This window comes from Epinephelus moara, chromosome 6 (genome assembly GCF_006386435.1).
Source record: "Epinephelus moara isolate mb chromosome 6, YSFRI_EMoa_1.0, whole genome shotgun sequence".
Lineage (NCBI taxonomy): Eukaryota > Metazoa > Chordata > Actinopteri > Perciformes > Serranidae > Epinephelus > Epinephelus moara.
The window spans coordinates 13938796-14053399 of NC_065511.1; the positions used below are offsets into that span (position 1 = coordinate 13938796).

A 114604-nucleotide genomic window follows, 5' to 3' on the forward strand; every position below is an offset into this window, starting at 1 on the left:
GGGGGGGGGGGGGGGTAAGTGCTTTTTTTTTTTTTTTATTACCCAGCACATAATTACAAGGCACAAACAGGGTAGCAACAGATTTAGCTCATACTGTGTGTCCTTTCATAACAACTGTCATTTAATGAGCTAAATTACATGTGCCACTTCAACTTATTTCATTCACTTTAAAAATGAACTGTCATTTTTTAAAAGAGGTACTCAGTAATTAAAAAAAAAAAACCTAACCTTTTTAAGTAGTATTTTATTGATACCCTGTATAAACTAAATCAAAGGTTTTCAATTTTTGTCAGCCAAAGACCCCTTACAAAATAAATAATATACAGGGGGACTCTCTTGTGTATGTCAACGGAATATTTTGATGTAGTCTATTTTTTACATTTCTTTATGAAAGAACAACACAAGAAAAAAGGTACTAGAAAGATATTAGAAATGTATTGAAAATATTTGCACCATGTCAACCAGGGCTGAGTATCAGTACTCGATACTTTTATGGTATTGACTGAAATAACCCAGTACCAATTAGTATCGAAACATTTCCAGTCAACTATAACCTGCACTTGATCCTTCTTGAGCTGGGGGTCTGATACCAGACCATGCAGACTCCTTGCCATATAAGCAAACTTTCTGTTGCTGCAGTCTCTGGAGTCGCTGTCCTCCAACATCTGCTCAGTATTTTGTGACACTGAAATGAAAACTAAACAAAAAGGCATTTATGAGAACAGCTACGTGTTATACTACTGTTTTCAACAGCTGTCATCACTTCAAAAACCGCAGATGATCTGGAAGACTGATTAGCATGAGCTAACATAGCAGCAGCGGCTAACTTCCGACACTGAGCCTTAAACCATCCCAGCAGTGCCGTGCACAGACATTTTGCAGGGCAGGTGCTTTAGTGTAAAAAAGGGCATGCCTTTCCCCTTTTTTTTTTTTTTTGTTGCAACGTGCTCACACAAAGTGCACTCTGCCAGAGGTTTGTATCTACCAGCACTAGAGGGTTTCTTGAGCTTGAGGCCTGAGTACACACAGTAGCCTACACGTGTGCACAGTAATGAGCAGGGGAAATGTCTGTCTATTTTACATATGAGGTATCTAAATATTTATACTATATACACCTAGCAGCTGCTATGTTCAACTTCTACAGTTATCATTTATTTATAACAGGCACCAACAAAACAATACCACATTGTGCGCGCTTCGGTGGTCTTTAAAGTAAATAACCATAACAACAATGCTTTGCACAACATTGAAAAATGCTGTTCTGTGAATAGTGAAAATAACAACCAATCAATCAACTGTCCAAACTATGGCCAACTCTGCTCTGCTCTCCTCTCCTCTCTTTATTCTCAAAGCTTAATGGTGGGTTATTGCTTAAATGAGACTGGCTGTATTGAGATGTTGTAATTGTGGTTTAATTTCACAACAGTGACAAACAATGAGGTTTAGGGCAAACTCTATCGTTACCTGGCTGTCCATGAGGGCAAGTCAGGGAGACATGATGCTGCTCCACAGGGCATTCGATTTGTGTGCTGCTGCCACAGGGGAAGTTGAAGAGGGAGGAGCAGGGACTCGCCTCAGATGCAGGGCACACAACTAACTAACGGCAAAATTTAAAAACTGGAATATGAAAATTTTGAAAAGAAATAGAAAAACAAAAACATGTCTTGTAAACAGCAGCTACAGCCCATACATTCTGTGGTGTGGTGAAGTTGAGCACAGTGTATAACAGATTTGGCATGTCAGTGTGCCGAGATGCCACCAAAATGCTCAAAATGATGGCTATACCACACACCACTCCCCTCACATTATGGGTATCAAATGCAGTGCTTCATTTAGTATTGGTATCACTTTAAGGATACTGGTATTGGTACTGGTATCACTATCTTTTAACAATACCTACCCCTAATCTCAACGCAGAATATCCATTAAACAATGCAACTCTCATCAGTTCAGTTAGCTACAAGTAACTCTGTACCTTAAAAAATATCAAGGACTAATAAAGAGAAAGGGGTTCATTTGAATTGCATTTCAGAACACACACATCCACACACACACCAGGTATTATGAGAAAGTTTCACTCTTAATGCATACATAAATCAAATAATATATAACTGAAATTAGCATATACATAAATCAAGATATGACTGTAATAGACTATTCTAATTATATTATATAGTAATAAAAATATTTTTAGTATATGATTGTTTAAATTACTGAATCTAAAAACTTTTCAGGGACCCCCTGGCCACGGACACCACTCTGAGAATCACTGCACCAAATAATGACACAGTAATTTGCAGGCTGTAATCTAGAGTGTTACTGAAACACCAATTATTATCTCAACTTATTTTAATTACTATATTATTGCTCTCTGTGGTTACTTGGCCTTGATGTAAATTCATCCTCACACTCCTCAACGTTTTTATGAACGGCCATCTGTTCAGTCCAGATTACTGTTAAATATTAATCCCTCTCCATCCTTACTGCATTATGACAGTATGCTCATCACCTGCTCGGGAACCTTCGTCCATATCGATTTCCCTCAAGCTTCCGCACATCTGGATGTTAAATTATTCTGACCACAGCTCAGCCTCTCCTCAGGCACTACATATACAAACATGCATACACACTCGTAAAAAATACACACAGTCACCCTTTGTGCACACAGCGATGCACATATAGTCACAAGCACAAACCAGATCCCATCCCCCCACTTTTTAGTCACACGGATGGAGAGTACATCAAATTTGCAGTTGTATTTGCTGCACATAATCGCAGCCACGTGCACACCTGTATGCACACACATGCCTGTGCCCACCTTATCAGACTGTAAAAGCCAGAGCGCTGAGCTAATGCTCATGCACTGAGGATGACACATACGGATAATCAGCTTCCTACCACATGAAGCCATGGCCCCATGACAGCTCAGATCAATTAGACACCATTAAAGGCTGGTCCCAGAACAGCCATGGAGACTTCCTAATGTCTTCTTTTCCCTCTGCAGGGTGCTAACAAAATCCATCTTCCCCCTCGCCCCAAACCTAATTACAGGTAGAGATGCACTGTGTGAGATGAAAAGCTGGGAGACGCTTTGATGGATGGCAGGCTCCTGCAAAACAGAGCAAACAGGTAATTAACATGACAATAGGGATGAGGCAGGGGTCTCATACAAAGACACAAGGGTGGTGGTGGTGGTGGTGTGGGAGCAGAGGTGTGCATACATGTATTATGTGTGCGCGATTGGGGGACAAAGACACCAAAGTGCAGAAATAAAGGCTGAAAACTTTGATGTGGTGTGAAATCCTTTCACTATGTGTGTTGCGGTGAAGTAGAATAGATAGCAGTTCTGCAGGGAGTGACCAGACGCTTAATGGAGGTGTTGAAACCTCATGCAGAGATAAATAATTTATCCTTTGACAAAGTATACCTCATTAATTTTTCATTACAGCATATTTATGGGTGAATCGTGAGGATGTGATAGCTGTATCAGTTTAAATTGTCAGGTGTACAGCGTAAGAGGTACTGCTCCTCTTCAAACGCTGTATAGATATGACCAAATTATCTCTCTGTCTCTTATTTCCCTGTCGGTGCGCAGGCTGAGCTCAAGGAGAGCATGACTCATTTTACACATTAACCATTAGCATTGGGTTTTTAGATGTCTCATTAAGACAGTGATAACACGAAAAAGGTGAAGTGAGAGCAACAGCACAGACTTCCCTACTGTATTTTATGGCTCATGAGAATAAAAAGCACACCTCGTGTCTCATGGGGGAGTTCCATGCAGTAGTAAATGGCTGTGCAACATGATTCCTCTATGGGCAGTGTGTTGCGCTTCGGTCAGGGTGGCAACAATTGCTTGGCAGCCAAGTTGTTAGATAACCAACACTTTTTGTTGTCATTTCACATTTCACTCTTAGTACAGAACAAACTAAAAGGGACATAATTGACAGAATCAGAGTGTTCATAGGTGACCTGAAAAAGAAATGAAAATGGGTTAGCAAACCCACAGTGATGTATAAATAAGCTGAAGCTGTCACTGCACTTTTATTAGACTAGTATCTATTATGGCAGACAGAATTGAATAAGATTTTTTCTAATTTTACAAATAGGTTTTTTCTTAGCTTTCCTCCTTGGCAACGCCAAGCACTAAAAACCACAGGAATCCTTTCAGCCTCTCAGAAAGTATTTGCAACAGCAGTTTTGACAGCAAACCATAACTTCCTGTGACAGCAGCAACTTTAAAGACGTCTGACAATATACTGTAGATTAGACACTGAAGGCTTGAACACACAACAACGTGAGCTGTGACCCCAGCAACAATAAAGCACATAGTAAAGGCCGTGGACAACCTGTGAGTAAAACTATGAGTCCTTTTAGGATTTTGTCCCATTGGTGTTCAGTATACTGTCTGTGATACAAGGACTGGCACCACAGTCTCATCCTGTGTCTGTAATAACTGTCTAGTCTGTAGGCAGACTGTCGCACAGCCAGTCATTGTTGACAGCTAACATTGTTCTAAAAGTGGATGGTTACATATTTTTAATCGTGTAATTAGATGTGCAGAGCTCGTCTACCAGCCAGTGGCAAAAAAGTCTGAAGGGTTGTGAGATGATTAATGGAGTAGGGAAGAGAAAAATACACACATTTTTCTACACAGATTTATATAGCTTATTCAGATTCTTCTCAACTCTTTGCTTTTCCCTTTCTTAAAAACTATTGAATAATTTCCATCTTTGGGCCTTTGTCCTGAAAGTGGATGGATACATATTTGTAATCATGTAATTAGATGTGCAAGGCTTGTCTACTAGCCAGTGGCAAAAAAGTCTGAAGGGTTGTGAGATGATTAATGTGGTAGGGAGGAGAAAAATACACAAATTCTTCTACACAAATTTGTATCACTTTTTCAGATTTTTCTCAACTCTTTGCTTTTTTTCTGTCTTGAAAAACTATTAAATAAATTCCCCTCTTTGGCTTTTGTTCTGACATTGGATGGCTACATATTTGTTATCATGTAATTAGATGTGCAAGGCTTGTCTACTAGCCAGTGGCAAAAAAGTCTGAAGGGTTGTGAGATCATTAATAGGAAAGGGGAGAGGAAAAAAAATTCTACTAGACAAATTTATATTACTTTTTCAGACTTTTCTCTGGCCTTGCTTTTTTGTTAAATAATTAATAATCTTCCTCTCTTTGGGCCTCAAACAATTTTTTAAATGAAATCATCTGAGAAGTTTGGCAGGGTGGAACTGCATTAATATCTGAAACTTGACATGACTCTAGACTAGGCACTGCATCTACATAAGGGGTCATAAGCCAAAAGGTTGGGAGCCACTAATTTAATCTTCAACGTCGTCTTTATTGCATGTTTTGTTACGTAAAATCTTAAGTAACTAGTTGAAATGTACAACTTTCTCCTCTGAATGCTGTCCATTGGTACAAAGTAGCAGAAAATGGGAATACTCAAGTTAAGTACAAGGACCTCAAAATTATACAAGAGTACAGCACTTAAGTAAATGTTCTTAGTTACTTTCCAAAGCTGGGTTAGGAAGTAAAAAAGATAAACTATTAATTGAAAGTCAATGTCAACTTTTCATCAACTTTTTTGCACTGTTTTTAGCCCCTGTTACACTGCCAGATTTTCGGCAAATGTTGGGCCGCGTTGCTGGCAAGCTGCGAGCGTTTAGACACACAGAGCCGGATTGGCAAGTTGATCTGAGGTGCCCAATTTTCCTCCTCGCAGGGTAGTCATATTGGCGGAACCTTTTTGGTTTAAAAAGAACGAGGCACCCCGCCGCCACGGGAGGGGCTGTTGATGACTTGTGGGAGGAACTGTTGATGACGCCGCATGTGCGACCCACTGGCAGTGGATAAACAGTAAACAGCTGATAGCAGGAATTAGCGAGCAGCTAGTAGCAAGAGGGAAACGCAAACCTGAAAGATGCTGTCAAGATGAGCAACTGGGGAGACAAGGAATTGCGCGCCCTCCTTGCTCTCGTAAATGAAGAAGCCATTAACCGTCAAATGACAGGAACGGTGAAGGATGGGCCAACTTATGAGAGAATCGCCGAAGGACTGACCAGCCGCGGAGTACATCACTGTTTACGTCACACGCTGAGCGACATGTTTTGTTACTTGCTCACACCCCCCATTGCCCTGAAAAAGGCGCATTCTGTATGAACAAAAGTAGGCAGGCGGCATTTTGCCGCACTCCCCGATTTTCCCCCGATGCTGAAAAAAGACTGATTGGGCTTTCCTGCAAATTTGCACGATTCCTATTTAAAAAGGGCTGTTGTTGCTAATTGCAGAATGCTGAATACACATGGCCAGATGGGGCACCTGAAAATCTTGTGGTGTCGCACCATAAAACAAAAGCCATAACTGAATTTCAGGGTTCTGTTGTAGTATATACTCTAGGTCAGTGGTTTCCAGCTGGTGCAGCCCCGGGGTCCAGATTTCTCCTTAGTCAATAGTTCAAGGTGCACATAGTTTAATATATTCAGTGCCATACTTGTGTTTGGCCATGTCGTCAAGCTAGTTTGCTGTCTCTGTCAAGGAGCTGTCCGTTAGCCACTCACTCCAAATCAGGATATGGCCACCCCAAAATAATCTGTGCCTGAAATTTATTGAACTTAAAAATAAAGTGTGTTTTTTACAAACTTGACACATTTGCGGGTCACTTGCGGTCCATTCAGACCTGACCTGTGACCTGTGACCCACTTTTGGACCACGACCCACCAGTTGGGAACCACTGTGTTAGGCAATCCATTGTTCTTTAAATAGGGTGGTTATCCTTTTCCTTAGAAAGACAAATATACAGCCTTAATTTAAAGGAGTACACAGATTGTAAGCAACACAAAAAATCCTTCTCACGTTTAGGGGAGACTTGTAGGTACCCATAGAATGCAGTTTCATTCGGATATCTTGATGTGAGAGTTCAAAGGACCCCTTTGAAAATACCCATGGTAGTTGTTTCCTCAACAAAATTTAGCCTGAATTTGCAGCATTATTTACCCCCCTTCCTGACAAGCTATGTCGACATGGTTGGCACCAATAGATGCTTTATGTTATCTGGTTTCACAAGATACCTTTGTTTTAGCTTTCAAAATAACAGTGCCACAGCCTCTAAAAGACAATAATATCAGCCTCTTATAAAATGTTAACATTTGATCCACACATACTTCAAACCTCTCTCCCAGAACACTTCCACAAGTTGATATTGGATTTTTCATGACTGTGCTATTGTGGTGCAGCTGTGAAGAACCTTTATAGATGTTATGACCTTGAGTTTTTTTATCCACTGTAGACTTGCAATTGAAAATCTTTGAAAGCAACAATTAATTTAACGCTGAAGTTTCTTTGCCACAGGAATGACTGCAGTGAGAGATAATCTACTTAATGTTGGTGACATTTTTGTTTCATTAGTGACCCCTTAGTGACCCAGACTTTTTTTTAAAACAGTGCTGTGAATATACCACCCCTCCCTCCCTTTCCTCTCCACCACATTTTTCTGTAAATGAAATGATCTGTTAACCTGCTGAAATACACTGTGTTTCATTCAGAGCCTACATTGTAAAATTCTGTTGTGATGGTGGCGATATAAATTCCCTGCCATTGGCCATTAGCTTACATTCAGACCCAAACACACAAGAAAATGCTGTAACCCGCTGCTTGATGGCCCATCACATGATCGAAACACACAGTAATTCCCAGTCTACGGCAGAAATGTTCCTGTGGGATTAGTGTTGTGGACAAGACTCCTTTGTTTTGGATTTCAGTCTCACATTCTCTCTGCTCTCAAATCATTTCACAACTACAAAACTCCTTTCTGCTCAGCCACCAGAAACGCTGAATGTAATCAGCCAAATCACACTGGCCTGCCACCACCCTGATGGCAATTAAGTGACCATAACCGTGCGTCTAACGCCAAGCTATATGCCTGGTTAGTACAATACGGTTGTGTATCGGGGAGAAGGGGTGCGAATGAGAGAGTAGAAAATGCTTTCAAGAGGGACGCTCTGAAACTTCCAATGCACATTTGTCATGCTTTTTAAGTGATTTACAAATGAGAGGCATGCAGGCTTTGTGAGGGAGATGGAGAGAGAGTTTTCAGTGAGAGGCTTTGTGTGTCTCTGCCTACCCGCAGCATATAGATGGAGTTGGAAATTGTGTTTGTGCGTCATCGGGGGTCATTAAACCAGTAGATACACCAGGGTCACTTGTTAGGTGATGAAGGGGAGAGGGAAAACGGAGATGATGGAGATGGCAAATGTTTTCCTGAGTTTTCTTTTTTTTTTTTTACTAGAGTAGAATAAAACAGTAAGCATTATGAGGAGTTGTAACAAAGCAATAAAAGTTTTGCTTTTGATATGTATTTAAATGCATATGTGTGTGTTTAGTCATTTGTTTCTCCTCATTTTACTGCAACTCCCCTGATCCACACCCACTCATTCCCATGCACACACACACTTATTTTTTCACTCTCTCACACAGTAACGCACAAGCACAAACACACAACACCAACACCACACAATAATAATCTACAATATCTCAAGTAAACACACCAACTCCCAGTCAGTGACAATGTCGTGCCGACCACTTTGGACTCATTTATTATGACTTTCATTCAGTGTGCAGGGGCGGCTTGTTTTAGCCAGGCAGCCCTTGAACAAAGATGAGAGGGAAGAGGAAAAAAAAGACAGAGGAAGAGGGAGGAGGGACAATCTAAAAAGCCACCCATCCCCCTCTCGCTTAAAAAAAAAATGCATGCTTTCCCATGATTTCCTCCCTCACCTTCCTATTTGAGGCCTGTGTTTTTTAACTTGAAACTTTCCTATTTGAGTATTCAAAATAATGCAAAACACTCTCAGTTATCCTGACTGATGCCACGTTATTGACTTCATTGGTTTGAGAAAATTTGTTGGCAAGTTTGCCGCTTGAGGCAACAGGTTTCTGTGTGTGTAAACTGCTTTGATATGCAAGTGATGAATATTGTTTCAGTGAGATCCCACACAAACATACACTCCATATGTTCTCAATTCTTTTGGAATGAGGTCATAAACTAACACTTTTTAATGTCAGCTGTTTTGAACATGGCTTCTGTGTTGGATCTATTGTTACCAGCTGGAGCTGTGTGTGTGTGTGTGTGTGTGTGTGTGTGATTCAGGCTCTACTTTGCAGAAGAGATTGGGGGTGGGTAGGGTGTTGTGAATTGGGATGGTGCTGGTGGTGTTGGTTGTGGAAAGCCCCCCCCCCCCCCCCCCCAAACACACACACACACACACACACACACACACACTTCTCCTCAGTAAAGTAAAACACAGATAGGGCTAATTACAAAGTCGGTTTGAGCACTTGGGGCAATTCAAACAACAGCTGTCTGTGGCACAAGTAGGAAAGTCAAACACACAGTCATGTACACAGGCACACACACACACACACACACACACACACACACACGCCTTGGATATAATTAGAAAGATCAAGATAAGTGGAGGGTAACTCAAGACGTCTGTGTTTTTTTGCGCTGCAAAACGACTATTTGTTAAGTTTCACAATGGCAGATAAATGCGCACCAACTTTGAGGTGTGTGGGCATGTTATTTACCACAAAGCTGGTGAATGTAAGTTAATGTGAGAGGAGAAGCACCACAAGGCTCTGTCACGCTGCTGACCACATGTGTATCTGTATATTAGTACACACCGTTCAATTCATCACTCCTGAGGATGATTAATGTACAAGAGTGTGGAAAAAGGAAGGAAGCCCAGCCATGTATGCAGGTTTCTAAACAACAACCGGTGTACAGTAAGCGATTAACTCCTTCAGTGTCTTGGTTGAAATGACAGCTTACATGTGGCCTTACGTCGCATGTGCTGTAACATATTTCACCACTGTATCTGTAGTCAGTAGGGATATCTGACAAGAATGTTCCTTATTTACACATATGACTCTCTGCGGGAATCCGTCTGAGAAACATGCTGAATTTTTCATTTCGGCATAAGGGTGCAGATATCCAGTGAAGAGGAATTGAGTTCAGTTTTGTAGCAGTTGATTTGACTGATTTGAAGAACCATCTTTGATTACCATTTTATGCTACTTAATACTGCTACTCCACCACATCTAAGTGGGAATTATTGTACTTTTTACTTACTAGATAGATAGATAGATAGATAGATAGATAGATAGATAGATTCTGCATCATGAGTACCTTGCAATTAGTTTTTTGTAAAAATGATAATATGCTGAACTGGTGTTGACAGACCAAAGACATCTTAAGATTGAAAATATCTGGTGCTGAATCCAAATTGTTTTTTTGTTTTTAATTTCAAAGATCAGTTTACTAGTATTACTTGTTACTTTAATGTCCTCTATGGCTCTAGTGAAGCTTTGTTCAGCTTGAGAAAACGCGCCTGATGATACCACAGTGATGTAATCAGGATTATCTCAGATTGGGGGGTTTTTTATGACAGAAAGGCTGCGTTACAAACAGGGTGTGGAGTTCCATAGACATAGGTGTTTACCAGGCAGTATGTGTTGACCTTTGCTGCTTTGATTTTGACCTTTCTGTCTTTAATATGTCTCTTGCAAGTTTCCCAAGTTTACCACAGTGCACAGTCCCTTTAATGATGTCAGTCTTGAGAGTGTGAACCTCAGCAACTGCTACTGTGGTCAGTTTCAATGGTAGTAATAGCAGTAACAGAAGTTGCACTATAAGTTGTAGTGGCAATATCAATTTCAACTTTTCCGTACTGACAGCAGGGGAGGGAGGGAATGTGGAGGTGGCTGTGATGGTGAGTGAGAGTGTTTGAGGCGAGGGTTAGGTGAGTGGGTGTGTAAGCAGGTTTTAGATATAGTACTATTTCAGATTTTGTAAGTGTCTACAAAACCGGTAATATGGGGCCTGAACTCTATACCTCCTTTAGCTGAAATCATGTTTCATGGATTGTCAATAGTGCTGGGCGTCAAACCAAAAAATAGTGATACTGGGAGTCACCTAAATTTACTCATGTCAGTGTGTTTGCTATAAGCTTTTTCCCAGGTGCTTTTGAGGGGTCACCAAAAAAACTACATTCTGCCATAACTGGGCACATGCTCATCTTCATTGTACATCTTTATTTACAACACCGTGCAGTACAACATGATGAGCAAAGATGCTAATGCTTCATCTGATTATTGAATGCAGATGTATAGTTGTTAGGGCACCTTGAGCGTAATTCAAAAACCAAATTCTCTTAAAATGTATCATCAAATTGCTGTAGAGCTATAGTGCGTAAAAGAAAGTGATTTTGACTTTTGTGTCTTTGGGTTCAAACAGATTGTAAGAAAGCATTACTGTATGGCTGGATCTGTTTAAGAGACAGGACACCCCAAAATCAAAAATCCTTTTTTTCCTTACCTGCAGTGTTGTTTATCAGTCTAGATTCTTTAGCTGTAAGTTGCAGAGCGTTGGAGATATCAGCCGTGGAAATGTCTGCCTTCTATTGCATATAATGGAGCTAGATGGCACTCGGTTTGTGGTGCTCAAAGCAACAAATAAATACTATTGATAAACTCAAAAGCAACGTCTCTTTCCTGAAATCATGACCTGGTTACTCACGATAGTCCACTGACCTTGTTGTGAGCAGTTTCATGTCGGAAATATTTGCTTTCTACTGAACTACACCTGCTAACTGTATCACTGCGCAGGAGGAAGAGTGCATCTACTGCTAGCGCATCTAGCACCACTGAGCTCGCTAAAGTTACAACTCAGCTGAGGAGTAGGTCATTAATGTTTACATCTTGCGCTGTCACAAGCACAAGCCTCTCATCCATGAGTAGATGCACTCTTCCTTCTGTACAGTTGGCATGTGTAGCTCAGTGGAAAGAAAATAGCTCCTATGTGAAACTGCTCACAGCAAGATCTGTGGATTATCTTGAGAAACCAGGTCATGATTTCTGCAAAGAGACATTGCTGTTGAGTTTTTTAAATGTATTTTTTGGCGCTTTGATCACCACAAGCTGAGTGCCATCTAGTTCTATTATATTGTAGAGAAGACTGACAGACAGCTCTACGGCAGATATCTCCAACACTCTGCAACTCACTCCAAAACAATCTAGATTGATAAATAGCTCTTCAGGTAAGAGGGACGTACTGTAATGCATTTTTGATTTAAGGCTGAACTGTTGCTTAAACTATAATACTTAAACCAGATTCTTCATGCAGAAAGGGATATTAATATGCAGTATGTAAAGTGTATTTCATTACATCATTAGCCGGGAGTATGGTTCCTGTTAGCAATTTGTGGAACTCAGCATGTGTGAAATTGACTGCAGATTTACTGTAATAGCTGCAGCTTTGTTCTAAGAGTAGCTGCTTAAATAGCCTGTTGGCATCAGGTGTTTGGTCAGTATCTAAAGTATGGGTCAATATCTGCCATTCTTGTTAAAGCAACTACAAGGAACTTTCATTTAGTGTTGATTTTGGAGGCTTCTGTGGATGACAGCAATAGTGTCTCCCTGAGCACCACCGTGTTGCATAGATCTTGATCTGGCTAGTGCGTGGACTTGTTTTGAAAGCACGAAAAGAAAAAATCGCACTACTTACTTTTGACACTATTTTTCTTTTGAAACAGCTGTTCGCAGGATGCATAGTGATTAAGTAATGTATCTATTAGTAACTTTGCAAGATTAATAAATGTAATATAAAGAAACAAAGCAAACTCATATTTATGTAAAACCAATGTATTTCATAAATACAATAGATAAATTACATAACTGTGTAGGAGGAGAAGGGTCGATTCAGGGTCAGTTTTGAACCATTTAAATACAGCTATTCTCTTCATCTGTTGAATGGTCATTCAAGGTTAACTTGTGTTTTCGCCCATGCTCTTTCACTGTCCCTTTTAGCTCTTTTTTCCTTTGGTCAATTATTTTCTTTTTCTCTTTGATGATCCTGCCCCAGTGTCAGCCATAACCAGAAAATATATATAGCTGTCATAAGAAAAATCTCCTGCTTCCTTTTAACTGGCTAACGCACTACTCACAGCCAAACTTTGCTTGGGAAAATGTAAACACGGGCTCTTCCGGTATGTGTGCCATTAATTGTTTTGTCTGATTTCGCAGGGCATTAGACCCGCGGAAGAATAACTATATAGAAGTTGCCAGTCTTCTTGCTGATGGTCTTGTTTTCTCGTGTAGGTCATAGTATTAAATTCATCAGTATTAAACTGAGACTGTTTCATAACCAGTTAAAAACTCCTTGTAGTTGCTTTAAGGCAAGATAATTTCCTTTTCAAGTTGTTGTCTGCAGTCACATTATGGAAATTCTCTTGAAATGAAATTATATAAATATATAAATCATATAAATAAATGTTGGAAACTCTGTGTTATGCACATGAGAGTAAAATTGCATCACCACTTAAAATGCATTCTGTGTGACCTCGGTCATCAGCGCAGGCTATCTCATAGAAAATGCTTCGCCTGAAGAAAGAAAAAAGAAAAAGAAAACCACTGGCCTAAGTAACACTTCCGTCTCACTCTCATCACCTCAAGCTCACACAAAAACACACGCTCAAACACATAGACATAAACACTGTGGAAATGCCACTCGCTTAGTTGAACTTTTGCACTTCATGATGTGATGAAATCCAGCGAGGGAGAGACAGAAAATTGAGCAAGACAACAAGTTACAGATGCAGCTTTTCTCTGCACTTTACAAATATGTGTTTATCTTTACGCACTGCCCTGACATCTTTTTAAGTGTTGCACTTTATAGCAAACAGTGCATATCTAAAGGACTCAGAGCAGGAAAGGAAGCAGAAAAGCAAAAAATAAGATTTACTTTTTAAAGCTTAGGCTCTGGTTAATTAAGTCTGTAGAGCTTTTAAGATTATTAATGTTTGGTTTATGTCAATACGAAGTCATATCCCTTTATATTAATAATACAAAATGATCATGTACATATTAGAATAAATTTCCTTTTGTTTGTCAATCTGAGGTTGGCACGTTTAACTCAACCGATTAAGATAATTTCTCCCTAAAAGAAAGTTTGTGTAACTAAAACCTGTGCATGAACAGAGTGCAATGTGTAGCTGTCTCGTTATGGGATCGCATGGACACATTTCAACAGCAGCACATTTACCGCTGGTTGGAGAGCTCGCTAAATTGGAGTAATAGAGCCTCATGCCAGACAATAATGCGAGTTAAGTCCTTTAGGGCAAGGAGCTGCAGAGATAGCCAAACAAAAGATAATCAATATCATATGGTGTGTCGCCTGGAGTCTAGACCAGCCTCTCTCGCCGGCATACTCATCACATGCCTCTGAGCGGTTGTCTACCGCCAGATTCAATGTCAGACACAATGTCAAACAGGCAACACGTCCAGGCCAACGTGTTAATTACAACATCATCACACAAATAAACACGGAGGTAATATGACAGCTTTTAACACAAGGTACTGTGGGTGTCTTTCAAATGCAATATGATGTTAAAACAGCAACTTGGTTGGATAAAGAATAAATAGGCATTACATAAATACTTGCCTGCAGTTATAGAACTCCTTGCACAACATTTACTAAAATTAAATTTAGGAATTTTAAACAGCATTTAATGACCCCACTTAATATAGATGTTACCAAATCCCAACACCCACCATTATGTTCTTAAATATAGTTTTCACAGAAATGCTGGCAGGCTTTTTTTTCACCTGATGAGAGAAGTGGAAGCGATACTAGAGAAGTCAGTAAAAAGGATGTGTTTTTTTTTTTTAACCGTGGCATCGGACACCGTATATGCGCCAGTTACAAAGCCAGTCGGTGACACAATGTAAAGCACAATAGCAGCGGCCTCAAATTGCAGTGTGTGCCAGTGTATAGAATGAGGCTGATACACACAGAGGCATAGCATTTATACAACATGCACAAGCTTTAGGCACCTTTTCCTGCCCCCCCCCCCTCCCAACACACACACACACACACACACACACATGGCCAACACCCTCTCCCTCCTCCCAATCTCTTTTGAACCTGAGGACAGACACAGGCGTCTCTGTGTTTGAAAGGGCTAAGACAGGAGTGGACGCTTCCCTTCCGCTGTGACAAGCTGTATGTAACAGGCTCTGCTGTCACTGGTAAAATTAACCATGCGTGCACGCTTGGCAAGGTATGACAACAGCTCCCTGTCTGACTTCCTGTTTGTGTAAGTCAGACATGGGATCCTTATGTGAGCTCTGCAACAAACTCGCCGAATGACATAAGATTTGATGATGAAATAGCCTATCCCGTGCTGAGATGCTGTGATATTCTCGGTGTATCCCTGATGGCTGTTTTTGTCTTGTTGTTTGCTCTCGCAGGCACCTTGTCTCTGAACATGCATGGCTGCTTTTGAATGAGCCGGGGAGTATATGTGTGCACTGTATGCAAGAGAGAAGAGGGGGGTATGTAGCTACCGTTTTGAGTGTGTGTTTTGCATGTGTGCACTTTTGGACAGCACTTCTCCTACAATTAGATTGTGCACTTTTTCAGTGTATGTCATTTTGTTTCATGCAGAGAGTGTGTAAACAATGCTTGCATGTGGCTGCACTTGTTCCTGCATGTATGTGTGTGTGTGTTCGGGGGTTAGTGTGTGTGTGTGTGTGTGTGTGTGTGTGTGTGTGTGTGTGTTTTAGAGTGATAATTCTGCTGAGAGGCAGGCAGACAGTAGGGGAGGGTGAAGGAGGAGGAGGAGGAGGAGGAAGAGGAGGAGGACTGAAGACAATGTGAGCGCTGCAGTATGATCCTGTATCCATCAGGCTGCCTCCTGCAGTCACCGCTGCTTAAAATGCACTGCCACAGACACACAGACACACAGACACACACACACACACACACACACACACACACACACACACAGGAAATGGCCTCAATCACTGTAGCACACAGTCCACAGTTTCTCATTCCAGATGGGATTATGATGTTATTACTGCACGATTACACCACATAACTATATTAGCAACAGAACACAACCTGGGACTTCTCAATCAGTCACCTTCCCTTTGTACCGAGAGGACTTTTCAACAACCCCTCCCGGCCTTACACAGAGATACACAAAGTACACACCCTGAACTAACAACAACAGGAGTCAGCCGTTTACCTTCATTTTTATCCTCCCTGCTGCTGCTGCTTCTGCTGCTGAATTAGTGACTATAAGCATGATTTAACGATGTTTGTGCTGTGATGTATTGCCATTTTTTTTATGTCTCCCATTTTATGTTGATCCAGTGACGCAACACCGATTTGTGTTGCACTGGGAGCTTTCTGCAGGTGGATGTTGCGGCCCAGCTGAGAACAACGCCGCTAAAATAGCATGAATGATTACTCGTGTGGGTGGATCCACCCTCACTTCCCCTCCCCATCCTATGGAATTTGATAAGATGGAAAGGAAAAGGTGGTCAAAAGGGAAGAAGAGGAGTAGAGGGGAGGGAGCGGGGGGAGCAAAATGAGAGGAGATGTGAAAAATTTAAAGAGGAGAGGAGGGGAGGAGTGTAACCAGGAAATAGATGAGATCCAAAAGCTGTTTCAGATTGAGTCAACAAGATAGAGGGCGAGAGAGTGAGAGTGAGGGAGCCTCACTTCCTCCTGTAACTACGAAGAGGTAAAAGAACCCGGTGCCTCTCAATTCAAAACCGTTTGCATTCATTTCGGGAAACCTTTGTCCCTATTGAAACATCACCTGAAGAGAAAGAAAGAGACACTGAACACAACACATTTCACAAAGCTGCCACCATTTGACACCATTAACAGTGAAAGAGAAGAAAATGTGGATCCAAGATTTATTTGTTTCATACCTACAAAGCACATTTGACTTGAGCCAAATTATTTTCTGTTCAACTGAATTTAGAGAGGTGTGGCATCAGAGTCCAAAAAGGCTGTAATTTGTCTTATTCAAAGGAGGTAATGCGATATCCCATAAATATTTCACATTGTGTGGCAAGATGTGGGCTTCTTCCTCCTGCTGCGCCGAGATACTGTATTTGCTCATGGGCTGGTTAGGCAACAAAGCACCCCCCCCCCCCCCACCCCCCCCACACCCTCCCTCGCTCCCTCTCTCCCTCCCTGAGGTATCTCCTTGAGGGTTCTCCTTGCACTCCTTTGCCAGCTGACAATTAGCATGCGGTCGCTAATGCACTACAAACTAATTGAGCACAAGGGGGCTGAAGGTGTCAGTCACTGGAGAGGGCTTGTGATGGCTGCGTTACCTAGTACCAAACACCAGAGCCATTTTAAGATGAGAGCAGTATCAACTTTATTGAAGCATTTAAGAAAAGTGGGTCATAAAACGAGCACAAATGAAGTCAGAAAAGACTGTGTGAACGCCTTCGAAAAAGGAAATATTTTATTGATATATATCAGAATTATATTTTTATGCAGACAGTGTGATAGAATACATGGACAATAAATTACCCTATGGTTGTTGCACAATTTAACACCAGTACTCAAAGTATATCAGCATTTTTTTCCCATTTTATTTTGATTGCAAAAGGTCACATCATAGAGTGTGCAAAATCCCTTACATATTTTTTACGTAAACCCTTTTTCAGTTTTTTATTTGCATGTACATGTGCATGTGCACAGGAAAAGGGAAGAGCCATAATGGCTGTGGGCTGCAACTCAATCCTCGGGTAAACTTTCAGTCCTCCACCCTCAGTTCCAGGAGTATGCTCTTCCTCCTGCACAGGTCTAACACATCTTTATACATACACATCTACATTCACCCGCATATCCACATGTATAAAACCTACAAACCCATATGCACTTCTAACTCAGCAGCATTTTTCAAGTAACTTATTTTTCTTCTTTTATTAAGTACAATTCAACCTGTGGTCTAACATGCACACACACCACATCCCGTAATATAAATCAGTGCTGCCGTTACAACAATGCACATCCTTGCATTTGATATCACGGGCAGCTATTATAAGAGCCGCCCCGAGGTGTGCGTTTGTGTCTGCCACGCACCAACGAGCAGCTATGCATGCAATAGTGTGCAAAATGCATGCATGCATTGTAGTGTGCGTCTGCACAGCTGGTACAGTAGGTTTTTAAAGGTGAGGGTTCACTGAGGTATGTTTTAAAATGCTGAGTGGGTGACCCTGCAGACTGAAGGGCGTTTGACGAAAGACAGGGAGGCTTCTCTGCCGAACGGCTCAGAGAGAAAAGAGAGAGGGAGTAAAAAAAAGAGAGAGGGGAGAGGACACCTTGGTGTGTGTTTGGCCTGACATTCCCTCTGACTTGGAAAGCAGGAGTGGAGAGAGAGAGAGAGAGAGAGAGAGAGAGAGAGAGAGAGAGAGAGAGAGAGAGAGAGGGAGGCTGTTTTAAAGACTGCTCTCTTATAACAGGAAGTATCTGAACAGTGACTCACACACTACAGGGAGAGAGAGAGAGAGCAGGGAGGCTCTGTTCATTGTGTTGTAACGACGTACCACTAATGTGCTGTGTGTTTGTTATTACGTTCATGGGTGTGAGAAGAGATTTTCTTTCCATGCATGTAATAAGGAGCGTCAGTTGTAAAAGGAGTGTGTGTGTGTGTGTGTGTGTGTGTGTGTGTGTGTGTGTGTGTGTGTGTGTGTGTGTGCATGGGAGTGTCACATTTGTCAAAGCGTGGAATGACGTCCTTAAGTAGCCATGTTAAACATATATCTTAATGTGTGTGTGTGTACGTGTGTGTTTGTCTGTGTGTGAGGAAGTCCACATGCATGTGCACGGGTGTGGGTGTGTGCGTGCGCGAGCAGATCACATTTCAAGAATGCAGGGCTGCATTTTAGTAGATATGGGTGTGTGTCTGTGTGCTGGAGGGGCTACTAGTGTGTTTTTATGTGTGTGTACAGCTGAGCAGATCATGTGTCATCAAGGACATAACGACTTACTTAACAGTCTTGTACGCTCATCTGCACGGGCATGTATGCACACATACAGATGTGTTTGGATATCAGCAGATATTTGAGGAAGCAGCGATGCATTTTAGGGCTTACATGATACTCATCGGTCAGTGTGTAGGTCTGTGTTTGTGTGTCTTCAGTATACGTGTGCAAATGCTAAGGGAGCCCCCGTGGAGCTCCGGGGGCTGCATGTTTAAAGCACTGCCGTTACAATTCAAGGGCTCTTTGCTGATAAGATGTCTGTGTGTCTTAACTCACTGGCACATCACCAGTCAGCAACATGGCTCCCTCTTACTGCACGCATGCTGAGCAAACAAGCCTGACCTCTGCACACCCACAGCAACGCCGTGGAGTGACAGTTATTACACATGACTTCAACAAACAATAAGCTGGAGTGCATCTTAACAGCAGTGTTGAAAAAAATCTGCTCTTAATGCCTGGAAAATGTATACATTTTGGGGATGTTATATGTAGATTGTGACAAATTAAAAGTGTTGCAAAAGACACTGATCCATAATTAGATTAAATCAGATTTACTGGCTGAATAACCACAGTTGCTCAAACATTTTTGCATCACTGAGTTATCACGTTTATTTTCCACGATTTTCCAGATATTCCAGTCCTGCAAGGGAGTTCACTTTAACTCTCTTTTTGTCTGGCATTTACTCATCTTATGTAACACAGAACCTTATTAATCAACTAACTTTTTCTGGAGCACAAAATGATGTTTTATTAGAGCTACAACTGGCAGCAACATGTGTATTGTTACAATGTTGCAGTTATTATGCGATTAACTTTCGAGCATAGATTGACCTTGGGTTGTTGTTGCTGTTATTTTGTTTGGCATTGTCAAGAGTGTGTGTGTGTGGAACAGGATTGAAAACCTGCTCGACTGAAAATATAGTGAGACTGTGGTCATGCATTCCGACGGACGGTATCAAAAACAGGGGAAACTCTGCCTGTAGAAGTAGGACAAATGTACATTGTTTGAATGCAGTTTCATTTTCTTTCAGGGCTTTTCAGCTTTAAAATCAGTGTCTTGATGGCACAGGATGGTAATATGATGGTTGAGTAATGTAACAATGGATTTATGTGTGTTTCATATTTATATATAATCAAGTTATTTAGAGTTTAATTTAGTAATATGTTATTGGGATTCTGCTCATTACAATGAGATAATGCTACACTGCATTTCCACTTAAAATATTTCCCCCTCACAAGCAGCTGCCTGGGTGTTGCAACAGGGTGGCTCAAGGAGGATGACTCCTCAGCTATCTTTATAATGACACTGCTTTGAATGACATCAACATCTATGACGTTATCCTTCAGCTTTGCCTTTACATGATTTAAAATATCACCAAAAATCGACATGGTGGACACCCTCACACTCTTAACACACTTTTTTGAGTCCCTGGCAGTATCAACAACTTTTCGCTGATGAGACAATAGCAGATAGTTCCATTTAATGCGGGAGAAACCATTCGGCCACGGAAAAGGGGTGTCAGGAAATTAAGGAAACACGCACGGAGGCAACAAGGTAGCATTTTTACCACGGTGGTTGCTGTGGTTGAAATCAAACATGTGAGTGTGTGTGTTTAATTTCAACGCGAAACGTATTAAAGATATGGAAATAATCGCCGCGAGGAATCTCTGTCCACCCCCGCGGGACAGAATGGACTCGCCCTACTCAATCATGCACTTCAGCATACACTGCAAAGAGCATGCTTTCACCTTTAGGATTGTCTGCGCTTCTTGAAGTCACCCTGGATTATTCTTTTGGATAAAGCAGGTACGCACATTTCCTCCTCTCTATACGCAGCGTAGCAGCGGACCACCTCCCGGGCTGTGAATGGGCTGTAGGTGGAAGGCGGTTGTCGGATCTTGATTTATAAATAGGTTACATGCAGGCAAGGGTGTAGTGGTTGATTAAAGAAGAGGAAAAAAATCTCGTATGACCTCCTGACGGTGATCATCTCAAGGCACAAGAGCGAGAAGTGTGTGGAATAATCATTTATAATTCCCACTTTTTACAGGCGTTTTAGAAGTTGCAGCAGTTTAATGATACTTGAGATAAATGTGAGTCGCTGGACTTAATGTCAGGCTTTAAAAAGATGCCTAAAGTCAGTTATTCTAACAAGAAATGTGGGAATAAACTGAGAATGGCCGGAGTCGTAATGCTTCCTGAGGTTAAGCAAACTTTCCACCAGCTCACCATGGGCTACACACTCATCTCTTCCTTGAGTAATTTTTTTTTTTTTTTTTGGACACACACTCCTATCACCGCAGCATCGGACAGACAGATTTGTGGTAACAATAAAAGTGTGAGAGGGATAAAAAAAGAAATGGCACAGTGCAGGGATATCTAGAAGATGGATGGATATTTTCTTTTTTTTATTATTTGAAAGATTGTTTTATTCGCACGGAGACAGACACACAGGGTGGAGGTGGACGTTAGGGAGGGGTGAAGGGGGGGTATATCCATATTAGGAAGACGTGTCCTACATAATAGACATGGCACAACTGCCACTGAGCAAGGCACAGGTGCCAGCAGCCGGAACTGCTCTTCATGTATTTAATATGAGGATCTGAAACCGCTGGAAGATCTCTGCNATGTGGCGAGGGAGGAGTAAGGGGAGGGGGGGGGGGGGGGGCGGGTCGTGTGTGGGTGTGATGGGGTGGTGAGTGGGTGGGGGGGTCTGTGCATGTAACTTTTTCCCCCCTCAAATGATGATGCACCTACAGGATGTGAGCCTGCTGTTATGGCAGAGGGACACAATGGGACTAAGCTGCGCGGGGGGGCTCGTGCAAGACAATCCGAATTAATGACGTGTTCTGCGACCTCTTTAACTCCACTATAGATTGACTGTATATATTCTGTTTATTCTGTTTGTGTAAATAATCTTGTTCAGTTTACAATATATATATGTATATATATATATTTATTTACGTTTATGTTTGTTAATAATTCCTGTTTATTTAACTATATATTTGTAAATACTATTGTTTAAATTTCTTATATTTTCACGTATCTTTCCTCTCTTGCAAGGAGCACCTGTAACATAAATAATTTCCCCTCGGGGATCAATAAAGTATTTCTGATTCTGATTCTGATTCTGATTATAGGACGTGTACGTACAGGTGACTACCAAAATGAGGGTATGTGGGCAAAAGTGAGCCCGATTACAGATAGTGCTATCTACCCCCCCCCCCCCCCCCCGTGCCAAAAACTCACGTCTTTTTACGCACGGAGCCGAGTGCGCATGCATGGTGGAGGGAGTGCTGGTGAGCTGGGGACAGTTGTTCAGCGTCGCCTCTTCTCTTCTCTTCTGTGGACACTTTAGACTAAACACACACGCACATGAACACAGCAGCTGATCCCGCTGATAGGAAGCGATGGAGACATACATGAGACAGAGACGTGGTGAAATGGTGTGACCTCTGTTATGTGTGTGGACTGAGGTTTGGTGACAAACTTTTCTGCTTCTCCTTTTTTTCTCTCGCCCTCGATCTTGTCCTCGGTGTTTCACTCACACACACACACACACACACACACACACACACACACACACACACACACACACACACAGGGCTTCTTTCCATTCGTGCTGCGTTCAAGTGCTCCCATAAGCTCCGATATTTATATGATTGAATCGCAGGAGTTTGATCAGAAGTGTCTTCTTTATCTGAGACAGGAAAGGGAGCCGTACTCTCTGATGTGACTTTAGGGATGTCGGATGGTCACATGTGTTTTATCACAGGACCATGTACGTGAGCCGTCTCAGGGCACTTCCTTTAAATAGGTGAGGGAATCATGGGAAATGGAGTGGGCACAGGTCCCAAACAATATCCCTGGAAAAAGTCAGACTTCACTAAATTAATATGCATTATATGCAAACAAAATATTACATTCTAATCTAAATCAACATATTATTTCTATTTTTAGATGATCTATTGATTGTTTTTTAAACTTTTATCGATTAATCTACTTTAAATATTAAAAAAAGGACATCTCTACAGTCTGTCATTGTTTTCTCTGACCAAAAGTCCAAAAATCATATTCCACAATATGACAACTTGTAGAATTTGGAAGCAGGAAATGTTCAATCAATCAATTATTTACTCATCAAAATAAATTTGCTGATTAATTTTCTTTTGACCGCCCAGTTGAGTAATTGAGGAATCATTTCAACTCTAATGACCCTTCCTTATAATCAGTGGTGAAATGTAATGAAGTACATTTACTCAAGTATGATTTTAAGGCAAAACTATTTTATTAGTTAAGCTTTATGCTACTTTATACTGATACTTCCCTGCATTTTGGAGGCCAATATTGTACTTTTTACTCCACCACATTTATTGATCACTTTGTAGATTTAGATTATTAATATAAAATATGAGTCAACTAATAAAGTGTGATATATTATTATAGGTTAAACAACCCAGCATTGACAACAGAATGAAAAAAATGATTTCCCCTAGTATATAAAATTAAAAATAAATAAATAAATAATTTAAAAAAGAAAAAAAGCTCCACATTTACTTGCTGCAACATTAAACTGTTGTACACATGAATGCACCAGTATTATAATCCAATAATATCATATATATAAGTCTGAAATGAGTCATTATGCAGAACTAGTACTTTAACTTTCATGTTTATGCTAATAATTTTGTTAAATTTGAATACTTCTTTCACAATAGCATATTATTAACACGCCCAGTATCCCACAATGCAATGCCCTCATCCTGGACCCCTGATTCAAGACACATAAGATAGGTAGGCTATATCAAATATTAATTATAGATAGTGTGTACGCAAATATTGTGTTGATAGAGATAATGAGCTAATCACCATACTGGATTTACCCCGGAATTCCCACCGTTTGCCAGTTTTCCTCCCCGAGTGGCGACATTTCCGACAACACCTGAAGGCAGCGCCAGTGAAACGACAAGAGACAGGAGCGAGAGACACAGAGAAGCAGCGCGGGGAGCAGAGAGAGAGAGAGAGAGAGAGAGAGAGAGAGAGAGAGAGAGAGAGAGAGAGAGGAACCTGTACTGTTGTCTAACACAAGGAGAGAGGAATTCACCACACATCATAATAATTCAGCACCGTTTTCTCCCAGAGTTGAACCCCGGGTCGCTGTTGTCAGTCGCCGCACTGGAAGATACAGTGTGTCTCCTCATATCTGTGCCGGATCTGGACTCTTTATATTTGCTTTTTTTGGAGAGCTGCACCGGTCCTTCTTTTTTTTTCTGTGAGTGTGTGTTTGAGCTCAGCGGTGCTTTAACTGGTAAGGAAGTGACTGTATATAATTATCATTGTTTGTTATTTTGAGGGTGCGTTCATCGGGCTGCTGCTGCTGTAGCGCGAGCTTTGGCTATTAGTACACACTCTTTGCTTTTTAACCCAGTGCTTTCCTTTAAGAGTGTTAAAGAGGACTGATTACAAAAAACGGGCAGCAGAAGTGCATGTGCTACACTGGAGACAAGGGTCATTTTGAGGAATGTTTGATAACAGAGTGGAACCTTGCGCACAAAGAGCAATCATATGGCAAATTTAGGAAGGGTGAAGTTCTTTAAAGGAGTTTGATATTGATATTACAGCCGACATAACAGTGTTATAGAGTATCACAAGAGCGCTTTAAACTTCCAAAGCAGCAGCAGGAGTGGAATTAATAGCCATGCCATAGGTGATAATAGCAACAGAAATCCATAAAGGTCACAATAAAAGCTATTAAACATTAAAGATACCTATTATAGGTATATTATGGGATTGTCATGGGGATCCTCCCTCAGGGGCAGGCTGGAGTATCAGAGGAGATAGTTATGTAAAAGCAGAGTTTGCAGTACCGAGAGAGAGAGAGAGAGAGAGAGAAGACAGTGCGCGCGTGCGTGTACGGGCGCGCGCACCCGTGTCAAAGCACGCTCACATTCATGTTGTTTATAATTTAAGGTATTCAAATGATGTTGAGAGAAACTTGGGCATTGTGTTATCTGGTGTTGTTGGGATTTTGGCTTCAGATAGTAGACTGACACACACACACACACACACACACACACACACATACACACACACACACACACACTCACTCACTATGACATTCCTGTTGTGTGCACTTGAGTGAGTTTGGTGTTTTTTTTAACTTGGTGATATGAACATTGTACTCTGTGTAGTATTCCAGTAGTGATCTTTTTACAAACTCACAGTGAGCTTGGGATCATCAGCTGTGAGCTTTCCGTACTTGACAGCATTTCTCCACCCTCTCCTTTGATATTGTCTTTCTGTGGTGCTCTGTCTTTCTCCCCAGTTGTGTAAAGATACAGTGTTTTCTTGTGTGTAAGGTCGCATACAGAAAGAGAAAGAGAGATAGAGAGGGGAGGGAGGGAGGAAGAGACAGAGTGTTGTTTTGCAGACAGGATTACATTGTCTCCCCTATGTCAGATTTCAGACATTATGTTAAACATTTCTTTCACAGCCTGCTGCTCCCACTCTGTGGTTATTCCAGCGAATGCAACACTGCACAACAATAAATGATCCAACTTCCCCAAATTGACTGTTGGATAATAAATAGTCCTTAAGAGCGCCACCTGTTCTCCAACCCGTGAATAGAAGAATAGATTTGAAGGTAAACACATTTAGTGTGTGTGTGTGAGGCTTTTGGGAAATCGTAGGCAAATTCTTCAGCGCTGACAGACTTTAGGTCATGCTTGTTTTTTTCACGTGTGTTTAAGGGAAAGCCACAGTGTGGGTGTATTTTTTTTTTCTTAGATGATTATGTCATACAAGTGTCCAAACACTGTCTGAGATCACTTGTTGAGCATTGTCAAGCGAAGCAAAAGAGGACTAGGCCTGTGTTTAAATGTGACATGCTGTGGCTATCAGTTGACTTTAACAAATGTGATTCATGTTGGATCAAGCTCCTGCCGCAGTTGCAGAATGGGATTTGTTTTTTAATAGAGCCTGTCGCAGATGCCTCATATTCACCAACAGATCCCTCGAGAGCTCACACATGACTCGAGCGAAGCTTTTTGTATTTGATTGCCTTCCACCCTTGTGTCTCCTTTCATACGCTGAATAACTGCCGCATACATTGGGCTTTTGTCAATAGGACTTTTTGTTTGTCTTTTGTAAGCAGCTCGTGTGCTTACTTTTCCATCTCCGCGCTTATCGTGATCAAACTTTCAACTCTGCCATGACTGTTTATCTCCTCCAAAGACCTTTCTTCTTTTTTTTTTTTTTCAAAGTTCAACCACCCCTCGCACACCCCCACCCCCCCTTTTTCCTGTATCTGTAGGAGTAAAATTAGCAATTTAATTTTTTTTTTTGTCTTCTCCCTTCAGAATGTGGAAGTGTTTTATTGGTGTGGTGAGAAACAATGAGGACAAGGCAGGGCTTTGTGGTGGCAGAAATGCATTTTTAACCCATGTGAATGAATGGCGCCTCACATTCCACAGCAGCAGGCCCTTTACTGAATGGCAGCACTAACTCGGCTGTTTTCATTACTCATTACTGCCTTGTGCCTTTTCACCATGGACATAGTCATTTACCTTCACCAACTGAGAGGGGGGGGTTCAGCACTATAAAGACTCTGTCATAGGAGATTTTTTAGGTAATATTACTGAGCTATATTTGGGGCAAACTTTTTTTTCTTTAACCTTTTCTTAACTAATTGATATAAGTTGGTGGTTCTGCTCATTTTGCCTGACTCAGCAGTTAATATTAAAGCTGCTATAATAAAAATAAATATCAAAAATGGATCAGATTACTGTGTGTAACATGGAACGTGTTGCTCAAAGTAGTGAATGCACAGGAAACAATCACCCAGCTTTGCAGTTCCCCTCAGTTCTACAGAGATCTATGGCGACTTTCAGGCTATTGTTTTGGTTTCTCTGCCGTGCAACTTCACTGTTTTGTTTTTCCAGCAAAGAAATTCTCAAAATAGCAAAAGAGGCGTGACGCCGGCATGTAACACAACAGCCTCGGCCCCTAGTTTGACGTATAACATACACATCGGCAGCGCTTTGTAAACAATAACAATGGCATCAACATGGCAATAACAAATCGTTTACCATCCCTGTTATATGGCAGCTGACCTCGTTCTCTCCTCGGAGGGGAAGGAGCCCCTGGACCTTGTTTTCCCAATGTGCAGACATTTTCAACGGCTGTTCTTCTTCTTTTAGTTAGCTGCTAACTGCTATCACGCAGTTTTTAAATCTTCCACGGTGGATAGCACGTATAACACGTCATAAAACGTCACACCTGTGCTGCCCATGGTCGCTTTCTGCTGGTTGTCTCTTTTATACAGGCCTTGTTTTGGCACTGTTACTATCTCCAATGCTACCTTAAAGGTGAGACAATGCTGTCCCCCCATTTTATAATTATTGTACCTTTTATACAGAACAGTGAAGCAGCATAATGGCTTGTATGTACCATCCTTCAAAGGAGAGCGCTTGCTTTGTTGGTATGTGTTTGTCTTTTGTGGCAGTAGAAATACTACAGTAATTATAATCAAAAGGAATCCTACAGATCTTGTAAGCCAAGATAAACAAACTGACTGAAGACAAATACTCTGTTGCTGAGATGGGGAGATTGGCTTTCTCTCCACTCTCCACACTCCCACAAATGGGCCTTTTAAGTGGCGCTTCCAAAGTACCGCACAACCCTGCGGCTAATTGCTGCAGCGCCATATTTAGTGTGAATGCAGCCTAATACTACAGTATGTCAATGTTGTCGTTACAGCTTGTTTCTGCTGCCCCTAAGTGGCCAAGAGATCCCGAAATGCAGGTTCAAGAATAGTACTGGGCTTGTGATCAGGGTCGGCAAAATAATCTTTTTCTCTTGTTTTTTCAACAGGTTTATATTTACTCCTGCAGGTGCATCTCCTGGTTAGTATCTCTGTACTGTTGTGGTTAATGGGAGTGGCTTAAGTGTGTAGATCTCCTGTTTTTTGTAATGAAGTACTGACGAGTGTTAGCATGGACCGAGGTCTCTGTGGGTGGTTTCCAGCACCTTGTGGAATTCATGTCTGGAGGAGATCCAGAGCGAGTTAGTTGCATACTTATGTCATAGATCAAATCCATTCAGTCCTTTTTAGAGTGTAGTTGCTACCCTGCTCTGACTCTTGACTTCTTCATCTCTATCCAAACCGCCCATGTTAATGTTGGGTGGCTCTGAATGAGAATGAATATGAACAAAAGCGAAGACATCAAGTCACAAAACAGACACTGAGTCAGTCAGGCTGCGAGTCCTGTTCTTTCTGTTCCTTATCTCATCTCTTCTTAGATCGTATCAAACCTTCCTACATGAAAGCAAAGATGTAACTGCCTTCGCAGGCTTAAATAACTTTCTGTGGCATATTGAGGTTGGATTATGGAGAGAGGCAGCAAACAACAAGTGCAAACCCATTTCAACAGCTGTTCCTTTTTTGGGCTATGAAACAAAAAATGGAAATACTATGGAGTCTAGTGTCTGTTCTGTGGTGACGGCATTGATTCCCTGCTGCATGGTGGGGGTTTCCACTCTGAAAGGGCAATCTCTCTGTGTTAGCCTAGAAACACCAAGCTCCTGGATTAAATTATAAATGAGCCCTCCATGGGAAACATATTGCTTACTGCCTAGGATAATCACAAGGAATTTACATTTCCTGCTACTGTCATCCTACGCATGTTCAGTACATGTATATGTCCATTTACTAATCACTAAAACATTCTTGGTAGCTCAGTTTTCATGCAACTTTGCTAACAGGTGGGTAGTTAATCCTTTTATTTGGGTCACACTTTCATCCTCCCCACCCATAAGGATCAATAGAGGCTCTGCCAAGCCCAGAAGCACTGTCCAGGTAGTGAGCTGTGGGGCCTGATAGCTGTCTAAATTAGACCTGAAGAAAATGATGTAGTAATCGGAGGATTAAGATAGGAGCAGGGTCAGACTTGGTGGGGGGTAGGGGAGGTGGGGGCGGGGCTCAGGGCCCTTTTAGCCTTGGCCCATGCTGGTGGGGAGAGGGGAGAGGAACGTGGCATTGGTGTTGCATATGTTTTGGTACTTTTTCCCAACAGCTGCCAATAGTTGAGATTTCATGCGAAGATTGTTATCATCATACTTACCATCATGAGAAAAATTTGTTGTTTATTTTCACCAGAAGTGGCGGAAAACCCCTCTGATAGAGCATGCCATCGTGGGACTCAACTACTCCCCTATTAAAGCCATACTATGTGGATATTTTCAGACTAGTTGATCATTAGAGCTCTATGCAGACTTCAGATAGAAAACAGTATACATATAACAGTGTGTGAATATAGATATATCTGGGGCAGTTTATCAAGTTTGGAAATGTGGCTGTCACTGCAGTCACAGACTACTACTGTGCTTAAAGCAGACAAAACAGACAACGAAAAATCCTCTAAAAGACAAATTGTGTAAACAGTCTATTAGCATAAAGGAGGAGATGTTCAGAAATTGAAGTCAGTTAAGGTAAAGAAAACTTAATTTTGTTCACTGTAATCACTTAATGTAGCCTCATACTGATGTTTTTGAATAACAGATAAAAAGATCACAGTGTTATTTATACAGCCCCTGTTATTACCCAAAGGAACAACAGCTGAATGTGGGTGTGGAAACAACCCACGCTAATTAGTTGTAGGCTTTTTTTTTTCCTCAATAAACATTGCAAAAGGCGACATTGTAAATACATCACCATATTTTCCATTGTTTATCATCGGCAGTTTAATGCAAACAGTGAGTGACAACACACTCATTAGTGTAAATAGAGCTTACATGAAATAAAGTTGACACTAAATGTTGAAGTAAGAACAAAGGGCACATTCAATGTTGAGATCACTAGTCCTGACTGTTTTAGTGATGAAAGAAGAAATAAATGTATTTTAGAGTAAGTAGTTAGCCAAACATGTTTTTCTCTAATTGGAATATTGTATCTTAAAAGTCCAGGGTGATATATTGTCTCCATAGGGAGCAGGTCCTCATCTACAGAGTACGCCATGTTGCACTGCCATGTTTCTACAGTAGCCCAGAACGAACAAACTAAACTCTGGCTCTAGATAGGGCCATTTGTGTTTTTGTGTTTTTATGTTTTTGCATCAGCCACCCTAGCCACTCCTCCGCGAAGAGCAGCCTTGGAAAAACACAGATTTTTTTTAATGTGGAACTGCTTTATAAAGTGCTTTTTTGGCAGTTTCAATCACTAGGTTCATTTGTTTTGGAGAGGAAGAGATCTCTACAGATAATTCGGCTCCCAGTAAAAACCTCCTGAACATGAACATTGATGGAATCCTAAGCAGGAGAAGTTTCAGCCACACACTGCTCCTTTTAACTGAACTAAAAATACTTAAAAAAGTGTCAATTAATAAAACATTTGATATGTAACAGATATCAAAATTGGCAACTGTGCTAAATTATTAAAATACAGGAAATTAGTGCAAGTGTGTCATGACTTTTTGTGTTTGTGCATGAAGCTTTTTTCTCTTTATCTCATATATACAATATTTGTTTTTTGACTACTTTGCATGGTCAGACTGTTACTACCACTACTAATAGAAAATGCACCAGTAGATAATAATTTCATCTTCAGTGCAAAGGCTGGAAGCATCATTTAAATGAGAGGTGGACCACACTGAGTGGCTGATGATCTGATAATCAGGGATGGGTATCGACCCCATTTATCAGTACAACTCTGTTTGCATTAAGTGAGGACACTCGCAGCAGCCCGGGCCTGCAGTGATGCAAGCAGCCTCAGAGCTCCTCCTGATCCCATCAGATGAATTGAATGCGATGTGTTGTGTTTTTTTTTTTTTGTCACAGAAAGTAGAATTTCACTTCTGACCAAATGGATGCCCATTCACTACATTACAAGCTGCATTATCCATCACTGGCACTCATGTTGATTTTCCATCTTACACATTATTGATGATCCAATGAAATAACAATCACGAACACACAGCGCTGAGCTGAATGTGCAGGATTCATTAGCAGTGCTTATCAGGTTGGAGCTGACATAGTGATCATAGTTAATAGATTTTTGCCTGCGTCTGTGAACCGACGCTTGGCATTGTTGCTGTGATTGCTGCGGGATTAAAGAAGAGAAATAAGCTTAGCTGGGAGAAATAGCCCAGAGAACCACGTGGCTGTGATCAGGGATTGAGAGGCAGAGGGAGAGAGAGAGAAGGGGAGAGCTGCCGGGGGAAGGAACAGCACTCTTTGTCCAGCCCAGATGTCACCATAGTAGACTACCATTATTGATCCACTGCTTTACACACACACACCACAGGCACACACATGCACTCATACCTTAATTAGAAAGCATTAAAATGGGAGTTTAAAAAGGATAATGTCAATTCTGTTATATTAACACCTTTTAGCATTGATTCACCCTTTATTTTACAAAATGGATGTTTCAGTCTGTATAAATATTTTAACTAGGATCACAGAAAGCACTCTGATGAGTTGTAATATGGATCCGGTTAAGCTTATTTTGATATATCTTACGCATCACGTTCCCTTATCATTTGTAAGCCCAGCCTTTCTTGCCTTTGCTTTCTTTCTACCTTATCAGTCTAGTCTATTTATCTGCAAGACTGTGGCCTTCTTTTTGACGCACCACTCGATGGCACACAAACTCTGCATGTATGTTTTGCAGGGATGACGGCTGGGCTCAGTAGGGAGGGAACATGGCACCCAAACTTAATCCAAACTCACAGCAGCCCAGAGGGCATTAAGGGTGGGTGGGGGTTGGGTGAACTGTTTCCGAAGCAGAGAGGCTCCTTTTTAGCATTCACACCGGTCCGTTCCAGTTAATAAACACACTCCTAATGGGAATGAAAAAGTCTGCAAACATTCAATAGTTCTAAAATGATACATTTTTGTGGTTCTCTCCTAAGAAAAAATGCTCACATGCTCAGGAAGTCATGCCTTGTTGCAGCTGTTTGAGAATAAAGAGAAGAAGTTGTTAGCATAGGTGGTGATGGCCAGTGTGGCTGTGCAGACAAAGTAAGGAGTGTCACCCATGGGAGCTCGAACAGAATAGTGCAAGATATACTACTACTGTTGTTACTCCATTTGAGTATGAAAACAACTTCCCCCAGACTGTGTCCACCTCAACTGCCCCACATTCACCACATTGTTAGCATCATCAATTAGTCTGTAAAAGTCTTTTCTCTTTTTGGAGTCAGAGAGAATGGAAGAGAGTGGACGTAGTTAGTGCAGTTTGAAGGCCAGTGATGTTGCATGTCTGACCAACTTAGGGAAACAAGCTGGAAAAGTCTCCAGGCTACTGCAGCTAATCATTGAGCCCACAGAGGAACTGATCGTTAGTCGCTGATGTCAGCCTAACCTTGCCGCGATGCGCTTTAGCAAATGTTTGTGTGCATGCACGTGTGTGTGTATGGGAGAGAGGGGGTACGGATGGATGTAAGTCTGGATTTAATTCTGTCAAAAATGCTTTTCTGATCATTATAGAGGAGACATACATGGTTACTTTTCTCAATTATGGGATTACAACATAAAAATACAACAAATTCATGCTCTCAAATAACTATGACTAAAAGCGATTGCATTGCTTTTTGAATGAGCTGAACTTTTGGTACAGCGCTGTCATTGACGTGCCTGCATGTCATTATTGTTGTGTTCTTTTGCTGTGAGAAAAAGAGGTAGTGCAGACCCACTCATATGGAAATACAGGGGGCAGTTTGACTTCTCCTTTGCTTCCAGAAACTGTTGGCTGTCTCAAAGTGAGTCAATGGTACCAAGTGACCATATTTGTGCAATGTAAAAGCTTTATTATGAGCCAGATGAAAGAGCTAGAAATTCCAAATTAGGGCAAGACTTGTGACAGAGATACTACGACAGTCTTACAGTCTTACTCGCTTTGTTTTTGTAAGTAATATGCTACTTTGTGGTGGAGCGAATGCACAGGAGTTAGGAAACAGGGTATAGGAAATAGTAGAGGGGGTCTGACAGGGTCAAGCATGCCTCAGGGTCACTGAGGACAGAGGTGAGGAGGAGGAGGTAGAGGAGGAGGAGGGTCGCCCAGGGGCTAATGAGCTCACCCGAAATCCACATGTGGATCAAAGATACAGTTCCACTCCAAGCGTGAGCGCAAGATGAATGCAAGCTCAGTGCAAGCACAGGTTGCATGCTGTATGCATCTATCATCTATTCTGAGGGTTTCTGTTCAGCAAGGAAAAACAAGTACAAGCTCATTCTTCCTCATTTTTCATTCCTCTATCTCCCTATCATATTCATACAAACACATTTCACAAAGAACGGCTGTTACAGACAGAAATAACACAAATACTCTCCCCTCAATTACTTCCTTGAGCGATACTTGACATTATGCTTTTTCAAGCAAGTAGCTTTGTTAACGTTGGCATTTCTGGTTGACATATTAGATGTTTTACATGATATTCAAGGGGAAGTCCACCAATTTTACACATCACAGTCTGGTTACAGGTCTTGGGGAATACTACTGCATATGGAAACTACATAAAGCCCTTTGTTGTTCCAGATAGAGGTGCACAAAGTCTGACAGACTGTTAGTTATGAAATGTCTTTGTATCTGATTGCAGGCTGTTGAAGGACATTATGAACCTGTAAGATAAATGTGGGATTGTAGTGACAGTGGATTGCGCATGGACGCTATGGGCAAGGGTTAAGCAAAAATGTAAATTAACTTAAATGGATGAATCATTTGTCATTGGTTAATCCATTCATCCATCCATCCATCCATTTTATGCTCCCTACCAGGGTTCCGTTTCCCATAATTTGATTACTTATATCACCAGGAATTATTGTTGTGTGCAGCTGTAAAGTACTGAAAAAAAGGGATCCGATAATAAATAATTCTAGGCCATATCATCCCTACTGGTTTTCCATCATTCTTGGCTGGCATGATCGTGAAACAGGCATTAAATTGGATTTGATGTGGTATTTAGGATGCCTGAAAACATCTTAAATTTAATTTGGTGACCCTGCAGAAACCCTGATTGTGAGTGATGTTTCTTTGATTCCAGTGTTTCACATTGAAAGTGGAACACAATAACTGTATGTAGTGTATGTATGCCATTCTAAACCTGGAGTGATTGCTTGTTATATACTGTGTATTTACCCTGTTAGGAGCAGAGAAACACCAGATTTTTACCTCGTCTGGATTTCTGCTCCCACATTATGTTTCCTGCCTACCTCAGTTCCCAGCTGCCTCTCTATCTGTCTATTGCTCGGGGCCTTGCAGTCAACTACACAGGGAAGAAGAGACCAAAGACAGGGAGCTTTTTAGTACCCCCCTCCCCACCTTCCCACCACCACCACCACCACCACCACCACAACACACACAACCCCACCGCCCCACATCCACCAGCAGCAGCAGCACCACCACCACCACCTTTTTCCATTGGCTCTTGATGTTTTGTAAAGAATCCCCCCAGCACACTCACACCCTCCCTTCAGCTACCCCCCTGGCCTCAGTGCCCTGTTCCCACATTGTATCCAGATGTGAGGAGGATAGTTGAGGGGAGGAAGGTAGGGGCCCCTGGTAGTGCCCCCCTCCACCCCCAGTCCCAAACACACCATCCCAGTTAAACACATCCCAAGACTGGAGGTTTTGCAGTATTACCAGCTCAGAAACAAAATATGTGAGACCTGCAGAGTAGACTTTAATTTTATTCGCAACCTTGCAACTTTCATTTCAGTATTCCATGATGTTTTCAGTTGAGGATACAGACATCCACACACAGCATCATAACCCTCCGTATCACCTTGCTTCGACGTTTTTTTCCCCTTAAACTAAAACCATAGAGATGAAAATCTGTTGCTCTTGAGGCAGACTGGCTGTGATCATCTAATCCCTGGCCGTAGAACTCTATTTAAAGAGCATAGCCGCTAATCCCATCAGATTATACCTGACCAACTCCACAAAATCACCCAATTAATAGTCTTAAGAATGGTCACAAAAGCCAGCCTTCCCTAAAAAACACACCCCAATAAGTCGCATAGAAAAATCCAACCCATTTATGGAGTCTTAATCTAATACTAAAACAGAGACGCGGGTGGGACACAGCCTAAACATGGCCGTGACTCCTCATCTAGAAAAAGACTTGACAAGGGGAATTAAAAGAACATCATGTCATTTAATGTGTTACTTTGCGCTAAACCACACTGAGACCATCTTAATCTGTACATTACCACCAAGCTACAGATGCTATGGTTGTACCACTCTGACGTGGTTATTTCAGGTTGCAGCTGCCTGCTGCACATTCTCCAATATGACTTCTTGTAAATGCATATTGATTTTCACAACTAGGTTTGAGCCTGGAGTCCCGCAAGCAGTTGGTATGCTTAGGTTTAAATACCTGGACAGCAGGCTCCACAGGCATCATTGTCCCAGATAGATCTGAGGTGGTGGTGTGTGTGCTATACTTGTATGAATTAGGATTTTTTTTTTGAAGGCTGGTACTGCCAACTCATTAAAAGAAGCAGTGGGGAATTTTGTGCCAAATTTCAGTATTTTTAAAAATGCCATTTTTCATATTTAAACCTTTTGAGGAATTTCAAACAGTCAGACTGGGAAAGCCCTTGAAACAGCTTTAAATGCAACACTACTATGTTCATATGTTATTATGTTAAGTTGCACTATTAATAGAGTGGGACTAGTTCAAAATTCAAATTCAACAAGTGTGGTATTGATTAACCTTACAATTAATATGTCATCAATTGAGATGGATCTAACAATACAGTCTGTACCAACAATATCAGATACATAACAGTCTGTCTGATCTGCAATAAAGGCCCATTGTCATCTTGTTTCAACAATCAATCTCTTGTGTGTACTGTATGACACAAGTTTGGTTCATAATTGCAGCTACAGTATTGACACAGTGCTTGTTCTGATCCTTTCGTTACATCTCAAACCATAGTGGATGTAATTGCAATATTGATTACTGTCACCATCCCTGTTCTTTCTCTGTTAGCTCAACCCACGGCACTACTTGATTTGCTTATCTTAGATTCATACAAATGCATGTGAGTTAACCACAATACGCTCTCTTTGTGTGTCTCTAGGAGCGAGTTGTCTCCATTTTTAGTAACCCATCCCGCAGTCTTTGAGTCTGGGCCCAGCACAGTGTGTTGTGTAAAGCTGGCCCACTGGTGCGATGTGGAGAGAATGACAGTGTGCATAATCCTCTGTCGCTTATTTCTTGTGTAACAGGCCTGTCGGTGTTTAGTGGCGGCCGATTGGCTGGTTGGCTGCCTTAATGGCTGTTTTGCTACCCGGCTGATGCAGGTAACTCCCGTTGGAGGCGTCTGATCTCTCCAGGGGGAAGCTGCGCAAACATGACTGCTTGATGCAACATTTGCTTTCTCCTGTATTACCCTCAGCTGCTCCTCTGAATTAATAGCTCAACATTAAGTGGAGTGCAGAGCAGAGCTGATATTCTGGTATATTCTGATATTCTTTGCACAAACTTGACAATGAATACTACTCTTACCGTAAATATCTAAAATTAGCATTTAATTAAAAAGCATTTTGTTTATGGTACTGCTAGTATTACTGCCAATTGTTGACCAAACACTGGCTCTAGATAGGGCCATTCAAATTTTCACATTGGCCACCATAGTTAGAAGTTCCTCCATGACAAGAGCATTGGGAAAACACTGATTTTTAAATGTGAAACTGCTTTTTTAAGTGTTATTACTGGTTTAAATCCCTGGGTTCTCTGGGGATAATCCAGCTCCTGGTAAAAAACCCCTGATCAGAAAAAAGGTGAGCACATATTAAATTATCAGAGGAAATAGGTGAGCACTCATGAGCAGGTGCTAGGGTAGCGACCTGTCTCCGACATCCCGAACAGCATCCGAGAAACACTGATTTGTAACGTGAAACTGCTTCTTTCAGTGTCTTTACCAGTTTAAATCATCTGGTGTGTTTGTTTTGCATTTTGTTTTTACCTCTGCGGATAAATTGGCTCCTGGTAAAAACCTCCTGAACAAACGTTTACGAAATTTTAACTGGGAGAAGTGTCAGCTGATTGCAATCTGCCATCTTCACCACTAGATGCCACTAAATCCCTCTAAATCTTACACACTGTTCCTTTAATGAAAGCCTGATACCTAATAATTACTGACATGGCCCGATTTATTAATGTAAACATATCTCACACTATTTCCTTCCTCCTTTTTGAAAGCCCACAAACTGCATTCAAATTCTGACACCTATTTCCTGCTTTGATGTGGCAGTCTGTGCTGAAGAGTGAGGAGAGGCTTACAGCTGCCTGCCAACATTGCACACTGCGGCTTGTCCTCAATATTAGGGTCAGCCCCAGAATGACCATTAGTAATTGATTATTGGTGTCTCATAGTAACTAACACAGAGCAGCTACAGAGGCTTGCTACTCTACTGCTCATTATAATAACAAATATTATACCAAACTAAAGGTAATTTAAACTTAATGGTGTGTTAGTGTCTCCTAAAGTGTTTTCAGGAAGTAAAGCCAAAAAAGTGCCATACATATACATGTGAAAGAGTTTTACAACCCCTGGCTATACCCTGTTTCGAAGCCTATATGAAGGACAGTTTCCTTCATTTAAAATAAAAACTTGTACAGCTTTCACTTGACAGCAATTTGTTACCATTAATATCCCACTGACATCATGTAGCCCATTACCAGACAGGCTGTCAGCCCCACATTAGTGCCACTGTAGGTGCTGCATGCTTCCAGATGTCGATCTGGTAAATCCGCTACTGTCTAAACACAGTAACTGGTGCAGATCGGGTTGTGCTGGTGAGTTTATTGCAAACAGGCGGGTTGAGGAATGCTGCTTGTTTACCGACAAGATGCTGTGATCTGGTTTTCTTAAACCCACCTGCATCAGGAGGGAAAGTGAAGCAGAGGAACGGCTGATTCAGCGACATAAAGGAGTTTATTCCCCTCTTTTTGCTGCATTTACAGTCCTTCAGCACATCATTTTCATCAGATGCCTTTGGATGTCACTCAACTAAGATTTTCCTATTTTGAACTTTATGTGTGTCATTTACGTAGGTGTGTTCGTTGTTTGTCATTTTTTTGCAGGGAAACTTTTCACACAGCAGCCGATGTCATTTTCAGTAGCTGCTTTCATGAAATTGGCTTTTTCCAGTCAAACCTCTGGAGACAGTTGTTTTCAGCCTTTCTAGACAGTGATTTTTTTACTTTTACTGGTACTTGGGCACAGAGATTGGAACTGCTAACTCTTCTTTCTTTCTTTGATTTTTTAATGTTTTTAAACCGAAACATCTGTCAAAACAGAGGAAAAAGTAACTCAAATTTTCTCGAAAACTCACCGTTTCCCACACACATCCACCCACCCTCGCACAAACACACCTACACACAATCCTGATGCACACACACGTGCTGTGCATACTGTTGCACACGTTTGCTCTGTACAGTGTGGGTTGAATGGGGGCTGAGGGGGGGGTAAGAGTGTAACTATACTAGCAGATTGTCTCAGTAGGACTATTGGATGAATGTTGAGAGAGTGAATCTTTGCCAATTTCCTGTGCTGTTGTTACACTGCAAAGAATATCTGTCGCAGCCAGCCGTGTAGTCTGGTATTGAGTGTTCCAATCATGCTTGGTCAAAGAAAGTTTGAGTGAGAAAACAGCGGACAGAGCTAATAACCAGAATGACACATTTGTTTTTTGTACCCTTCTTCTCATCAGACAGCGGTGATCAATAGTCCCCCCAAAAAAGTCAGAGTACTCCTGTATGATGGACATTTTCTGCAGTGTGCAGCCCACGGCCTGCATTTCTCTCTTTTTCTTGCTCTCTGTCTGCCTCAATCTCTCAAATCTCCCTCTCAGTCAGCTCTTATTATCCCAATCTATCTCCTGCCGTGACTTTACATCACTATTTACCACTTATCTTCCCTCTGCTGCCCTCCCTCTCATTATTTGCTCTGCCTTTTCTACTCTCCTTGACATGCACCTCTTTCCCTCTCTCCTCGGATGCTGCCTTGTTTTCCCTCAGTATTAGTTTAGAGTTTTTTTTCTCTCCACTGGGGTGGGTTAACAAGCCGGCATGATTTCATCAATGTGAATCAGTCAGCCTGATAAGACGTGACCCAGATGGGATCTCCGGCTCTTTTTATACAGCCATCCATCATGACCACGTAGCCGCATAAGCTCGCTCTCACGGTAATGCCTGTCAGCCTGTGTATGAAAGAAATGTGTCATGTAGCTTCAGCGCACTCTCTAGAAAAACTCTGTGTCCCGTATAAAAAGCCTAACAACGGTTGTTATTCTCATCTAGCAGCCCCAGTTCCTGTGTGGGGCTTTTTCTTTTGGCTATGAAATCCTGGACAGATGTTTCAGCACACACTGGGTCACACACAAACAAAAACACTCCTAGAATATTCCTTGAGGGACTTCTGATGGCCAGTGATGAGTTTGTGGCGACCTTATTGAACTTTGTGGTATTTTATATTTCCTATTGTGTCATTTTATTATTTTTATAATAATCCCGCGGGAACTCAAAGTATGTCTGTCGGACATCATAGTGACCATAAAGGCGACTTATTACAGTGGATGGTAAACTTGTTTGTTGTATGTCATTTAATTTAAGACTTTTTGGGAACTAAGATCAAGATCACGCTCGTAAACCTTTATGTCAAATATTCAGCTAATGCCAACATCCTGTTAGCTTAGCTTAGCTTTGCATAAAGGCCGGAAACAGTGGGAAACAGCTAGCCTGGCTCTGTCCAAGGGTAACAAAAACCACTCTCCTCTAAGGCCCTGACACCAAGTGTTGGTGAGCGTCTGTTGTCCTAGTTGGTGCAGTGTGCCTCTTGTCTGCCCCTGTTGGCCCCCGTTGGCATTTTTGACCATTTCATCATGTTATATCTGAGTCAGCAGAGCCCGCTGATCAGAGAATTCACTCTGATTGGCAGTTTGTCTCAGAAACAGAAGTGAGGAAAGTAAAAAAAAAAACAGCTAAAGTCAAGATGGAGTGAGATGAAAACAACTTGTTATATGAATTAAAGTTATGTATCCTTAGCCATTGAGCTGTTTAGCAGACACATTTCATTTATGTGATAGTTCACTACTGCGCGGTAAATATGCTTTGTTCTTTCTCTGGTCCTTTTTCACAGGGACCGCCATGTTGTTTCTACAGTAACCCAGTTTTCTCATCAGCTACCGTAGCTCTCCTACACACTTGGCAAGTTTGCTTTCTCCAACTTTGCTGCTAGATGCCATTAAACCCTACACATTGGACCCATAAACTATAATATAAATAGAATTATTGCTGAGATGTAGTAGCCTGGGAACCAGAAAAATCTGCTAGCATATGTTATATTTGCTCTGGCAGATCTGTCTTGTTTCCTCCCATTCATACAGATGTCCAGCTGGCCCCTGATCAGTTGGGCTTGCCTCACAACTGTTTATCCAATATGGGGCATGTTTGAGACGATGACTGACAACTTGTGGAGCCGTTGCACTTAACACAAAATACGTGATAATGTAATTTGTGACACTTTTGTGACACTACAGCGAGCAAAACTACCTTAGTGAAGAAGGGCACTTTTGAGGCATTTTCAAAAACAACCAAGATGGCTACAGATGTTGTCGAACTTTCCGTTGAAGTACTATAATTTTAAATTAAAGTACTCGTTCACAGACATATTAGCCCCATTTCCACCAAATACTTTTGGTGTGGTACCTATGGAACCAAAAGCAATCCTTCAGACATGGTTCCTAGACCTTAGGTCCAGTTAGCGTTTCCACTGCAAACTGTTTCTTAAATGTGAGTGGGGTTGTTGTCACTAACTGCTCCATACAGCAATCACCGTAAGTCTGCGCTGCACAAACTGTACTAGAGTAACTGTCCACTATTGACCAATCAATGGACTGACTGTGTTCACAACTCTACCTTTTATTACCAGATCTGTGTTCTAGGTACCCCAACAGAGGGGTGACCAAAATGGAGACAGTTCCAATGGTATCATCCAAAACTTTTCACCGTGGAAACAGAAAAAACGTGTACTGTGCTGAACTGTACCGTGCCATAATGTTTGGTGGAAATGGGGCTATTGATGCTATATTATCACAGCTCATCTCTGCACGCTGTAGTCTGTTTACATTTGTCCGCCGCTCAATGCTAAGTCATGTTTCTTTGCCCTGATTGACTATCCAGTTTTGTCCAGAGGCATTTTGGTCAGCAGCCTTTGATAATATGCCTTGAGATATTTTGCAATATTTTGCACATTTGCGATTTGTGTGGCAATGTCAGGCTAGAAAATTACACTAATAGAGCTTCATTGTTGATTTAGTTTATTTAGGTTTGTACCTCAATAGTGACGTTTTTGTGACCTTATGCTCTATGGTAGTTTTATCTTATAATGTATCACAATAATTGTCCTTTAATGTTTCTATGACAATCCTGTATGGATTTATAGTGCCTACATGTTGCACCCAAAGGTAATTTAGAGTGAATCTACACAGCTTCTGCTTTTTATTTACTGTGGTAACACACACATTCACACATATGCACACAGAGAGGGTTCAATACTTAATCCAGTGTACTCTGCGCAATAACACATTTTCCAGGGGATTCAATTGGATTTTACCCACAGGTTACTTTGTTTGGAGTTGTGCTCCTTTAGAATGTGTATGTGTGTCTTTTTGTTGGCGTGTGTGTTTGTACTTGAGAGCAGTGTGTGAACCACCTCGCAACAACAACAACTGCCTGTTGGAGCCCACACATTCTCTCTGTAGTAGAGCCATCAGGAGATTTCTGTGGAAACCCTCCCATCCTGCCTGCCAGTGAGTGTGTGTGTGTGTGTGTGTGTTGTGTGTGTGTGTGTGCAGGCGGTAAGGAAGAGTCAAAGGCAGATCTGTTGCCCTGTTATGTTCTCATATCTCCTCTTGACAACTCTTACAGGATGTGTTCTTCAGATTTCGCCTGGAGGTAAAGACAGGTTTTAAACGAGGCACACAGCAAGTAACAAAAACAAGCAAGCAAGTAAATGATTAGTCAAAGAAAACTCAAACAGACATACTGCGTTGATGCACAGAATAAAAAAAAAATCTATCAGAGTGGCGATGCAACGCCTCAGCTTGTTCCTAAAAGCAACACTGGAACAAATCCATTCCACCATGTTGTGTGTGTGTTTGTGTGTGTAAACTCACAAACCACTGGGGCATCTTGCTGCAGCCAACAGCAAAATAAAACGGTTATATCAGAAAGTGTGACAGTGTGAAAGACTGTTTGAGGTCACCGGTCTAATTACACTTCAGAGAGACTGATTCAGGTTCAGTTGCAGGGGTTGTTCGGGGGCTGCAGATGGATGGAGGAGCGCAGAGGAAGAGGAGTTAGGAGACAGGGAGAGTTTTGAGAACGGTGGACAGTCGACATGGAGTGAAAAGAGATGGAGGAGTTTCAATTTAGATTTCAATCGAACACTATTACCACGAGTGCCTCTTCTGCTTTGGCCGCGATTACACCAACAAGTTGTGGCGGCGCTCGTTTCACCTCTGCTCTTGGTGTGTTTCTACTTCATGCTTCTCTGGCCCATACTGCCTTTGCGTGTCTTTGATTTCAGTGTGAGGGAAGTGGTTGTTTTGCAGCCATTTGCATGGATCTGAACAGAAAACGTCTCGTCTTTTCTCAGGCACCATAGTAACTCTCTAAACGACTTGTTTAGAAATTAATCTTAAAAAGGTTCATAAAGGAATACTCCACCCATAAAATGACCATTCGTATATCAATTAGTCATGCCCTGTCACCTTGTATTTGTGAAGAAAAATTTGTTTTTCTCACAAGCCTCCACAGAAAACAGCAAACACTGATTTATTGATTGATCAAGGACCACGTTTAACATCAGCAAATCCATGTCAAAACATGCACTGTCACTCAATTTGTGCAGTACAATCCCAGTGTCAGTTATCCAGATGAAGCTCTGTACTTCCCAAAGACATACATTGTCACTAAAATCTTACTGTTTAAAACTGAACTGAAAGTGAAACATATCTTTGCTGTCTTAAAAGCCAGACGCTAGGACTAAGTTTTTTTAGTGAAAATGCTTGTGTTTGGGTACTGTGCATACAACTGGATAAATGAGCTTTGAAAAACGTGGTCCCCAATCAATCAATGACTCAATATGTTCACCGTTTTTCATTGAGGCATGTGTGAAGAACAAAGTTTAGTTCACAAATTTAAGGTAACATGGCATAACTAATTGATATACAAATGGTCATTTTGTAAGTGAAGTATTCCTTTTAAATGTCTATCCCCATACGGAAAATGAGCCAGATCCTGCTACATAAGCGTATTTTGATCACTTCTACATCTAGTAGTTTTGGATTAAGATTTATGGTTAGATTAAGGTGTAGGTCACAGTTAGGAGATGAAGGATTAAAACCAGCAATCCTAAACAAGAAGAGCTTATCGTTAAAAATTCTAAGGCACTTTAGATCATAGTCTACGTTGCACAGTGACAGGAGATCTCAATGTGTGTGTGTATATGTGTGTGTGTTAGGAATGCTGCTGTGGTGCAGGAGGAGGAGGAGGAGGAGGAGGAGGAGGAGGAGGAGGAGGAGGAGGGGGGACTCTATGGGCAGGAGCACCCAGGGGTTAACGAGCGGTGTGAGAAAAACAGGCAGAGTTTGAGAAGGAGGGGGGCAGGGAGGCACGCTCATACACGCACACATGAACACACACACACATGCACACCGAGTCCCAGAGGAAGCTGAAGATGGCCGGGGCCCATGGGAGCATGTAGCTTTTAACAGAGCTAAATGATAGCAGCAGGTATCACTCCTTGTTGATCAGTGTAATGTATAAAGCAATGCAAAAAGGAAAAGTTTCTAAATTTGTTACCGACAGATAAATGCACCGTTTAGTTCTGGAAATGGTGACAGGTTGTTTTTTTTGTAAAGTCTCATTTAAACTCATTTTGAAACTTGTGTCCTCTCTATTCAAAGATCCAAAAAAGATGATCAGAAAACACACAATAGGACTAAGTGACATAGTGCGACAGTCAGAGAGCAACTTGCAGGTGCCCATCAGTCATATTGAAGACCAGTGATTCTAAACAGTAGCTGTTTCTGTCAAACTCCCAACATTTATAACAAAGTGTTTAGCTGATGTGTAATGTACTCTATACGGCTGAGAACCGTCCCCTTCTCCTCCTGACCCGTCCATTAATCCCACTAGCATGGACCGGTCACCAAAATGTAACGTGACAGTATTGACCCAAACACCTGCCACTTCCTACACACACACACATACACACACAGAGACCCAGTGGACTCCTTTCTATCCAAACTCCCTTCTCACGCAAATAGAGTAGGCAGGCAGGATCCCTTCTCAGCCTATTTATCAGAGTGGGGGGGGTGTTGAGAAGGGACAGACAGCGTGGACCCCCTCTATTGTTCTGGCTGGGTTTAAGGGATGGGGGGAGCAGGGATGGAACTAGGGATAGGATGGGAATTGGAGACCCCAACAATGCCACAAAACCCCCCACTGCTCTCCCTGCTTATGAGCATGACCTGCTCTGACAGACCAGGAACGAGAGGGAAACTAGACCAAAACTATAACATAACTCAGCCTAGAGTGAAACCAATCAAACCTAAACTGCTCCTACATTAGAGTACAAGTGAGGTCAAACTAGACAGGGGTCACATCAAACTACAGCCAAACTAGCAAACCTCATAAGATAAGATCCTGTCATATTTTTTCTATGTGTATACTTATACAGACTCAAACAAAAATGACTCAAATGTGCACCGTGTCACCAGAATCAGTCATACCTCAGCCAAAACCACAGTCAAAATTAGAGCTAAAATTGAGTCACAATTGTGAAAAAAGAGCCACATTTGAGTCAGACTTATCGAGCTGCTGGTCTAGACACAATCTAAAGTCAGAATCGACCTAAATCTGTGAGCAGCCTGCACAAAACTGAACCAAAAACTGACATAACACGCAGCTGCACCACATCCATCTACATATAGTCTCTAAAGAGTTGCATGCGTACACAGATGCATACATGGTCAGATGTGGTTACGTGCAAGTATGTGAGTACTGTACATACATTTAAACAGTGCAGTAATAACAATGTAGGGATAATGTACACATGCAAAATCTTTTGAAATACATTGTAAAAATACTTGAAAGTGTCATTTACCTCTGAACACGTGCAGTGTTTTTGAAAGTGGATAAATGGGATGTAACTGAACCTACAGTACTCTGCAGCAGTTGAAGCAGAACGTTACCTGTCAATCACAAAGTTTGCGAAAAGCTTCTTTTGTGCACCACAGCTGACACATTGTCACCCTAAAAATGTCTTCAAGCTCCAATGTATGTGTGTTTTGCAAACAGCCTGTAGGTGTCTGAGCGTTTGTGTGTGTGTGTGTGTGTGTGTGTGTGTGTGTGTGTGTGTGTGTGTGTGTGTGCATCCAGCTGTGCTTTACCCCTCTCTTTCTCTTCATGGTGGAGCTTGCAGCAGACCTCTTTGTCTGCCGGTTTAGAGCAGGGTGTGAGGTGAAGAGCAGTTTGTTCATAATGGATTATTGATTGGTCTGAGAATACACTGGCTCTGCACTGTGTGTGTTGTTTGTGTGCGTGCGTGTGTGTGTGTGTGTGTGTGTGTGTTTAAGACTCCATACCATCCCCTCTGTCCCACTCTGAGCACTGAATGTCTCCACTTTATGAGCAACTGAACAGAGGATAGCAAGGTTTTTTGTAAAGTGCTCTCTGTATGTTATGCTCTGTGAAGCAACGTGTGTGTGCGCGCGTATGTGTGTGTGTGAGCAGTTCTCTGTATGGGCCGTTAAGCTCTCAATTCTGCCTGTATGAAACAGTGTTAAAAGCCCACAGTGTGCACATATAGACTTTCAAAAGATGTGTGTGGACAACATTAAAAGCCCCCTCTGTTTTGCTTCTTGATTCCTCAGTTCCCCTGCATGTATGCATGAGTGTGTGTGTGTGTGTGTGTGTGTGCATTTAAACAAGAGGTCCACTCTTTATTTTCCCCGGCTGTGTATTTTTTTTCTCAACCTCTATTGCTCGTCTCTGCGCTCTCTCCGTGTGGGAGGGAGGCAGAGCCCATCACGGCTGAAGGATGTCCCACACGAGAACGACCTACAGTCATTATCAGTGATAAGGTGACAGCGTGAGTGAGTCAGTGTGTTATGAAAGCCAATCTCCGCACCCTTGGGTGCAGGAGATTTGTGTCATGGCTGCCTCTGAGATGATTGCCATGATGAAGGTGCTTCCTGGCTGGATGACAGTGTTTTCCATCACAGAGGAGCAAAACAGCAAGGCCTAGCACCTTCTGCGAAAGCTTTGCACAACTCTTTGTTCAAATGCTCTTTAAATAGTAGACTGCAGTGCTTCTGTTTTGTAACCGAATTTGAATACTTTTTTTTTTTTTTTTAAATATTGTTGCACCAAATGTGATGTGTGAGCTGGATTTGTGGCCTCTAGAGGGGGCAATTGAGCTGACTGCAATAATGATTAGCACAGAAAATGTCAAACATACCACTTAGTTTTGAGCTGGATTATTTTTGTCCTAAACCTGTTGACAGGTTTTTAGTTGCTTCATTTAAAGAGACAGAATGGCAAAAAAAATACTTGATCATGTTTGGTGGTTTTGGTAGTATTGATGTTAATCTTAGTTTTTAAGTTCTGGCTTTGTGACAGCACTAATGTGTGAAAACAAGAACAGTGTTACAGCTATAAGCAGGTTCTCTGCTTGCCTGCACGCACTGTTAGACACTGTTTGTTTCAAGACTCACTCCAGATGTGAACCTCAGGAGTCTCTGGAACAGAAATAGCCAGGCTGCTGTGAAAAGGTTGTGTATGGGATGGGAAAATAAGAGTGGATTTCCTCCTCTTGCGGGACCTCAGCCGCTTCGGTTCAGCATTCAAAAAGCAGAACAGCAGAGGTTGAGCATGCATGGAAGGAGGGGGAAAAAGAACAGTTTGTTTTTGTTTGACACAGCAGTCATTATCAGCTGAGTGTAGGCCTGCACTCGCTCCCAGTGACTCATGGTAGGGCAGCTTAAGTGTCCAATAATGGCATGTGTCTGATATCAGACCAGTGACGGTCCTAACTATGGTTGGACTGGTCTTAAGTGTTAAAAGGTGATCATTTTCCTGCAAGACAAAAAGACAATTCAGTTGTGTTTCCGTCAGAGTAAACACACTAAGAAAGAAATAAAACACCAAGTTCAGCTACTCACATTATCTCCACTTTTATTAATCTCTGTGTGTCTTTGTGTTTGAGAGGCTCGTTAGCTGAAAGATGTCAGTAGCTTCAGGAAGACACTTTATCCATCTATTGTACCATTTTGGTCTTTAACAGAGCTTTGATGCCTCTTCTCTTTTTTGATGACTGAGATGATTGCTAATCTCGTCCATCTCTCCTGGACGGTTCCTCCATCCTTAAGCCAATTTGTCATTTTTCCCCCCTTTGCCTCTATAGCGAGGAGCCTGTATTGTTTCCCTTCTGGTGGTTAATCTCATTACGTTTCAATTTGCACATACGACTGTCTGGTGGATGACAGGCTTACTGTTGAATAGTCTCAACCCCCCCGGCCCTCCTGACCCCCAATCAGCAAGGCCATTTAAACAGGAAATAAGATTATTATCCTCTGTTTTTAGCGCCAGAACTGGAAGAAACTACTAAGTATTAATGAGTAACATTAGGATGTGGAGGCAGAGAGCAGATGGAACAGATGGAGGAGAAAACTATAGTGGATGGATAGACAGGGGTTGTGTTCCTTAGTTTGCTGATTTATGTCCAGCATCACCTGATTGTCTATCATGCCATGTGTTGGACGCAATTTTCTCAGGAATTGTTGTTCCTCATTCAAGCCTTTCCTTTATCTCTAATCTTTTCAGAGAAGCTCATAAAGTCATGAAATGAACTCAGTCAGATTTGAGGTATTTATACTTCATAAACAGTTTATGAATATAGTATGTTACTGAGGCACATAAGTCCCACCAAACACTGTACCTGTGTGAATATAATAGCCTGTAACAATGTAGTCATTGTGTTAAAATAATTCAAACTGAAAACCACACACTGGTTTTCTGAGTCATGTGATTGCAGGAGGCACACAGATCACAACCATGACAATAATGCATGCAATACAAATTCCAATACTTGTAAAAACAAAACGACAATGCTGACATGCTAATGTTTAGCAGGTATAACATTTACCATGTTCACCATCTTAGTGTAGCATGTTAGCATGCTAACATTTTGATTTAGAACCGAAAACATAAAGTAGAGCTGAGACTGATGCGAATGTCATTAGTTTTGCAGGTATTTTGTCTTAAACCAAAGTATTGGACAAATTGAAATGTCAACCTGATGATACCTCTAGATGGAAAGTCAGGAGATCACTTAAATGATTATAATTCATCCCAAAGTTGACATTAATGTCTATACCAAATTTTAGGGCAATCCATCCAATACTCGTTGAGACATTTTAGTCACAACCACAAATGTGAAGCCAAGCGTCAGCCTTTGGGGCTGAGAAATGATGCAGAACTCGAGACCACAAACCAATGGGTGACGTTACAGTAGCTACATCTGTTATTTTATACATATGTCTATGCATGATCCTCAGAGTGGTGCTAGAGGATAAGTCAGGGATCACCTAAGTCAGTATTCATCCCCTAGAACCTTTGAATGCCTGCCAAATTTTATGCCAATCTGTCATGGAGAGTGAGATATTTAACAGAATATGTCAAAACGTTGACCTGCTGGTGACACTAAAGGAAAATTTAGGAGATCACCAAAGCCATAAGGGTTCTTCCGCTGGGGAACACGAATGTATGTAGAAGATTTTATGGCAATCCATCAAGTATCTTAGCCTGGAACAAAGCGGTGGACCAACTGACCAACAGAATGTCACTAACATCCATAGAGCCACACCGCTAACGTGGCTAAAAAATGTATAAGGTACAAGTTTTGAAATGTAAGCAGATATAGTGAGGCTCAATCCTTTTTTTTAAGTCAACATTGATAAAGCCTTGTTATTAAGCCATGTTATATTTAGACAGAAAAAAGGTCTTGATCTGAAAATACATTTTGTTTCAAAGTAATGTCAGCCACAGCTGCACTATTGGCTGGAACAGCACTTGTTAGCTGGGAGCCTGAGCTTACTAAGCACTCCAGGAGGAAGCATGGTGAACCATTGAGGGCGCGCTGATTTCAATAGCATAAATCATTCCAGATAGATAGGTGGCTCTGGCGCAGGGTAGTCATTTTCAGTACGAGAGTTTAAGACATATGATTGTTCTTGTGCTAACTTCCCTCCTCCACTACCTTATCCTCTTATGATTATGATCAATTATCCACTTATAATTAGAGCCTGGCAGTAACTCAGCTTATGGGCTCTGGCACTTTATATAATAGCCTGTAATAATGCTGTCAGTCACATTTCATATAGTCCACACTTTCTGGCTCTAGCATCTGCTGAAATTAGTACTCCAGTAAGAAATGTGTCGGTTTAATCAACAAAGCTGGAACAGAAAGAGGTCTTTTGTAATGATAGTATCGATGAGCTGAGAGGGAGAAAAGAATAAAGATGTGATTTAACTTGAGTGATGACATGAGAGTGATTAAGACTTTGCAACAAGGTATAATATTAATAGGTCATAATAAAGAAAGGTGGTGAAAACATCTGACAAGTTTGACATATGTAATACAATACAGTTTATTATATGTATATAAATTACAAGCAGATTTTAAGGTTTCAAAACACAAGCAAACTAACAGAAAAACTGTTAAAATATGCAAATTATTCCACCTATTGAAAATACATTAAGTATGAAATGAGTCCACACTGTTTACTTTCTTCTCTTATCACCCTCTCTGTTTCTCTTTCTGTTTGACTCTCTCACCCGACCCCATTCAACTCCAGTTTAAGAAATAGAGCAAAGCAAACTGTCTGAAGAGCCACTTCCTGTTGTGTACTTAAGATCCCTGTCATGTGATAGTGTCAGTTGAGGCGGGTGCGTGAGGCCAGTATGGGGAGGGAATATGGTGGCACTGCTGATCTTGCTGATGTGAACACAGCACCCCCTCCAACTCCACCACCCCCGCACCCTGATTGTGTAAAGTGTCGACTCAGCCAGTGTGGCGTCAGAGCCCCCGAGCCCTGCACGACTCATGCACGACCACAACACACACATGCACGTGCATAGTGTCAGTGCACAGTGTAAGCTACAGATACATAGAAGATTGTATCCCTGATAATTCCCCATCTACACTCAGTTTTTACTGATATAATCTTTGGCAAATTTGAAATCATACAGGTTACAATGAATTTGAGGATTAAAGGAGTAAACAAACAAATTTGTGAATAAATAAGTGTCTTGCTTGATTTTGATTATCACACTCAGTGATTTTGTATAAAGTGAATCTATAAAACACCTTCAATCATAAGTTGCTTGTGTGTTAGCGCTTGCAGTCGTGCCTGAAAAGCGCAAATGTACGTGTTTCAATATACATCATGGATGTTATTCTATTTCTGTTGGTGGTTTCCCTTATGATGATCCCCAACCCGAGGTCTTGCTTTTCAATTCATGGCAACATTACTACAGAATCATATGCAAATCTTTATGACACATACCGTCCTCCTACTGTAGCAAGCATAGCCGTGTATGCAAATGGTAACTGAGTGTGTATGAAAACTGAAAGTGCCTTTGAAGTAGATTGGCTTTACTTACATGTTCTGTGTCTCTTTTCTCACCTTCTTCCCCACTTTGTCTCTTTCTTTCATTCTCAGGTGAATGATACACAGCATGTGCAAGCCGTGTTATACAGAGCTCACTGTTTCATGACCTGGAAGCTGCTAATATGCTTGAAAAATGAAGAGAAACCAATAAAATGAAGAAAGGAAGTGTGGTGGAATAGCAACTCTGATGAAAAGACCTCTCAGAACATCCATCCACGGACAATGATGACCTGGAATTGACTGAAAACCTTCCTTTTATTCGGAGAAAGAGATTAGAGTTAAATCTCACTCATGATTTATTTGCTGGGGCTTATTAACCCTGCAAAAGAGTTTACATTTGATGCATGTGTCTGAATAAATGATAAAGCTACATGCATTGCTTTCTATGGTGCCAGAGGCACACAGATAGTTTGATTCACTTATTCATTGACAGCACTAGATGAAGATGGATAGATGGTGTTGTATCCAGTAACTGGAGAGTGCTAAATGAGCTGCTGTGTAAGCAGCTTGATCTCTGGATGATTGAAGGCAGATAGCATTTTAACTGACCACCAAAGGTGCAGTAGACATCCCTAGATGTTTAACTGCAGATAGCAGTAGTTTCTGTTTTTTGAGCTTGTGAAAGGCCAGGTAGACAGGGAAGTTTATTTCGTACAATGAATACTAGAGAGCGTGTGGAGGTGATGGAGACACGGGCGGGAGTTCAGAAGGAGAAGCTGATTGGAGACCAGGTCAACCCTGGTAAAGAGGTTGAGGGTGAGGATGACAAAATCCCTGGGTCTTTCGACTGCAACGTTTGTGGACGCAGCTTCCCGTTCCTCAGCTCTTTGTCGCAACATATGAGACGCCACACTGGTGCGCGCCCTTACAAATGCCCTTACTGTGACCACAGGGCCTCTCAGAAGGGCAACCTCAAAGTTCACATCCGCAGCCACAAACTGGGCACGCTCTCTACCCACCACTCCAATGAGGACGTAGAGGGTGGTGCAGAGGAGGAGGAGATGAGTGTTTCAGAGGGTCTTGATGGAGGTACGAGTCCAACTAAGAGCAGCTCAGCCTGTAACCGGATGATCAATGGGGATAGTGGTGAGGAGAGTCGGAGGAAAGTGCCTGGGAGGAGCATGAAAAGAGAGAAGTCTGTTACCGACCAGAGGCCTTACTGTTGCCGACTGTGTGGCTACGAGGCCCAACGAGAAGATCAGCTCCTGAGCCATATTGAAAAGGTCCACATAACAGCAGACGCAGAGGAGGAGACCCCTGTCAAGGAAGAGGCTGTGCCTGAACCTGATGCCATCCAACCCCAGAGTGATGGGACCTTCCCCTGCGAGACTTGTGGCCAGGTCTTTTCCCAGGCCTGGTTTCTCAAGTCACACATGAAGAAACATGCAGGGATTCTTGACCACTGCTGTCGGATTTGTGGAAGACGGTTCCGTGAAGCTTGGTTTCTCAAATCACACATGAAAACGCACAACACCAAATCCAGGTCACGGTCAAAAGCAGATTCCAGTGAGCATCCTGCCACCATCAATGACGTTGCCCAGGATCCTGAAATTGTCACAGGCTCTGTTACATCCATCTATCAAATGTGTTCCAAATGTGGGAACCTATTTCATAACAAGGAGAGCCTGAGGGCCCATGATAAAATCCATAGTTTCGGCTATGGCAGGAAATCCCAGAGCCAGTGCAGTCTCAGTGATGATGAGGACTCACCAGCTGCAAAGAGACGTTACCTTGACTACTTAAACCTTCAACCTGTTGTGAAGACCCTGGATGAAGAGGAGGAGAATGAGAAGAAGGTGCTAGGTCAAAGAATCCCTGAGTTAGATCCAGTTTGCAGCTACCAGGCCTGGCAATTAGCTACTAAAGGAAGGGTTGTCGAGCCAGTGGAGCAGAGTTACAAAGCCTCCTGTGGGGGAGGAAGTATGGGAGAGGAGGCTCTCGCTGGAGCTGCTGTTGTTTTTGAGAAAGAGAGCAGCCGTTATGTCCTGCAAGGTCAAGAGAAACGCAGCTCCGGGCGCCGCAGCAGCTCTGGTTTGGGAAGCCATGCTTCTTCAGGGGATCGCACACCAGAGAGCCTCAGCGACTCTGAGTACCGGCCTTCGTCTCGCCAGGACCGACGGCGACCATCTTCCTCCAAGTCTAATGAATGCTTTGAGTGTGGGAAGGTGTTTCGCAGTCGTCATCAGATGATGGTTCACCAGCGAGTCCACAGGAAGGATGGAGGTCGAGCATCCGTGGGAGACAAGGAAAGAACTGCAAGAGACGACAGATGGGGCTCCACCAGCGACCCTGAGTCAGGCTCCCCTAGCCGCCCCAGCACCCCGGGGTATGGAGACTCTCCACCAGCATCTACCCTTGGAGACCAGGCCTCAGAGATGGGTACTGCAAATTCTGGAGAGATTGCAGGTTGGTCCAAAACGTCTTTCATTGGTTTTGTCCTGTATTTTGCCTTGTACTGATATGAAATGATAATCTATAATCTGAGGAGGGCACTGCAATGTTTCATTTGTGGTAAATATTAGTCATTTGGGAAATGATTGATCCTCAGTTATTGTAGCTAAGTCAAACATGCTTGATAAAAAGAAACATGGTGATGCCAGTTCTGGTGCTGCAGTGTTATTAGTTAGCTTCTGAGAGTCAGGTAATATAGCTTCAAGACACTGACAGCAAGGACTACAGTATGAGATGGTAGGATTCATCATGTTAACAGTTATGAATGAGGCAAAATGATACAAATTGAGGCTTCTTGTCTCAACAAAAAGGGATGAGTAGGGACTCAGGATGACAAGACTATCAGTCATCATTGCTCCTGCACTGCTGGGTATGTGTCCCCCTTTCCCTTACTGGGGGATCACTAAGTACTCTATTAATTTATTAGTGAAGTCAGACCATGGTGCTGACCTAATGTTAGTATCTATTTACTGCAGAAAGTTACTTTAGGGCAGCATGTAGCCTTACAGGGATAATATAAACAAAAGAACCTTAGACTTGATGTTTTCTGTCTAAGGGTAATTCATGTCATCTTTAAAATATGTCAGCAACCAACTTATCTGTTCTTTCCCAAAGCTTGTTAACACAGGAATAAGGAATGAAGCAAACCTAGCTGATGTTGTTGATCTGACACTAGGTTAACTTCTCTCCAGGTAGTTACACGTTAGCAGAGACTGTTGATAAACCGAAACGGCTCACTTAAGAAAACCAGCGAAAGGCCTGAGTCTGTTCATTCCAATGGGAAAAGTAAACATGAGTACAGATTTTAAGTGTTCCCTTCAACCCATAGTCACTAAAGTAAATAGCCTATTGGGACCATTTTCACAAGCCCCAACCCTTTTAGACATTCTTACGTGGAAATGGCATTATTCCAGACACACGAGGAGGAGAAAATTAACTGTACGATACATGTCTCTGTTTCAGCAACATAATCTCGCAAGATCTGGCAACCACTGACAAGATCTTACACTCGGTTGATATCAGACATTAAGCTAGCAGATAAAAACAATTGGCACAATAAGGAACAAACATTGAATTTGTAGTGTATATAGTGTTTTATTGTTTGAGGTAAATGAGGTTGGGGTATGCGTGGGAGAGACAACCATGCCTATTTAGGAAACAGGAAGTGTATACCATCAGTATCTTTGATGTTAGCTAGCCAGCTAGCGTTTTGCTAACAATAGCTTAAGAGAGACAATGTAATGTGTCTGTAAAGCTTGTGACAGTCCCCCAACCACATCTTTGAACTATCTTCAAAATTTGGTTTTATTTTTAACAGACAAGCGTAGTGCATACATGTCTAAGTATAACAGGAAAGGGGAAAGTTGACTGAGGTCCTGTTATGTTCCAAGCTCTACTGCTATTGGAGCACTGAGAGAAAAGAGGCAGGACTGAGGAAGAGCTAATTGCAGCGTAATTTTCCATCTCAAACATTCAGTCACATGTACTTTTGGCTGTAAGTCCATGTACTTTTGGTTGTAAGTCAAAAAATGTATGTCATGGCCTTGAAAATCCCTTTGTTGCTGTTTCGGTCATGCTTAGGACCACCATTGCCAAGTGAGTAGGCCTATTCTTATTGTCTTTTTAAGATACTGACTCAACTTTCCAGCATAACAATAGAAAACTGTAAATGCCATTCAAGTAAATGAATGGTACATTCACCAGTTTACTAATAGAAGAACGGTCTGCTGGATTTTCAGTGGCAGAAATGACTGCAGCCCTTTTCAAGCCTCCCACTCCAGGCCTCTGACTCTGTCACTCTGTAGTAAACATCTGTTGATGAAATGTGCTTTGTGTAGGTGCAGCTCCTCAGCTCATCAGCCTCTATGGAGAGGGAACTGGAGCCACCGTGTGGCTAAAAGTCAAAATGACATCTGAATTTAGCTCTTTTATAGAGTGCTGCACACAAATACTATCAAATATGGTCAATAAACTTTAACTGCCACTGAAAGTTCTGTTTACAACAGTGTAATTATTTTGTATCACAGAGCAATAAAGCTAACAGTTAAGTGAAACTTTGTGCCTTTCAGTGGCATGTCAGCCGAGGAGATGGCATTTTTGGAATGCCTATCATTTTTTTCACCTCCACAACCAATAAACACTGCCGAGCAAAAAAAGAAAACCCACCCATGCAAGGGCAAAACACCCATAATCATGTTAAACGAAGGACTCCTGTGTACACAGCTTGTCAGAGCTCTCTGGTCTTTGTCTTTTAACTTTCAACCTCACTGGAGACTCTGTTTGTACAGGTTAGGATAGTGGATGGTAAAGAATTGTAGTGATTGCTTCCATTCCTCCCTGTTAGTACAGACATTCAAAAATAGCAGCAACATTTCTTCAGGCCTGATCGAGCTGTGTGCTATTTCAGGTCTTCCTGTCTCAGGAAACTCCCCTCACCCCCCTTATCTGTGTGTGAATATGTCTTTTGCTCTCCTTTTCATGTCTTCACCATGGAAATCTGTCTCCATGTTTCCTTTTTGTATTTACTGAGGTTGTTTATTGTATAACAACTGATTAGTTATGAAACACAATAACAGTCCTGTGTTCTAGCAGTTACAGGCGTGGTTAACTTCCTTTATAGTAATAAATGTGCTGTACAGTGTTCACTCTCTCCCAGCCCACCGGCATCCTGGTGTCTGCTTTCAGAAATTGTATGTGGGATACAGGATCTTTCTAGCACAATATACAGAAATGTATATAACAGACACAAAACCTGCAACATCAAGAGGCATGATTCTTTGCTATTATTTGATTAATTCTGTTAACATTTGTGACAAAGCCAATCATATGATAATAGGCGTATATCTAAAATGTATAAGAACTCAGCATTTACCAAAAGACTATTCTTGTCAGGATCTAAAGTCTTCTGTCCGTCTATCCATCGTCTTTCTCGGTACCTTTCCCCCTTGTGTCCCCTCTGACTCTTCCCTAATCTCTAAGGTTACCTCCTGTGACACTTCCACTGTCACACATCCACTCCTCTTACCATTGAGCCAGCCAGGCTGCCCGATGTCTGAGGGATTGGTTATTTATAGAGTCACCTCCCGATGGAGAGGGATGCAGGCAGTGGGGAAAGAGACACTCAGAGGACGCTTTAGTCGCAAATACTCTGATGTCCCTTTCAGCCATTTAGGTACTTTTTTGGAATGCAAATGAGGAGTGACAGTGTACAAGCACATACTGACATGATCGTCAGCTCTGAGTAGTTAGAGATTATAGACTGATGCTTCCTTTGGAAGGGCACTAAGAATATTTTGGGTATAAAACCATGTATAATCAGGATATTCAGTCGCTTACTTTGAATCCTCTGACTCTGACTGGTCAATAATTAATTAATGAAAGACCAATATCAGCCTGATAAACAGGACACATCAGTCTAACCACCCTCCCTACTAGACTACCCAGCCCCGGGGCTTCACCTTGGCAGAGTCTGAGCTGTGTGTGTTGGCCAGTGTTGCCAACAGGAAGCCAAATGAAAAACAGATGGCAGGTTACTGGTGTTATTGTGAAAAAGGGGAGGTGCGGTGGGGAGTAATATAACGTGCTACTTACAGAATCTGATCTGTGGAATAGTTTGCATGTATGTGGGTGTAAGGTGATATCATGCATCTGTGACCCAGGTGCTGTCTAGTTTTACAGTTCATGTTCAAAACCTCTGTGTTCCAACAATTTCCATGTTTTCTGTAAATTACTGTGTAACAATAATAATAATTTACATCCACTGGCAATACAAATACTTCTACTCCATAATCCTTATTTTTATTTATATCTTTAATTCTCTGAATTCCTGAAACTGAACACTGGGAGATCCAAAGTTCTCCTGACACAACATTTAAATTCACTTGTAAAGAAAGATGGGTCACAGACGCCATCTTGTGGGGAATTCATAGAGTTACACTTCAAGAGTCAGTGATATTGACTCAATACAGTAAATGTGCAATATTATGGAATTACAGCACAGGAGCATCACAGTGAATGAACCATCGTTTGAGATTATGCAACCCATATAATATTCAGTTTGTTAAATTTGTCAAAATATGTTTATTCAACTCTATTACACTGTTTGATATCATGGTGTCATTGTTTCACACACCATAGACCATAATACATTCCAACCATTACCGTAGAGATGAATCAACACTTCTCTGAGGCATTTTAATATCTGAACATGATAACCTTAATGAAAGTGCTTATCTTTATACATTCTCACTGTCTGTTGTTAAACAAATATCAAATCCTTGAAACAATATTGAAATGATTTAATATAATTGTGCATTGTTTATGTTTATGTTGATATGGTCATTGTCCTTGTAATAGTTGAAGTAATAATTTTATTTCAGTTTTTATTTACATGTGATATGTTCACATGTGAACTGAATAAAGATAAATGGGAATGCTGGCCAGTACTGCAGCCTGGTGGCTGCTCAGCAGAACTACATCTGGATAGAACATAATGAATCTGGCACAGTGAGCTGTAGGAGTGAGCTCAGCTGGTAGTGTAATCCTAAAGGTTTACTTAGCAGTTATTGACCTTTATGTTGTCATTCCTTTTCTCTACAGATGAGAAGCCTTACATCTGCAGCCTCTGTGACTTTGTCACCACACATTTGCAGGCCTACTTGACTCATGTTCGTGTCCAACACCCGGCTGCCCCCGGAGACAGACCCAGCCCAATACCCAGCCCGAGCTCCAGCTCGGACAGAGGCACCCCAAGTGCATATCCCAAGCTGAAGAAAGCGCTTCTCCAGGGGTTGAACAACTCTGCATCCCCTCCAGTTTACCTTTCAGCTCGATCCTCCCAGCTCAATCCCAGTTTGACCCCTGTGGATCTATGTGTGAGGGCTGAGGGCTGCAGGGGCATAATCTCTCTAACCCAAGACAGGAAGAGCCTCCCTAGCCACAAGTGCTCTTTCTGCTCCCACTCCACTCGCTACCCTGAGGTACTCTGGATGCACCAGACTGTGGCTCACCGCATCAACAGCAGTAGCTCCAATCTGGCTCCTAAGTGGGCCCTGAAAAACAACTCCAAGGGCTCCAGAGACAGCTTACTATCCTTTAAGAGACGCACTGGTCCCCCGCCAGTTCTGGAAGGAAAGGAGTGTCCACCGCTGCCTCCGCTGATGCGTGCCCAACGTACCCGGCCCCCAACCTACTCCAGTGAGGTTCTAAAGAAGAGCAGGCCAGCCAGTCAGGCAGCCATGCCATCATCATCATCATTATCATCATCATCCTCTACCCCCTCCTCTTCATTCTCCAGGGGCTCCTCATCCACCTCAGGCAACCAAGCTGCAAGAGTCCCCGTCCGGCCAAGCAGCAGCAGCAACAGCAGCAGCAGCAGCAGCAGCAGCAGCAGTGTCAGACACATGGAGGACCAGAGTCATCAGTCTCGCTTCAGACCCAAAGTGGACATGTATCCTCGGGGAGGCTCATCATCTTCCTCCAGCTCTTTGGAGAAGAGCACTGCTGCCCTCTCACGCTCCTCAGTCCCAAGCCCCAGCTCTGCGACTGCATCCCGTGTGTCTGACCGCTACTTAATGCCTCAAGAGGGCCTTGGCTTCATGCTGTCCAGCAAACATGGCCTCGCAGAGTACAGCCGGGCTAGGGGCTCCCCTCATCAGCCACTTCCCAACTCCCATAGCCAGAACCGGGCCAACGCTACGAGGCCCAGCACCATCACCCACAGCTCCACGGCAGGACACAACTACGGAGCCTCCCAGGCACATGGAGGCACTCTGCTGAATTCTTCCTCCTCCTCCTCTTCCTCTTTGCCATCAGAAACTCGTGGAGATGTGAAGCAGGAGCAAATTGCAGAGACACCTGAGATGCCAACTGACATCCTCAGCTTCCTCAAAAACTACAACCCCCATGAACTGGCTGCCCTCTACCACCGCTGGGGTGCGGCCAATGCACTGCTGGATCCCACAGGTAGGGAGCAATTTCAATTTTTGTTCAATTTGTTGACTTGTTGACAAATGTATTTGGTAAAATTTGCAGCAACACAATGCTAAATAATGTTTTTTTGAGTCTTTGTAATACCACCAATCAGAATATGTTCTCTAGGAGAAAGTCCTGTGCAATCCCTCATCATCAGCTCACATACAAAATGCCCAGAGGATCTTTGCTTTGGAGAAAATGCCAAATGTCAGTAGTCAAAGAGAAATGTTACCCAGTGACTTGTCTTTAGCTGTCACGAGTAGAATTGCCTAAACTTGACAGGCTAAACCAGGAAACGACACCCAGATCCACACAGATCCACACTCAACGTATGAACCATATTCAGTTAGGTTTACATATTTATCCTCTCTAACACACGCTGACTCACTCTCTCACACTAACTCGCCATCTGGCAGGAAGTGAGTGACAGACACATACACTGCTCCATTCTGACAAGATTTTGAATAATAAAGAGGAGATCCATTAAACAGGCGCACACGTGTGCTTGCATGTTTGGGAGATATGATTAAAGGCCGAATCTGGGGCAGCATGTGTGTCTGTGCGTATGTGTCCATATGTGCTTGGGTTTTTAGATGCAAAAGGATTGTGTGTGTGTGTGTGTGTGGGTGTGTGTGTGTGTGTGTGTGTGCTTTTATGTGAGAGACGTCAGAGAACCTTTGCTGCTCTCAGGTCTGCGAGGCATGCCTAGTCTCCAGCTCCACTCTCCCAGAAAGCTGTCACAAACTGTTTAGGTCACGGCTCTGCCTGACGAGAGACTCGCACAGATGCGAATGGAGGGAGGCAAAACAGAGAGAGAGGGAAAATAAGAGGCAAAGAGAGAGATGAGACAGAATAATTACCCCACCAGCTGCTTTGGAAATGGTCATTACCGAACACGCGTATTATTTGCCCATTTTCAGCTGTGTCTCTAAGGTCAAGTGGGGCTGTATGGAGCCAGGGGTCAAAGACAACAGCCCCAAAGCAGACGCATGACATCGCTGTCACCCGTCCAGGCTCATATCGTCACGATCCGCCTTAGCCCTTTGAGTCACATGCTATAAAGTGACCTTTTTTGAGCAACTGAGTCTTTCTCCTGTTTCTCTCTGTAACATGTGTATGAGTGTGTGTGTCTGCTTGTGTTTTTCGTCCAGCTCTGTCTTGTCTTTCATTAGTGCATCAGTGAGAAGGGCTGGCGGCCCACAGTAGAAGTAGAGTATCTAGAGGCCAGCAGTCGGGCTGCCAGAGACACTCTCTGTCACCTCCTCCGCCTCGCTGTCCTCCTTGTCCTGCTGCTCTAACACACACACACCCCCCACCACTTTCTACACGCACAAACACCAACTTACACACCACTATTGGGCACTGCCCAGGTGTATGCCAGCCCTTATGCTTGGGGTGTATGTGCAGTTAGCCCCCCCCATCAACGAAAGCACCTCCAAACCCCCAGGCCTGTTATCTGTCAGCAGGAGAGGTCACAGGAGTGCATGTGTATGTGTTTGTGTGCATGAATGTGTGTGTGTGTGGTAGTCACAGTGTCGTGAAATGGATCTAACCATCTCTAAATCTTAAATCTTCTTTATATATCTTGCTGCTGTCCCTGTGGCTGCTCTGACCACATTTATATGCACACCAGAAAACATGATTATGACATGACTGACAGGTCCTCCTACTGTCTTAAATACAGTCATTCCAGTTTTCCTCACCCTATATCAACAGGTTTCTTTATGCTGAATGGCCACTCTTTGAGCCACTCTCTGCATTCTGCCTGCTTCAACAAACACATTCAGGCTTCATTTTCATTAACAATCAATTTCCAAGTGGCATTTTTAGTATATTGGCTCCATATAGTTTCAGAACTCCCATTAACTATATTGAGTAAGGAACTGTCAGGGTTTTTTTTTTGTTTTCAAATTGGACTGAAAATGTTTAAAAACGAATGCCCAGCCGATACTAGTATTGATATCTGGGGGAAAAAAATTTTTTTAACCAACTTTTTATTAACGTCCAGTCTTGCAGTCTCGATACTGATCCCTTTGATTTGAAAAAAAGGTTGAGGTTTTGATTCTATGACAACAACATCTTGATATTAACATTAGCTAGGTAGCTAACCTAACGATGCTACATTACTACAGTGTTGACTACACAGTTAACAACAAGCTTACGATGCGCATGATGATAAAAGCACAAAACTCGCAAGCGACATTAATGTGTGTCTGGCCCATCTACTCACACAAATAGGCTTGTCTGTCTGTTGTGATAGTTTCTGACTGTCATATTATACAGTTGGGGATAGACAGTAGCGGCAGTAATGACACTAGAACTAGAAGTGCTTGGAGCATCCGTACAAAAAAAGCTGGAGTACTCAGTAAAAACTTGCTGGGCGCAGCGCTTTTTCTTTGGCCGCACGTGGTTACATAATGGATATACTCTCTTGTTATTGAGAACAATTGAAAAAAGATGCTGGCTCTTAAAAGAAAATGTTATGTGGACACAGGCCATAAGTGCTCTCTAGTGGACAAACTATGTGATGGCAAAACTTCTTCTAAATTCCCTCAACCCGAGTTTGGCATTTCTTTCTTCTCGGCTGACATATATATCCATAATATTTTTTCAGTGAGCTAATATTGGCTGATCTATGGGCCTGCTGATGTATTGATGTAGCTTTATTAAAAATATTTTTTAAATTCTTAAACTGAATTTTGTTACCTGCAATTAACAGAAATTTGCTCTCGTTAAGAAATGTATTATATGTATTATATAGGGGGTTTCAATTAAAAAAAAATATGTAAAGGTCAATGAGTTCATCTCAGGTGGAATAACTTTACTGAAGTGTTGTAATAATACTGAATTATATATTACTTCAGTTTGCATAATTTCAGTTGTTTGAACAACAAGCTTAAATAAATTATAAGTTTTGCGTAAATTCTTACAGAGAAAAAAAGTTGAGTCACTTACAATGATGTAATCTTTTCCTCTCCTCCACTAAGAGACACACAGAAAAAACAGTCCTGATTTCTCATTTACTCGTGTCATGTCACATGACAGGATTTATGAGATTTAAATATATCAAAATTCAACAAGTTTCTTTCAACATTTAAGGCCATTAACATGTTAATCTGACTTGTGCATGTAATGGGAGTGTTGTTGTGTCATGGTGTGTGTGTGTGTGTGTGTGTGTGTGTGTGTGTGTGTGTGTGTGTGTGTGTGTGTGTGTGTGTGTGCACCACAGCCTATGCCTCACATTCCTCCCTTGGACCAAACACACATATATACAACTCTTGAAGCACACACACATACAGACACACACACCTGACATGTGACACACGGGCAACGGAGCGGGCACATCACAGCCGGGGCGTTTTAATTGCCTGTAATTTATGCGGTGTGTGTGTGTGCTGTGTGTGTCTGGCTGTCAGCCTCTGAGATGATGCTGTGTGACAGCTGCAGTCCAGCCCCTGGAGCTAGCCGCTCATAATGACACATTAGACATACTAATGATGCCTGCGCGAGTCCACTACTGACGCTACCTACCTCCACCGCTGTAGCCGTGGCTCTGTGCTTATGTACACCCACTCACTTTCTGCCCATTACTGACCTTTATGTCATCATTCAATCTCTGCAAACACATGGAAATGTCTTCTGCTTTTTGAATAAACTCAGGCTGATGTCCACCTTTTCCACCACTCTCGATGTGAAATTGTACGCGGGAATTTAAAGCACACACTGGCCTTTAAATGTTAACATGTAACTTGTTTCCCCTTATAATGTTTTAAAAATTACCTTTTGGTATATAAAATTAGGGTTCCATTTGTGACACCTGTGCCAAAAAGGGCTTATGTTTTGAAATTGCCTTCCTTCAAGAATGATGCATTTTTCAGAAATCGCACCTGCCAACAGCACAAAAAACCTGTTGTAGTACAATATCTGCTGAGATATGAATAGGTGTAGCAAGAAAAGACACACTTTGAAATTTGCGGATGGATTAATATTGAAACATTGCTTTACCTCACCTGTGGTCTAAGAATAGACACAGTGATTTACTCTACTGTGAGCAGTAAATCTAGATTATGGATAGTTATGAATCTTTATCATTTTGTGTCATCACTGAAAGTATAACAGTAATTTTAGCATCTATAAAATGCAACAAATGTCATGGTGGTATTGTTTGCAGAAAGCAGTGTATACCTTAATGAGCACTGCTTTTTTTTATTCCATTGTGGGGATTTTTCAGGGAACTGTATTGTGCATGATATTCCCTCTTAGAATTCTGAAACTCTAACAAAATGGTGGATATTATATTTCGTGTAATATAGTAAAAAGAGAGGAATTTCTGACACAGGCCATGTAACTGTTTAGCCATCTTAAAAAAACGTTGACTTAAATTGAATAACTTCTAGAACTATCTTAACACGGCTGTACCTACTTACAGACCATCAATAGCCTATGTTTGATTTATATCCTCCTGAGACCTGAACTTTTGTTTGGTATGCATTTTCAATTTCTCTGAGGTATTTGATATCAGTAGGACCTGATAAGTATAAAAAACGAAACATTGTCAACGATAATAAAGTCCCAATCTCCTGAAACGAGACGATACTAAAGTCCCAATGTCTTCAAACAAGTACTTCCTAAGTAACGGTGTCTTTGCTTGTTACTGCTGCTAAAATTGGTCAGATTTGTTGCCATATCAAACTACAAACATTATTAATCATAAATAAAGTTTCAACTATAAAATGTGATCAGGTTTTGGACCTTGTCCACTTTTGTGTCAGGATCAGTTGCAGACTGACTTGGCAGAGGTGGCTGCTGTCTTGTTTTAACTTGGATTAGTGTATTGTGCTCTTACTACCACTAGATGGCACAAAAAAGCGTCCAAGAACGAGGACAGCAGGTATGAGTTAAAGCTATAGTTGGTAATGTTGGAGAGCTAGCAAGATTTGAAAGCGGCACCTCCTCTAAGCTCCAACCCCTGCTCCCCCTCCCGTCAGTGCTCCGTCCAAAGCCACGAGCCCAGACATGCCTGAACGTGCATCCTGCAGTAGTAGTCAGCAGCAGAGCAGAGGAGAGCCAAGTAAAATAACAAATCCCCCCAAAGCAAACAAATAATTACCTGTCCAACAGAAAGACAGCAACCTCTGCATCACTTTTCAGGCCCTTAAGCTCCCTCAGTTGTCTCCACCGTTCAAAAGCTGGACTGCTGTTGATGTCTGGTTTGTCCTCTCACTTTATCCAAAGCCTTTTTCGTCGCAGCCTTTTCTGCCTCTAACTTTTGTTTCTCAGCCTGTTTAGTGGGGCGAGCCGTTACAAATAACGCTGGAAGTGATACTTTTGGCTGCATTTTCTCTGCCATTGTGCAGCAAACTCCTGCTAACTCGGTATTTCTGCTGAGGATTGTGCTGAATATTTCCGGCAACGGTGACATGTGATGAGTGCACGCAGGGTCTCAGGAGGATATAGTATCTTGATGTTTTAGCCACTGTTATATTGAACCCATGTTTGAACTCTTCTAAGATTTGCTCTTCAGTACGTTGTTTAACCATGTGTTTTTTCTTTCCTCTGTGTGTGTGTGTGTGTGATCAGGGATGCTGCGGTCTCTGATGCGGCAGGGACAATATTTCTGTCATGAGTGCGGGAAGAGTTTCAGTCAGCCCAGCCACCTGCGTACTCATATGAGATCCCATACAGGTAAATACAGCCACAAGACAGTGACACACAAACACACTCAAAGGAACACAGATTGCATATGTGCATGATTCCAGTGGCTCGACAAAACAATGGAAACATCTCACTAAGACATGTTTTTAAGTAAATTAAATCACAACTTTTAACCACTGTGTTTTGTTAAAATTGTTGGGATCTTAGTCTCCACTGCTGTATCTGTAAAAATGATAATAATGATAGTAAGTTAAGCGTTTTCGCATAAAAAGTTCTTTCCTTTCCTTCTGACCTTATTAAAACCCAAATATGAAGCAAAGTATTTGAGTGGCAACCCACAAACTGAGCTTTCACATATGATTAAGGTGACAAAGGACGCATTCACACTGGCGCTATTTGGTCCGCTTTAAACGAACCCTGGTCCACTTCCACGGATAGTTCCGTTAGTTTGGAGTGGTGTGAACGTTCATTCGAACTCTGGTGCGGACGAAACGAGCAAACCCTGGTCCGCTTGAAAACTGGGGGTCTCGGTTCACTTGCAAGTGAACAGTGGTGCAGTTCACTTACAGTGGGAAATGCAAACGGACTATCCATTGAACCAAAGAGATGAAGTAAACTAAAGAGAGTAAGTGACGTAGAGCTTAGTGCATTTTGGCAGAAAAAAAAACAAAGCCAACAACGCGAAGTGGGAGAAGCACAGGTAAAAAAAAGAAAAAGTTGGAAAATGTCTCGTGGGCCCAAGACGGTGTACATTTGGTGTTGCTCCATTGTTTTTGTGGTGACCAAGCTTGCTGAAGGGGATGGGTTTCCGTTTTCGGTCCTGGCCAATCGATGAGCTGGGTTTTCTTCTTCCTCATGCTTCTTTTCTTCCTGGTCAGTGGTCTTTTTGGGCAATACTGCCCCCAAACGAGCAGTTGTTGTAACTGAAGCCCCTTTTACACTGCCAGATTTTTCGCGAATGTTGGGCCATTTTGCCGGGAAGCTGCGAGTGTTTAGACACACAGAGCCGGATTGGCAAGTTGATCCGAGGTGCCCAATTTTCCGTCTCGTAGGGTAGTCATATTGGCGGAACCCTTTTAGTTTAAACAGACCGAGGCTGGGGCTGTTGATGACTTGTGGGAGGAGCTGTTGCGACGCACTGGCGGTGGATAAACAGGAAACAGCTGATAGCAGGAATTAGCAAGCAGCTAATAGCAAGAGGGAAACGCAAACCTGACAGACAGTGTAAAGATGAGCAACTGGGGAGACAAAGAATTGTGCACCCTCCTTGTCCTCGCAAACGACGAGGCCATTAATCATCAAATGACTGGAACGATGAAGAACGTGCCGACTTATGAGAGAATCACCGAAGGACTGACCAGCCGTGGCCTCCCACCTACGTCACTGGTTACGTCACACGCTGAGCTACACGTTTTGTTACTTGCTCACGCCCCCCATTGCCCCAAAGAAGGAGCATTCTGTATAAACAAAAGTAGGTAGGTGACATTTTGCCACACTCCCCGATTTTGTTTTTATACTGCCAATGCTGAAAGAAGACTGATTGGGCTTTCCTGCAAATTTGCACAATTACTATCTAAAAAGGGCAAGTGTGACGTTGTCCAGGTGGTTTGGTCCACTTTAAAAAGTGCAGTGTGAAAGTGAACCGAACCAAATGAAGGTGTGAAATTTTTTCGCCATTCGCCGCCCAATCGAACCGAGGCCCCCCCAGACTATCCTGGTGTGAATGCGCCCAAAATATGAACATGAGGATGAAGCTGTGGTATTACACCAAATAAGAAAATAAATCATGTCTCACATATTATATTGGCTTTCCATGAACAATTATGTCATTACTACTTAGTAAATGTACAACAGTGTTACTTCGGTTTGGGGTCAGTTACATGACACGTTCCTACAGAAGTAACTTTTAAAACACATCATGTTCAAAATCAAGCAATTCATGGTTCATCAAGCAATTATCTTAAAGTGAGAAGATATAATGAAGCATCTAGGTGATCACGTCAAGTATATTTTTGGTGCTATCAAATAGGGCCCTTGATTTCCTTGGACTCTAGGACTCGAGCAGTAATTAAAGGGGTTTTGGGTGAAAAATGGTTGGTAATCAAGTTGCAAAAGCATCAGTCACAAAAAGAATTATTTAAAGGTGAAGGTGTGACAGACACAGACAAACAACCTCAGCAAACAAAAAGGAAACAACAATGACATCTTAGCAAGCTGTGCGTAAGAAAACCCCATTAGCTACTTGTTATTCATGTATTACTGGATGTTCCCACTTTTTTGGCCACTCCTTCAACAGTCACTCATTCCCGTGCCACCTGTGCACACACATCATCCCCCTCGCAGCCATTTATTCACCCAGAAACGCTCACATGAGATATAGAGAATATATGCATGGGGATTCACATTCTGGACAATATTTCATCGCTACGTTCCTGCTTTCTCCAAAATAAATCAAAACAGATCTTTTTGTTCAGTTGAGTGTGACAGCCAGTCTGTGAGTCCTTCCCCGCCCTGGGCTGGGCAGCTGTCTCTATTTTTTAAAGTGAAACATGATTTGCTCCGGATACTGACCTGTGACAAATTGTATACATTATTAATCACATGTCAATTAGAGAGATGGAATTGCGCATTCTAATGAAGCAGAACAGCATTTGTCCACGCCAGCCTTATGAATCCATTTGCATGCGTCCCGATGCCATTCACTAAACTGCTTGATTTAGACATCCTGCCTTTTCCTACACTTTCTCCTTTTCCTCGTTACTTTTCCTTAGTGTACTTTCCTCCCCTCTCCCCTCCTTCCCTTTCTCTCTCCTTTTGTTCCATTTCCTTTCCTTTTTTCCTTTTTAAATTTCCTGTCTTGTTTCCTCTCATTTCACCTTTTCTCCTCTCCTCCTTCCTTTGCTCTCTTGTTTCCTGTCATCTCACCTTTTCTCCCATCCTCTTCCTCATTTCCTCCCTTGTTTCCTCCCATCTGACTTTTTCTTTTCTCCTCTTCCTTTCCTCTCATTTCTTTTCAGTTATTCTGCTCTCCTGTTCTTATTTCCTCTCCTCTCATCTTATTTAATCTCCTCTACTCTTGTTTCCTCTCCTCTCCCCACCTATAGACTCTTCTCCCCTCTTTCTTCCATTTCCTGTCTTGTTTCCTCTCATCTCACCTTTCCTCTTCTTCCCTTTCCTTCCCTCTCATTTCCTCTCCTGTTCTCTTCCCTATTTCCTTTCTTGTTTCCTCTCATCTGACTTTTCTTTTCTCCTCTTCCTTTTCCTCTCCTCTCCTGTTCTTATTTCCCTTTCTTGTCTCATCTCACCTTTTCTCCTCTCCTCGTTTCCTCTCCCCACCTGCAGTCTCTCCTGCCCTCTTTCTACCCCCTCTCTCATTTGTTCTTGTCTCACCTTTCCTTCTGTCTTCCTCCCCATTTCCTCTCTTGTTTCCTCTCATCTATTTTTTTCTTTTCTTTTCTCCTCTTGCCGTTTCTTCTCATTTCTCTTTCAGTTATTCTGCTCTCCTGTTCTGATTTCCTCTCTTGTCTTATTTCACATTTTCTCCTCTCTCCTCATTTCCTCTCCTCTTCCCACCAGTAGTGTCTCCTCCCCTCTTTCTCACCCATTTTCTCTGTTGTTTCCTTTCATCTCTCCTTTCCTTTTCCCTTCCACCTTTTCTCCTGTCCTCTTCCTCATTTCCTCTCATTTCCTCTCCCCATCTACAGTCTCTCCTCCCTTCTTTTTCTCTCCTTGTCCTCTCTTGTTTCCTCCTCACCTTTTCTCATCTCCCCTACCTCTCTGGTTTGTCTGCTGTCCTCCCTTTCAATTTCCCACTTCCTCCTCGTCCTCGTCCTCCTCCTCGTCCTCCTCCTCCTCCTCCTCCTCCTCCTCCTCCTCTTCCTTCTCCTGTCCTGTCATGTCCATCAGCCGGGCCGGCAGTGATCACAGCAGACAGTGAGATAAGTAGCTTCTTTATAGAGAGTGTGAATGATATGTGGCACAGCCAGTGATTCTAAGTGACAGAGGCCAAATGGTAAGTGATGCAGCGCTCAGCTTTCCCCCAAGCCCTGTTGTAAACACACACACTGCATTAACACACACGCCCATGCATAGGGTCTGTAAACACTCGCCGAGGCTGTAATTAATGTTGTCACCGACGGTTGTCTTCAGCATGGACGTGCACACGCAGAAAAGGCCAGCCACCCTGAGGCCTCTATTAACATGCGTCATATTAAATCACTGACTTGCCTCCACCAGGTTCCATCACCATCATCACCACCATCATCACCATCATCATCACTGCCAGGTCCCCTCTATTAGCAAGGGTGCTGGTGGCAAACGCTACAGTGCGCGGGTGGTGGTGGTGGAAGGGGGGAAAAATTGCTTGTGTGGATCTGGTAGAGCTTTTAACCGAATGCCCTCCTCCCCTTCCTCCTCCTCCTCCCCCTCCTCCTCCTCCTTTTCCTCCCCCTTCCATCCTCCTTCTCCCCCCACAGTTGGGTTTGATTTTAACGGACTCCACAGAGGTACTGACGCTCACACCACCGCTTCTGAAGCTCCCAAACAAGTATGTGGCACGATGGCTAACCACTGGGCTCCCCCATTGCTTCTGCATGTTTTTTGCATTGTTATTGTCTCACCTCCGCATGTGTATCTGTGTCAGTCCCACAACCCTCCCATCCTTTTGTCAGTGTTTTGTTTTTTTCATGTGTAGCAGTCACATGTGGCACCCTCTGCACCTGGCATTAACACCTGGCATTCTCACATGCTGCTGGATCACACCTGACACCAGCGTGTGTATCCAGTGTACATATCACAGTTGTCTCATTGAAAAAAAATCATTTTGGTTTTAATTACACCTGAAGGGGTAGAGGTTTTTTAAATAATTGTGGAAAAGGCTGCCAGATGCTTGTAAGTTTCACTCAATACAATAATAATTGCACTTCTTTGTTTTAAAGGTCCAGTGTGTAGGATTTAGGGGGATATATTTGCAAGAATTGAATAAAATACACTAAGTGTGTTTTCTTTTCTGTATTATAACCTGGAAATAAGAACTTTATATTACCTTAGATTGAGCCATTTATATCTTCAGGGAGCGGGTCCTCGTCCACCTGTCTACAGTAGCCCAGAATGGACAAAATAAACAATGGCTCTGGGGGGGAGGGGCATTTGTGTTTTTAGTTAGAAGCCCCTTTGTGACAAGAGCGCTAGAAAAACACTGATTTTTTTTTTTTTATGTGAAACTGCCAGTGCCTAATCAGTGTTACTACTAGTATAAATCTGAGGTCAGTCTTCGTTGGAGAGGAAGAGACCTCTCATTAAAAACCTCCTGAACATCAGGATCTTAAATTATCAGAGAAAAAGGTGAGCACACATTAGCAGGTGCTGGGCTAGTGGCCAAACAGCTTTGGAGAAATGCTGATTTTTCACATGAAACTGCTTTATTCAGTGTTTTTACTAGTTTAAATCACCTGGTCCGTTTGTGGAAGACACCTCTGCGGGGAATTTAGCTCCCTGTAAAAACCTCCTGAACATCTAGATCAGAAGAAATATATAGGGCCATTTAAAGTGCCACCATAGTTAGAAGTACCTCCGTGACAAGAACGTTGGAAAAACACTGATTGGTTTTACCGGTTGAAGTCACTGGGTCCACTGGTCCTCGAGAGGAGGAGACCTCTGCGGATAATTCGGCTTCCTGTTAAAACCTTCTGAATGTGTAGATCAGAAAAAATTATAGGTTATTGGAGAACAAAGGTGAGCACACATTAGCAGGTGCTGGGCTAGCCGCCTGTCTCCAACATGGCAAACATCGTAGGAGAAACACTGATTTGCAAAGTGTTTATGCTTTTTGCAGTGTTTTTATCCGTTTAAATCACCTGGGGTCTCATTTATAAACATCGCGTACGCATATAACAAGGCCTGAAAGAGGCGTACACCACTTCCCTCTCAAAAGTTCTGATATAAAAACTGATTTGATAAGAGAAACCATGACCCATGCTTACGAACAGTTTCGAAACGGGAAATTGGCGATGCAGCTGGTGAAGTGGAAGTCTGATTGTAGAAATTGTCGAATATTTTTTGGCGCACACCATTTTTGGCTTTTGTCTGTAGTTTTTAGTATGAATCCTACACATAAATGAGACCCCTGGTCTGTTTGTTGTGGAGAGGAAGAGAGCTCTGCAGGTAAATCGGCTCCTGTTAAAAACCTTGTGAGCAATGAACACAAAAGGAACTCTAACCGAGAGAAGTTTCAGCTGGTTGCAATTTTCAATCCTCACCACTAGATGCCACTTAATCCCTCTATATCGTACACACTGGACCTTTAAAACACTGTCAGTACTGCAGTCAGATTCTTGCAGATTTTGATGATTTCACCTATTCTTTGTTTTATTCAAGTGTGGTTTTGTCTTTGGCTGCACTGAATTTTGCACTTTAAAATATATACAATGAAATCAGTTACCTTTTTCAAAGGTAATCTAGGTAGATTGGCTCTAGAGGACATTATATTCATTTCTTTTTTGTTACAAATTGATATAAGACAACAGCTGTTCAGCCTTTAACCAGTTCAAACTTCATAAAAACCAGTTTAGAAAAACTCTAACAGTTTATCAATTTAATGAGAACATAAATGGGAGATTAACCAGTAATGAAAATGAGTGTTAGTTGTTCCTTTGTTAGGAATATTAAAAGTGTAGCCTATATGGGCTTTAAAGCATACGTGCAAACTTAAAAAATAGCAACACATTCCCTGTAGCTTCTTTAATGTCTTTAAAGAGTTTTTAGAGTCAGTCATTGAGACAAGTGTCGAGGCGGAGGAGGAACACAGGAGTAAATCTGTTCTGCTTTGACATTCGAAGAAGAGCTGGGTTCTACACGCTGCACCTCCATCTTAATTAATCACACACATCTCACACATACACACACCCACCCACACGGACTCAGATTTACCGCACGCTATGAATGATGGGAGCAGGCGCGGCGGAGGGGTCCAATTAGATGTAGTGTTGACGCTGCTTTACGGTGACGATAACCTTTATTATAATGTAGTGCACCGGTCCCGTCAGCGATGTTTCCTCACAGGACGGTGTCGTGGAGGTTCTCGCTTTCTTCTCACGTTTCGCCTTCACCGTCTCTCCAGCTGTTTTTTTTTTTTTCTCAGATTTTTGTGTGATTAATTATACCTTTTTTTGTTTTTATCTCTCTCTTCCTTCACCACCTCCACCCCCCCCCCTCCCTTTCTTTCTCTCCGTTGTGTTTCTGATGATGTATGATAACAGCTATATTTCCCTGTTTCTTCTTCAGGGAGAAGGGTGCGGGAGGGGCACGGGGAGTCATTTGTTTTCCCGCTTTGATACTCTTCCATTTATCAAAATGATAATTAGGTGCAATTAAATGGCAATCTCATTTGTTTTGTTCAGGTGTGTGTTGCTTATTTTCTTATTAGGTTTTTTATATATATATTTTTTTTTTGCAGAGGTGTCTGTGCCATTGTAGGTCAGTCTAATTAGAAGAGAGTCTAAAGGGTGTGTGCGGAGTGTTTTAAGGGTGTGTGCGGGGGACAAAGGGTGGCTCGGGTGATTGAGGGAAATACACAGAGACAAAAGTAGGACTTTTCAGACGTTGGATGCTCTTCCCCAGATGGCAGGAAAGAGAGAGGAAGAGTTTGTCCATCTGGGTCAGGATAGAGAGGCAAAGTTAACTTTTTAAGTGAAATTAGGTGTAAAAAATGAAATGTGAATGCTGCTCTCAACCTGCATAATATTCTCCTATTTCTAGTTGAATGCCATCATGTGTCTTGGTTTGTGTTTGTCTGTGTTTTTGCTTGTTTCTCCCTCTTTTTTTATTTCTGTTTTCCACCGCAGCAAGTCTCATCCGTGGCTCACATCGTTGTCTCTTGTTAAATCCCCTGTATATTTAAAAATCTTGTCCTTTCCAATCCCATGTATGACGTCCTTTCTCGGGCTCCACCTGACCTTTCAACTGAATCTGTGTGTTGTGTATGTGTTCCTCAGGGGAGAGGCCATTCTGCTGCCAGCTCTGCCCATACCGAGCCTCTCAGAAAGGGAACCTAAAGACGCACGTCCAGAGTGTCCACCATATGCCTTTTGACAACAGCCAGTACCCAGACACAAGGAGCTTGTTGCTGAGCCAGGAGGAGCAAGGAGCGCTGGCTGCCAAACACCCACCAACCCCACAAAAACAGTAGACCGTCTGATAGACCAGGATCTGGACTTGGGACCAGACTAGTCAGGGAACCTGAAAACACCATTCCTAAACATCAGAGGACTGGACGTAGGACCTGAGACTCATGATAAACTTTCTGAGCCTCTCCTCTCCACCCGTCATCCTTTAATGACCTTAGATGAATTTTCTACGATGAAGGCTCTTGTAGTTGTTTTTATTTTATTTTGTTTTTAAAATAAGAAGATAGTTAAAGCTGTGCTAGGCAATTTTAAAATCAAAACGTGGGGCTGCAGCAGAGGGGAGTGGCTTTTCTACTGATTGAAAGAGTTTCTGGTGAGAATCTGTTGTTAGAAATTCAGGTGTCAGGTGTGCACACAAGTGGGCAATGCTATCCACAAAGAAGAAATGAAATATAAAGTTTCTCCTCAGCAGGAATGCTAGACACACAATGATCAATCTTTTGCTTCTGTTGGTCTTCATCAGTTCATCGGTTTGCAAGAACGAACCAGCTGTGTGTAGTTTACATCACCGTAAAGGATTTCTGAATATAGAAGCCCTCAGAATTCAAAGAGTTACCTTTTGCTGGCGTTTTAGAGGTACCAACACGTGAAGTTGCCTAGTGCAGCTTTACAAGAAAAGCTACATTTTCAATGAAAAGAAGCGGAAAAAGCTGAACTTGAATGCAACTGCTAGCATTTTAATCAAGGACTGTGGCATTGCATGGCTGCTGTAGTCGCCCCTCCTCTCTCCCCTTTCTTTTTTTTTTAGCTTTATTGTATAAGAGTTTGTGCATTCCTCAGGACACCAATCATCAGAGATGAGACGAGAGAGAAGATGCTCTGCAATTCATCAACAGTCAATTGACGCATCGCAAGTTTGTTTCCCTCTGGGTTCACCAAGATGAAGACTTGCATCTGTGTGTGTGTGTGTGTGTGTGTGTGTGTGTGTGTGTGTGTGTGTGTGCGCGCGTGCACACACAAGTGTGTTAAACTCACTTCCCTCCACTCCAGAGTGTAATGTTAGGAGTGCAGTGACCACTCTGAGGCTGTGTAGCTGATGATTAGAAGGAGGGAGAGAGTTGGAGAGAGGTAGGATTAAAGAGGGAGAGAGAGAGAGAGAGAGAGCGCTAATGGGGGTGTCTGCTTTAGTGCTCATTAAAAAGAGGGTGCAATTTTTAATAGCCAATATAAATGAGCGTACCATTTTTATGGCCATTCAATTATTGTCCATTTAAGAGGAAGGGACTGAGTGGAGGCAGTTTCCCTCCATAACTCCATCATATTAAGGAGTGTTTCCGACACTTCTGACTTTGAGTTAGACTGACTTCAAAACAGTGACAGGAAGACGCTTGCTTGGCTCTGCTTTGCACAGATTAAACTCCAACCTGTGTATTTGCGTAAGATAATATGGTACTGCAAATGCGAGCCAGCATAGATGCATCATATTGCTAAAGGGCAACTGACTTTTCGGCCTGTTTCAAATAGGGCCCACACAGCTGCACCAAAACCTACCCAATGTCTCTGGTAGAAGCAGCAGCACAGTGTACTTTAGCACCAAAGTTAGGTTAATTTTTTGTGACTTTTCTAACCATTCCTTTTTTCCTATTAAAACCAGTTTTCCCATTCAGGCCTTTTTAAATTAACAGGTAACTGGTATTTTTCAATGTTAACCCTATATTTTCACGTTTTTGTGTCTAAGTGACTAATTGTAACAGCAATTTTTGAAATTTGTCCAGTACTTGGTGAGACTTTTGCAGGCTGTAGCGGCAATACAGGCTGCAATGTAACGTTAATAGGCAATTGTGCACCATCAATATATGTCCAGTAAAAGTGCCTGTTTTCGCAACAACAGGCTCAGATTGTTGTGAAGTGTCTGACACCATTTTGGAAAGCATCCCTACAGATGTAGACCTTTATGTTAAAGGGTAAGATCCTTTTTATTTAACCAGGAACAACCCTGAAAATGTCATCGCCAAACCCACCAGACTCCATTTAAATAAGCAGCAATTCTATTATTGTACAACACAGTACATTTAAAGTAACAGAGGCAAAATAAAACTCCCAAAAGCCCTCTTGGTTCTTCTTTCCACTGTACCAATGATGGCCAACTCTGGTCTGATTGAAACAAGCCCTTAATTCAGCCAGTTAGATTTGAAATGATGCTGGCTCTGTGCATTTTAAAATTACTGTTCATTTAAATGGAGTCTGGTAAGTTTGGCGATGGCAATTTCAAGGCTGTTGATGGTTGAACAGAAATTTTTTTACTCTTTAACAAGAAGGACGACCTCTGTCAGGATCCTTTCCATAATGTTGTCAGGCTCTTATTGTGAAAATCTGAGCACTTTTGTTGGATGTACATTGATGGTGCATAATTGCCCCAAATGATTACACCAATTGGTTTGGCAACTGCTGGCTGCAGCGCTCTCAATGCTGGACCAATTCAAAAATTCTCGTTCCCATTACTCAGACACAAAAACACGGCAAAATAGGGTCCATGTTGAAAAATACCAGTTAAACAATTTGACTGGCTGTCTTTGTGTTAAACTAATGATTGATGTACATTTAGTGGACAAACATGAGAGTGATATTGGTTTCCTAAAATATCCCAAACTGTTCCTTCAGAATTGGCAGGTTTGTTAAACAGATAAAAGTGACGTATAATTCAACATGTTGGCTGTAATATAGCCTCCACATCCGACAGAGCAAACAACCACAGAGAGAGATGGAGCTGATTTTGTTACCAAAGCGTTCAAGCAGACTAATAAGCCAAACTCCCATATCAGTCAGTCTAATTTCTTAAATGGTGATGTAAAGATTTGCATTCTTGGAGGAAAGAGCGACGAGGTCATAGAAAGAACAGCCAGAGGTCAAGAGGTCAGGCTTCCAGAGAGTTCAGGTATGAATCCACGAGATAGAGATGTTTTGAAGCCCATTGAATTGTACAGCCGTCACAGCCTTAACACAGGTGTGTGTGTGTGTGTGTGTGTGTGTGCGTGCGTGCGTGAGTGTACATTTATGTGTGTGTATGTGCATTCTTTTCAAACCTCTCAGTACTGTATAAGAGGTTGACTAACTCCTGTGTACTCCAGCCTCCCTCTAGATGCTTTGTATACTAGCCTACCTCCTTTGCAATGAAAGCCTGTTTTAAGTTTATCGGCTGGTATGAAGCCTGAGGACTGGTTTTTCCTAGGAGGAGATGCTCTCTTGGTTTTCTCTCCCTCAATGGCCTCTACAACTTAAAAAAAAAACCATGCCTTGACACGCTGGGGAAAAGAAGAAGAAAAGCATGGCTGTTGAAAGCAGAATTAAAGACCAGGAGTGGAGAGACATTTTTGTACGCATTCAAATCAAAATTCAAACCAGTTAAAGATTACGGAGCATACAGAGTACTGTACTTCCCATCTATTTTGAGACCTCAGTAGTTTTTTCCATGACGACGAAATGGTTGCTACACCAGTGGGTTGTTGAGTTATGCATACAATGTTGTGTGCTTGAATATGCCTAATAATACACAAATGTGTATACTGAAGGTGTGGGTAGTGAAAATACTTGAAACGGATACTCTAGCCTTCGAGGTAGTGTAGTACTAATACCAATGTTGTACAGAATTCCCTTTAAGATTAACTCCTCAGTTATGAATTTCTACTCCGAAGTGTGACTTAGAAAAACTATGAAGCAGGAGTGAGTGTATGTAATATAAACTGTATATCTGTAATCCACTCTTACCAAACCCTTATATACAGCGGTAGAAACCAAATGGCATTACTAGTGCACTTAGACTAGGTTACTGCTTTAACCGTTCTCATTTTGTCCGATTTTAGCTAAGGTTTCTTTGAGAATGTCTTTTTAATGGTGCCAGCTAACACACTTCAATGTCAGTTATGGTTTAGAGGCTTTTTTTTTTTTTTTTTTTTTGATAGGATGATTCCATAGATTTAAATGACAGATGATTTGTTCTGTGACGGCTGTGTGGCACAGCTTTTTAGCTACGTCTCCTCATTGAAAGTTTGATAATGCTAGGTGCAGCAGTGCTTATTTTTTCATAAAGATGTAAGAGTGTGTTTTTAGTCTTTCTCTTTGCTAAACTGTAGGATTTGTTCAGTAGCTAGTCATGGCTGCCCTCCCAGAGGGGCTGGCAGGTGTTGTTCTTTTCTCTTTGGTTGGGTTTTTATCATGCCTCTTAAGTTGTATTATTTGTGTCCGTATTGCTTTTTTTATTTGTTATGAACTTCATGATTAATTTACCTTAGAAGACATTATTATTCCAAATGTATTTGGTTGATATCTGTATTTATTATCACTTCAAAAAGGATTAGAGGACAGAGGCAGACAGGAGCGTTTGTTTAATTTGATTTTTTTTTTTTTCTGGGTTGTTTTTGTTTTTATACTGTGTAGTTTTCATGCCAGCAAGCCGATGTGAAAGCTCTACCTCGTCTGAGCCATTCTCAGTTCTGTTACACTTTTGTACATCATTTCAAAAAGATGTAATGTCATGTCCACAATAAAGACACACAAAATGGCACCTGTTGGCGCTGTTTCATCTGGTTTTCCTTGTTTGTTTTAAATTTACCTCAGCCACTGTGACTGAACACGTCCAAGTTTAGATGAAAAAGCTTCACAGATTCGCAGTTTGCAAATGTTCTTTTTTTTTTCCCTTTTACTCACACTGCCGGTGTGAAATTTTACAAAGAGCCCAGCAGTCTCTGAATATTGACAAGATGAAAAAACACGGAGCATATTTTGTATTCTTTTGTGTCTCTCACACGACTTATTCTTGCCATGGTCACTCGCTGTCATCAGTTGTTACTGTCAGCACTGTGCTCACAAGCTGTGCTGGTATATCAATCCTCAATATTGAAAAGAGCCAGTCAGTCATGTCCACATTTTCTACAGTCAACAAAAGCCTTACGATTACAATTTATTTTGTTACAATTAAGGTTTCAAATTAATCATTGAAACTCTTGGGATTTTACCCTAAACTCACCACATGGCGAGCATCTTGTAACAAGGCAGTTCTATGTTCACACTAAATGGGGCCTTCATATGTTCCTCTTTGAGATGTTTCCTCATACAGTCCACAAAGGTCAGGAAAACCAGAAGCTCTAAATGACTGGAGTCAGATTTATTGATTTATTGACCATGGTTACAGTGTGGAACACAACCAAAATACACAATAGCAACCAGCAGGAATTAGGTACTGTACAGTGTACATTACCTAATCAAAGGTGGACCGTTCTTCAATAATCAGCCTCATCTGCATAAATTGTATATCTGAACAAAATGAATTGGCTTATCTGAACAAAATGAATATCCACATTCAAAGACAGTTTAAATAGTACTTTGACAACCTATTATTCATGATGGTTATATTCTGTCATGATCATAATGAGGCATTTGTCTCTCAGACAGCTCATTGCAAAGGTTGCAGACCCTCCAGCCTTAAGCCAGGCCTTTATATCTTCCATAACCTGGTTTTGTTCACCCTGAATTTACAAATAGCCTATCTGTACATTTGGTTTTCATACGATAGGTACTTTTCCTGTTAAATTCCTATTTTAAATCAAAATAAAGAGAACAGTTATACATACTTTTGATCTCTCTTTGCCACATCTGTATGAACTGATCTTTCAACTCCTGTTCAACAGACAGTTTCAACCAGCTGATGTTACATTTTTTGTAAGCCAGGGGCGTAAGACAAACCACAGTCATCTAGTATCAGCCTACCATATAAAGCCCAGTTCAGAAGAAAGACTAGTGACGAGATGAGGTGAAACAACAACTACTTGCAATGTGTCGTTCTGCAATGTTCTAAAAACCTGCTGGTCCACACCAATGCAACAAGATGAGATAGTGTTTCATCTCTATGCAACATCTCTTTGTACTTCTGTTCTGATTTCCAGCTTTTCAAACTTATTTTGTGGCTGATTTGTAGTAGTGATGAAACAGCGAAAACAGTAACAAAACCAGCATCAGATGGACTGTATTCATAGTAAGTACGCAACAGCAATGTAAATACCCAGTGCCAATTAATCAGTCAATAAAAATGTGTGTGTGAGGGGACATAAGAACACACAGCAAGCAGCAGCAGAAACCCACCGTCCGACATTGGCACACCATGAGGACGGAAACAGCGGGGACAGAGTACCTGCTGCAGCCAACCTGACTGGTTTGACTGCGGAATCCGTGTCCAAGATGTTTCACTGCCTTTTGAAATAATGCGACAGGTCTCCTTTTAGTTGGATGGATGAATATGGTGGGTCTGACCACTCAGTCTTAAGCCCCTTTTACACTGACTTTTCATCGGGAGAATGTCAAGTCATTATCCCACCTCGCTGTTCTGTATAACAGGCAAGAAAATGGCGAGTATTTTCTTGCCTTAAAGTCAGCAGCGGAGGTAGTCGCAGCATCGAATCAATGTCCGTGTAAATGTCCGGCCGGCAGGATGGGACCATGGACGGGATGGGACAGGTGTGCTGCTGTGACAATGTATTATGTGTGTGATCCACCAGTGGGAAATTTAAAAAGTAGCTAGAAGCAGTTAGCAGCTAACTCAAAGGAGAGCAGCAGCCACAAATTAGGGTGACAATGACGTCCGAGAGCTCCTTATCCTCTGAGTAAATATATATATAACACATATAACAGGGTCAGTAAATGATTGTTATTGCCATGTATGTCATTGTTATTGTTTAGAAAGTGCTGATGGCACATATTTTATATGTCACACCAGAGGCAGATGCTGTTGTGTTACATGTCACTATTGTCACCTCTTTTGCTTCCAGGATGCTGGCATGCTATGTAAAATCACACACTGTGGCTGCATGATGCCACCGTTGTTTGGTTCTGTGTAGAAAAGCAGAGGCGGCATAAAGATGGGACTTTGTAGCAGCTCTATAGTGCAGTCACTTTGTAAAATGGGTAAGGGTGCTGCTTACTCTAAAATGTTTCCCATAGTGTCTCATTATAATGTACACGTTACTATAGAAGTCTTTCTACCTTCAAAGCATCCTTGGAGAAATGCGTTTCTCGTTCTATTTTATGCCACAAATTTAGTTGAATCTGCAACTTCACTCCAAAAACACAAACAACTGAATGTTACAGATTGCCTATAGCCTACAATACAGTATTGCATCTATTTTCTAAAATCTTGTGTCTTTGATTAGCTTTACACACAGTCTCCATGACCAGCAGAAGAAAGCCAAAGTGGTCATGATTCATGGAGATGAGGTGAAAACAGATCAGACCCAAGCCATACTGCAAGCTGTTCCCTTTCATAGCATGTGACATGTTTGATGGATAGCGACTTTGATGTTCGTCCGGGCCCGTTGGCACCTTGATGTCCATGTGTGGCCGTGCGGTTGAAGTCGAGCTGCCAAGCAACGGTGATGAGAAACCCTCACCCTTCAACTACGAGGGACCACCTAGGGATTCGTTGCTACTTTGCCAGTCTCTTTCATGTTCGGTGTCTATGTGCACCATCTGTCTGTCGGTTTGAGCGACGGCTGACTGACGGGTTCCCTCTGAGAACATGGCACATAACGTTAATGCCAGGCAGGCCCGCGGGCTGAGAAAAGACTGCAGCTGCCCGTCACTCTTCCCAACCTCATCAGTCACTGCGAAGGCAGACGTGACGGCCCTGAGCTCCCTGGAAAACCTGTTCGCTGACATCTCTTCTTTCTGTCACACAGCAGAGAGAAGCCGACTGACTGACTGACTGAATGACTGACTGAGGCGGAAAATACACCGAACGTCAGGCTGAGTCAGATTTGATGGATAGGTGTGGTGAGGAACACAGTATAATGTGCTTTTCTTATTTCACTTCTTTATGTCGCAAGAAAGCCATTGTTGTTCTCTTTGGAAGTCTTTGCTTTTACAGAGCTGTAACCAAGGGGTTACAGCTGCAGATAACTTTTGCCATTGAACAGAAGATATACTAAGTTTTATTTTCACTTGTTTAAATGCATGTCTGTTTTTTATCTATGTGTGGCTGTGACTTGGGTTCATCCGATACAGGTCTTTGAAACAGGAATTTTTGATTGACACTCATTGTGGCGGATATTATGTGACTAATTGAATGATTTGGCATTTCATTCAGAATTCTGATCAAAGTAAGAAATCCTAAAACAAAACTTACACGGAACAGTAAAAGCATCAATATGCCTCAAAAGAAATGCTGTTTGGATGTTGAGCAGTGTAAGAAACCCCCTCTTTCCACACCTTTTTGACCATGGATGTTAGGGGGCTGTTTCTGACAATTTTTGTAACTTTATCCAAACCAAATCTGACAAGCAAGCCCATTTCACGCTGCACTGTGGTAACAAAGTAGGCAGGATTTAAACTCTCGAGCTCTCTCTTTTCATTCTTCACCAAAATACTGTCATCACTTATTGTGTTGTTCAAACAAATGCATCACCAAGAATAAGTTCAGGGAGAGAAAAAATGTGCGCTTCAACTTTTGAATGATATGAATTTGGCTGTTGGTGACAGTTCTGCTTTTAGATGTGGGTGGACAACAGTTTTTATGAACTAGCTCCCAGACGCTCCACCGTAACAGGTGATCAAAATTTTTGCAAGTGCTTCTTTAAGAGGTTAAGAACAAGAGTCTACAGCTATGGACGCTAGCAGCTCTGAGATTTACCTCAGATGCCTGAAGACATTCTGGGAATCCTCTCAAATACTTAGAAACGTGTACTCCTGCACGATCGAGAGCATATCACATCACTTCCTGGTATGGAAACAGGACTGAACAGGACCGCAAGAACTTGCAAAGAGTAGTTCATTCAGCTGAGCACACTATAGGTGCTGCTCTACCCTGCATAAAGGTTTATTCCAGACGCTGCAAAATAAGGCCAGGAGAATCATTTAAGATCCCAGCCACTAAGATAACTGCCTTTTCACCCTGCTGAGGTCAGGAGGAAGGTACTGGTTACACCAGGCCAGCACTGAAAGACTCAGGAGGAGCTTCAAGCCATAAGGATACTGATTGATGACCTGCCCTTATTCTAAACATGATATTTATTTATTTCCACCACTACTATATATTGACGGAACTGACAATTACATTTTAATGAAATCATATTTTATGATTTCATATAACAAATAAATACATTGATTGATTGATTGTGTTTTGAGCTAATTGCTAGCACGAGCATGCTAACGTGCTATTTTTAGCATAATGTGTACTGTCTTAGTTTTGCATGTTAGCATACTATTAAACAGAAATTAAGTGAGGATTAATAAAATTTTGGCTTTGCAGGTATTTGGCATGGAGAACAGGATGATCATTCCAATCAAAGTTGCTCACCGGTGCATGAAATTACCTGTTGTTTTTTTTTGTATTGTTGGAAAAGAGCAAAGAACCGACTGAGCAAAAGTTATGACTATAACCTTTGCTAGCTGAGCCAGCTTCTTCCAGTCAGGCCCTCAGGAACGCTGCTTCACCTTGCAGCCAAATTTTCCCACCGGCCACACATATTACCACAAAAAAATCTGCTGCAGCCCAAAAACATTTTCCCATACACTACCAGTATAAAAAAGCTGCTGATAAACTGATTTAGAGACGTCTTTCCCATGGGAAAAAAGTCTTTTTCTTCAGAGTCCTGGGGTATTTGGTCATAAACAAAGTATTGGCCAAATTTTGCCCTGATGATGGTGCTAGATGGAAAGTGAAGAAATTACCAAAGTGATTACAAGTCATCTTGAGGGGAACATGAATGTGTGAAGGAAATTCTTTCTGGCAAATCAACAAATAGTTGTAGAGATAATTTAGCTTAAAGACCCAAGTGGTAGACTTGTCAGTTGATGGTCAACATTGCCATCTCTGAAGATATAATGCCAGCAAGACTAAAAACTTCTAATCAACAAATGAATGACAACTAAAAGTGTCTGGCTCACAACTAGCTGTTAAAAAAATCTTACATTGGTGCCATCCGATGGAAGTATCACGTACATAAGTCAGCAATGTGCAATGCTACACCTCCCCACAATGACCTAACTGTAGGACACACAATAAAGAGGCTGAAAGGAACATGTGAACTGCATTCATTCGTACCAGAATGGCTTTGTTTCTCTGCAAACAAACATCCATCAAAAGGAAAGAAAAAAGAAAAAATCCATCTGTCAACAACCAACAAAGCCAGCGTCTAACCCTTGTTACAGTACGCTATATAGAATGTCTGGCCTTGACCACACCTTGCATCTCATCCGTGTCTCTTTGGTATCTCTTGTGCTGCTCCTGCGTGTAAGAATGAACTGCAGTAATCCCTCCGGAGTAGCGTCCTCTCTTCTTCTTTGCATGTAACCCTCTGTGGCTGTGCTGTGTACTGTCCGAGTCAGAGGGCATGATCTATATTTGCCACTAGGGAGCACTATCCCTCTCTAATGGCTGCTAAACGGCCTTCCTCAGGAGGACAAGGGCCACATCACAGACCAAATGGCACTTGTACATGTGCAATGGCTGTGGCAGTGCGGGCGGTGGAGGGGTAAATATACTTAAAACACACTACGGCGCATATCAGCACGGCAGCCTTGACTACGGTTACCACCAGAGAGTCCGACTCCTCCGCATTTCCCAGGCAAAAGGCCAAACGCATTTACAACACTTCAAGTGTCTGCGACACAAGAACGCCCTCTCCACTGTGAAATATGTAAATATTGCACTAATCAAAGGGTTGTGGAATCGCAAAATGCCACGGAAAGGTTATGACCCGGAGCCTGTGCTAATAGGGGAGTGAGGGGGGGGGGGGAAGAGGAGGTGATGGAGGGAGTGCTGGGGGTTGAGTTGTGGTGGTGGTGTAGGGGGGGAGTGGAGGAGTGACAGCTACCACAGGCGTTTCTCCTGCCTGAGGAGGACCTTCACATGCTGACCTCCGCCTCCTGCACTCCAACGCTCTGACAGTAATGAATAGGAAGGGGCTGTTTATGCATATCAAATGTTATTTACTCTCCCACAGTCAACTGTAGCCACAGAGGAAAGAAAGAGAGAGCAGCAAAAAAAAAAAACACAGGATATTCCCAAAGACCGTGGGCTGCCATTAGAACAATGTGGACAAGAATGCAGAGGCCTCTGCGGTGCACTGAGGTTAATCTATCTATCGCAATGAATTACATGACATGGTTTTTGTGGGGCTCTGGCTCGACTTGCTTTTAAAATGCTGCATTGTTCGCTGCCTTGATTTTTTTCCCAGGATTGGAGTGCTTGACAGATACAGAGTACCTACATGAAAACAAGCTCTTGTGAGTATATAAGTGAACTTGACAATGAACTCCTCTTGATATCTAGCCCACATGATTATTTACTTCAACTATCTCCTGCTCTACCAAACTAAAGTCTATATCCAGAGACAGAATCAGGGGGGATGTTAACATACATTCTAGTCATGTAATATATTTTTTAAGCAGGATTAATTCTTTTCCACATTGACATGATTGGTCTTAAATAGCACAAACCTTAAAGCCAGAGGGAGGAAAAGCCTGAGCGGAATTATTCAAGGGAATGACGTTCGACGACAAGCTCAAGAAAATAACCTTGAGCATGAACAATGAAGAATCAACCGCCAGAAAACGTTTGTGTTTTTTTTTCCCCGGCCTGCGTGTCATCGTCATCGGTTTACGACTCGGCTTCATTTTCCATCACCCCTTGTGAGAATTAAGTTGGATCTTAAGTATGTAAATGAGAACCTATTCTGTGGCCCCCACCCTCTCTTATATGAATCCCAGGACAGACCATGACATTTAACATCGCCTTCACTAATTTGTGCTTAATAGCCAAAAAGTGATTAGAATTAACATTAATGACATTTCATATGTCTCCCCTTCTACATTCATTACCCCTTCTCTGCTGCTGATACTTAACCAGCTAATGCTTGTGGCTGCTTCTTGGAGCTTAAATTTCACGTTACACTTTTGGCAGAGATCTTTCAGTCGTCCTTTTCTACACTTTACTTTTTTCTGCTCCTTTGCAAGAAGACAACAAGGACGGAGAATTAAAGACGGGGGTCGTATAAAGCCTTTAAGTTCGAAATCTATTCTATCGGTCACACCCCCTTTACCAATTGACATGAGCATCGCAGCAGATTAAGAAAAAAAAAGGGGTGTGGGGGGGGTGGGGTCATCTCTTTTCTGGCTCAACGCCTGTTCTATCACCCTCAGCCCTTCTTGTTCAAACAAATGCTGTCCGATACCCTTCATCTCTGCTTCTCCTTCAGCGGCTTGAACCTCACTCCGCTATAGTTCTGCACCCAGCAAAGCCAAATCACAGAGGATAACAGGGCCGGAAGAGATGCTGGCATTTTATTATCATTCCTTTGCTTAGATCTGTACATGGAGGAGATTATTGCGTGAAAAATGAGGATTGTGTTTCTATCAAACGACAGTCTCCACCAGCCCTCCGCCCTCCACGCTGGTAATTAGTGATGGTCTCCAACCTTGTTCAAGGGCAGTGAGCTTTTCCCATGTGTTTCTACAGGGAGGTCACCCGACCCTATAGCAAGCATGCGACGAAGGTGGTTCAGCATCAGCCTCTGTAGCTACAAATTGTCATAATATGAAGGTAATTTAACGGCAAATACTTCTTTTGAGGGGCGAAGGAAGGAAGAGAGGGATGCAGGAATGTAATAAACTCACGTAACCTTTACATGTATAAGCTGACATTATGTTGAATGTACTTGTAAATTGATAACATTAACACTGTAAAAACTGTTGAGTTGATAAAACTTAAAAAAAATGAGGCAACATTTTCCAACCATTCCTCAAGAGTTGGGTGAACTGCATATTTTTGAGTAGGGAAAACTCAGTAATATTTATCTGGCTTTATGTTAAAACACTGTGTGAGTGTAACCAACGCAGAAAAGTTGGCGTCAGACTTAATTAAATGGAGTAAAATATGAAATGTAAAAGCTAAGAATTTGAGTTAGACTTATATTCTCTCTCTCTTTTTTTTTTTTTACCAATTCAATAGATCTAATTCATTTAAAATAATTCGACACATACCCTTTGAATAACTACGTGCGAGTAAACACTGCCACATTAGCAGTATCTTTTCTCACCAGTGTTGTATCATTACCGACAGTACTGTAATACTCCAGAGTAATTTAAATGTTACATGTAAGCCAAAAGAAACAGTGCTAAACCTTGTTAGAGCAATTAAAGTTTTAAAAGGCAAAAAGCCCATTAATTAATGCTTTTCTGCAGGTTTATCTGATTTTTATTACGTCGGTTGTTTTGTCTCATTAAGATCATCGACTGGAGGGCAGAGTTTAAACACCTTCTTTGTTTACCACCGCAGCACTGCTGTAATACAAGGATGGAGGACAGAGGTGGCAGTAAAAGAGGAAAACACGGAGGGATGTTGTGGACAAAGGGAGAAGAGAGGGTATTTTAGTGCAGGGGTGGGGGGTTAAAAGGGTAAGAAGAGCTGGGGGTGATCATGGGTAATGGCAGGGACCTGGCCGTTGACAGACAGGCCAATCTCCCGCCTGGACAGACTCAAGAGAGATGTGTCAGTCTCCGCCGGCACCCCGGGCCAGCCGCACCACCACACTGCTAAATGTGTATTGGCAAAGTGTCGGTGCCAATGCCATTAGCCAGCATACTTAAATTCCCCTGTAATTTTCTACGGGGCTCCTCGTTATTGGCACCTCTGATGGGTCGAGTATTTGAATCCTGGTTCAGTTTTAATGGATGACTGGTGGTGGTGAGCGGCTGGGCGATTTGTTATCACTCCTACAAGACATGCACACACACACACACACACACACAGATGCACGCACACATACACACACAGGTGTTACTGTCTTTCTAAGGACCTATATGGAAACAATTCTTTCCCTGTTGCCTCACCATCAGTGCTGTACAGTTTATCCTAAGATAATCCTGTTGATAGATAAAACCAAAACTGAAATGTCAACCTTGGATTAATTAATCGTGATAATAATTGTCTTCACAGGCAAAACTGAATATTACAATTTTTTACATTAATGATTTTACAGGACATTTTTTAAATTCTTACAAATGTAAATTCTCAGTCTCAACCTAAATTAATACAAATTTGAAGACATAATTTTAAATTCACGTCTTTATAAACTAAACTATGTCTTATGGATAAAAAAATATATACTAAAAAAAAATTAAAAATGGATACACATTTTTTAAGATTACCACACGTTGGAGGGCTTGTGACCAAAAAACAAACAAACAAATAAACTAACAACGTGTGGACGTGTACTTGTCAGATTTTGGATGCCTATGAGTGGTCAGCAGTTCCACTAAACAGATATGTCCTCTATAAACATATACCACTTTTAAACAGCTCCATAAATTTATACAAACTTGTGCAGCAAAGCTTTGGTTTTAGCTCTCATCCCATGACCCCTCAGATTTATCTTATGGTCCTCTGAAGGGGGCCAGACCCTTAGCTTGGGAAACACTGGACTAAACTACAAACTAATGCAGTGAAAGTACCTCAGTCTACAACAGCTACAACTGCAATATGATACTCACACCTTGATGCATTTGTACTCAGTGGTGGAATGTAACTAAGAACATTACACAAGTACTGTATTTACATACAATCTTGAGGTAATTGTTCTTTATTTGAGTATTTCCATTTTACATTACTTTATACCTCCACTCCACCACCTTGGGGCAAGCTAATATTGCTCTTTTACTCTGCTGCAGTGGTTTGACAACATCAGTTACTTTGCAGATTCAGATGATTAATACAAAACATAAATTAGCTAATTATGTGTTACTGTTGGTTGGCTGCCTGCCCAGCATTACATGAATGAAATATAAAAAATAGCTCCCTTAAAAGCTGCAAAGTTAAAGTTATGTATACATGAATGCACCACTAATTATAACTCAGTGATATATACATTGCAATTCTGCATATAAAGAGTACTTTTACTTTTGGTACTTAAAGTGTATTTTAATGCTTAGTCTTGATTTTGAATGCTGGACTTTTACTTGTAACAGAGTATTGTTAGACTGTGTTAATGCTACTTTCACCTGAGTAAAAGACCTGAATACTTTGTCCACCTCTGGTGCTAATAATCTTATGTCACATGGACACTTTTCTGCAGAATGACTAGTTTTACTTTTGATACTTTTAATAAATGTTGCTGATAATACTTAGTTCTCATACTAAATTTTGAATGCAGGTTGTTTACATGTAATGGAATGTTCTGTACTTATAATCTTAATTAATTAAAGGTGTCAGAGCACTTCTTGCATCAGTGAAATTTCAGAGTTACAGGTCTAAAATATTCAGTGGTTCTTACAAATAGAGCAATAAAGTACAAGGTGCAGAACAGACACCTTAACACCTCTCATTACACCACCGGGACACTTGTAATGAAGAGGAATAGTTTGGAGACCGACTTCCAGCGCTGATCTGAGATCAGGCCTTTGCCAATCAAACCTCACTCATTAGCTTCATGAGGCAACAAGGACAAACTTAACATGTGAACTGATTGTGATTAGCATTTAATTTAATTTTTCAGCTTAACTCTCGGCGGATCACGATAAGATGAGTGCAAAGAAATGAGATATTTTTACTCTCTCTCACCATCTGTGACCCAAAAACACATTAAATCCTCCAGAATTTTCATGAGCAAACGATTGTGAAGTTGTTTTGGACCCTTGTGGGATTCACAGCTTTGAACGTCTCTTTCGCAAATTTTTACAAATCTGCTCTCTCCCTTCCAGCGACATTGCCCGTACAGTGTATCCAGGGAATACAGCCTTCATTGGGCCAAGACAAACACACGCTCAAAAACACACATGAGCCACCACAAAAGTTAAATAACTATATACAGGAGCAATTTAGCTCGGCTGTAATTTGTATATAGTGTTTGACAACCTTGCTGGAGAAGTTTTCACCCCAGAAATGCTAAGTAGTCCCAGCAGGAGTCAGTCAGGAAGAGGAGAGGGGCTCTTTGCTGTTTAATGTATTCTTCGGCAGCCCAGAGGCCTCCAAAACGCTGCATGTCTTTACAATCCAGTGTACACACACACACACTCACACACAGACACTTACACACACACGCTCACATATCTGTCGGCAGTCAGGCTCTGAAGGAACACTGCTAATGGGGCTGTTTTTAATGAGCCAGGAAGAGGAGAGTGACCCTTCGAAGGTGAATATCTCTATCTCTCTCTGTATTTTGCTGTGTGCAAGTGTATGCATGCATGCCATTCACACACACACTCACATGTATACGCACACAAGTCCTCGTGGTTTTATACGAAGTTGTAATATTTATGTCTAATTGTTTTTAACCGCCATAATTACTCTCAGCTCTCGGCTCATTCATTCGTCCAATCCTCTCATCAGGAGCGAGCGTGTGAGACATCAGAAGGCAGAAATGTGTGTTTTTACGGCTGGAGAGCCTGCATAAATTGTAAGGGTTTGGAAAAAAGAGCCCTGCAGCAATAGTCCTCCGCAAAGCTGCAGGAGATCCGTCGATTTCCTCAAGTTCCACTTCACGTTGCAAGGGACATATCCATCCCCAGACAACCATTTCACTTTATTTCACTGATTTTATGATCTTTTCCTGCAAAGAATGAAAAAAAGGGAAAGAGAGGAGGCAGGGTGAGCAGTTCTGCGAGCGGCCAAAAGATGGCACACTATGTATGGCGGGAAGAGGGTTGAGAGGAGCGTTGTGGCGGCTGTTGGTGTCTGTATTTAACCTAGAACCTGGAGAGCGTCTGTGTTTCCTCTGCTGGGAATCTTCTGCTTCTAGGATTCATAGAGGAGGAGGAGGAGGGAGAAGAAGGAGCTAGGTAGGTGAACGGATGTCATGCTTCTGCCCATGCTGCTCAACAAGCCGTACTGTGGCTGCTTTTACACTAAAATGAGCCTGAGGATATATAGCTGTGACATTTCATCTGAGAGCCCCCCCACCCCTCCGGTTCATTTTGTCTGTAGAACATGTGGAGTTACAGTGCAATCTGAGAATATGGCGAAAACTGATGGTGTTCCTGATGATTTGTGTTTTAAACGTCTCATTCAGAAAATAAATGCTCCAGCTAACCAGGTAGGACATTTTGTACAGGTTAATATTTTTGGTTCCTAAAATAAAAATGATCGTGGAATGAGAAAGATCTTTTTTTTTAAAACAAATTTGTCATGAAGCACACTCATTAATCCCACCAAAATTGTCTTTTTATGGGTGTTGCTGATTTCTTTTAATCATTCTTTCCTCACGCCGGTGCTGCGGAGGCAGTTTTTAAATCTGTACTAAACTATTTCTTTTTGCCAGACATGAACGATTGGAGCGTCCTTTTTTTCCTTTTTTGGTGGGTTAATTGGGAATCATTATCAAAAAAATATATGAGAAAATGTGAAATTTGCTCTCTGAAAAATGGATTATGACTCACAAACTGCCTATGTTACAATTTCTACTTGCACTTCTTATGAGCACGAGCTGAAATAGATGTTTTCAAAAGTCAAATATTTATTTATCCTTTCTTTTGTGTTCGTACTTTTCTTTCTTTGTGCTTTCTACACTTAACACTATAAGTGAATGTAACAGTGTGTTCCTACAGTGTGATTACATTTGCTCTGTTACACACTGCTTTGAACATGGACATACTCTACACACTCCACAAAGACACACACACACACACGCCCATGCTACCAGACCACTGAAAATCAATGTGACAGGTTTCAGTCGTCCCTCAGTGTACACATCCCCTCTCAGACTCTCTCCTGACATCTGCTCGATTACCTCCTACAGCCACACACACACGCAGAGAGAGAGAGAGAGAGAGAGACGCCCTCCCCGTGGCCGCTCTAAGCCCCTCTGAGCCATATGAAATGTAGTCGGTGCAGGAGAAACCAGATACTGCTGGCTGTGTCACATTGCGTTTGCCGCCACCCGTCAGGAGCAGGTCTGTTTGACTGCCAGACGTTATGACAGCGTCAGTCATCCACCAGCCCAGCAGCAGGCTGTGGGACAGAAAAGAGGAGGAGGGTGAGGAGGGTTAGGAGGAGGAGGGGGGAGCGAGACCTCCACCACAGGCTGACGAGGAGGTGGTGAGGAAGGGAGTAGAGTCCAGCGTTAACATGCAAACACATCCTGTATTTCATTTAATATTTCTAACATTTAGATCTCACTTTTCTTTTCATCAACACCATGCTTCACATTCATACAGTCACACGTGCTGAGAAAAGGAGGGTTATACCTATTTTTTCAGCTGGTCCACGGATTTGAAGCCACCCGAGTGGCTCTCTAACCTCTTGCATCAGGCTTGTGTGTGTGTGTCTGTGCCTGGCTTGGGGATTTGACAGCCGGCAAGTTGATGATTGAGCTGCTTATCCTGTCAGACCTGACGGCTAGACTTGCATTTTTATTTCATTTTATGCTGCTTTATATATTTTTTAGCCTAAGCTGCAGGAGGGTGCAATATGTCACCCCAGAAGGAGCGCAGATAAAACGCCTGCTACAAACACTCAAGGACACACACAAACACAGATGTACACTCAAACGAACCTGCACTTCATACCTCCCATAAACACACACACACACTGAAGATGTGACGGCAGCCCGGTTTGTCAGGTCATCCGACAGCGCCGACAGCACCGTGAGCTCCCATGTGGCCTGGAGAGTTTCCAGACAGCAGGACAGGAGGCCCGGACAGCAGCACCTCATGCCCTCCCCTCATCTTGCTGCCTCCGCTCACCCCACCCCCTCCCTGGTCTCACCTGCTGCCTCACCTCCAGCCTCACCCACTGCCTCTCACCGTGCAGGACAGCAACCCTCAGAAGAGCCCGGCAGGATGAGAGGTGATGGACAGGCCGTCTCTGGTGTGAACTCTCGCCCTCTCTGGCCAACGTCATGGACAGACAGCTCGCTGTGACATACAGCAGCAGAAAAGGAAGCAGAGTTTAAGTGGTAATCCTCAAAATGCTCGTGTTCTGTCTCCGTACGTTGCTGTGATGTCTTTGCTTTGTGGTTTCACGTGTCAATCCAGGAGCATCTGTGGGGTCATTTTTTTTCCCTTTAAGTTTCTATAGGTGGTGCTCTTTTCTTTGTATGCACAGTGGTTATCAGTGCTCATAATTCATCTGAAATGTCAAATGCATCACCTCCTGTGTGCCCCACACTTGGTTGTTAGAACAGCAAATGTCAAAGCCTTTATAAGTCAAATTTGATTCACTACTGTGTTATATTAGTGACTGACAGTTGTAAAATGATGATGATCAGTGTTGAAGAAGTACTCACATCCTTAAGAAAAAGTAAGTAAAAGTCATTAATTTAAAATTCTAACAGCACAGGCATATTAACTGCAAAATGTACTTAAAGACAAAGATTCAAACTGATATATTAGTATACATTATATTGATTGTGACTGATGCATCACCTCATATTTAGTGTTTTACTGTTGGAGTGGTTTGAGTTGTTAAGGCAGGATTCTTAACTGATTGTCATGGGGACGAAACATGAAACTGCTGGGACATCATCTTTAACGCGACACTTGTGGAATCCTTTCATTGGCAACCAAACAGAGGACCGTCTGCAGCTCGTCAACTGAGAGTAGCTTGGCTATTTAAAAATGTCGGGCTAGTCCATGACATCGTGTCATGCATCTTTGGTGACGATGCTCTGACCAATCAGTGGCCTGCAGTGTTTGAACTCAACTTTTTTGGTATTGGCTCAGCTCGCTTGGAACCTCAACTGAGGTGAGACCAAAATAAGTACCAGGTACGAGATACGATCTACAACTTGTCGAGCTGTACAATGCAATGGGAAAGACGCATTAGTCCAGTGGTTTCCAGCACAGGGGTCGGGCTCCTCCAAAGTGTCACAAGATAAATCTGAAGGGTCGTGAGATGATGATGATGATATAATTTAAATGAGCAAAGTCATACTACACAAATCTGTATACTTTTTTCTAATCTTTTTTTTTTGTGAAATATTGGATAATTATGTACATTTAAAGGGGAACACCACCTAAATTAAGAATTCCAATATGTTATTTAGATGGTTTAGGAAAGTTCAATCAATATTAGTGAACATGCGCTACACTCTCTCAAAGCCAGAAACCAGAGAAGTGAGTCTTAAACTTGTGATGTCATAGGGTTTAAGGTCTGGAGCTGCTCCATAGACAATGAATGGGAGACTGATTTTGTGGATGTTTTCTTTTTACCTACATCATTTTTATTCTGTTGTAGTGTTCTCAGTTACGAAACAGAAAATGCGCCCATATACTCAGAACCGTCCCCCGGGTGCTCTCAGTGTCATCTAAAACACATTTTATAATTCACTGTCTGTGGAACAGCTCCAGACTTTATACTCTATGACATCACAAACTTGAGTTTTAGCACTCTTTGGGAGAGAGTTGTTCATGTTTACTAATTTTTTTGGACAGCGTCAGACCACATGTATAATTTTTGAAGTTCCTCTTTAAATGAAACCAGAAATAAAACCGCTAAGTGACAGACATCTGAAACAAAACAAGAGGCTCCGACTACATGCTGTTTTTTTTAAGGGCTTGCAAGCCAAAAATGTTTGGGACAGCTGGTTTAATTTTTAATAATGCATTGTATTTTATGTGCTTTTTATATTATATCTCTAGAGCAATGTAGTGAAATAAAAAGTACAGTATTTTCTTCTGAAATGTAGAAGTGGACATATTTAAGTAAGGTACAAATACCCTGAAATTACACTAAGTGCAGTACTAAGTTTCTTTTCAGTATTGCTTATGCTTGCATTAAACTGTTGAATATTTCAGATGCAAATGGTGTGGACTGGCAGACAAACGCTTGCATTCTGCATGGAGCTCACTCAGTGCTGCTGTCAGTCTCCTTCATAGCCATTCTATGTATCACTACCTCAGAAATGAAGGCCCTCTCCTATGAATGATTAATAAACAAAGCTATTAACAATGCAGCGGACATTTCACAAAAGGTTCATTTTCGGAAATACAATCTTCCTTTTGTTAATAATGTCCATTAATCATATGAGGATGTCACTTAACGCAAGGTTAATGAAACACTGCTAATGCCTGGCTAATCTATCCCCAGTCAGAAAGCCGCTGTAACTGTAATTCCTAACCCTCTAAACTATTTTCCCTGGGATTCTTGCCGTGTGATTGATGGATGCGGGACAGGGGATGTCCATTATTTTTAAGTGGAACACAGAGGCAGAATATGGGGTCAGCTGTGGGCCGAACTCAGAAAGCTTTACCTGTCCAAATGGCTAATGAACCACTGACAAGATATATGGGAACACTTTGGGGGAGAATTTAAGTATGACATAACAACTTGATAATGGATTTATTGTGGCGCTCTGAACCATTCATTCACAATCAAGCATAATGTTCATGGCCTTCTTCCTTTATACTCCTCTGGCAAAGTATTGATGGCAAGAGCGACTTCAACTAGTGCTGATCTTTGCGTGACGGTGTGTGCGCTGTTTTTGTGTGTGACTTGTTCTGACTTCCATTTTCCAGCTGTCAGGCCGACCTATTAAACAGAGTATTATTTTTTTATGTCTGTGTGCATTGTGTCTGTGTAAGCATGGCGTGGTGTAAGCACAACATTAGGAGAGATGTTTATTGTAATGTGAGTGTCTGGTGCCAGCTGAGCTGAGCTGCAAGCTGTTTGGAGAAGCGGATGACTGTTTGATTGTTTGATGACAATGTGAGCCTTGCATCTCGCTTCCTTTCGTCTGTGTCTCTGAAGAATGCTGACATTAAATGTTTGATGTTGGCATGCACAACTGATGTACAAATAAAAACCTCACCGGTGAGACATGTTTTTTTTTTCTTCTTCTTGCATTTTGACAATACATTTGTTGTTTCTGTTGTTTCCAGATTCGATTCAAGTTTACCTTTTCCCCCTTTTTAAAAGTTTGGATTGTTTTATCTCTTATTTTCTTTCCTCTTAAACCAGAAAGTCGCCAGAATTGAGGAGCAAAAACAGAAAATTTCACTCAGGGTCGCATGTGACTTAAGGAATAAATGTTTTCCAGTCGAACACCTCTTGGTTTTCAATCGGGGGTGTATACAGCATGACGCTGTGAGAGCAGAGGTGGTGCTGGTGGAGGAGAGGCAGGTCAATATGAGTCCTAATAAAGCGTGAGTTCATTTCCCCGCTGCGCTCCCCCCTGGCCACCGGCCGCTCCATATACAAGTCAAATCGGCTTTTTGCCTCCCAAAGCCCTGTGATTTATGACCCGGCTCCATTGAGCAGACCAGCTAGTTTTCATTTTTGTTAAATCACGCGGCCCCTTAAATGAAACTATTGATTTAAAGTCAGCTTACTGAGGATTTAATTTGTATTTGGAAAATTAAAGCAGGTAACGCTTTATAATTTCACACTACACTGGAGGAGAACCAGTTATCCCCTATCCCAGGACCCACTGTGTTCCACCATTAGACGCTAACCCCCACCCAACACACGCACACACCTATTCCCCCCTCATTTCTCCCTCCATCTGGTTTCACTGGCCACTTTGTGTGGCCATTAATGAATTTTGGACAGGGAGAGGAGGGATTTATAGCCTTGGGACTCCAGCCTGGACCGTCCCATACTTAGTGCCCCTTTGCTCAGGGCTGCTGCCACAGCACATCAGCACTTAACTGCTGTCTTTCCCCTGATTTCCTGTGACCTTGACTTGCACCGGTGTTGTCTCAACTTGACTTTCCAGTGGTCAACACCTCTCCTGTGCCTGTCAGGATGCTGCCATGGCTGTCATTTCATCACGGAGAGACTAGGAAATCAGGTTAACTCATTCTTTTATCCATGTATCAAAGAAAGGCTTTGTGTCAGTTTATTTGTTTGTTCACTGGTTTGTCACCACTGTTCCACTTTTCAAGAAACTTGGGGAAACGATGTTCATGATAAATCACAGGCAGGAAAACAGTGAAAAAATATCATCCCGCATCGACTACATTCTGGTATTTTCAAAATGGCACAGCACTGGAAGCTACTTTGTTACTCTTTCCATCACATGTGATTCCTCAGACACCCCTGCCTCCTCATTTTGACAAAACCTGGAGAAATGATGCATCTCACCTTTGCAAAAATTACACTTCCTGGCCAAGAGAGGAAGCCACAATTACAGCTCAAAACACGGTGACATATTTGTTACTGATTGTCCCTCATTTGTGGGGTAGAAGACATGCTCACTGTCGCCTTGTCTCAGCTTTGTCTCCAGGTCTGTTTCCTGCTTCTCCTCTGCTGACAACACGGCATCCAGGCATCCCTCCCTGCTACCCCTCTCTTCTCTCCCCGCTCCCTCACCCCTCACCCTACCATAAGCTCCTTCACCAAGCCCCTCATTAACCCCTCCCTTTTCCCCTGGCATTGAAAAGGCGCTGTCTTTAAACCTGTCCCCGCATCTTCAACAGAGTTTTCAATAGTGAGCATGTGGGCGGATGGGTGGATCCCTTTCCCCGTGCCCCCGCACTGACTGTTTTATATTATATTTAGTAATAATAATCACAGTTATCGCGCCTCCTCCTCCTTCCTTTTTGTTAGAGCCTCCCGCTAGCGGGGCGGTGGGACGGCATGGCTGTCTTCCTGGCCTCCTCACCTCCGAAAGGGCTGTGTGTGTCGCTCACCCTCCATAAAGGAGAGGGAGGAGCGGCGGGTGGGGGTGGGAAGCTCTAGGGTGTCATTAACTCCTTTCTTCTCCCCAGGAGGAAACAGCGGTTTGACTACCATGATCCTGACCCCCCCCCCCCATCCCATCCAGCACCCCCCCTTTGCCCTCCCCAGCCCCTTCACCCTTCTTGCTTCCTTCCATCCTCACGACCCCCAAGCACCCCCACCCCCGGGGCTCTCCATAACTGTTTATTAACACGTCTTTGACTTCACTAGACTCTTTAAACTGAGCTCACCCCTCCACCCACCACCTTCACTCAGACGTCACTTGAAGCCTGCGCTTTCCCTTTCATTATCAGGGACCTGTTAGAGCTCGGGATTCTTAACCTTTTAGCTCAGTTCATGTCGGGGAATTTCCCTTCACTTGCTTTTGTTGTCCTCATTTCTGCCAGTACTTCCTGTGGAGGCAGTCATGTTTTTACTTCATTAAATAAAGAGAAAGTAGCAATGCCGATAATTTGTTTATTTTGGCCCAGCAGCAGGTTTTAAAGCAGACAGAAACCATTCTTACACCACAAGCATCATCAGTTATATTCAGTTAATGATTAATTACGCTGTCACCACATAAAATATTTTTGGCATATTGTATTGCAGCATATCATTTTCTAATTACTGGTAGGGTTGAGACGAATGCTTGGATGAAACAAGTATCTGGTACAGATAATGTAATTTGTACCTGTATCATCCGAGTAAAATGTGTCAATATCCGTACTCATGATGAAGAAAAATCCTCATTTGGGTTACTGTGTTTATTCGCTTAATCTTGTTTCAAAAATCTGAAGCTCAATTCTGAGGCCATTATGTCATGTAAATAGTTTTCTAATAAACAATAAATATAGTGACTTCTGATCAAACAATATCAATTACAGACTTAAAATAGTAACTTCCAGTTAGGTCCCACCCACTTTCACTTTAAGCCCCACCCACCTCAATATAAACCCCACCCATAACGGGTACAGATACAGATAATTTAGTTGGTTGAACAGATACAGATACAGATAATGGTGTGCTCGCTCATCACTAGTTGTTATCTTTAAATTAAGGGTCAGGCTACAGTTAGGGGTTAGGGTTAGGGTTATCCTGCCCTTTGGAGGATTTTGATCTTCTAATGATGTGAAGCTAAATAAGTAGTTAGCCTCACACAATGTGTCAAATGGGTGTATGAAAAATGGAAAAATCCCTGTTTAAGAAGATGAAATATGCCTTTAAACCATCAATTATGCCTCTTTAACAATTCATGCACACTTTTTTTTATCTGATTTCTGTATCTCTGATTTGTGAGAGATTGTCCCCATCCTAAAATCAAACATTTTGTTTCAGATTAATCAAAGGATGATGATGTTTTTATCAAAAACAGGTCATATTATTGCATGTAAAAATTGAACATTTTCAAGTAGGAGGATATGAAAGTCAGAACACTTTCTGTTGCCTTGGGTTATGATATGAAGTAGCAGGTTAAAAAAAGTTTATAAAGTGATTATAATTTTGTTAAAATTCCTTATGGGCGCTGGCTTAAAGGTGTGATAGAGGTCATTATTGAGTGTGTGGCCTGAAGTGTGTAAAAAGTTCTTGTGTTTTTGAAAATGATACAGCACATAAAGCACACAATATATATTTTACCCAGAAATGAGACTAATTAGTAAAATTATTATAATTAAAAATCATAGTTCTATCTACCTCTGATAGGGTTTAAATGATGCTTTAAAACTATAAAGTCACACCAGTCAGTAAAAAAGAGTTTCAATTCGTTTACAGTAAATTAACCACATTGGTAAAGAAGAAAAACCCAAAACTCACAAATACACAGCAGAAAGTATGCGTGTAGGGCTGTCTTGGAAACTTCTTATAAACACCATCAATCAGAAATTGAGTACAGCTGTCGGTCAGGCCTGGCTTCGATTGTGTCTGCCTCTAGAGGAGGAAGTTTGACTGTGTTCTGGGACGATCCAGGACAGTAGTAGCTGCCTGACTGTATGAGTGTCCCAGAGGGAGATTGCACTTGGGTCTTTGGGCTGGGCTGCCAAGCACATATCTCTCTCCTCCCATAAACATCACAGAGCGCTGATGTCTTTAAAAGGCCCTGAATGACATCTGGGAGTGGAGGAACACTGTGATTAATCGCCACGTTGATTCTCATGGAAATCACCCCGGGTCGACGCAGAAAGAGAGGAGGAGGAGCTGGAAACCGTGTGAAACTGACTTCGGCCAAATACACAAAGATGATTGCTCACAAGGGGATTTTTATGTTATCAAGAAGGGAATTGTGCTTAGTACAATGGCCTTCCTCTTGTGCCAATGTGTTAATTCATATTTCACATTTATAGCTTATAAATTGGCATTTGAGATCGTTTAGAACAAAAACGTCTTGCATACAACTTGAAGAAAAGACATTTAAATCATTTCTTAATCATGTGCCAGTCCCTGAATCAATCTATAGAATTCCTGAGAGGAGTGAGAAAAGCACAAGTACATTTTGTATATTTAAAAGTCACATCTATGAATCAAAAGAATGGCATCAAAAGAAAAATACATTCTACAACATGTACATCATGATTGAGTGAGCGACATCAATTAATGACACAAGTGCTGCACTTATGGGTAAGTGTTAGGCTGTAAACGTAAGATTACACTTGATTTAATGGCAATGTTGGGTACTGAGTCAGTGACTCTGATTTCCCACAGGAAAAAAAAAAGACCTTTATCTCTTGTAAATGCTGTGCATGTACCGGCTCAGGTAATTCATCCAGGGGATCATTCAAATAAACAGATCTCAATGATAAATGTAGGCTTTGGGAAGACATAGACAGATGTGTGTTCTAAAAAAAAAAAAAAAAAAAAAAAAAAGGTGTGTGCCACATTTGAGGAACTGTGGAATTCACAGCACTACTTCTTCATAACAAAGCCTTGGAAAGTTGAGGCTGACACCACCAAAAATGAATGAAAGTTCAATGGCGTTCTGAATGTTTGTCAGGAGGAGTAGTTTATACTGTTTGGCATAACTGCCTTCCTCAAGCCATAAGTCTATGCCAGCATTAAAAACAAATAGCTGAACTGAAAAAAAAAAAGCAGGGAAGGAGGAAATTTGCCCGAGTGAGGAATTGATTTTGTCTGGCCCAAGAGAGTACTTCATTCTTGGTCACGGCAGCGGGAGGGCTCCGAGACGTGTTTTACTAACAGGAGAGCAAAGGCACCCATGCAAAACTATTTTTTAACAGCGCCTGGAAAAATCACCCACTCCTGTGCACCATTTTTTTCTTCTTTACAGATGACACAATACTTTCCAGTCACTCGTCACCGGGAGCACCTCATGGCCACTTTTCAGATTTAAAGCTGCAGTGGTGCAACATGCCACCTTTTGCTATGCAAGCAGGGAGAAGCATACACTTGCTATGTAAGATTTAGAGTAAAAGTGAGCATAGGACTCTCACAGAAAACAGAAAGGATTTCCCACTGGAGGCGTATATGTCACACTGAACACACTACCTCCCTAAAACTCCAACAACTGTGCTGCACGTGTCTGCATTTACGGTTAATCCCTATATTTTTGTTGTTAGACATTATTTGCAACGGGATATTGATTTTGATTCCAAGCGATTATGGCAAATGATAATACAATTCTCCCCATATAATTGAATATCTCTCTTCTTACTCTATCAAAACACAGGATACAGATACAGTGTGCGCTACGGCTGTCACCGTTTCTGTCCACCTCAGCAGAAGCGGCTGGTTTTATAGTGGCTGGTAAGGAGCGGAAAATGTGAATAAGCGAATTTGGAAAGCCTGACTCTCCTCTGCAGTGCTATGCAATTTGCAATTTAGTGTGAGAGCTAAGTGGCTCATTTTTATGTGAACACCATTGTGTTCCTAACTGTGCAGCAAACAATTGCTGTTCCAAGGCAAAGAATGACACAATGTGAACAATGGAACAATGAGGGGCTTTTTTTCTCTCTGTTGCTGCCTGGAGGAGAAAAAAAAGATCCTTACAAAACAAAAAAAACTGGGCTGGTATAATTGTTTTCTAAGGCTGTGATTCGGAGATGTTAAGTATTTTTTTAGTTTTTAAGGGAGGAGACAAGATGATGCTATGCACAAAAGAATGTGAAGTGTGCACTGTAACACACAAGCGCGCGGGGGTCGTGTACACATGAAGACACACACTCAGGTGCACATATACACAGCGCGTATCAGCCAGCGCCGCCTGATGTCATGTGTGTTAGTGTGTATGTTGACAGGGATCAGCGATGGGTGTTAAAACATTTCAGGCCCTTGCTCTCCCCACAGCCATAGCATTGACAGTGTGAGACCTGCCACTGAGCAGCCTAACCTGACACTATCTATCACTGGGAGCATGCAGGAGTCAATGCTACACTGCACACACCGACACACAATCTCCCTCACTGTCTACTGCACTCTGTCTCACTTCCGCTGCTTGGCTATTTCATTCCCTCTATCTGTATTTATGTATGTCTCTTTGTCCCTCTGCCTCTGCTGCTCTCAAAGACACTAAAAAATCCGCACACACAACCTCGTGCACACACAGTCTCAGGGATTCCTGGAAGTCTTGCATGTGTGTCATAAATCAAAATGATCATATCAGTCTTGCGCACAAAGCCGTATTTATTGCGAGGAGTGATGATACAATAGATTTCATCCTCCCTCTTGCTCTGCGTGGTAACACATTATCAGTTGGTGTATCAAACTTTTTTTTTTTTTTCCGTGTGCGTCTCGCTCTCAGTCCCACCCACCAAACACTTGACTCTTTCCAAAAAACCACCCCCGGGTGGCTCATAGGCCTACATCTGCTTGTGATATACAATGTAATACAACACCTCACCCACACGCTACAATGTCACAGATTCACAGTACGACAAGGAATTGACACGGTGTACTTTCCCAGAAGGTCTTGCTCTTAACGGCTGCAACCACCCCCCAACCAACCCAACCAACAGCACCCCCCTCTTTCAAATTCTCACCCCGGTAACATGGACAGCCCATAATAGCAGACATGAATCTGTGTCTCCCCTTGCTCCAAACAGATGCTGGCTGTCCATAAATCACATGCCTCCATTTTGTTGAGGAGAACAAAAAGCGTTGTTTCCGTGGGCCTGGTAATAATCCCTGTGCCCCATGTTGTGTTTTGTCTCTGGGCCGGCTCTCGTCTCCCCTCTCCTCTGTCACGCTCCGGCTTCTCCACATGCATTACAATAGGGGCAGCCAGGTGATGAATATTTGTGTCTGGCCTGCCGTTAAGATTTCATTAATCACCCCAAGACTTGAGAGCAAAGCAGCGTACCTGGCCGGCCAGCAGGCAGTGGGCCTCCGCGTACAACCTCCTGGGGATGACGCGCAGCCATGTTGTGTTATGTTATGGCAAGGCTTATTTGTTGTATTTGTCTCTCTTCTCTCTTCCTGTCGTACTGTTTGTGCTCCCGAGTAACACAGGTTTCTGTGAAAAGAATGAATTCGCTGAAAGGAGCAAAAAGAAAAGTTTTTACTGTCCAATAGCACAAAATAACCGTGATATGTCAGCAGGGGCTTGTTATGGTTGTTGATCAATATCAACTGAGTCAACAATTATTCGGCCAGGTGTTGAGATTTCTGGCTTTCAAAACTATATTTACAACTGTGCAATGATGGAAGACGGCGCTACAAGTTCGTGACTGGAGCTGCAGCAGCTTAAACATTCTACAAAGGCTCTTTCTGGAGCCAAAAATGAAACTCACAGGGCAGTAATATTATTTTAAGATTCAGCATATTACCTCCTCTTTAGGCAGGTTAGTTGGATTTATACTTTAACTGCTCCACCTCATCGTCTCCGCTGTGAAAATATGGGGTTATTATTTGTGTCAGTTCCAGGCCACTGTGACACAGTAGGATGGGAGAGACAGAATGGTTCTTACACTGACTTATGTGGAGGGACACTATCAATGTTTTAACTCTTTCTGCTTGCCAGCTTGTGACGATCACAGGTCACTGCAATTTGAGTAAGTGGGCGTGAGCTTTCTCAGCATTTCCTCCCATTTACTGTCCACCTGCAAACATGTTGGGGCATTTTATTGCCTTTGGATTTTTCTAGCCACACTAGCGGTGTGGTTGTAGGGATGCCAATATCTGTTAGTCAGTTTGCCCCCCACTTAATATCTCAACAATTTTCAAATAAATTCATTTTATGTTTCCCAGAGGATGTACACTACTGGCTTTGGTGATCCTCCTTTTGTAGCGCCACCAAGAGGTTGTCATTGAATATTCATTTGAGTAAATTTATTGAAATATCTTTATAAGTGTTGCATGAATGGCCATGAAATCTGATACAGACACTCATGTCAGGACGACTTTTCCTCTAGAGCCATCATTAGGTAACAATAGTAATTTGTCCAATACATAAGTTTATAACATAAACAGCTTGAAAACTAATGACATCCCTGTCTATTGGGGGACTGCCCATTGTTCAGACAGCCCAGATTTCTGAAGCCCCAGTAATCCAAGAAATGTCCCATTGGACCAAAAGCCCATTTGTACATGAGTCTGTTCTTCCGAAAACGAACAGCCATTGTTCGAGTGGCCATTTCTTTGACAACACTCTCCCAAACTAAAACACATCTGTAGTTATTATGCAGAATTATGTCGTCAGACTATCCGACTATGGAAAAGCCATGACTCGCCATCCTCTGCCTCTGATTGGCTAGTACTAGTTGCCTTCGTTGATTGGGTTGGTTTGGTTTAGGCATACAGCAGTGAGATTGGTTAAGGTTAGGGCTACGTCAATCAGAGGCAGAGTAGGGTTAGAGTCCAAGGCATCATCCTGCATAATAATTAGCCAGGTGCTTCAGTCTGGGAAAGTGTGTGGCACATTTTTGGAGAAATGGCCCTTTGAAGCAATGGGCACTTGTTTTCGGAATAATGGGCTGTCACATGAATGGGTTTTCAGTCTAATGGGACTTTTTTGGACTCATGAGGCTTTGGAATTATGGGCCAAAACAATGGCATGGCACCATCTAGTGAGATAAGCAAATGTTAGCATGCTAACATAATTTCATATATCAGTATGTTAGCATTGTCATTGTGAGGATGTCAGCATGCATTAGCATTTAGCTCAAAGCAAACCTGAAGTGCGGCTTCAGAGAGCTGTTAGCATGGCTATAAACTTTTAGTCCTGTTGATCTTTATGTGTTGCAGTTAATGTTTATTTATTTTCTGTCATACCATAGGCTAGATGAAACCATTATGTTCGGAAATGAAGGCTACAGTGATTTCTTGTGAAAACCAACCTGGGTCAGAAGTCGTTGAAATCCAGCACTTGGGCAGTGACTTGCAGCGTCAGACAGAGACGACAAAAGCCGCCCTTTAACGTCGGCATGATACGCGACCAGTTGCTGTTATATTTTAGTGGTGCTCAGCAGCGTCAGGGGGAACAAGGGGGATAAGAACCAAAGTCAAGGCGGCAAAAGTCCAAATAGGTGGGAGCAGCGGTGGATGGATCCAGCAAACATTGACTTTCACCTGGGAGAGTGGTGCTCGCGTCCCGTAAAATTCTAAAGCCAAACCCCGTTCCTAAACCTAACTACGTGTTTCTGTTGCCTTAACCCAACCAAGTACATTAGTTGTTGGAGATAAAAAAAAAACGTCAGTTAGCGTTTACTGACATAGTGCGTTTATATTGTAAGACAGTATGTTATTAGTGTATTTGAAAGAAGACAATGCATGTAACAGGCAGAACTTGACACGGCGTTCCAGAATGTAAACAACCAACGCACCCAGGGTACCTTTCACATCGTATCGGAACCTGGAAGGTCCATGACCAAGCGTTTATATGTGAAGAGGTTGGAGTGAGAATGTGTTGTGAAAATACTTTACAGGTGTTTTCAGACAAAAAAATATAGCAAATTTTTGACTAGCATCATTCATGAAAAGTTGACATATGTCAAACAGATGTTCTTTAAACCAAAAGAAACACATTAAACGACAAATGATGACTACAAATCTCCAGCTATGGTACATAGTATGTAGCATTCAACATAATGACTCTCCGTACAGACAGGCCAGGTTCAGATTAAATTATTTAATGTCTGGCTTGTTCCCCACATTAAAGAAGTTTCATGTTGTTTTGTTTTCTGAACAAGGTCAGACTTACACATGTACTTGTTGACGCTTCATATCATCAAAAACATTGTACCAAACAGTACTTTACTTCCCCTCTCAGCAGTGAGACTTAATAGCAGGGTTTCAAAGGTTCATGTTAACAGCTTAACTAAAACTTTTACCAAAGCATGACTCCAGGCAGGCACACAACATAACCGCTGTCTTTCTCTTCCTCTTTTTCTTCTTTCTAGTCCTCTCTTTCTTTTTTCTTTTTTCTTTTTTTACGGCGCTGGTGAGGCAGTAACAGATGGAGAGACAGAGTGCAGGGATGATGAGGACGTAAAATGTGCAACGTTTACTCATTTGCTTCTTTATTGTCTTTCGCTGCAGGAGCGGAGTGAGGGAGAGAGCGGAAAAACAAACCGGTGGGTACAAGGACACGGGCCTCCCGAGCCTCATTCACCAACCAATCGGCCTTGATAGGATCCACCAGCTGCCAAGGATACACCGACTCCCTCTCTCTCGTTTCCTCTCACCCTGCCTCCCTCTATCCACCCTTGCCTCCCCACCTGTTCTCTCACTGTCAGTCAATTTTTACTCTCTTTGCTGTCTATTTGCACCCCTCCCCTTTACTGCCCTCCCCCTTCCTTTCCTTTCTTCCTGTCTGTAATGCGGAGCGGTGATGGATAGACATGTGCCGGCGTACAGAGGAACCTATTTGGACTGGTGTGTCAGCCCATCTTTATCAAATGTTGCAGAGGTATATTCTCTTGCTATGCTTCATTACTCTGGAATGGCGGGCCCTGAAATGTTTGACTGCTCTGTCTTCTCTCCTCAGACCCCCTCCACCTCGCCCCCCCCCACCCGTCCCTCCTCTTTCCCCCTCTCTCCCACTCATTTAGCGGCTGTGAGCTGTAGTATAGGAGCTGTTGAGTGAGCGTGAGCATTGCTGCCGTCCTCTCTCTGCTGGCTGGCCAGGGGAACGCAGCGATGCCTCGGGGGGTAGATATCGATTCCATTGCATGGCTGAGGCGCTAACGAAGCCCCTCCCCTGCCTACCCATTCTCATGACAACCAGCTGCCACACCGGGCCACCATTGGCTGAGCCTCAACGGTGCCTCTGCCAATCAAAACACCACTGACAGCCCCTGTTTCTGGGCATGACCTCAGGATGACATCACTAGAAAGGCATTAAAGTAATAAAGAGCTTGGTAGTACAATACTGTAAAGGGCAGTGCAACATAAAGACTCATCGATCAGCGCGTGCAGAATCTAAATTGAGGTGTTTCACTCTTGGTTGAATGAGGGGTCAGCTCTCCCCGAGTAGCCTCTCAGGGAAAAACTTTCCTCTCGCAGTCTATCTGTTCTGTCATAATATTCTCTGTATATCTGCGCCGCACACCTTGTCAGGGAGCTCGAAACTAAATGTGTGTGTGGATGGAGGTATATCACCCCGCAGGAAGTGGGGATCAATAGTAAATCCTCTTGAGCTGGGGGTATTTCTCCAGAGAGGTGGGGACTCTAAGCCAAATCAATGAGGAGCACAGACAGGCATCTCGGACTTGATGGAAGTTTGGAATGATGGGAATCAGGCCAGGGCCGAATTATAGCAACTATCATAATGGAGAGGCTCACACTTGTCAGAAGCCAAAACAGAGCTCCAACTTTAGGTGGAGTTCCAAACCAGAAATGTCTCCTCATAGGTCATCATTAGATCAATTGCGGCTAGCTCATTGTGTTATTTTCAACATTATTTCAAGGAATGACACTGAGTATCAACCGGGTTGGAGCCAAACTGGAGGGCAGCCAGTTCAACTGTTAGATTTGTTGCAGTCATATCGAAGCGCTCCCCGAGGCCAGTGGAGCCTGTGTTCTTCCACCAGCCCCATTTGGACCTGACTGGCCTTTCCCCAAATAGCCCGTTTGGCCCTATAATCCACGACAGGAGAGGGGGGCACTATGGGATCAAAGGGAAAGCGCGGAACCCTAAAGAAGCCATAACTCTGGGGTTTAATTGTGTTTCGAGTAAATGTCAGAGCACCCCAGACGTCTGGGAATCATCTGCCTCCCTTTAATACCAGTTATTGTCATTCTATCAAACAAAATCACATTTGGACCAAAATATTTGGAGAAGTAGCATGTGGGAGATTCACTCCACACAGAGCACTAAATTAGAGAATAAATGTAAACGAGGAGATGTTTTATGACACACACAGTAAACATGCTGTAAATTGGACTGTCATTGGCTCATTTCTTTAAAAAGCTGCAGAGAAATGTGCGCAGGATGTTGAAGGGAGAAGTTGTGTTGATCATCCGCAGTAAGATTGCTTTATAACTAGAGTGAAACAGAGTGGCTCATGTGTCTGTGATAATTAGGACTATATTCTGTTTTGCATAATCGCCCAGAAAGATAAAAAAAAAAAAAAAAAAGTCGAGATGAAGCATTATCAAAAAAATGATAACTGCGCGCGGGGACGTTATCAATATATCTGTTTCACATCCTGAATTCTCTCTCATATTTTGACAACCTATATAGCACATTTAACCTTCGGTGTCTGTTTCTCAAAATGAAATTGCACTGTGCAAAAAAAAAAAAAAAAAGAAAAAAAGAGAGAGAAAAGAAAGACTCATATTACCGTGAAAAAAGATGGCTTTTCTCTGGAACAATAAGCAGTCCTTGAACTCCACGTCATTAAAGTGAACGCCATCATTTCCTTTCATTAAGATGACTGTGTGCAGACACATATTGCAGTTGGAAGGCGAAGCTGCGGCAGGAGACTCATTTAAAAACCGCCCTAATCTGGAAAATGATTCTAATGTTTCTCAAATGTTATATCCTCCCAACCTAGCATGTGGAACGCTTAAGAGAGCTGTAACATTTTGAGGCATTTAAGCTGAGCCCCTGCTTTAAAAAATGTACCCTGAGAGCTGCTTTCCCTGCTTTTCGCATATATTGCCAATATTTTTGACAATAAATATTGAAAAACTGAATAAAATCCATATCTCTTACCCCTAGGAGATTATGGTTATCACATGCAAAAAAAGGCCTCTTATAAACTGTGCAGCTTTTCTGTTGGTGTCAGAGTGTAGAAATAGCCATGCCCTCTCCTGTTTGCCTCATTTGACTCAATGGGTGTGAAACAGTCCCTCATATCCTTGTCTTGTCTATAAGAGATGAAATGACTTTAAGACTGTGCGGTGTTGCCACAGGCAGGCCGGCTGAAAGGCTATTTCAGGAGAAATGGACATGGACATAAATATCCTCACGGGGTGCTTTGTAATAAAAAAAAAACAAAACACAATGTTATGAAACGCAATGAAACATAAAGGAAGAAAGAAGGAGGGGTGTGTGTGGGGTGGCGGAGGGGAAATATCCATCAAATTAACACATCAGTGGCTTTGATTGTAATCTCTCCGCCCTGGCTCTTGCTCTGCCACGCTAGACAAGCAGCCAAACGTGATTTATCAATGCAAAGCTAATGGCATCAATATGAATCTAACTAAAAATCAATATTTCATTACCAAATTGTTAGCGAGAATGAAGAAAAATGGCCACGGCCGGAGCGTTCTCCAGGGTAGGAGCATCTGGAGTTCAATGTGACAAGATGAGCGATGCGTGACTCGGGGCTCGAGGAAGGACACGGCGAGGACAGGACTCAGTCTAGGCACACTTTGAACTCTCTCTCTTTCTCCCTCCGCCGTGTTCCAGCCGGGCCCCGACGACGGTCCCCTCCACTTTATTATGTTTTCGCTGTTCACTTCCTTCTCCCTCTCTCTCTCCCTCTCTTCCCTCCTTTCATATCTTTATCACACCGTTTCCTCTATCAATCTCCCCTTGTGTGTCAGCGAGGGTGTCAGCGGAGGACCACACAGTGTTTCACATTCCTCCTCAATTAATGACCAACTCGAACATGGAGCCACTCAATCTCCCCCCGCCACCTCACCCCACCCCTCCCACGCACACATACACACACCCCATTTCAATTATTTTTGCCTCCTTTGAAGACAAGTCAGCATTTTTTTATCTATTCCCCTTCCCCTTCAGTCTCTCTCTACCTCTCTCCCTCCCAGTGGATACAGTATATCTCCCAAGGCTCATCACACGTTCTCCTAACCAGCACTGCATGGCTTCTCCTGTAATGAGCGCGCAAGAGAAAGAGCAAGAAAGAGAGACAGAGTACGAGAACGAGAGAGGGAGGTTGGGTTGATGGGTAAGACACCTAGCTCTGGACTAGATCACGCCTCCCTCAGATGTGACCTTCACTTTATTTATATTCGAGTTTTTAGTAACGAGTATTTATTAGGGAGGGCCTGTGATTGTGGCGCTCTGTCAGGTAAGTAATGATGCACCTTTGTGCTTGTGCAGCAGCCCCGGTTGCAATTAAAAACAAACACTCTTTCTCTCTTTTCCCTTTCTGCATCATCCCATCAACTCCCACAAACACACTTACACAAACACACACGTACAACTCCCTCCCTCCTCCAGTGTTTGGACACCACTTCTACCTTCTTCTTCCTCCTCCTCCTATAGTCTCCCCCTATTGCCACTCGCTCATTTATGTGTCCCCTGGGAGGAGGTGGTAATGTCCGAGAGGCCCATTTCTCTCCAGCAGGAGCGGACAGGTCCACTCCTCCGAATGAAAAGGGGAAGGGGGTGATTGTAAAACATGTGTCATTACAGTGTCAAAACACCACACAAGCACAATGACTCCATCCTCCATCCTTCGCCTTCGATGTTTCGGAGGGAATTCATCCCCTAATTTATGGCTCATGAGATAAGCATCCCTGAACTGTGTTGGTGTGCTAAAGGGCTGGCAATGACGAATATCATACATGGGCAGTGCGGCTAATATGAATGCTAATATCGCCCCTGACATACAGTAAATCGACCCTGGGTGTGAAACATATGCGACTTTGGATAAAGTGTTCATGTTTCCATTGGTGGGAGATTAACCTGCTATGGATTTTATTGACATTTGCACACTGTGGAGCAGTAGTGTGGGAACAGGAGTGGGTGTGTGGGGGGTGTGGGGTATGGGGGTTTTCACACAAATACAGCAGGCCTAAAGAAAAACATGGTACCTTCAAGTATAGAAACACATGTACATACTTACTCAGTATCACCAGCACCTTTCCGCTCTGGCAGTGCTGTCATCAACATTCACACAGTGTTGGAACAAGGAATCAGATCCTTAATGTGAGTAACAGCAGTGTCAAAATATTTTACGAAAGTAACTGTACCAATGAGAATTAAAATGTATTCCGGAGCATCCAGGTAACTCACTGCAGCTGCCCAGGTTGTGGTCCAGCCTGGGCCCTTTGCTGCATGTCATCCTCTCCCTCTCCCCTGCCTGTCCTGTCCATATCTCACTGTCAAATAAATCACTAATGCAAAAAAAAAAAATTAAAAAAATTAATAAATAGATAAATAAAATAAAATAAAATAAAATAAAATAAAATTAAATAAAATTAAATTAAATAAGATAAAATAAAATCTAAATAAATAAAGATAATATCAAAACTAAATCATGACCCCTTTCAGATTGTTCTAAAACATACTATATAACCTTTTAACTACTGCTACATCAACATTACAGCTGTAGTACTGTAGTGTGTAAAACCTTAATCTAAAAAAATGACCAGTAACTATAAGTTTCAGATAGTGTATTAAAAAGTACAATATTTTCCAAGTAGAAGTGTCCAATAGCAAACTCAGGTGAAGTACAATTGTTTGCACACAGAAATTAAATATGTTTACCTAATAACTTATGCAAGACTATCAAAGAGGGTAAAAAACCCACATTGAGAGGAATTTTAGCAATATTTATATTTGTGTATGGCACAAATAAATAAGTAATAAATAGATTACTTGCTAACTAATTACCAAAAAACACAAAAGGAAAGATACAAGCTTGAAAAGTGTGCAAAATTATATGGAATAATCGAAATTGAATCATTTTCATTATCTATCTAAACCTGTTTTAAAGTTAATGTTAAATTAGCTTTCACAGGCAGGTTACTCCTCATGCTTCTCTTTCTGACTGCCCCCCCCCCCCCCCCCCCCCCACCATGCTTTAAATAAAGCATCAACAAATAGATGAATTATTGCATCTTAATTATTTTTTTATTCCTATATTTCAATTAATCTCCCATGGACTTATCGCTCAGGCTGCAAACAGCCCTGCAGTCCTGTGTGGCTGTGTATAAATAGTAGTGTATCAGTGTGGAGTGTAGCATGGCTTTGGCTCATGTCTTAGAAATGAGGCTAACAAGACTTTCGTTTTGTCTTAATGAATAAATTAGAGAAGGTAATGCATAATACATAGATGATCCCATGTTGGATGGAGTGATAGATAATACATATCTTTCATTATTTATTTAATGACATTAACTTGGTCGGGAGGTTTGGAGCCAAGAGTCCAGCATATATAGAGCCTGATTAGAATAGCAATCAGGCTGAATCACCTTACCCCTGTCTGCCCAACACAGCCAGCAACCTGGCCATTAAGGAAATGCTCGAAGATCGTAGGAAAAGCAAACTACTGTCAGTGACCGCAGGAGACAGAGACTGATCACATCCTGTTGAGGAGTTTGAAGTTTGGACACCTGCTGTAGTTATCAGCAAAGCATGATTAAAGTGGCAGAGTCTGTCACACTGCTAACATATTAATCTCTGTGATATCTGACTCCTGACTTGTTTCTCTGTGCACAGAAAGAGAGGCAGATCAATCTGGGGTCAGAGGTCAAACTGGGTTGGAGACAACCCAGGATAAGTTACTTATGCCCAAGAGTCCATTATAATAGTAATTATCTCATCGAAATTGTAATTGCATTAGTCATAATTAGATTACTTTCACTCTCAGAGTATGTAGACATAATTACATTGATATAAATCATTCAAATTTACAAACTTAAAGCTGCATCAACAGCATTTTTTGGCCACTTAGGGGCAGCATAAACAATATGTAAACAAAACATTTACATATGGTGGGACAGGGATGACTTTATTTTGGTAAGTTTATGATCCTTATATGTTTAGTTCAGCAATACAATCCTCACAAATGATTTTTGAGGCGTAAATGCAATCAGCAGAAGTAAAAAGCTAACACGAGGCTATGAACAAACTACACCACCTAGCATGACTTCAACGTTGCCATCACAATGAGGCTGTAAAGCTGCGTTCATCCTGATGACGCTCTGTAGTCTTATTTAGCCACTTGTACGGTACCATCTTTTTTAAGACCCATAAAAGATTTTAAATTCATGATTGGGTTATTTACTGATGTGTTTTATGTCGTAGAACCAAGCGTGAAAATCTCTTAACTTGTGTCCTTATTTCAGGCATCTAAACCCAGTAAAAAAATCTTGACTTTAAGACAACATAACCAGAAGTGTAAAAAATACTAACTAATTTGCGGGTTTTAGGACTCATTTCTGCAACATCCTATTATCACCTTCTAAAGTTGCTGAGGTGAGCATGCTAACATTGTTTACTTACACATTCAGCACGCACAGTGTGACATCAGAATTCATCTGGAGGCATGTTCCTGGCCACCTGGCGAACGTTAGTCTAATTTTAATTCTCCTTTTTATATTATTTTCTTAAGTTTATTTGACATGGAAACATAAATTTCAATAATTGAAATCTGATGCATTACACAAGGGTAGTAGGTAAAAGCTAATTTTCCTCTCCAGGTCCCGGGCAGGTGAGCAACCTGCATTAACCCTTTAGCTCTGTTTAGCTTTCCACCAAATCCTGAGGGAAATGTCTTACTCTTTAGCTGCTAAATGCTACAACAAATTTACCAGCTAGAAATTTGGAGCGTCAAACATTCATTTCCTGCATTCTGGTAAGGTTAAATGCACCAGTTTATTCCAGTTTATATAGTTCAATGAAATATATTGCAGTAAGGCTTTTAGACATTCTGTATTACTTTCAAATATTTATTCTCCTGTATCAACTTTTCTCATTCAATGTAATCCCTACTGAGTCAACAGCACTGTTTACTTTTCATCCTCCTTTGTGTATTTTGTTTAGGGAAGTAATTGACATTAATAGCTCATATGTGTTTCAGCAAGCTTTCTGCACGTTCAAAACCCATCTCATATATCTGTGTTCTCTGAAAAGTTGGGAACAAAGTTAGAATATGTCAAGAAAAAAGTTGTAATATTACAAAGATAAAGTAAAGTCATGATGTCTCAAGAAAAAAAAATCGACCTGCCCTGTTGTCTGCTGTGTAGTATTGTCTAGTATTGTTCCCTTTAGGTCATCTAACAAACAATTCTATGTCTGTGGTAAGGTTTAACCGACTGTGCGCTTCTCTTCATTGAAGGTGGAAAACTGAAACTGACTGAAAACACTTTTGATCAGACATAATGTGGGATCGTCCCGTACTGACAAATAAAATGTTCTGTCCCTTACTGAATCAATACCAGACGTGAGTTGTCCTGTATTTTCTTGCAAAGAAAAACTGTTAGAATGAGGATACTGCGAATGAGTTTGCTCGAATATTGGTAGGGACAATTCTGCCGTCCCAAAATATTGGTAGGGACATACCCCTGCCATCCATATGCAAACCTGGTCCCTTGGTGGCAAGAGAGTGTACCAAAAAGAAAAGTTGTGGTGGGTCATAAAACCAGAACCAAAACCACCCTCCTGTATAGAGTTCAGTGATCACTTTCGAAGGGTTTGCCATTAAGAATGACCTGTCTCAAATTACACAGTGTTAATATGAAAATATTGTTGATGGCAGTTTTAAAAAACACTGTTTAAATTTTGTATGGTACAGCTTGTATTGAACATTTATTGTTGCCTTGGTAACGCAACAAAGTACACAAATATAAGCTAACACAAGCTACAGAAATAATGTCCAATGACGCCAATGGTTAAAGCATGGAAATACTGAACAGTCTGGTTGTTGGCTACAACTTCACAAAATTCACTACTAATCAACAGATGAAACAATAAAGATTGAACGCTTCATCTCAGAGATTGTAAATCTGGCCGGACAGTGAGACGTCTCATAGAGTCATTTGGTTAGCAGCGGTACCCCAACCCCCCGTTTCCTTTTTCTCCCCTGTAAGCGATTACAGGTTTTAATCAGCCATACAGCCCGAGACCAATTAATCGTGGAATAAATTAGCCAGTTTGGCCCAGACCTCACCGCTCAACAATAGAGACAGAGCAGGGAGAAGAGGGGACTGATGGTGTGGGATAGGGCAGGGCTGAGAGGCATAAGGTGGAGCTCATAAGGCTTCAGGAGGGTAATGGGACCAGTGTGTTGGTTCGTAACATGTAATTTAAGGCACTGTGACTGACAGTGGGTTACAACCTGAAAAAAAATCAACAGTCATGGGAAAGTCAATAGTTATGGAGATCAATAGCCAGTGACTCAAGGGTAAATGTTGATTCTGATTTTCCAATCTGCTGTTCTGTCATATATTTGCCACTTTTTATGACACTGTTTCAGACAATCAGGGATTTTTTATGATGGAATTTATCATGAAAAACAGTCTAAGCAAGATAAAAGCAGAGAGAAAATACATCTTTATCTGGAGGTATTTTGTTCACAGATATCATCAATTGGCCCATATCAGAAAATTCCTGACATCAGCATTCAAGTGTCCCATTAGAATTTTCACCATTTACCTGGGGTATCTAACCAATCAGTGGTCCTGAAGGTGGGGGTGGCGGGGGGGTAGGAAGGGCCTCTGGGGTTTAACCGTGGAACATTCGAGGGATCTTCATGGAGGCAGGCAGGATTTGATGGGCGAGGCACACTTTAGTGCACGGTGAAGGCAGTATGACTAATGTGTGGAATGGGACATTTACATAGGAGAGGCAGGCTGTGCTCGCAGCCTCCCAGAGGTATGTATGGCTGGCCCAGCGCTGTGTCTGCTGCCTGTCCTCAGGGCTCCCTCTGCCACTTCATTTCCATGCTCCATTTTAGATCAAGGCTTCTCTAATATTTCCACATTATCCAAGGAGGCAATCTAAGATTGGAATTTGATCCACTTTGGAGGGACGTGCCGTCACCCCCCCCCCCCCCCCCCCC

At 42.1% G+C, this 114604-nt stretch overlaps 1 protein-coding gene across 3 annotated transcripts; it reads left to right on the plus strand.

The window, feature by feature from the left end:
• The first annotated feature begins 20597 nt into the window (after positions 1 to 20597).
• On the plus strand, positions 20598 to 77381 carry LOC126391644 (zinc finger protein 516-like). 3 transcript variants are annotated; one of them, XM_050046536.1, is made up of 6 exons: positions 22172 to 24176; positions 50670 to 53024; positions 57669 to 59033; positions 64623 to 64727; positions 69173 to 69243; positions 72689 to 72891. In XM_050046536.1, the coding sequence occupies exons 2-6, from the start codon at positions 51275 to 51277 to the stop codon at positions 72746 to 72748; spliced, it is 3351 nt and encodes a 1116-aa protein (XP_049902493.1). In that variant the 5' UTR covers positions 22172 to 24176; positions 50670 to 51274; the 3' UTR covers positions 72749 to 72891. The 3 variants fall into 3 exon arrangements, with proteins under 3 accessions (XP_049902492.1, XP_049902491.1, XP_049902493.1); XM_050046535.1 differs by lacking the exons at positions 22172 to 24176; positions 69173 to 69243 and adding an exon at positions 20598 to 20674 and having other exon boundaries at positions 72689 to 77381; XM_050046534.1 differs by lacking the exon at positions 69173 to 69243 and having other exon boundaries at positions 22171 to 24176; positions 72689 to 77381.
• The last annotated feature ends 37223 nt before the right edge of the window (positions 77382 to 114604 follow it).

What these genes read in the sequence shown, in the direction of transcription:
- LOC126391644 (XM_050046535.1), top strand. Translation starts at nt 51,275, where the DNA reads ATGAATACTAGAGAGCGTGTGGAGGTGATGGAGACACGGGCGGGAGTT. An exon ending in AAATTCTGGAGAGATTGCAG is followed by an intron (nt 53,025 to 57,668) that starts GTTGGTCCAAAA and finishes TTTTCTCTACAG; the next exon opens with ATGAGAAGCCTTACATCTGC. An exon ending in TCATATGAGATCCCATACAG is followed by an intron (nt 64,728 to 72,688) that starts GTAAATACAGCC and finishes TGTGTTCCTCAG; the next exon opens with GGGAGAGGCCATTCTGCTGC.